The sequence below is a fragment of the Camellia sinensis genome, chromosome 14 (assembly GCF_055761805.1).
Source record: "Camellia sinensis isolate YWXY chromosome 14, ASM5576180v1, whole genome shotgun sequence".
NCBI classification, from domain to species: Eukaryota; Viridiplantae; Streptophyta; class Magnoliopsida; order Ericales; family Theaceae; genus Camellia; species Camellia sinensis.
In genome coordinates, this window is record NC_138974.1 from 33346013 (window position 1) to 33478533 (window position 132521).

General features: G+C 37.5%; 5 protein-coding genes and 1 long non-coding RNA gene across 8 annotated transcripts; 4 read left to right on the forward strand and 2 right to left on the reverse strand.

The window, feature by feature from the left end:
• Positions 1-23243: 23243 nt before the first annotated feature.
• Positions 23244-30906, reverse strand: LOC114317654 (Acyl-CoA N-acyltransferases (NAT) superfamily protein). The gene is made up of 6 exons (XM_028264422.2): positions 30709-30906; positions 30506-30596; positions 28370-28502; positions 26293-26362; positions 23720-23780; positions 23244-23629 (listed from the first exon to the last, which is right to left on the reverse strand). The coding sequence occupies exons 1-6, from the start codon at positions 30784-30786 to the stop codon at positions 23538-23540; spliced, it is 525 nt and encodes a 174-aa protein (XP_028120223.1). The 5' UTR covers positions 30787-30906; the 3' UTR covers positions 23244-23537.
• Positions 30907-31200: 294 nt separating this feature from the next.
• Positions 31201-35068, forward strand: LOC114317653 (splicing factor Prp18 family protein). The gene is made up of 2 exons (XM_028264421.2): positions 31201-32165; positions 34414-35068. The coding sequence occupies exons 1-2, from the start codon at positions 31317-31319 to the stop codon at positions 34834-34836; spliced, it is 1272 nt and encodes a 423-aa protein (XP_028120222.2). The 5' UTR covers positions 31201-31316; the 3' UTR covers positions 34837-35068.
• A 29464-nt stretch (positions 35069-64532) lies between these two features.
• Positions 64533-76751, forward strand: LOC114317652 (F-box protein SKIP17). 2 transcript variants are annotated; one of them, XM_028264419.2, is made up of 13 exons: positions 64533-65160; positions 65820-65995; positions 66779-66973; positions 67248-67358; positions 73111-73196; positions 73274-73395; positions 74563-74627; positions 74732-74804; positions 74868-74930; positions 75097-75161; positions 75246-75320; positions 75420-75682; positions 76352-76751. In XM_028264419.2, the coding sequence occupies exons 1-12, from the start codon at positions 64810-64812 to the stop codon at positions 75634-75636; spliced, it is 1599 nt and encodes a 532-aa protein (XP_028120220.2). In that variant the 5' UTR covers positions 64533-64809; the 3' UTR covers positions 75637-75682; positions 76352-76751. The 2 variants fall into 2 exon arrangements, 1 of the variants encoding a protein (XP_028120220.2); XR_003648700.2 differs by having other exon boundaries at positions 64534-65160; positions 75420-75686.
• Positions 76752-77056: 305 nt separating this feature from the next.
• On the forward strand, positions 77057-83357 carry WDR5B (Transducin/WD40 repeat-like superfamily protein). Of its 2 annotated transcripts, none has more exons than XM_028264415.2 (3): positions 77057-80249; positions 81036-81348; positions 82902-83357. In XM_028264415.2, exons 1-2 carry the CDS (start codon positions 79521-79523, stop codon positions 81324-81326), a joined length of 1020 nt encoding a protein of 339 aa, XP_028120216.2. In that variant the 5' UTR covers positions 77057-79520; the 3' UTR covers positions 81327-81348; positions 82902-83357. The 2 variants fall into 2 exon arrangements, with proteins under 2 accessions (XP_028120216.2, XP_028120217.2); XM_028264416.2 differs by having other exon boundaries at positions 78012-80249; positions 82899-83357.
• A 136-nt stretch (positions 83358-83493) lies between these two features.
• LOC114317650 (uncharacterized) lies at positions 83494-85460 on the reverse strand. Its single transcript, XM_082904221.1, has 3 exons — positions 85008-85460; positions 83991-84132; positions 83494-83751 (listed from the first exon to the last, which is right to left on the reverse strand). The coding sequence occupies exons 1-3, from the start codon at positions 85427-85429 to the stop codon at positions 83668-83670; spliced, it is 648 nt and encodes a 215-aa protein (XP_082760347.1). The 5' UTR covers positions 85430-85460; the 3' UTR covers positions 83494-83667.
• Positions 85461-87283: 1823 nt separating this feature from the next.
• On the forward strand, positions 87284-88228 carry LOC145806681 (uncharacterized). The gene is made up of 2 exons (XR_014350081.1): positions 87284-87622; positions 87869-88228. It is a non-coding gene; the product is annotated as an uncharacterized LOC145806681 (long non-coding RNA).
• Positions 88229-132521: the final 44293 nt, after the last annotated feature.

The following is a 132521-nucleotide window of genomic DNA, read 5'->3' on the forward strand; positions in this document are numbered from 1 at the left end:
TGAGTTGCACAGTTCGACTCCTCGACCATCATGCATCGATATGCGTGATTGGTGACACGAGGATCGAGGCATGCATATATTTGTGAAAATACATTGCCATGCCCTTTTCCTGCTCTCTGTTGCAGCAAATCAAGAATCAGTAGTCTTCCGGGACTTGGCGCGCTTTCCAAGAATAAATTACAAACAGAGGCTAATCGGGGCATCACCGTGGATTTCCGCGCGAGGCAGCCCAGACATGCATCATCCATCATTTGAAGAAGAGTCAAGGCAGTCCCTGGCTTGCATGCCAGTTTATTATTTTTCTTAGTTAATTTGTAAATTAATTAGGAATTTGTATATATTTGGACTGTATTATTTGGACTGTAATTATTTGGGACTGTATATTTATTCGGACCCTCTGCGCGAGGGCATAACTGTAATAAGTGTGCGTGTGTCTGTTGTATGTCTTCCAACCCCACATTTTTCTTCCCTTTTATTTACCTGCTTATGATGGTTAGATTAGGGCATGTTTAAATTAGCATACAGTATGACAGCATGTTTGCATCATTCATCTGTATTGCATGCACCAGGCTCGGCGCATCATACTAACTGCATTTGTATTTCAATTTCAAAGTTGAATACTTGTTAGTTGTTGCATTTCATATGCCATGTTTAGAATAGTCGAGCCTGCTATAGTTGCATTTTGCATGTGTTGCATTAGGCATTTCTGTATAATTAGGATCATGCATGGATTTCTAATTAGCTTTTGTTTTGGCTTGGAGTACTCGGTAAGTTTTATGCTTTAGCATCCTTGCATGCGTGTGAGTGACTGCCATGAATAGCATGCTTACCATGAGGCTATTTGCTTATGTGATATAACTGCCTGAATGCCTATGGGTGAAGGTTGGATTATTTGGATTGGAACAAATCATCAACTGTAAGTTTTAAGCCCACTAGATAGTGGCAAAACCATCTTTTCTTAAGCCCACCTGAGGGTGGCAAAATCTACATCTTTAAGCCTACTTGCGAGTAGCAAACCATCTTTCAAAAACAAACATGAAATGTTTTGTTCCAATTCAGGCGATCCAGTCTATACTTGTATGCCGTGCGCATCACATAGTAAATCTAGGCTAATAACCGGGATAAGAACACACAATGTTTTCAAAACTAGATATCATGGTTAGTAGAGGCCGATCTTTGATCGGACGAGCAAGGGTGCTCACGAAGTGACCTTCCCCAATCGTACCCAAGTTCCCGAGCCGAGGCAACTTTGGTGATGACGGACACGTGGCCTTAGGCAAACGAGTCAGGGTTTCCTAAATTTCCCCCAAAATAAAACATTTAGGTGGCGACTCTATATCTGGTAAAGCAGTCCATGTTTGGCACTTTTTTCAAAAATCAGTTTTCTCAAAACGATTTGCCGGATTTGGACTCTTTGGTTCAGATTAAAAACCGTGACAATTTTAGAGTCCGAGCTATAGTGACCCCAAATGAACAGAACGGGAGCTCAACCCTCCCGGGGCGTTCGGGGACGTCTACACCAACCAATTATCAGACGATTGTATTTTAGTTCTTTCAGCCTCAATGAAGAGGACTTTTACTGGTAGCTTGATTTAAGAGAATTAAACAAAATAACAATTAAATGAAGAACAACTGAAGTATTTCATTAAAATGAAAAACTTACAATGATCCAAATTTAGTCTCGTAGAGGTTTACAGCAACAATCTACTTGAAACTACTCCTATGAACGAAGTGCAGTGCAGGAATTTAAAGTACAGGAAATGTAAGACTGGAAATGTAAAACTGGAAAGGAAAATAAGTATAATAAGACTGGTTTTTTAGATCTGAGTCTGGGGGTTTTTCTGGGGCCTTCTCTGTTATTTATACTTCTCAAGGATGACCATCGAATTGCGTTTCCAACCGTCGAACCGCTCCTCCATGATCGCTGATCATGTTGCCTTGTAATTAGCCCACTATGCCATCACTTGCAGTTAGACTTCTCTCCTAAATTTGAATTTAAATGTGAGTAACCGTTGAAGCCACATCACCTTGCCTATCTTTGTTGATCCACTGCTACTCAGATATCGTAATAACCAATACTAACTGCCAGGTGTACGATCAGGATCGAAGACTTGACTAGCCTCCATATGTTACCCTTATTCTGCCACGCGTCGAATTGTAATTGAATTGTACAAAATATATAGCCAATATTACGCCCTTACTAATATACCCAATACTTGGTGATATTAGTGGATCAAGGTCTTTTTCCAACGTCTTAGAACGTGCATGGGTTTCGCATTCTCCCAGAAATGCAACTGTCATCCATCATCTGCATTAAACTCTCCTTCAATCTTTTGAACACCCTCACCACCTTAGTATTCGAACAGACTAATACATTTTTTATGGCCGAATTAATTTTCCCCTCCATTGATCGAGCACGCGAAGAGTCATATGATGATGTTGTTCTTTCTCGAAAGAACCTCCATGCATTAATTAGCCACCTTTACCCTCCTTTACCCACCTTTCTATATTCAGGTCATGGATGCCTTTGCAAATTATCAACCCTTGGACTTCGAACATATTGCCCTTAATCCTTCGATTCAGAAACTTACAAATATGGACATGGGAAGTTCTTCTTCTAACTCACCCTTGGACTACGAACAAACTGCTCTCAATCCTTTGATTCAGAAAGTTGCAAATATGGACATGGGAAGTTCTTCTTCACAACCCTCTACATGGGATAAGGCTACAACTTCTTCCTTTTCTGGGGCTTCTGACTGGACAAGCTGGTCAAAACCTGAGTCCTGTGATTTGAGGGAATGAATCAACCATCACTTTGTCGAGTTTACTGACCCTTTAGAGTTCCCTTCTTATACGCGAAGCTCGGTGGTCTATCCCTACGTGCCCATTGACCATCGACGCAGTTTGGAGGAGAATTTGCTTGTGGCATGGTATACATCCTCCATGCCTACAAAGATAGTGCACGCCGCCCGACGCCTAGAAGAGGTACAAGGGTACAATCCATCATTCTTACCCCAAAAGGCGAAGATTTGTTCTTCTGACTAGCTCGATTATATTAATGCCCTTGTTCTTTCTGCCCTTGCTCCATCTCCTGAAACAGAAGCATCCACACCTTCTCCTCCGCTAAATCCTTGCTGGACAGAGAGACCGAGTCTTGCCCTCTCCGCGGATAAGGTCTTTCCACCTTACAAGCCTCTACCTTCCCTTAATCTAGCTGAGCGGAAGCAGGCTCAACTTCTGCTCGCGGCTTTCTCTCACTTGCCCTTCAGTGTTCTTGAGGACGAAGTCCCTCTCAAGAACCTTCGATGGGCTTGTGATATTCTAACCCGGGGTCATGTCCTCAATCCCCTCGCCCAAGCAGAGCTTCACATGTTTTTGGACCAACTTCCATTACTTCTCCACTGGCATCAGACCTCTATGGCCACCACACAATCTCTAGACCAACTCTCGTCCCTTCGAGTTTATGCCCAGTACGAAGCAGAGAACTTCATTGAAGAATTCGATGATTTCAAGAATAAAGATTCTGTGTACTGGGATGACTTGGATATAGACGAATTGGAACAAGGATTGAGATAAACAGCATTCGAAATAAAGGCTGAAGAGCTCTTTTACGAAGTGAGAGCACATCAACTCATGCAACCAATGTTAGAAGAAATAGAGGATAGAATAAAGAAAGAACAGAAATTTATTGATCATAGTTGGACCAAATTTCATGATCTTGTTATTTATTCTATTCCTTACTTTTATTAACTTGAATTTGTACCCAAAGAGGGCCATTCAATGTAATTGCTTTTGCTTTAATACAACTAAGACTTTTCTCTTTATTTGGCATTGTTTGATCTTGTCTCCATTTGTCTTTAAAAGCAAATTCAGGGCTTCGAACTGAACAATCTTATCCTTTGAATCTGGACTCAATTGTTTAGAATAAAACACTAAAAACCAACATGAACTTTTCCAATTTACAGAATAATAGTTGACAATTTTTGCTGATTTTCATTTAGAATCAGTCCTTCGAATTCGACAGTCCTACCCCTTAAAGTTTATTTCGATCATAACCAATATATGGTCATGGTCAGTATGATCAATCAGTTTTAAATTAACCATTTTTCCCTAAAGTAACAGCCCATACTTAAAAATATGAAAGCTCCTTTTTAGGGCTGCACTATTTTAGTCTAGAAGGAGAATCTTTCTTAAATATATATAAACCAATTATTGGTTTTGATGTTTCGAATAGCAATTCTCATCCTTAAGGGATCTCAAGTCTTGCTTCGAAGGACATTACTTTCATTGAGAAACCTAAAACAGGTCTTTAATCCATTCGAAGTAAACGAATACTTGAACATTCTTACATCTATAAGTATGAAATGTACTTCGAAGTTGGCTTCTTAGTTTCGAAACCGTTTATTATTTGACTTTTGGCGCCAAAATCTGGTTTCGAAGCCAAATACTATACTTCGAAGTTGGCTTCAACATTTGGGATGTGTTTTTCCCTCCAAAAGTATCAATATTGAAGGAAGCTCTTCGTATTTGTACTTTTAGTACTTAACGAATTACGCGATATATCTTCCGGACACAAAGGTTTTTTAAAACCCTTTTTATTTCGTGCTCTGAAATCACTCGCTCGCTCAAAACACAAACCCTTTTCCTCTGTTAATCCCCTCTTCCTTGCTGCTTGCTACCAATGGACTCTTCTTTTTTGAAAGTGCTTGCTGGTGATCGTATAAGCCCAACCATGGCTTTGAAAAGATGTATTGATGAAAAGATCGCCAAGTTAACATCTGATGAGTCATGCGCCATAGACGGTCGCCTCTTCGTTCCTCGTCACAGCAACAAACAAGAATACGTCTTGGGTCCCATCTTTCGAGAGGCTCCTGCTCAACTTCCAGCTTTATACCCTACCATTTTCTTCTCTATGAAAGAGGGCTCGACTAGGGAAATTAGAGGGTGACCCGACCTCATCGCTGCTGGCTGACATTGAGAGCTGAATGGGAAGAATGGTATGACAAAGTTGTACCTGCACGAGAAGACGACCTGCAAGAGCTTTGTATTCTCGATGCCCTCCATCTTTCTAGGTTTATCATTCTTAAAGACCCTTTTTTGATTCCCGCTGCTCTTTGTTTTTGGAACATGGCTTTCAACTTTTTCCAATTTCGGTGTGGCATGATGGTTCCCACCGTTCTTGATATTTGCCATCTTTTAGGGCTTTCACCCCTTGGCTCTCCTTTCACTCCCTGCTATCCAGACCTTCCTGTTAAGTTCTCCCTTCCACCCTTAAACTCCTCTTATAATGATTTTGTAAAGGCCGGAAATAAAAGGGTAGGTCCCGTAAGAGATAGAGAACTTTTTTCCTTTATTTTGTACTGGTTGTACAAATTTCTCTTTTGTACATCATCTCAGAGGATTATACCTGTGTTCGCTCCACTTACGAAGGCACTTGTTTTGAAAAAACGCATAGCCCTGGCTCCTTATCTCTTAGGCCATGTTTATAGAGCCTGTTCCCAATTTTGTGAGAAATCTCTTGATATGAACCAAGGGGGTCCCCTTTGGGTGCTCCAACTCTAGCTCTTTGCTTACTTCACTGATTTGCATCCCAAATGATTAAAATTCCTTGTTTAGGACCCTAGCACTTATGGGGAAAAATACGCCGGAGCTGTTCTTTATCATGCTTCCTTTGGCTACTACTTCACATTTTTTCACCAACTTCCTATTTCTCTACCTGCTACCTTCTTTTGCCCATTTGACGCCAACAAAGGACCTGCTTGGCTACGAACATTCTTAGCTGATAAAGAGTGCTCTACCCCACCCCACAAAGGCATGTGGGCTTCTATTTTGCTGCCGAGGGAGCTGTTCATTGGCACTTTAAACCCTCGAGCTTATAAGTGTATAGCTGAGGTGTACTGTCCTTCTCAATTTGCCAAGCAATTTGGGTTAACTCAGGGGATTACCATTCCACTCTGCAGTCTCTCGAATGTTCATCTTACAGCCAGAGACCTGAGAATACCCAAATCAAAACTGGAAGAATCAACATTCAAACTGTTGAAAGAAATGAGCGAGTTCAAATTTGTCCCCTTCCTTCCTTCTGGCCTGGCTCTGAAAAGATTTCAAAACTGGTGGACAGCCAATATAGAAGTGCGCCTATTCGTACACCCTCATGACTTATTGATAGGGTTAGGAGTGCCTTCGAAGGCCAAATCAACAACAGTTGAGAACATCCCCTCTCTTTCCACAGCTGCCAAAACTGCTCCTATAGCCTTATCCTCTCCTGCTAGAGTTACCAGAGCTGTTTCAAAGAGGGGTAAGCATTTTCAGGTTTCCCCTTAGACTCTTTTGTTTGTTTCCTTTACATTCATATCTCTTGGTGCAGGGTCTCTACAAGAAGAATCTCTTAAGAGGGCTGAAATCCTAGCTACTCTCAAGGACAAACAAAAACAAAAAAAGAAAAGGAAGCTGATACTCACTCTTGAGGAATCCGAATCCCAGATTGATGAAGAAGAGATTGAGAAAGAACAGGAAGTGCCATTACAGAGGAGAAAGATGGAACAGATGACAGTCTCTCTTTCGATTGAAGATTCCACTCATGAGACAGCTGCCAGAGTAGTGGAAGATGAACTTACTTCTGAAGAATCTGAATCCCAAATTGGAGAGAAAGAAATTGAGAAGGAACAGGCAATACTAGTACAAAGAAAAAAGAGAAGGAAGATGACTGTCTCTCCTTCTGAGTTGGTCGAAGGCCCTATTCATGAAGTAGCTGCTAAGGCAGTAGAACAAGAGCATTCTAAGGCCATAATTGTCTTTAAGAGAGCTGAGAAGAGATGGCAGCAGCAATTCTTAAGAGATGAAGCAGCTGCTACTGATGCAATCCAAAGGAAAACTGCAAGAAGGCAACATATTGTTGAGCACTATTCCCTTCGAAGCTCTCCTATTGCTGCTATCACTTTTGAAACAAGTAATTTCTTTCATGCTTTTATTGTTTCTCCTTTATCAAATTTTTGGTATTGAAACTTGATATTACTTTACATCTCTTCTTTTGCAGCAACAACTACTGAGCCTATTCTTCCAATAAGGACTCCCTCAGTTTCAGTTGAAGTTGATCAGATGCAAAATGTGAGGACTATTCAGATAATACTCCCACTTCCTAGGCCTATATTCAATGTACCCTCTTTTAGGCCAAGCATTCCTGCATCTCTTTCCTTTGGATTATATCCGTATCTGCCTTACTTATCTTTGGATCTACCTCAATTCAGTTCTCTTTTGAGCCTTGCTCTTCCCCTTCCTCTTAAGGAAATTCCAACTGCTGCTCCATCTCTGATGGTAGCTGATTCCCCTACAGAGGGTGCTGGCAGCTCTCCAGCCCATGGTTTATTACCTTTACCTACTTCCAGCCCTTCTTCCCTTGACCTATTGGTGTCTAGGACCATAAAGACTGCTGAAGATGCTCCACTCATTTCTCATATCCCTATGCAGTCCTCTGTGCCTTCTACCACTGCTCTTTCTGCACCTCTCATGTCCACGGATGAGATAGATATCTTCGAAGCAAGACTAGACAGTCTCTTCGACATGCCCTCTACCTCTCCAATAGCTAATGATGAGGCTGAGCCATTAGTTCTGGCTGATTCCTTGTTAGAAATTCTTGAGAGCTCTTCTTCCTCCAGTAGTAAACCTTTTGCACCTCTGATGGACTTAGACAGCTGTCTAGAGTTATTGACATCTTTTTCAAGGATTCCTTTCGAGGCTTTACAAAGGCCTATAATAAGAAATGGCTTCCTTCAATGCTACAAAGTTGTTAAGCAATCCAGTATAACTGTCTCAAGTCATCTATCTCAGGTAGCAGCTACTATTGACTTTTACATCAATATTTGTCATGCTGCCAAGGCTGCAGAGGAGAAATTAGTGAAAGACCAGAGCTTTGTTTCCACAGTACATGCTGAAGTCTCCGGGCTAAAGGAACAACATTCCTCTGTCTCCCATTTTCAAACTCAACTACTGGAGAAGAAAGCTCAACTTAAGAAGGAGCTATCTGCAGTGAACCAGGCCTTAATCCGAACTGACACCAAACTGCAGATCACCAACCAAGGACTGGCTGACCGAAAGCAGGAAATGACCACAGCTATTCAGTTGTTTTCATCTTTTAATAATAGAACATCCATTGTAAAAGAACAACTGAGGCATTGTAATGATTTTTGGGCCAATTTATGGCATAATTTATTCAACTCTTTATGAAAGACAAATTCTTATTTATCATTTGAGTATTTTTGTGTTCTTGTACTTGGCATTTAGTTTACTCCTTGTGTTTCCCATATAGTTGGAAAATAAGGCTTCAAATACCTGCCATTAATCTTTTTGGGATGTACATATCCATTTAAATTTCTCAAATGGTATGCTCCAAAAGGAAGGATTCTATGGACTTAGTATGGTTCCTCCCAGTTAGGTGACCATTTACCAAACTTACGGCTTTTAATCCCTATTGGAAGTATGGTTTTCCACACCAAATCACCTTCATCAAAGCCAATGTGTTTGACTTTTTTATTATAGTTTTTGGTTGCTTCTTCTTTTGGAAAAGAATGTTATTTAATGCCAGAATTCTAGCTTCATCTATGCTTTCTAATTCCAAGCACATACTTTGATGGTATTGCTCAAGATTTAACTGGTCTTGGTATTTTACCCTCAAGGACTTAACATTAATTTCCACAGGTAACACTGCATCATGCCCATATACTAAGGCATAAGGAATGACTCCTGTGCTTGACCTTGGAGAAGTTCTATAAGCCCACAATACATCCAACAACAAGTTATGCCAATCCCTAAAAATGTCCTCCACAACTTTTTGTATTCCCTTTTTCAAGGACTTATTGGATGATTCAACTTGGCCATTGGCTTGTGAATAATAGGGGGTGGAATTAACAAGGTTAATTCCAAACTCTGCCATAAAAGACTTTACCATTTTCCCATCAAACACAATCCCATTATCAACAGTTATAGTCTGTGGGATACCAAATCGGTGGATTAAATCTTTAATGAATCTAATAATTTCAGTTTGGTCTACAACCTTGTATGGCTTAGCTTCGACCCATTTAGTGAAGTAATTAGTGGCCACTAAGATGAAACAATGATGCTTCGAAGAAGGTGGATGTATTTTCCCCATCATATCCATGGCCCATCCTCTAAATGGCCAAGGCTTTACTACTGCATGCAGGTCAGTTATGGGCACATGCCTGATTGTGCCATGCTTTTGACATGCCTGGCAACCCCTTGCATATTCTATGCAGTCTTTAAGGATAGTTGGCCAATAACAGGAAAGTCTTCAAAGTAACCATCTCATTTTCACACCAGGCTAGTGAGCACCACAGATACCTTCATGAACCTCAGTCATAGCTGTCAATGCTTCTTTTGGGCCTAAACATTCTAGTAATAAAACATCTCCCCCTCTTTTGTAGAGAGCATTACCGTATATAATGTATTGCATAGATTGCAATTTAATTTTTCTACTAGCCTTCGAAGATGGGCCAACCAAGTACTGCATTATTGGATGCCTCCAATCTTATTCTTGTAAGTCATTATGATTGACTTCCAGGACCACATTCCTTTTATTTAAAGGTGGTATTGATTTCTGCTATGTTGTTTGGCTTATGTCCCTTTGAGTATTATCTCTTCTCTTGAAATTCGAAGTTTTCTGAGCCACATCATTAGCTCTATTATTCAAGAATCTTGGGACATGAGTTACATTTGCTATTTGAAATTGAGAAAGCAGATGTAATGCAACAACATAGTATAACAACATACTTATACTTTGACATTTGAAAATCCCTTTTACTTGGTTAACCACCAATTGAGAATCTCCAAATATGTCAACTGCATGAACTTGTAGTCCAATAAGAATTTCCAATCCCACTATTAAGGCTTCGTATTCAGCTTGATTATTAGAACAAGTAATTTCATCCACTCTAAAACCATGTGTGGTTTGTATTCCTTGTAGTGACTTAATCACTATACCAATTCCAGTTAGGCCATTGGCTTTCAATCCATCGAACCATATTTGCCATGGCTCAACACTAGCCATACCAAGTTCCATTATCTCTTGGCTTTCTGTTTGAGATGGATAGTCTGCCAAAAAATTGGCTAAAACTTGTCCTTTTACTGCCTTTTGGGGAACATATTCTAAATGAAATTCTGATAAGGCTAATATCCATTTGCCAATTCTTCCCCTCAACATAGGTCTAGACAACATATACTTAACCAAATCTGTGGTTACAATTACCAAGACAGTTGTAGGCAAAAGATAGTATCTTAATTTCATTGCAGCAAAATACAATGCAAGGCATAACTTTTCTACAGCTGAGTATTTACATTCACAAGAATTTAAAAACCTACTAAGGTAATAAACAACTTGCTCCTTGCCTTCTTCATTGTCTTGGGCTAAAAAAGCTCCCAATGAATCGTCTGTTGTAGCTATGTACAACTTCAAGGGCTTATCACCCTTTGGTGGCATCAGCACTGGAGGGTTAGCCAAGTAGGCTTTGATTTCTTCGAAAGCAATTTGATGCTCTGATGTCCACACAAATTTCTCTTCATCTCTTAACCTTAACAAGGAAGAAAATACTTTAATTCTCCCTGCAGTGTTAGAAATGAATCTTCAAAGGAAATTAACCTGCCCAAGGAACTTTTGTAATTCCTTCTTACTTGATGGAGGTCTGGTTTCAATGATGGCTTTGGCTTTATTCTAGTCAATCTGTATTCCTTTCTTGTGTACTACATAGCCCAAGAAATTTCCAAATGATATGCCAAAAGCACACTTAAGAGGATTGAGTTTCAACTTGAACTTTCTCATTCTTTCAAAAGTTGCTTATAAGTGAAACATATGCTCCACCATGGATTGGGATTTAACTACAATATCATCAATATAACACTCTAAATACCCTCCAATGAGGTCGTGAAAGATAGTGTTCATAGCCCTCTGACATGTTGCCCCAGCATTCTTCAAACCAAATGGCATTTTAACCCATTCGAATGTGCCAATATTCCCAGGACATCTGTATGCTGTTTTGTGAATATCCTCCTCTGCAATGCAGATTTGGTTATAACCAGAGTGCCCATCCATCATTGATAAAATTTGATGCCCTGCTGAACTGTCTACCAACAAATCTACTATAGGCATAGGATACTCATCTTTTGGAGTTGCTAGATTTAAGTTTCTGAAATCAATACATACTCTCATTTTACCATTCTTCTTAACTACAGGCACAATATTAGATAGCCATTTAACATACCTGGCTGTCCTAATAAAGCCTGCATTAAGTAGTCTAAGAATTTCCTCCTTAACTTTTTGAATCACTTCTGGACTCATTCTTCTTGGTTTTTGCTTGTATGGCTTGCATTTAGGCTTCATAGGGAGCCTATGTTTCACTAATGACCTATACAATCCTGGTAGTTCATTATAAGACCATGCAAAACAATCTTTATATCTCTTCAGAATAGCCAACAACTAGTTCCTGTCAAGAGCATTCAACCAAGCACTTATATAAATGGGATGTTGTACAGAACTTTTCCCTAAATTTATTTCTTCCAAGGGGTCTTGTATCTGAGAACTTACTGAAGCTCCTTTTTTGATTCCTTCTGGCATCGAAGCAATCCCCTTGCTGTGTTCTGCTCCCAGGTTCTTTGATTCAACATCTTTACCCTCCTTCTCATAGACAAAGTCTGTCCACAAGGCTTCTTCTTTCTGTATCTCCTGGACTTTTGTTTCAATGTCCAATGCACAGTATTTATCAAGGGCCAAAACTTTGGCCTGTTGCTGCTCCTGCTTGCAGCCAATTATCATGGCCTCTTTCTCTTGCACTTTCTGGACTATTAATTTTACATCCAATATTGAGAACTTAATTAGAGCCAAAGACTTGGCTCCTTGTGCTTCACCTCTTTGCCTACAATCAGGCATCATTGTCATCTTTAACGACAACCTCTTCATCAGTACTCTCCTAGACTAAGTGCTTCAGGTGTGTCACTTCCTCATCAGCCGTCACTTCAGCTGAGCCATCAAGTTTCCTCAGTATACTGAGTGGTGTCACTCCCTCAATATACAACTTGGCCTCTGCAAAGTCTGCACAGGCTATGAAAGGTTGAGGATCTGCATCAATTTCCTCTGTCTCTCCATTGCCCAAGGCCATCATTATTTTCTAATGCAAAGAGAAAGGCACACATTTATTAGTGTGGATCCAATCTCTACCAAGTAAAGCATTGTACTTAGCATTACTGTCGATCACGAAAGAATGCCGTCATGCAGTCCCTGGTTCCCACACTCAGGTTGATGGGCATAATTCCCTGAGCCATCTGTCTGTCTCCAGCGAAACCAGCAATGGTTGTATTGGTTGGGATTAACCTGGGATTCCTTTTCCCTAGTTTCTTCAAAGAAGATTCCGGTAGTAAGTTCACCGCTGCCCATTATCCACCAAGACTCGGTTCAATTGTATCCCATCAAAAAAGGCCTTGATATACAAAGGCTTGACATGCTGTGTCATAGAATCCAAGGGATACTCAAAAGGATATGAGAGGTTAATGCTCACCTCTTCTTCACTCTTATATTCAGTTTCCATTGGGGTAGCTATGCACCATACTCACTTGTGAGTCTTCACTAGAGACTGGAATTGGGTCAATTTCTTGCCCATCTTGGTTCTCATCTCCAGCTTGGAATTCATGCGGTAGTATGTGTACCATATTCACTGACACTGAGCCAAATTGGATGGCTGGCTGTGTCTGTTTTTCTTTTTGGCCACCTTGTTCAGTTACTCCAGAAGCATCCTCCATGCTGCTTTCTGGCATTTCATCCTTCGAATGGTCTGTCACGACCGGCTTTTTAACCAGAAATGTTTGTTCAGCCATGAAAGCTTCGAACATTTCTTCCTCAACCATTTCTTTCTTTTGGCCTAAGCCAACTTCTTTCTCTGCCTCACTGTCACTCTCTATCAACACCTTCTCTAATCCTGCTAAACTGGACTTTTCTCTGGCTTTTAGTTCAGAGTGAACTTTGGCCAACTATTCTCTACTGCAACCCATTTTGCCTTGTAGAGTCGGTTTTGGAGTATGGTCTGACTTTGGATTCTTCCTTCCTTCTGTCTGCAACAATGAAGAACTCTCTCCACTCTCTTTCAGGTCTTGCTGTTACTGAGTGTACCTACGCTGAATTTTTCTCCTTTGTGATCTAGAAATTACAGGGACCATATCTGGTACCTTTGTTTTTGGGTGCTTAAGCAATACCCAATTGTTTGGAGCCACCAAAGGAGATTTGACCCTCCTACCTTGGTTTCCAACAACCTCTCTCTGAGTAGACACTTCACTAGGTTTGTTCTACATCACAAACCAGTCTGAAACTCCAGGTACCCACGAACCTACTGACCCAACTGTTTAACTGCTTCTTTCCTCCTTCGAAGCCATCTTCGAAGCTGGCTGCGAAGGCCACTGCTTAGTCCTGGCTTCATGTTTTTGGCCTAACTCAGGCCTTTGATGAAGGTAGCCATTTTCTATCCTGCGCGATACTGGTCTAGGGGGCCAATCTCTGGCTCTGATCCCACAAACTGAGCCCCTCTCTGACCTCCTTTTAGAATGACTGTTCTCCACTCTGTAATAGTTAGGTGGCCTGGACTCATATAAAGGCCTCTTGCCTTTAGAATGCATTCTATCAGCTGTTGGCTCAACCACCAACGGCTGCTGCCTAACACTAGTTGGGTATGGCCTTTTATTGTGAGTATTGGTTGGTTTAGGACGTCTCTGTACATCCCTGTAGCACTACTTCCCATCAATCGGGAGCCCTTTCAACCATTTGTAGCTCAGTCTGCACCTGGGACACATCCTTTGCATTACAGCTGCCTCTAAAGAATCGTCATCCAGTGCTTCTTCATTAGAATCTTCCTTCTGGTATGAGAAACCTTGTCCAATAGCTGGTAGATTTTCAGTGTCCTTCTTGATAGTTGTCTGGTTGGCAACATGCATCTACACATTGACTTCTCCGAATTCTTTCAAGGACAAGCTTCGAAAGTCTGGCATTATGACATTGGCTACCACCTCTCCAATTTCTGGAAATGGATTACTGTCGATCCCCATGACCTTTTCTGCTTTGGTTGGAAATTTCAAACTTCCTTTCCGAATTTATTCTTGGATCCTGTCTCAAAAAATAATACAATTTTTAGTTGAGTGAGACCAAGAATTATGCCACTTACAATATACTTTTCCTTTAAGTTCATCTAGAGATGGAATTTTAACTCCTTTTGGTAACTTAAGGAAGTTGGCCGCAAGCAAATGATCAAAAATATCATCTGCCTTAGTTAAATCGAAAGAGTATTTCCTGTGAAGGTCTTTCTTTTTAAACTGCTAGTCAATTGTTATATCCTTATGAATTAATGCTTCACAGATCACAGGTTCTTTCCCCACAATCTCTGCTGCATCAATCTCATAATTAGGATATCTATAATATGTCTTGTACGATGCATTATTTCGATCTTGTTCCTCCTCTAGAAATGCGTCATATCTAGACACCTTATAAGTGAGTTCCACTAAGTCCCTGAACTCAGTTGAGTCAAACTTCTTTCAAAGCCTAAACTCTAAGCCATTTTGAGCCAATCTCACGAATTCTGGCTCTGGCAGGATGACTCTACATTTATTTCGAGCCCTTTTAAATCTGGCAATAAACTGAGTAGCCTTCTCGTCAGGCCTTTGACTCAATCTTGCCAAGTCTGCCATGGAAACCTCTAGCTCCGATTAGAAGAATTGGGCATGAAATGCCTCTTCCATTTGTTGCCAAGTTTAGATAGAGCCAGGTGTAAGGTTAATATACCATACAAATGCTCCCCCAGTTAGGGAATTTGGGAATAACCTGAACTTCATATAGTCATTATTAGTAAATTCACCGCATTGAGCAGCAAACCTAACAACATGCTCCACTGTTGATTGGTTTCCATTCCCATAAAAAAAAAGGCAAAGTCTGGTATCTTGAAACCTCTTGGGTATTCATGTACCCTGTCAACCCATTCTGGGTATGGTTTCCTGTACACTGGAGTCTGGACCCCCCGAGCTATTGGTCCACACATCTCTCTAACAATGTCAGCAATTTGGTCCCTAGGGACCATATTTTGTGCCTGCTGAACCACTACTGGAGGGGCAAACACAGGATTTGGTGGACAAACTTGTACCTGTGGTCCTCTTGGCCCATAAAGTGGTATATTTGGGACTGGTTGTCCCTGTGGTGCAGGTTGTTGTTGGGGGTGTGGGTAACCCCTTTGAGCCTGTCCTGCGAAAGGACCTGCGAAAGGTGCTGGAACTGGTGTTGTGTCTCTTCCATTTGTAGGAAAACCTTTCAACCCCCCAGATATAAATTTGAATAAGGGATTAGTGAAACCCCTTGTGCCAGGTATGGCTTCGAACATAGGATTTGGAACCATTCTTATGTCATTTTCTTGTACTGGGCCAGATCTACAAATTGCATGGCTTCACTGTTAAGTACTGAAGCATTTTGACCTGCTATAGGCCTCGGAATAGGTTCGTACTAAGACTGAGGTGATGGTCTTTTATAGTTCTGATTACTAGTTTGACCATTAGAACGTCCATTAATTTGCATAGGCTATTTATCTCTAGCCAATCTTTGCTGAGGGACATTTGAAACTTCCTCCATGTGTCTTACGTTTGCTAGTTGGTGGTTATTCATTCGACCCAAAAATGATGTTGCCCACCTTTCCATTGTGTTCATTAATTGCTGTCTCATAGCATCTACTAGGCCATCCCATGGATTTATTGGCTAAGTAGATGGAACAGTGGATGGTTCAATTCCTTGGTCTCGTCCAATATTATGAACATGTGGTACTTGTTCTGAAGTGCTGGTCTGTTCGACCATAGGTTCTGATAAAATGAGAGTTTCCACAGGATGTGTTATCACATTATCCTCCGGATTAGGTATCTCTACCTCTCCTTCCACGCCTTCTTCCAAGCGTTCATTTTCTCCTTGTCTCCTACGTCTAGCCATTTCAATTAGTCCCACTGAGCGTCCCAAAAATATATGTTGGCTTTTTGGCTTTCGAAGGTTATTTTTGTAATTGCGAGCGTACCAGCAAGGATCAATCAATCCTTACAAAAAATTAATTGCTAACCAATTATCAGACGATTGTATTTTAATTCTTTCAGCCTCAATGAAGAGGACTTTTACTGGTGGCTTGATTTAGGAGAATTAAACAAAATAACAATTAAATGAAGAACAACTGAAGTATTTCATTAAAATGAAAAACTTACAATGATCCAAACTTAGCCTCGTAGAGGTTTACAGCAACAATCTACTTGAAACTACTCCTATGAACGAAGTGCAGTGCAGGAATTTAAAGTACAGGAAATGTAAGACTGGAAAGCAAAATAAGTATAATAAGACTGGTTTTTTTTATCTGAGTCTGGGGTTTTTTTTTTGGGCCTTCTCTGCTATTTATACTTCTCAAGGATGACCATCGAACTATATTTCCAACCGTCGAACTGCTCCTCCATGATCGCTAATCATGTTGCCTTGTAATTAGCCCACTATGCTATCACTTGCAGTTAGACTTCCCTCCTAAATTTGAATTTAAATGTGAGTAACCGTTGAAGCCACATCACCTTGCCTATCTTTGTTGATCCACTGCTACTCAGATCTCATAATAACCAATACTAACTGCCACGTATACAATCAGGATCGAAAACTTGACTAGCCTCCCTGTATTACCCTTATTTTGCCACGCGTCGAATTGTAATTGGCTTGTACAAAATATGTAGCCAACAAATCCATTAAGTCCTAAATAAAATTATTTGCTCATTCAAGTCATATTAATTTTTAATAGTCCAATTTATCTGTCTAAGACTTCCTCATAGCTGCCAAACATCATTACTGTCTTCATTCTCTCTCTCTTTACAGTTGCAATTTGAAGTTACGCAACTTCAAATGGGTAATAATTGAAAATTACAAATTTAAAAATGAACAACAAGAAAGAAGATAAAGATCTGAAAACCCATTATTTAACAATGAACTCAACGAGCATCGTTGAAAGAAATATGCTATCTGTATCATAGAATCAACGCAGAGACAGGGAAAAGCAAGTGTTGATCAAATGTTCTTATTATTACCAGATTGAAGTGTACAAGAAACATTTGACACCAGGACTATATATTAGCCATCAAGTGACCCAAAAGAAAACATGAGTGTTAAGCCAGACAATCACATTATTAAGCCAGAAACAAAAATTGTAGGATCATTAAAGTTCAAAAATTGAACCAAGAACAGGTCAAAGTACACAGATCACACCAGGGCTTCGAATCGAATCCCAAATTGCAACCTTCCAAGTAAAAAAGTTCACCGGATCTAAAATTGTAACCCTATGTACTCAACTATATTGTTCTTCTGAATTCTAATTTGAAATTGAGAAATTTCTCAAAATTGATAATTATAAATTTCTTAGTTTTGATAATATTCTTAGTTCATACTAGAAAAAATTTAGAAATTTCTTAGTTTTGATAATTATAAATTGAGAATATTCTCAGTTTTAAAATTAAGAACATTCTCAGTTTTGGGATTAAATGGCAAAACGTCTTTTTACCTAAAAATGGAACTTAATGGTTCCAAAACTTTTTGACAGGACCTAAGCTACCACCAAACATGTAGATAGGACTTTTTGGTAATTAATCCAAAAAGATATAACAATATCTAAATTTGAATTATGATTTAGTAATATAATTATCTATTTTTCTTGATATATATTTATGAAAATTTTAAATCACTTAGTAAGACAAATTAATTAATTTACTAAAATTATTGTTTTTTCAATTTATAAAATACCTTAAAAAAAACTATTGACTGAGTTATTTATTTAATTATTTTAGAAATAATAAGTATCCCTTAATTTATGGATTTTCAAATGGAAAGATAATAAAAATATTTCATAATCTCTCCATCCTAATCTCTCTTACTAATTTTCAAAAAAAAAATATTAAAATTTGTCTTCCTTCTCTCCTCCCTAAAAAATCAGATAATATTTTTCATGAAAATTGATGATATCTATTTATATCTTATATATTATATTATAACATAAAAATTAAAAAATAAAATAAAAACTAAAAATTAGATATACAAACAAATAAAATTAATAAATATGAGTTTTATTTATTCAGTTAAAATCTTTCTTTTGCATCTCAATATCTAATTTTAAATTTTAAATTTTTTTAAAGTTTATCTAAACAAATCTAATTTGAAAATATTTTCCACAATCATACTTTAAACCAATAAAACTCACATGTCTATCGCATATCTAACTCACATTATAACTTACCTAAATAATAATAATTAAAAACAAATAGAAATCACAGATAAATTAAATGAAAAACTTATAAACCCACAATTCCATCTTAAATAAATTGGAAAAAAAAATAGAAACCACACAAAAATTAAATAAGAATTTAGATATGAATCTAAAAAAAATATGACAATATCTAAATTTGAATTATAATTTAGTAATATAGTTATCTATTTTTCTGATTTATATCTATCAAAATTTTAAATCACTTAATGGGACAAATTAATCAATTTTCAAGTCTTATTTAAAGAATAATTTGATTAGTCATCCCAACTTCTAAACTTTACAAATACCGACAGAAGAGCTAACAAATTGGGTTAGGTAAGGTCTAAGTTGTTAGAGATAACATTTTCCCACTCCATAAATTTATTTGTTTTTTAATTTTATTTTTTTCCCTGTGTCATTCTATTTCTTTGCTATTGGTTTGGTTTTGGTTTCGGTTTTAGTAAGGTTTATATGTTTGTTTATAGATTTACATGATGGAGAAGAATTATTAGTAATAGAAATATCATATTAATTATTGTTAAATATTACTTCACTTCACATTTAACAATAAAATTGTATATTTGTCTTAATTATAACTTTTAAATTTGTATATTTTCATAACAAGAAGAGGTATGTCATAACTCATTTAATCAGGTTTAACTATTTTTTAATACAAATTATCAAAATTGAACTAAATAGATTTACAACAATGATTCGTCCCTCTGATTTTGGAGTTCTAATTGAGTATTAATGAGGTGAAAATTTAAAAAAAAAAAAAAAAAAAACTAAGGCCAAAACATCACATCAATTGGTGGAGCTCACCCCTAGAGCTTCTTTAGAGCTCATTATTTAGAGCTTCCAAATATTTTTCATACATTAATATATATATATATATATATATATATATATATATATATATATATTAATTTTTTTAAACTAATAATTTAAAAATTTATAAACATAAAAGTTAACTAATAAATTTTATGTATACCATAAGATAAAATATTAAACTATTTCAAGATAATTATAATGATTTTTTTTTTTAATTTATAAAGTCTCGTGCATGGCACGGATTACCACTTGTATTTCAAAAAAAAATGTAAATATACATATATTTCTGTGCAAATCACATTAAATTTAAATTTACATTATACATTTTATGATTTTGATATTTTTAAAATGATCTTTTCGAGAATATCACTTTTGTAAATATAGATATATTTTGGAACCTAGTTTATTTATATCATTTCAGTTATATATATATATATATATATATTATCAAGAAAGTGAAAATTTTATTAAAAATATGAAATTACAGGTATAGAAAGATATAATGTATCGAGAGACATTCACACAATATAAAATATCCCTACTACTACTACTTGCAAACATACAATCAACCTCTCAACCGCATGAATTTTTTTTTTTTTTTTTTTTAAAGAAAAACAAAACAAGATTTTCCTGGAAGTTAAGAAGCACTTAACGAAAGGGACTGGCTTTCCTCTAGTCTGTGATTGGATTGAAGGGTACTGTTGGGCTATGAGGGTCCATCATGGGTTTCGTTTTGATAATCTGAATTGTTTAATGTGTAAAACTCGTCGAGTACTATATGTTTGTAAAACATCACGTTGATCAGATATCGATAACTGCGTGATCAAATCAGTTTTGTATAATAAAAAAAAATAGACGGTGAAAAAATAAACTGTTGATAAAAATTTGATCCGATGAGATAGCTATCGATATCCGATTAACATAATTTTTTACAGACATATAGTACTCGATGAATTCTACACATTGAACTGTTTGAATTATAAAAATGGGATCCATAATAGACCTCCACAAATCTAACAATATCTTTTAATCTGATCACGGACTAAAAAAAGCCCAACCCAAAAACAAAAAGCTTGAATCCCTCGACCCAACACAACAGGCCTCTTGTCACTACAACTCAACTCTCAATGCACAGCTCAACTACTCCCAAGGATGTCTCCCACGCCTACCCCCTCCGCCGGCCGAAACAATCATTACCGAAAAATGAGAGAGAAAGAGAGATGTTGACCTCATGAGAAGTGTCTGCATGGGCATGGGCTTGGGCCATCGAATAATGAGGGAAGGAAAGGTGTTTTGAAATCTGGATTTGATAGCCCACTACGATTATTGCATTCCATTTTAATTAATTTAGACAACAAAATTTATTATATTTATATTAGTGTTTAAAAAATGATATAAAAAAATATTTATTTGTCATTGGTGAAAAGAACCACATTGGCATGTGATATTCTCTGACAAAGTTAAGAAAAGAGCTACAAAAATAATGAAAATGGTAGAGATGCTCGTAAACCATTTATAATTTAATTTACAATGACGTAATTTAATGAATGTTTGTTTTTGATTAGTTAAACTTTCAATGATATAAGACTTACTATTCTTATCACATTATTATTGTGAATGTATTTATGAGTGTAAGATATAAATCTCTTATATTGTTAAAAAAATAATAGTTATACGAGAAAATCGGAAAACATACAAAGGTAAAAAAATAATAAAAAATTTAAAAAAATAAATAAGAAAAGAGAAAAAGATAGGGAAGTAAGGGGTTGTTTGGAGTCTCTTAAATAAATGTACTTTTTATCTTTTTAGACTAAAAAATTGAGAAAAAAATATGAATGTTTGGGCTAACTTTTTAACTTTTTATGAAAAAATGTGTATTAAAAAATTGTATAAATTAGTATGTAGGAAAAAATTAAGATTAGAAATTGTGCAACCATAATTTTTGACTTTTGGTGAATAGTGATAACTTTTTAACTTTTTAATTTTTTATAAACTTGTCAAACTTGACCTAAGAATCAGAGTAGAAAAGCAAACGGATGGCATTGTTTTGGAAGGAAACCCATTTTAGTACAATGGCCATTTCCAATGTCGACCACTACTGCTTTCTCACTCTTCGATTCCCATGTTTTGTCTTTGTTTTGTCTTTTTGTTTTTGTTTTTGATTTTAATTTTGATTTTGAAAAATGTTTGGAAGGATGAATTGAACATCCTTAATTTATCTTGAATGACATAAAATAGATCATATGAAAAGGTGAATCCATCCTCCTCATCTCTTTTCTTTCTGTTTTTCATCTCATGAAGAAACAAAATGATGGTATTATATTAAGAAAGAAACAAAATGATGGTATTATATTAAGAAATGTAGCATAGTTATTTTGATTTTGTTTGGTTCATAATTTGTTGATGTGCTACTGCGGCGAACATGCATCTATCACTGGTCCCACCCTACCACGCCAATAATGCCATTCGAGCAGATAATCTCGAATGCTGCACTTCTGCTGCTTTGATTATTGTGTTATTCTTGTTTACACAAAAACCCAACACAAAAATGTTTATGAATTGTTAATATAAAAAAACAAAATTTGTTAAGATAATATTAGAAACTCAAAAATGCTATTAAAATTTTTATAAAATATTTTATATGGGTGTGAGACTCACATTATATGAGTCTTATGTGGATTTCATACCGATGTGAGGCATTTAGTAGAAATTTTAGTAAAACTTTTGAAATTTCTAACATTTTTGATTTGTTAATATAATGCACTTTTTTCTATAATAAAAAAAATATTCATCTATTTGTTTCTCATTTTGTATTAGTTTAGTTTATATGTTTATAGTCTTATTATTTATTAGGGTAATGTTAGAGATATCAAATTTTTTACTAAATAAATGACTAAATATTTCACATGAGTGTGAAGTCTACAAAAGTATAAATCCACATCCATATGAGATATTTAATTATTTATTTGATAGAAAATTTATAACATTTTCCTATTTATTATTTTGTTTTCCTCTCCACTTTAAAGTCCTACCCTTAGTGGCTAGCGTTGGGACCCGTTTGGCCTTTGAGATTTTGTCATGACTTTGTCAGAGTTGCAAGTATAAAATATATATATATATATATATATATTGATCCAGAAGGACTGATATCCAGGCCTCATTTTTAAAAATTATTAAAAAAAATTAAAAAGTCATCAATTCATATCATAAAGTTAAAAATTTTCTTTTCTCTCTACTTTTTACAGATTTTTTCGTAAAAAATTAAAAAATCATCCCAAACATACTAATTTTTTTTAACTCAAATTTTAGTCAAATAATTAAAAAATTATTAAATTAACCTAATCCCAAACGATGCCTCAATATTCATGCATCTTGAGGACTACACCATGTGAAAGTGAAAGAATGCCTATTTCTAATTCTCTCCGTCTGCTTGAGTTATTTTATTTTATTTTTTTTCCAGCTTTTGTTTTTCTTCCCTTATCTATTCTCTTTTATTCAGCTTTGTTTCACTCTACCCATACATATTACAATAAAAATGCGTTGTGTACACATGAGATAACCCTCCCCAAACCCCCTACGACATTTGTGTGGGCAAACTTGGTCTTATAATTGAATTAATAACACAACAAAATAAATAATTCAATTTTGGTTAAGAAAATTAAAATTAATATTAATATTCATGAGAACATAACATGCCCCGTAGGAGGGCCAATCGAATCCTAAGAAAAGGATGAAATACAAAATAAAAGATTAAAAACAAATTCGGATTAATTAGTTAAAACACAAAATTAACACACAAAAATTTCAGTCCCTCTTCATAATCTTAAAACAATCTAACCTTGGGATAGAGTACACAACTCAAAGGAATTAACAATCTTAAAACTAACCATTGTAAGAATGATGATCCCATTAAATCTGGTCTGCCCAAACATAGCCATAAGAGTGGCATGAGTCTTGTGCACTAAGGTAGTATGTGATTCACTGGAATTAAATAGGTCACAGTAATCATTCTATCAAAATGTTCATCTAATAATAGGAAACTAGCAACACCATACAACCTAGGAGCCAAAGATGCAACAACCTCAGTGAAAACACCAACTCTGTCCACATTAACAATTAGAAATGTTAACAAATAAAAGGCTAGATCAAGCAACATATGCCCATTCAACGTCTAGTGACAACCAAAACGTTCAAAAACAACATATTAACCCCCAAACTATTCGGTTGTGATGAACAACTAACATACACATTTCCATACCATTTTCCATACGTCAAAAACCTACAATCAGCTCATGATGCCTGACCTCTCATCTCTGAAAGCACCAAACACTCAATGGTTCCATCAAACTCTTTGGGCAAAAATGCTCAAAGACAACAGATTTAATCATACTCCAATTCATCTGGAGTGACAGGTCTTTTGAGGGGGATAACTGATTTCTTCTCAACATCGCGAGACAATGCTTTCCTCATATCTGAAATCAATTCAAATTGAAGGTGAGAGAGGCAGTGAAGGTTGTTACAAAGCGGACTAGAGAATTCTATGAATGCACACACGGACTCACCTAAACCGTCTTCCTCCCCAGAGTAATACCGCAGTACCCGTCTATAGATTATATAACCAAGCTGAAAAGTAGCAAGGTGAGCATGATCACAGTTAATAACAGTAACCATTATAGATATTTACCAAATGCCTCATTTAACAAAATATCCCTTGCATGAATTAGAACTATCAGCATCCACAAATTAGTGATACGTGTAAATTGAACAAGTTATTAGTTTCAAACAACAATTTGAGCAAACAATCAACTGTGAGCACTGTCCATCAGATGGTTATTGTCCAGCAACCACCTATCCCCCCAACCTAGTATTCTTTATATGTTTTTAACTAACCTAAAGATCATATGAGAATAAAAAATTCAGATATTTATTTTTAACTGTAGAATGTGGTTCCCCAGCCACCTATGCATGTAGGCCTCCCTCTTAGTGAATCGAAGAGTGGTTTAAGATCCAATGTCTTATTTTTATTTTTTATTTTTATTTATTTTTATGGTGTTTTAAGATCCAATGGTTGGTAGCTTAAAAAGTGATAGAAAACTCAAACAAAGTCCCGGCAGGTAAGGGACCACAAGGTTGAGTTTGGATCTATGTTACGTGGATCGTTCCGGTACGTGGAACGGGAACGGAAACGGGAACGTGGTACGCCCTGAGTTGCACGAAGCGGGAGCGGGAGTGAGGAAGCGTGAGCCGATAGAAGTTTCTTTGGTTGGGAGCGCCTCGAGGAGCGATAATATATATATATATATATATATATTTTTAATAGTTATTTTTAAAATATATTTATTATATAAAGGCGAGTTAAATCGTTATTTTTAAATATATTTATTATTTTTATCTTAGGTATTATTTTTATTGATAATATTTTTAATTTATTTATATAATTATTTTTATTTTTAATTGATATATATTATAAATAAAAAATATAACAAATAAGGAATAATAAAATATGTTAAAATAAATAAAAGATAAAAATTGGATGATTTGTTTTATAGATTTTATTTGATTTTTTTATTATTATATTCGATTTAATTAGATTTATTATTATATAACAAATTATATTATTTATTATATTTATTATATGTTAAAAACGGAAGGGGGAGACAGAACACATATCAACAAAAGAGAGAGAGAGAGAGAGAGAGAGAGAGAGAGAGAGGGGGAAGAAGAAGAAGAAAGTGAGCAAATCGAAGGCGATGACGAGAAGATCGAAGGCAATGACGAGAAGATCGAAGGGGAGAGCGAAGGTGAGCAGATCGCGAGACAAGAGCGGATCTAAGGCAAAGTCAACGTCGTATGTCGATGTCGCAGGTCCAGGTGATGTCGAAGGTCGACATCGATGTCGAAGGAGAAGGCGACAGAGAGACCAGGTTTTTCTCTCTCTCTCTCTCTCTCTCTCTCTCTCTCTCTTCCCTTTACGATCCCATCTTGGACTGAATCACGTTTCTCTCTCCACAGAAACAAGATTCTTACAAGTTTCTTTCTAGGAAACGCGGAATCACGATTCTTACTCAGAATCGCCACTTGGTTGCACGATTCCTGCAACTAAGGGTACGCCACATGCCCTAAAATGTAGTATAATACTGGTAGACTAGTATATATTACACTTAAAAATTTAAAGTACTTCTAGAGTAATTTTCTAATTATTAGGCATCCATTACGACAAAAAAAAATTTATGTTTTGTTTTGTCATGTCAAAACTTAACTCACCTTAAATTTTAGTTCTTTATATTTGATTTTTTTCCTCCTAAAAAAACATTTAAGGAAATATTTTGGAAAAAGCTTTTGAGATTGCTTCAAATCACTAAATTTACTGTTTTGAAATGGAAGTGTACCATGCTTTGGAACGTGCGTACCAATACGTAATTTACTAGGATATTAGTTTTTTATGGTAACACAGGTTTGGATATGTTGAAAGAGGAGAATGATTTAAAGACTCAACCCATAAACATCATAAATACAAACCCCTTTATGGGTGCTTCAAAGACTAAGAGAGAAATGCAACAGGTTGGGGGATAGGTGGTCGCAGAAAAAAATTATGTCAATTCAACTATCAACAAGGGATTGTAATGCAGAATTTTTGTGCTTCTTCTAATGGGTGATTGTTTTATTTTTACTAATTTATTTTTCTTTCAAGGCTTCCAGATGTCCTCGTCTCTATAGTCTATACATATTACGACAGACCTACTTATTAATTTTCAAAAGATATAACCAATCCAGCCTTGTAAAAGTTTGTGACAGGTAAAACATACACAAACTCAAACACAATCAAATGAAGTTACAAAATTTGGGGAATTATATTCCACATTATCTTATATTTTGATAAGGAGGCATAGTTTGTGACAGGTAAAACATACACAAACACAATCAAAAATTATATTCCTCATTATCTTATATTTCAATAAGGAGGCTTACATGCCAATGTTGGTACAACTACTGAAGTGAAAGAAGATCCACTTCAGAAGAAACAAAAATTGCTAGTTCTATAGCACATATTTAGCATGCTTCCCAAAATTCACAACTCAAGTTAAAATTGATATGAACAATAGAATCTGTCAAGAAGAAGTTGCGAGACCATTACCTTTTCATACATCTTTATGGCTGGAGTGTTTGATGCTCTCACAAAGAGGTCCACAAAGTAAGCCTTATCACTGCCAGAAGAAAGTTATGCTTATTTACCAAAGTCAAGAGAACATCTACATGAATTGTGAGATCCACCAATGTAAGACCATAACTCATAAAACCAATAATTGCAGCATAGTATGGTGAGTGACGAAAAATACACAGCGTAGATCACAAAAATATGGAAACATGAGATTATCTATTTATTCACATCCCAAATTTTTTTGTATAGTGAAACCAAAATCGCAAAACTACCACGTTAAGAAATATATATATATATATATATATATATATATATATATTTTCTGTGTCAAAACGAAGAGAAGTAACCATGATTCTCGGTGTCCACTTCCTATACATTTTTTTATCTAGAAAGTTAAGGGTTCAATCCTTGCCAAATGCAAATATTGATTACTTCTCCCCTATCATGACTCTTTGTTGTATTTTTATTTCTTCCCAATATGTTAAGATGGTTTGATCATGTACAATGAAGACCTATAGATGAAACGGTAAGGAAGAGCGATATGACCACCATAAATGGATAACATAGGGAGAGGAAAGACCTAAACTACAAAAGATGTGATAGTGAAAAAAGATATGAATTTATTTAATTTAACTAGACATATAGCACTTGATAGAGCATAATGGAGAAAAATGATTTATGTAGGTGACCCTACTTGATTAGGGCACAAAGCTTGATTTGGTTATGGGCACTTTCTAAAGTGGGATGGTTGTTGTTTGTTTCTTCCCATTATGGGGGTTGGTTGTTGGACTATTGTCCAGATCTTTCTCTTCGTATCATAAATAATCTCTTCCTAATTGACAAATATATATATATATGATGATGACGACGATGATAATGATCTTTCGTGAATGAGTACTAAAACATCAAAAGGGAATACAAACTATTGCATTATTGGACAAGAATGATAAGTATAGATATGATATGAACATGAAAGTGTCTTACGTTAAAGATGGTAAAATGTGAGGGGAAGATCAAAAATAAATGAGACAGAGGGAAAGGCATGTTACAATAAATTAAATATAAGTATGCTTAGATCAACTATTATACAAGATAGGATTCATGCAGCAGACCCAGCTAGTGGGACAAAGGGTTTTTTGAGTCAGGTTGGGTATTCATACCATCCCCAACCTTCACAATCAATTTAAGTCGCTAGTCATGACATAGGCTTATCAATGTGCACAGTGATTCTAGTGTACCCTTAAAAGATATAAAAATGAGGGAAGATTCAAAGAAATTCAGAAGGAGAATGAACTACAGCCATAACTATTGGCCATTTCAACAATGCTTCCAGCAAAAGTTAGTATACAGGGCCTGAAGAAGCCATAAGAGCTCAATCAATAGTCTTTGCATAACAAATTAAACACACCTAAAACTACCATAGTCTTCTCAAGAAATAGGCCAAATTAAACACACCTAAAACGAAGAGTTATAGCCTCATACCGCTCCAGCATCCTCTAATCAATGCTTAAAGCATATAGATATGCACAAAAATACACAAGATTCATATGGCTACATATATGGTATAATCTCAAAAGCATGTAGCGCTCATAACTTGATTTTAGAATCTGTGATCTCTTCATATTCCCAAGATTTTACAAGTTTGAGGACCCAAACATTTATTTAATCCGAAAGTATTGAGCACCATATATGCATATATTAACTAGTTATACTGTTAGTAAGAACAAAAGATACAACCAAAAGAAACATAATACAACATTGCTGAAGGGGCTGCTCAATAGATGTTGATTGCATCATGAAGAAGGACCCATTCCTTAGCTGCAGAAGCATAGGATGAATAGATCCAAGGGGAAAAAATTAACAAATCCAAAGCATATAATAAATTTAAATTCTTTAACTAGCAAGAGCAATACAAGACAACAAATTAAAATTTTCACTAAACTGAATAAAAAAATGTCTCCAAAAGCATTTGTATGATGTAAGTTTCAGTTTCAAAGTAAGAAGATGCAGCTACGTAAAAGAATTTATTTTATTTAATGCATTTCGCCCTTACATCTTGTCACTTATTTCTTCGAGCAGGTTCATCAGCTTCTTGGCCAATTGCTGCCTGCGATATTCAGGAGCAACAGTAACTGCAGTTACATGGCCATGCCAAGACTCACCTTGCCCTTCAACTTTTCCCATAACTGCAAATAAGTTAATGTTATAAGCAATAAAAAAAAAAGGGATCGATATTAGCAAAAGCACCAGCAAAAATGGTGGTAAGCTAGTGTTATCAATTCATTTTTTACACATTCCATCTATACGAATATACTAGTTAACAAAAATCAGGGAAACCTTTAACCTAGTAAAGAGATCAAAATGTATTATATTCCTAAGTAGTTAAAAACTAAGCAGCGCATTCTTATAATAGAGCATAAAAAATTCATTTTCAGAAGGGAAAAAAAAAAAAGTCTTAGCATTGAGCTTTATTCACAACGCAGGAGCATTGCTGGATAGCATGCTTTCCACAATAATCCAAGGTCACTAGAGGATGGAGAGGGTAACTTAGCATTGAGCTTTATTCACATGAAGTGCCAATCCAAGCCTTCATTTTTTCTGCTACATAGCCCAAATTTTTACTATTGCAGCACTGAGTGTGCCCTGTACACATGCTACACTGAAAAGACGAAAAATAAAAAAGAACATATGTTGGACCGGTGGAGTTAAAAACCAAGTACACTTTGCACATTATGGACAAAAACTTTGCCTGCGTTTGGTTGTGTTTTGTAAATGTGATTTGAGAGTATGAGTTTTATTTTGAGTTTGTGTGTTGTAGAATTATGATTTGAGTGTAGAAAATTTGTTTGGTAAAGAGTTTTGAAAATAGTTTTGGAAAAGAGGTTTGATTTGAGTGGGGAATTGTTGATGTGACATTTGAAATGTGATACAAAAATTTACAACTCATAACTAAACATACAACTCAAAATTATTTTAAAACACATAAAAAAAATTTAAAAATTTAGAAAATATTTTTCCCGGGTATGTAAATCAATTGCCAAAAAAAAAAAAAAAAAAAATCTAGAATTCAGAGGACATCCGGGTGGACATCCGGGTGGTCTTCCGGGTGGACTTCCTCAGGCAAAATTTTGACAAAAAACGCAGCCTGTGCATCAGAGTTCTCTGCAGAGAGTGTGGAAAATTGATTTCAAAACCATAACCAAACATCATACTCAAACACACGTGTAGAAAATTGATTACAAATCACAACCAAACAGAGCCTTTTTCTATCATTTCTGTCCCAAAAAAAATACTGAATTCGAAATATCAGTTCGGTTCCTAGTAGTGATAAAATAAAGACCAATAAAAGCATATATACTCCTTTCATTAATACATGAGGAAGCATAGCCTCTGCACCAACATTAACTTAGCAAATCACTATGAAGGCTTCATGGTTTTGTTTGTAATTTACCTGTATGCTTTTCAAGGTAAAATATTCCTTACACCAAGTGGAACAAGCAATATATAACTCTATGCAGAAGGAAAGAATTCTCATCTTCAAACAATTTGACCAAATATGTTCAGTGCTAATTCTAAGTCATTTTCAAATCCAATTTCTTTAACCATCACTCATTCGCGATTAGAAATAAGCTTTAGCACATGTTTCAAAGTTAAACGTTTACCGGACAAATTATGTAAACAATAAGTTCCAAGTAGAGTTAGATTGATTCTACTTTCCACACATGTTTTTACAATTTCTTCCCGTTGATGGTATAAGTTTGTGTGTTCCTTCAGAGTTTGTGCTTTAAGTAGTTGTACCTTCTACGCAAAAGGCCTCAGTTTACATTTATGTGGAACAAGGATCTGCTAGAGCGCAGGTGAGATTTGTGTTGTTGTGACGAATGCCAATCTTCACATCAGTGCGTCGGTTTAAATATATATATTATTTAAATTGAAATATGTTTTGAAATGGAAACATATAATATGGTGCATGTCTTGTAGTGTGGAATGGAATGAACTTTTTATTGGAAAATTACTTGAGTGATGGTATGTAAGTCTAGATGATTTTCTTAATTTTTATCAAAGATGCTAGCATGACATCTTAGCTAATAATTTTGAAAACTCAAAACAAAACAGACAAAATGGAACTACAAATATTTATATAAAAAAAATATATACAAAAGAATGGGAGAGAAAGCTGAAAGCTTACTGTATCCCATTATTCGATTTCCAGGAGCTTCAGCGACATGGAAATAGTCTGGCCATCTTGCGAGATAGGTCATGTAGAACGACATGTTGAACTGCAATCATCAAATCAAATCAAATCATAAAACTAACACATTCCAAATTCTAATGATCTCCATAACTCATAATAGATGAAACAAAAATATAAATAAAGCTTAAGGAAATTACAGTTTCAGTGAGATGATCAAGATTCACAGATGCGAATCGAAGAAGATCGTTGCAGCAAAATCTTCGAATCGTCGTCATCTCTCTTCTCTTTCTGTGTGCTATGGGCAAATTAAAACCCTAGGCAGTCTTTGAAGTGTACTCTCGACCGGCCGGTCTACTTGACCCATTGACTATTCAATATGTCGGTGTAGGAACATACTGGGTTCGTTTGGTTTGTATTTTTAAAAAAATTTTGGGAAATTTTTTTTACAAATAAGTTTTTAAAAGTAATCAAACCAAACAAATTTTCTCAAAAAAATTTCTTATAACTTGTAAACCAAACAAGTTTTCCAAACAAATCTCTCTCTCACACACATCAAATCAATCACTTGTTTCAAAACTCTCTCTCAAAATAATTTTCCAAACATCTTTTGAAAAAAACCAAACCAAACAACTTTTCGTACTTTTTATCTCTAAAACACATCTCTCAAACACAAACCAAACATACCCATTATTATATGGACCCGGTTTAAACCGGAAAGAAACAAAAGACGCATATCGTGGACTTGTTTGCGAAATACCCAATTGCTTCGGAGAAGAAGAAGATCGAGAGAGAAACCCTAAACACCATGGATATCCTGAAGCAAGAATTGATGAAGAAGCGGCAGAGCCTGTCGCAAGACGTCGGAGGCAGGAAATTCTTCAAACGATCTGAAATCGAACAGAAACGAATCCAAAGGCTCCGAGAGGAAGAAAAGCGCGAATCAGAAGCCAAAGCTCAAAAACAACAGCAACGGCAAGGTAATCAACAACACAACTCCTCTCTCAATTCCGCATCAAACCCTAATTCCAATTCCGAAACCTCCAAATCCAAGGCCGAGTCCGCCAATTCTTCATCTTCCAAAGCCCTAACCGACGAGCAGAAGATCGACGAACTCAATCTCCCCAAGCAAGAAGTTATTCGCCGCCTCCGATTGCTCAAACAGCCGGTCACGCTGTTTGGGGAAGACGATGAGGCGAGACTTGATCGGTTGAAGTACGTGTTGAAGGCTGGGATGTTTGAGGTTGATGATAGCGATATGACTGAAGGGCAAACGAACGATTTCTTGCGCGATATTGTAGAGTTGAAGAAGAGGCAGAAATCGGGGATTTTGAGCGATCGGAAGAGGAAGCCGATGGAAGATGGGGGGGAGGATAAGGAGGGAGGCGGCGGGGATGAGGATATGAGTGGGGATGGGAATTCGTCGGGTGGTGTGGATCATGATAAGGATTTGAAGCGGATGAAGTCGAATTTCGACGATTTGTGTGATGAAGATAAGATTCTTGTGTTCTTCAAGAGACTGTTGATTGAGTGGAAGCAGGAGCTTGATGAGATGGGTGAGGCGGAGAAGAGGACGGCTAAAGGGAAGTCCATTGTTGCGACGTTTAAGCAGTGTGCTAGGTACTTGAATCCATTGTTCAAGTTCTGCAGGAAGAAGGTAACTGATTAATTTAATTACATTCAATGCTTTAACACCGTCTTGTTTCACTGGTGTGTTTAGTTTGAGAAATACAGTTTACATGCGTGCTTCTAGTTGATATAGCAATATTACATGAAATAGAATAGTTTTATTGTGATTCAATTCTTTGGAGATACAATTTTTGAGTTTCATGAATCTGTTAGAAATTATTTTACCTATATTTTGAATAGTTTGTGAATATTATTTGTCCACATATGGGTGGTTAGGCAATTCCTTTACCTCATCAGTGAACTATGGATGATACAATCACACAATCAAACCACCAGAGGCGGATAAAGATAGTACCAAGGCAGCATTATAAGAGATAGAGAATGTGGCAGGGTTCTTGAGGTTGATTCAGTGATAACAAGTGGCCCGATCCCCTCGGTAAGACAATTGGGGATTTCACGCCCCAAGATCCTGTCTAGGTTCCCTTGTCGAGGATCTCCATTCCTGGGACCTCTTGACATGGGATCTCTATACCTTAGCCTTCTTTAGCCAACAGCCCATGGAGATTCCTTACCTTAGCATTTCAGGTATCTTCAAAGATATCAAAGTATCATGTCTTTGGTCGGTAAGCTTCTCTCTTTCTCTCTCTAAGATTGGTCAAGAGAATCGAGTACCCTTGACGCTCCATTGACTCTTACCTCCAAGCCACAATTCTTCAAAGATTCCATGCAGAGATCCTAGGTCCTGCTCCTAGCCTAGGTAGTTGTTCTAAGATTAAGTTGTGAGGGAAATAGCTGATTGTTAAGTGGGTTTGAGCTCACTTGTTGAGGCAAGGCAAGGCTATTCGGAGAGAGTGAGGGGACAATTCAGGGGGGCATTTTAAGAAAGGAGATTCAAAAAGGATGATCCAAAGGGAACAATCCAAAAAGAGAGATCTAGAGAGGGTTGCCACATAAGAAATCCATACACGTACCTACAAGGTCCAAATCTCAAACAAGAGGTTTCAAGAGAGATGCAAGCAGATAAAAGAGAATTGCAGAAAAAGAAAACAGAACTAGCTTATCGAACAAAGCACATCACAAGATCTCAATAACCCAAAACGAATATGTAGAAAGAGAATAAGGAGAACCATGGCCCAACAGGGTTAAGCTCAATCTAAAAAACTTGAAGTGAAACCTTAGTTCTCACAATGAAGCTCCTAGCAAAAATAGGAGAACACTAGCTCCACATCATCCACAAGATCTGTAAAAACTTCAGTGAGTAAAAGACCCATAGGTGAGAAGATAACCTCAGCATGGAACCAAGTAACTTCATCAAATTGGTTGTTGGATACAGAGTTGGAAATTTGTCAATTTCTGCTGATCAAACAAAATTTCTCTCCCACGTGGAAAATGTCTGAAAAAGGAAGCCTAATAAACTAGTAATTTGAGACTAAAATTGAACAATTTGGAAATCCATCAAGAGTTTAGAGAAAATTTTGCAATTTTGGAAACCAACTTGGAAACATGAGGTCGAAAGCAGGATTGGAAGTCAGTCCCTTGGACTGGCTGATACTTACTAATCCGAATCTTGTTTTAAATTTCATGGATTGAAACTAATATGTTCAGTGCCCAGTGGGCCTGGGGATCTATTCTTGATATTTTATTGATTACATAGTGCTGTTAGAATTCTTTTGAACAGAGCGGAAAGTGTCCCAGTCCTTTTGAAGATGTTTACTGGATATGAACCTGTGTGGGGTATCCTTTTGGTAAGTGTTAGCATGTAAGTTGGTAGTATTGTGATTGCACCGTGCTGCTTTAAACTTGAGAGAGCCCATTTCATACCCTACTTGTTAGCACCAATTAATTGAATTGTTTTAGACTTGAGTTGACCCTTTTTCATCTTGTTCTAACTTTCAATATTCCCATTAGCATCTTCTCATCTCCTGTTTGTAGACAAATACTGAATAGTTTTTTCTGTAGTTGGGAATCAGTGGTTGTTAATCCTTCACTCAATCAATTTTTGGTTGGGTTTTGTTTAGTGTTTTAGTACATGTAGAGGTATATAGGGTGCTTTTCTTTTCCTTTCTTTTTCGTATACAGATAGCATTCCTTAATACCTCTTCCTAATTAATTTACTTTCAAACAAATATTTTTTAATTAATCCGACTTGACTTATCAACAAAAATGTTTCCATTAGATTCATATTATTTGCCAGTACCCTGATTCATGTGTTTAGAACATTGCAATGGTACGAAAAGGAATTGTATCACCAAACTCATGATGCATGCCATTTGTAGGTTCTTCCGGACGATATTCGGCAGGCATTGATGTTGATGGTCGAGTGCTGCATGAGGCGAGACTACTTGGCTGCAATGGATCATTACATCAGGATGGCTATTGGAAATGCACCTTGGCCTATTGGAGTTACTATGGTTGGTATCCACGAACGTTCAGCGCGTGAGAAAATCTACACCAATAGTGTTGCCCACATTATGAATGATGAGACGACTCGCAAGTACCTGCAATCGGTCAAGAGATTGATGACATTTTGCCAGCGGCGGTATCCAACAATGCCATCCAAGGCAGTCGAGTTCAACAGCTTGGCAAATGGTAGCGACTTACATTCGTTGTTAGCAGAAGAGAGGTCTTCTTCTTCTGGAGCATCTAATCAAGCCTCGGATGAAATACTTCGGCTAATGTCGGCCCCAAAGGATAGCTAGTTATAATGTGATGGTCTCTGATGGAGTCAATTTGAACTGGGTGTTGTGCTTAATGCACTTTTATGTGTGCTATGTATATTATGGTCAAGTTCTGTGTTCCAAGCTTGGTTGCTTAAACCTTGTTTGCATGGCAACTAGGGAAAGGAATGTTTGGATGGCACAAGTAATATGTGATATTGACTGTTAACACTTATTTTTCTTTTTCTTTTAATCATGAGCTTTGATTAGTTAAGTTTGTTTGGGCTTTTATCCTTGTGCATTTATTTGTTTATGAAACAGAGTTTTCACAAGCAACATTTTTTTAAGGAAATGATAAGTTGGTTGAATTGCTGTCTAAAAGACCATGTGAAAAAAAGAAAAAAGGTTGGCCCTTTTTTATTTTGGGCTTTTGCACCTCCATCTGTTGCTAGCAGAAAATTTGTCAATTGCATCCTAACTTTAATAATACGGTAAATTACATCCATCTTCTTGATATTTAAAAAATATATATAAATTCTATAATTTTAATATAATTATATTAAATTTTTTAAAATTTAATTCACGTAACATTTTTTTTTTTTTTAATTCAGAATTCTTTAATTATTGATGAAAAAATGATGTAATATTTACCTTTGTTTCTTCACATCTATATAGTTTTGGTTTTTGTACTATACTCAAAAGAATATAGTTTTGGTTTTTGTACTCTACTCAAAAGAATATCAGTGTAATTATCTAAAAATATATTTTAAAAAAAAATTATATTTAATTTATCTTTAATAATAATATCACATCAACAATAACACGCAATAAAGTTTGAGGAAAAATTATTAGTTAGTTCAGGGACATTACGTAATTATACTCTTGACTAATTACAAACTCTCTTATTTCTTTATTTTTTTTAAACATTAATATAAAATTATAAGTCATACATTCTCTATCAATTAGAATGCGCGTATTTTGAGGCCCTTTTGAGGAGTAGATTATAATTCACTTTTCAAATTATAACCCACTTCCTCTTTTATAAAAAAATAATTTATAAATAATTTTTAATCAAAAAAATTAATTATAACTATCTACCCTAGATAGTCATGGATCAACCACTAACTTCTCAAAGTTGAGATCGAAGTACAATGGAGAATGGAATTAATTAGGTAAGGTGTTCAGTCTATATGATTTGATTTAAGTACACCAGGGTTCAAGTACAACATGAGTTTGGTGAAGTGCTTAATGTATGAGTTGACTTAAATGGGTTTTTGAGTTATTAAGGCATTTCTCATGCTATTTGCCATAATATTATTATTATTGTTATAATTTGATAATAAATAGTAATAATTTGTCAAATTATAGTAATATTACTCTAATGATACACATGTTATTTTAGTAAATTTTAACCAAGTTTTCCTCAAAATTTGTAAGTGTTGTTTGGATATATATTTTTTATTAATTTTTTTATTATTTTTTGTCTTTTTTTTAGTATTTTTTTATTATTTTTTGTCTTTTGTAACATTTTTTTAACCGTTTATAATATATATATATATATATATATATATATATAATTCACCCTCACCGTTGGATCTTTATATAATCCAACGACTTAGATCAACTTCTAGAATCATCTTCCCCTCTCTTCCCAAGTCCCTCTCTCCCTCTTTTTCACTCTTACCTCTTCGTTTCTCTTTCTCTTTAACTTTCTCTCACTCTTTCTCTCACTCATCATCTACCACCGATCACCTCATCACCGATCCTCATCACTGATTACCGATCACCGACTCTCACCTCTCTGTTTCTCTTTCTCTTCAGCTTTCTCTCACTCCTTCTCTCACTCATCACCGATCACTGATCCTCATCACCTCTCTAATGATGAACCTCTCCTTCTCTCTCGCCCTTCAAATCTTAAATTGCTCAAGAAACCTGAAACCCATGAAATCGAAGATAAAGACAAAGATAATAAGGCACAAATAAACCGTAAATCATCAATGCCCCTCTATCCCTTTATAGGATCTATCATTCTGACGAAGATCAGTCCAACGAAGATAAAGATCAGTCCGATAAAGCCCTCTATTGATCAGTCCATCTCTCTGTCACAATCTGGGCATCTCTCACTTCTTGGTGTTCGACGATCCCTCCAAGTTTATCTTTCTTTATTTATTCTTAATATTTTTTTTTCTACAGCCATTTGGTATTGATGAAATTTGTTGAAATTTGTGAGATTTGTTGAAATTTGTTTCAAAGCTCTAAATTGATGACTTTTAAATTTTTTTTTAGACACACCTTGAAGTAACAAATTGGTGAATTCTATTTTTTTTACCAAAATGGTGAATTTCATTTTTGATAGGTCATTTCACACACCAAAAATAAATATTTAATTATACCAAATTCCTTTAAAAAATGATAAGTCCAGGTATCGATCCACAGGGACAATAGCGAAATTAAACTAATTTAAATGCTAAATCCCTAAATTAATTTTGATAAAACGATTGAGGGATTCATAAACTAATACTAATTAAATTAAATAAAGCGAATAAACTAGCAATTATAAAAGATGAATTTACTGATTTTGGAAAATTCCTAGGGCATTGAGTTCCCCACTAGTTACATAAATAAGGTTTCAATTTGAAATCAATTATGCTACGGTTCGAATGGAATAATACTTTGCAACTACAAGTTCGAAGCATTTATCAAGAAAATCATTACGTTCAATATACGGGAACGAATCATCTCAAGTAGTACGAATCGTTCACTCTAAACTAGGGTAGCGACATGACTCGTCCCTCGTAGTATGGTTTGTCTCATACCTTGAATATGAAATAATAGAAAACTATTGTATGAAAAACATTCAACAATCACAGAAAACCAATACTTGAAGAAATAGTGAAAAAAATATATATGAAACTTCTAAAACACCATACAATTGTTCAAACCTTTACATAATCAAAAATCAAAAGAGAAAACCTAATTACATAGCTAAGGTTTTATCAAAACCCTAGAAAATAAGAGCTTAGCCACTCATGGAGGAGTGGGGAGAGATGGAAGAGATGGAACCCTCTATGGGAATTTGCTTTGAAGATTGAGAATCACCTGCCTCCTCTTTCTCCTTCAAAATTTCAAAACCCTAATTGTAGACACCTCATTTTTGACCGCCCTTAAGACTTGGGCGTCACTAATTGCTTACTTGGTGGTGAAAATTGTGCAGTGCAAAGGTTCGATTCCTTCGGCAAGAGGAGAGTCAAATCCCAATCTTACACCTCATTTTGGACCAAAGCTATTTTGAATGATTTTTAGACCTTAAAACCCTCTATTTCAAAATATTTTTGAAATAAAGTTCCTACGATGTTTCGATGCTCGCATTTCGTTAAATGTTGCGTTTTTCGGTAAACCGAGCAAGGACAAAGTAGAAATGAATGAAAGAGAGATGAAATCTTTGAAAAATCTTTCAAAACACCTTGTTTAGAGGTTTGGAGTTGAAGAAAAGAGGAAAGGAGAGAAGAAAGCTAGTTCGGGAGAAGTTCGGCATAAATCCGGGTAGGATCGAAACTGAGCGGCTTCACCAAAACAGGCATAACTTTTTGCACAGTTGAAATTTTGATACAAGTCAACCACCATTGGAAAGCTTACTTCCGGGGATTCAATTTGGACACAAGAATAACCTGAAAAGGAGTCCAGATGAGGGCAATATATGCTTATTTGAAGTTGGACCTGGAAAGCATAATTTTTCCTGTCGACCAGAAAAGTGATCAGTCGACTCAAAAAGGTGATTGGTTGACCAAAAAAAGTGGCTGACCAACCACTAAGGTCCCAAACTCAGATATTTTGAAGATATTTTTCCTTCAACTGTCTTCAACAACCTCCAGCTGTCCTATAATCAGATATTTCAACCAAGCTCTTGCTTTTTGCTATATATGAAGCCAAATCTCATATATTCAAAAGGGTTAGAACATTTTGAAGGGTTAGAAAATTTGGGAGCTTCTCACTCTAGAATCCTCTCTCTCTAGAAGATTTGTGAGCAAATTCTTCCCTTTCTCTAGCATTCTCTCTTTCTCCTCTTGTTTTAGGCTTAGAAGTGAGAAATCCTTACATATTTGCATACACTTTCTTCATCAAAGTTGCATATCATTGGACTGAGGTCCCTTAGAACTTATTTTTGGGCTATTGAAGGGTCATTTGAGCCAAGAAAGTAGCTGTTTTGCTGTTGTGCATCAAGAGGTATATCTCTCTCCTTTTAAGCTTGTTTTGCACACTTGTTTCACCATCCTTTTTCCATTATTTTGGAATTTTTTTGGGGCTGGTTTTCAACTACAAAAAATTCTGATTTTCAGTCCTAAAAATGGTAGTTTAAGCCCCTTTGGTGTTAGGGGGTTGTCTCTCCCTTTGCTCTTTGGCTTGCAAAGCCTTTTGAGCCACCTTTCAAAGCTTTTGAAACCATCTTGTTTTGGCCCTTTAACCACTGAATTCCAGAGGAATTTCAGTGGTGGAAAGGTGGTTTTGAGGTCCCAAAAAGGGAGGGGTGGTCCCCTCTCCTCTTGTCTTGCTTGCTAGTGTTGTTGGCCTATCAAATGAGCATGTGTTTCTACTTCTTTGTGGCTTTGTTCAAGCACTTTTTTGTGACTTTTTGGACCTGCCATAACTCTATTTTGGGCTGGTTTGGTCACCTCTTGCATGTTTCATGTACTTGTAGTGCAATCTTGCCCATTAGCCTAGTGTACTTAGTGTTTTGGCCCTTCATGCTAGTTTGTCTTGGCTATACTCCATACATGTTTTAGCATTATTTAGACATGCTCTAGGACTTTTTTGGGTGTTCTTGGCCTTTTGGGGCTTGCTTTGTATAGCTATAGTGTAAATGGCTTCACTAGTCTTAAGTTTTGAGGCCACTACCATGCTATACTTGTGATGTTTGCATGCCTTGGCATCATTTGGCATGGTATTTTAGAGCTTATATCTTTGCCATACTCTCATGTTTATCACTCTTTAATTGTGTTTAAGAGTTGTGCCATTATGTCTTGTTTGTGAGCTAATACATAAGCATATCTTTCTTGCCATCTATGCTACGATTCTAGCATGTTTTTGCTCCTATTTTGACTTGCCTTAGGTCTGTTTTGAATGGTTGAGGCCATTTGAGCATTACTTAGTATGGTTGTACTATAAAGCCCTTGACTAACTTTGTGTTTCAAGCCTCTTGACATGCTTTCTTTGAGCTATTTGCATGATATAGCATCATTTAGCATGTAATTTCAGAGCATATACATGTGTCATATTCTCACTTCTTTGACTTTTTAAGTGCTTTTAAGAGTTAAGCCTTATGCCTCGTTTATGGGTCAATGCATGAGCATGCATTTTCTTACTTTTCATGCTATCATTTCAACTCATTTTTGCCACTATTTTGGCATGCATGAGGTATGTTTAGGGCTGGTTTAGTCCATTGAGCATTGTATTGCATGGTTGTAGTGTTGTGTCCTTCACTTGTTTTAATGCTCTTGGCCCCTTGACATGTCTTTCATGCATTGAGCTTACATGATAGAGTCTTGTAACATGCCAAGATTAGCATGTTGTTTGTTTAGGTTGTGTTTTGTAACGTTTACGTTTTCAGTTTATATTTACAAAAATTTTATAAACTGGTTTTTGTTTATTTTTTGTTTATTTTTAGAAAAACATAAACGACAAACGCGTTTGGTAATTGACAAAATGTTTAAAAAAATTTAAAAATATAAAAAAGAGTGAGAAATGACAAGTGGTGGTAAGTGGCGGCAGAAGAGGTGGTGGAAAGTGGTGACGGTGGGTGGTGTGTAGCTGGTGGTGGCGGGTGGGTGGGTGACGGTAGTGGGTGGTGTATGGTAGCGAGTGGATAGCGAGTGGGTGGTGATGGCGGCGAGTGGGTGGTGGTGGCTGGTAGGTGGCGGGTGGTGGTGGTGGTGGGTGGGTGGTTGGGTGGATGATGGTGGCTGGTGATGGGTGGTAGCGAGTGGATGGTGGTGGCAGGTGGGTGGCGGATGGCGGGTGGTAGTGGGTGACGGTGGCAGGTAGTGGGTGGCAGCGAGTGGGTGATAGTGGCAGGTGGGTGGCGGATGACGGGTGGTGGTGGGTGGTGGCGGGTGGGTGGTGATGGTAGGTGCGTGGGTGACGGTGGCAGGTGGGTGGCGGATGGCGGGTGGTGGGGGGTGGTGGTGGTAGGTGGGTGGGTGACGGTGGCGGGTGGTAGGTGGTAGCGAGTAAGTGGTGGTGGTGGTGGTGGCGGTGGGTGCTGGGTGGTGGTGGGTGCTGGGTGGTGGTGGTAGGTGGGTAGCAGATGGGTGGCGGGTGATGGTGGTGGTGGTGGGTGGGTAGGTGACGGTGACGGGTGGTAGGTGGTAGCGAGTGGGTAGTGGTGGTGGTGGGTGGGTGGGTGGATGACGGTGGCGGGTGGTAAGTGGTAGCAAGTGAGTGGTGGTGGTGGTGGTGGGCGGTGGTAGCAGGTGGGTAGCGAGTGGATGGTGGGTGATAGTGGTGGTGGTGGTGGCGGGTGGGTGGCAGGTGGCTAGTGGTGACGGGTGGTGGATGGTGGTGGCAGGTGGGTGGTGAGTGGTGGTGGCAAGTAGGTGGCGGGTGGTGGTGGTGGGCGATGGATTGTAGTGACGGGTGGTGGGTGGTGGCGGGTGGATGACAGGTAGGTGGTGGGTGGTGGTGGCAAGTGGATGGCAGGTGGGTGGTAGGTGGGTGGTGGTGGCGGGTGGTGGGTGGTGGTGGCAGGTGGGTGGTGAGTGGTGGTGGCAGGTAGTGGTGGGTGGTGGGTGGTGGTGGCAGAAGACGGTGGTGGAAAATGGTGGTGGGTGGTGGCTAGTGTTGGGTGGTAAAAAAAAAAAACTGAAAACTCAAAATGAAAACACATTTTTTGTGTTTTCATTTTTTGGCCAAATTTATAAACTGAGACCACTTATTTATAAATCAAAAATTTTACCAAATAAGTTTTTATTTGAGTTTTTTAAATTTTAGTAAATATAAACAGAAAACTGAAAACGTAAGTGTTACCAAACGGCACCTTAGCATGTTGTTTTGCATAGCATGTTGTTTGTATTGCATTGTATTCAACCGGACGTTATGTTGAACACAAGGTGGATTGGTCTACTTCATACTCAAAGTAATGAAAGTGAACCAATCCCCTTGGTCTCCATTGCCTTTGATCATCCATGATGAGGTAATGGATTTTAGAGTCTTGTTTGCATTACATTTATTGAATGTGTACAAGATTGGACCTTTGGCCATCATGCATTGTATGCTTGATTGATGGTCTTGGATCCAATGGTGCCCCTCCCTTGATGTTTTGAGGTGATAAGGAGTGGTACGGTACGTACATACCCTTGGGAGACCCTCCATTTTCTCTATCCTGTGCTTTGTTGCAGTTTGGTGTCACAGCACACCAGTGGCCAGCAGGGCCACATTGGTGGCCGACACCCTCCCATTTATGGCTGGCAATGCCTACTCTTGGTCGGCAAGTGGCCGGCAGGCCACTGGTGCATTCCTTAGCCTTGATTTGGTAAGTTTCAGTAGCAAGTTCTTGAGGACACCTTACAAACAGAGCCTCTGAAAGAGCAAATCGGAAGGTGTTTCGAGGCGCAAAACCGAGTGCGAGCATGCATCCTTTTCTTCTTCAAACAGAGCTGGAGCAGCTTAGTTTAAATGTTTACTTGTTAGTTAGCATTTGTTTTTTGTAACTTAATTAATTTGTTAATTAGTTAAAGTGATGTAATAATTAGTTGTAGCTAATTATTCAATTTGGTTGTGTAATAATTAGTCTAATTAGCTTAATTTGATTAATTGTTTAGCTTAGCTTAGATTAGCTTAGCTTGTATTCGGACCCTCCGTCGAGAGGGCACAATGTTGTAATAGGTGTGCGTGAGTGTGTGAATGTCTTCCAACCCCACGTCTTTCTCCCTTTTATTTACCAGCTTTTGATGGTTAGTTTTAGGGCATGTTTCAATTAGCATACTTATGCTTTGCATGTGTGCATCATTCATTCGTATTGCATGCACCGTGCTCGGCGCATCATTTAAACTGCATTGTATTTCAATTCCTATTTGAATACATGTATCAAGTGTAGCATTCATATGCCATCTTAGATAGCCGAGCCTATTTTAGTTGCATTTTTGCATACGTTGCATTAGGCATCTTGTATAGTTAGGATCATGCATGATTTGAGATGATCTAAATAAGTATATTTTTTGATATTTTACGAAAAAATGTGCAGAAAAATTAAAATGTGATATAACCCAAATAAGTGCATTTATATCCATCATGCTAAACAACCTAGGATTTCATAATATTGGACAAAGTAAATGTAGATCAAAAGTCAAAATTGAGTTAGATGGCTTTATAAATTCATTTTGCTTTAAAAGAATCCAAAGTGATTTGTCATATCTATTTATCATTAAAAAAAAAAATAGTCAAATTAAATCACTTACAAAATTTATTAAAAATGTAAAATATATATCAAATAAATTATTTTTTTGTAAGTATTATAAAGCTTATTTTAAACCAATAAATTACCTATAAGTTTAGAGTTGGTTTGGATATTGGCTATTTTAGTAAATTTTCTAATTTTTTGATTAAAATATGAGGTGTGATGATACTAAGTGCTCCAGATGGAACGGGTCAGATAGATCTACGTTTCCCAAACCATTGCCCGAGTGTCGAGCCTGCAGAGAGACCTGCACAAGAGTTCAACGGGGAACGGGAAGTCCCCCAACAAACCCTCCGACGATTAAGTTAGAGAAGAGAGAGGGTGACGGAATGTAGAGATAAGATAGTGATAGAGAACTTAACCTTTTCTTTGTCTTAGAAGCCTGGTTATATCCTTTGCTCATATTTCCTTGTCCACTCCGAGCTGTCACGTTGGCCGAAAGTCTATGTTCTAACTTGCCTTGTTCGTGGTGAGGCTGTTCTGTTCCAACGTGAAGGGTTATCGTAATAAATGCTGCAGGAAACTTATTAATGACTGATGTGTGGTGCAATAACTCTGCAGGATCTTTGTCTGCTGATGTGGCTGGTCTTTTGCTTGCCAAGTGTTTAGATGTTATTGGTGCTTGGTGTAACGTTGGGTTCCAAGAATGTTGAGCTTTAGTATTTGAGTCATAAATTGGGCCTTAAGTGGTGGGTCATATCTTTAATAGGCTTACCCATGTCAATAGTCCCCCATTCTCAAGTGCAACTTCAGCCCAACGAAGGAAATAAAGAAGAAAACGAGGGTTATGAGAGGTCAACCGCGAAGGGTGGCCGAGTGGGGGGGACCGACCGTGAGCAGGGCCGACCGCGAAGGGTGGCTGAGTAGAGGGACCGATCATGAGGAGGGACCGACCATGAGGAGGGCCAACTGCGAAGGGTGGCCGAGTGACGGGATCGACTAGGAGGAGGGTCGACTACGAAGGGTGGCCGAGCGGAGGGACCGATCACGAGGAGGGCCGACCACAAGGAGGGCCGACCGCAAAGGGTGACCGAGCGGAGGGACCGACCACGAGGAGAGCCGACTGCGAAGGGTGGTTGAGTGGAGGGACCGACCAGAAAGAGGGCCGACCGCGAAGGGTGGCCGAGTAGAGGGACCGACCACGAGAAAGTGTCACGACCCAAACCCGCCCCTGTAGGTTTAGCATTGTAACCGGCCAGTAATCATTGGATTACCAAAGGCCTCTTGACAATTAGCATATAATAAGGGGCTACGGAAACAAATATACAAAATATAAATGGTCCAATGAGCTGTGAATGACATACATGTGACAGAAAGATTTAAAACTTGTATGAACATAAGAGTGACGACCAAAAGATGCAGTATATTTACATATTCCCCCCATAATGGTAATATAGGAAAACCAACCCAACTTAACAAAACAAATAGAGTTTATGATGATTACAAAAATAGCCACAAACAAAACTTCGACTGGAACCACCTCGGGAGGCGCAAAGGTTGGCTGACAAAAACCGAAACGAAGGCTGTCAACTTTGGCCCTGATCACGTGCCGACTCACCTACATACATAATATAAACAGTGAGTGGAAGCCCAGTGAATAATAACAGAGTAAAGGGGTTTTAATGAATGAGTCCATCCAAATTCAGAAATCATAATTCGTTTTCATAACAATTCATATCCATATTCTTGTCCAGATCATATACAGAAGTCATAAATCTTACTTAAGCATACGTGGTACATCCATTAGCGCTAACAGAGTAGATACAAAGCAGATGCAAACACATGGTGGTTATAAATAACCAGTTTCATAAAGAAACCTTCGGATCCAGGTAACAGAGAATAAACATGCTGAGCCCCATGATGGAGCCTCCGGTACGGGTAATAGAGTGCAGACATATTAAGTTCCATGATGGAACCTTCGATACTGGGTAACAGCTAACAGATATCACATGATGCTAAGGATGCCACGAATACATTATTAGAAATTGGACAATCATTCATTGTACAGAACATATCATTTCAGAAAACAGATCTTAATTCACCATACAGAAAATAAATAAAGTTGAACATAGCTTTACTAAGTTATTACCCACAGTTGGCTTCGAGACAGACAGACGGAACAGACTAGTCAAACGGTATACGGCACGTGACCTACATAACACATAATCGATACACACCTGAAACACACGTTCGAATTGTACATAACTTATTTCATTTGTTCTTAGTGCGCTTCTAGCCTTTAATCCTCATTATAGAGTCTTAAACATGGCCTATGAATGCCTAGGATAGAATGAGGATGCAAAAATGTGTTGGAAAACATTTTTCAAAACTTGCTGAAAATAAGGTCCACACTCGAGCGTGGCTTTCCTCGCTCGAGTGGACATGCAGATAACAAAGCTCCGCTCGAGTGTGACTTTCCTCGCTCGAGCGGACTGCAAACTTTGAAAAAGTACTGGTTGCATGTTTTTCACACTCGACGGACGCTTGATCCCTGCTCGAGCGTGAGACTCAGACCCTCTCTCGAGCGCGGATTCCCTCGCTCGAGCGGACTGCAAAACACAAGAACTTCTGGGTATGTGCATTTCACGTTCGAGCATGACTCTCGACGCTCGAGCGTAACTACATGTACTTAGAATGCACGCTCGAGCGTGAAGTTCCCCGCTCGAGCGTGGATCGAATTTCTCGAATTTCCAGACTTGATCACCAAGCTCAAATTCAACCTCAAATGCATCAAACTCAATTTTTTTGGCCCAAAACTTTGGAACACACTAGAAACTCATAAAACAACATGTTTAAAGCATTATTTCAAGAAATCGTGGCCCAAAAGGATACCAATCGTGCAAAAATTCAACTTGAAACTCAAGATTAATTCATGAACATAACATGAATGCACATCATTGAACTAAGGCTCTCCAAAACATGATCAAATGCTACTAAATAATATGAGACTCATTGTTTTCCCAAAATTAAAGTGAACTTAACACATGCATGAGGGAATTTTGAAAATCAATCTTCAAAATGCTATGAAACATACATGCATACATGGAATGACTAACAATTGCTTAGTTCTAACCCAATTCTTGCATGAGTTCAACATTCCACTTGAATCTTAGAAGAATCAAATTCAATTATACAACTAAAAGCTTGATCCCTTACCTAGAGTCCACAATTCCATTAATTTTAGCCAAATCCAACAATCAACCACCAAAACCTTCCAACTATTGATCCTTCCTAGCAATTCTCTTCTATCCCCTTAGAATTGAACCCAAGTTTCTCTCTCTCCCTCTCTCTCTCGTTTGGGGCTTAATGGTGAGGAGAAGTGGAGTGTCAAATAGAATTAGTGGGGTCAAAATGGCCTTATAGGTAGTAATTAATCAAAACTAATCAAATGGCATTATTTTAATCTAATTTAATTGTTCCGAATTGAATTTTAATTAACCCTACCATAAAATTTTATAAATCCTAATTAGCACATAAATCAAGTCAATTTCTGATTCGGACGCCGATAAGGCCTCCAATTCGCAAACCGAAGTTCAAGCAAGAACAGATCTTTCTACACTTAACAGATAGAGACACAAAAATAATGCAATGCGCATGTAGTTTAACTCATGATTTCTTCTTAATTACTTATTTGGCCTACTTAAACATGAATTAGCATTAATCTTAGGTCGGGGTTGTTACAGTATCAGGTGGAGCATTAATCTTTGGCCAGGCTTGACTCGTTGGGCAATGATGACGTGGTGGAATTGGCGGAACAGTATCGGGTGAAGCGAAGGGAGGGAGGTCAAGCGGTGCGGGCTTGCCTGATGACGATGATTGCGGCTGCGAAGCCGATTAGCCAAGTGGAACCGGACCACTGGCACACCAAGCCAAACAAATCCATGTTTACAGCGGAGGAGTTGGAGGGGGTACAGAGGAAGTACTAGATTCCCGCATAAATAAGGTTGAGGTTGCCTATGTCCAAGGAGAGGGCGTCGGATGTACGATCGGATGAGTTCAGCCTATACGAGGAGGCGCTGCAGGGGGGTCTGAGGCTACCCCTCTCCCAAATTGTGGTGGACGTACTCAACAGGTTAGAAGTGGCACTCGGGCAGCTGATACCGAATGCTTGGAAGATAGTGATGGCCTGTGCGAGCGCCTAGGCGCAGGCGACCGGAGGGGCAGCCATGACGGTGGAGGAATTCTTCTCGTGTTACAAGGCCTCTAGTCAACATGAGACGTGGGTGACCTTGTAGGCTGTGGCAGGCCGGGGTCTAGTGGCGGGCTTGCCGTCTTCAGTGAAGGGGTGGAGATCGAGATGGTTCTTCGTGTCGGCGAATGGTGGAAGGAGAGTTTGCACAACATGGAAGGTCCCCACAAAATCAGTTGAGCCGAAGTTGGATGTGGCGGCTAAAGACCAGGTAAAGAAGGTGAAAGAGTGGAAGGAAGAGAAGAGGGTAAGATGGGACGAGTTGGTCCTTCCCTCAACATTGTTTGCCCTGAACTTGGGACCGCAGTTATCGGAGGGGGATCCGCCAAGGGAGGAACTGGAGGTACGTAGGAAGGCGGAGAAGGAGAGAAGGTTGTTCGCCAAAGCGGGCAAATACAATGAGGCACAATTAGGGCTGGCCCCAAAGCTGGTGATAAGGGAGCAGGTCCGACCGCGTCGCAAGCCGTTGGGCGACAAAGACTTAGCTGGCTTTGCCCCACTACTGCCCCTAGTAGACCCGTTGAAGGAGAGGGGTAAGCAGGAGGTGTAGGCGGTTGTGAAGAAGCCAAGGAAGAAGATGGGGGGTGTAGAAGGAGGGAAAGAGGCCCCTGCCTTGAAAAAGATGAAGGTTAGGGGTGAGGGTGCCTTTTCGATGAAAGAGATGTAGGAGGGAAGGGTAGAGGCGGTGCTGGAGGAGGCGAAAGAGACCGCCTAGGTGGCGAAGGAAGATGAGGGTACGACGAGTGCCTAAGTACCAAAAGAACACTTGGGCCCAACTACCCCTATGGTGACGACGATGGTATCTGCGCCAGAAGAAATCCCCAATCTCAATGAAAGGAAGGCTGGGATCGGCAAGCAAAAGATGAGTGTCGTGCTGGTGACCGCGTCGTACCACGAGCATGCACTGGTAGGTCGCTCAGCAGAAGGAGGGGAAGCTAGGGTCACAGCCGATCGCCTAGTTGGAGTTGTGGAAGATGCGGCTGTACAGTCACTGGCGCAATTGACAGAGGTCGACCTCCTGATGGAGTTCTGTTCAGCCCAAATGAAGGCAGTAACCCTGGCAACTGCCGTGATGAACAAAGCAGCACTCTCGAAGATGGAGATAGAGTCGCTGAGGGCCCAGCTAGAAGAGGCAAAGGTACAGCTGCATAAGCTGAGGGTGGAGACGACAGGGTGGATGAAGGCCGCTCAGAGTGCGTGTGCCAAGGGGCTAGAATATATGCAAAGAGCGAAGAGCATGGAGGTGTTGGCGCTGGTGCGAAGCTACTCGGCGGACCGAGCTAGTGCCAGGCTCCTCGCAACTAAGTCAAAGCTGGAGGCGGAGCGCCGCAAGGCGATATCGCTAGAGTTCGAGTTGGCGGGCAAGAAGAGAAAACTAGAGGAGGTCCAGAGAGCCTGCACCACTGCTAATGAAAGATGAGAGGAGGCCATGTCTAGCAACGAAGACCTGGTTAAGGACAAGGAAGAGGCCGATAGTCGGATTGCAGCATTGGAGAAGGAACTGGCGAAGGAAAGGGTGAAGTTGGTGTCTGAGAGGGCGGCGTACCCCGACCTGTGTATGGCGACGGTGGAGCAATTCAAGGGGTCCGTCAACTTCCAGATGGCCATAGATGCCGCGATCGCGAGTAGCCTGGCTAAGGAGGGTAGCGGGGGGGGCTGGGCCGTCGGGAGCGGCCGCTAGAAGTAGAAGCGAAGAGGAAGTTATCCAGAGCTTCCAGCGGTCTGACTTCTACAAGCATGAAATGAGCGAGTTCTGGGACAGCAGCTGGATGACCTTCAAACATAAGGCGCAAGAGCTGTTCCCAAACGTGGATTTCAGCTTGGTGAAGGTGGGTGAAGATGACGTCGCCCAGACCCCCCTGGACGAAGGTATTGAAGAGGAGGACCTTGCCTCCAGTGAAGAGGAGTGAACTATGTAACTGAGTGTAAAAATTTGACTTATGTTTATTTTGTTTTGTGTTTGTTGTGTTTGTTTTTTTTTTTTTTTGTAATTTCTGCAACAAATTGTATGTAACTGTAAGTTTGTAAATAAAATAACGAGTTTTCCTTTGTATTATTGTTGTCCTTATTTCTTGTGAGTTGTAAATTTAGAAATAATGAAAAATGGCAAAGCAGAATTCAATGAAAAATGGGTATGAAATTAAGACTTGTGCGTAGATTGTGATGTAGAAAGTTTAAAAATGGGCAGCCAGCCTAACTTGTGAGAAAACCATGATGCAAAAATCGTTAAAAATGGGCATACATGAAAATGTTAAAGAATGAAAAATGAATGACTAGCTTGGACGACTATGGACCTGAATTTTAACTACATTGAAAGTGCAAAATTAAAAATGTAAAAAAAGTTAAAAGATGTTGTAGTATGGGCCTGGATTTTGACTAAGTATGGCCACCACGCTGTAACATTAAATTATGAAAATAAACTGGCCGAATTCTTCATTTGAGTTCTAACTAAGGCTGGGAAGGCCCTTCATCTAGTTGAACTCTTTATGCTCAGCTCGGTCGACCACCACTCAGTCTGGCTGAGCTCTTCGTGCTCAGTCTGGCTGAGGCTTTAATTAACTCAGTCTGGCTAAGCTCTTCGTGCTCAGTTTGGCTAAGGCTTTAATTAACTCAGTTTGGCCGAGCTCTTCATGCTCAGTCTGGCTAAGGCTTTACTTAACTCAGTCTGGCTGAGCTCTTCGTGCTCAGTCGGGCTGAGGCTTTAGTTAACTCAGTCTGGCTGAGCTCTTCGTGCTCAGTCTGGTTGAGGCTTTACTTAACTCAATCTGGCTGAGTTCTTCGTGCTCAGTCTGGCTGAGGCTTTACTTAACTCAGTCTGGCTGAGCTCTTCGTGCATTAACAAGTCGTTATTGAAGTACTGTGCAGGTAATGGAGATATAAAGTCATTTGCATTTAAGGCATGACCTATTGATTACAAGTTCACACCACGTATAGAAAGAACGAAACGAACGAGCATGTAGATCGTCAAAAGAACATACAACAATAGACCAATACAAAAGTATGAGACGCTATTTTACTGGAAATAACGTTTCAAGTGCTCGGCGTTCCATGGATGGGGGAGGCCTTTACCTTCCATGTCTTGGAGTCGGTAGGTGCCTAGGCAAGGTCTGGTTTTAATGATGTAAAGCCCTTCCCATTTGGCGGCTAGCTTGCCCTCGACAGGATTTTTGCTGGCGAGAGTTGCCTCGCGCAAGACTAGGTCCCCAACTGTGAACTCCCTCAGTCGAACTTTGCGGATGTAGTGTGTTCTCATTTTTTGTTGATATGAGGCCCGTCTGATAGCAGTTGTCTCTCGGAGCTCTTCGATTAAGTCTAAGTCGGCCCGACGTAAGCCGTCTGTTAGTTCAGGATCTGGGTGTAGAACCCTCAGGGTTGGCAGGCCGATTTCCACTAGGATGACTGCCTCAGCGCCGTATGTTAAGCGAAAATGGATCTCCTCAGTAGGGGTTTGGGCAGTAGTGCGATAGGCCCAGAGTACGTTTGGCAGTTCCTCAGCCCAGAGTCCCTTGGCGGCTTCCAACTTAGTTTTGATGATCTTCAAGAGAGAGCAGTTGGTGACCTCGACTTGCCCGTTAGCTTGGGGATGGCCTGGGGAAGAGAAGCACGGTTGAATATGGAGCTCTGCACAAAATTTTCTGAACTTGGCATTGTCGAATTGCTTGTCGTTGTCTGAGACGATGGCTTGAGGGATTCCAAATCGCATACAATCAACTGCCAAATAAATCTGGTTATGTTCCGTTCGATGATTGTGGCGAGGGGTTCCGCTTCCACCCATTTTGTGAAGTAATCAATGGCGACCACAGAGAACTTGGTTTGGCCCCTACTAGTAGGCAGTGGACCAACTAAGTCAATGCCCTACTTGGCGAACAAGTACGGACTACTGAGTGTAATCAGTTCTGTCGGCAGAGCATGGGGGATATTGGTAAAACGCTGGCATTTATCGCACTTAAGCACGAACTCAGTGGCATCTTGGTTGAGAGTAGGCCAGAAGTAGGCGGTGCAAAGTATTTTATGAGCCAGCGACCTGGCACCCGAATGATTACCACATGCACCCTCGTGGACTTCCCTCATCACATAGGTCGCTTGGGAAGGACTAAGACACCTGAGGTATCGTCGTGAAAATTTGCGTTTGTACAGGAGGCCGCTGATGAGGATGTAATTGGACAACCGGGCTCTGACTTTAGCGGTCTGCTGTTTGTTACCGGGTAACTCTCCACTTGTCAAAAATAGAAAGATGTCCGCCGTCCATGGGATAGGTTCATTTTGGAGGAAGTGCACCTCCTACTAGGTTGGCGAAGTAGCCGGGTGGGTCAGGTATTCAAGGCGAACTCCATGGCTGAGGTCCAACTGGTCAGCCGAGGCTAATTGAGCCATTTCATTTGCCTTGGAGTTTTCTGACCGATGGATGTGTTTGATATGGAAAGTGTTGAAAAGTCGAACAATGGGGAGTGCTGTCACGACCCAAACCTGCCCTTAAGGGTTTAGCATCGTAACCGGCCAGTAATCCATGATTACCAAAGGCTTACTTGACAGTAATAACAATAGTACAGAGTAAGGGGCTAGCGGAAGCCAAACAGCAAATATAAGATGTTCAATGAGCTGTGAAAAACTGAGTGAAAAAAGACTTTTATAGACTAGTCCACATCATAACCATAAACATATATATACATATAAAATATACATAACATACAGGTTAGGGATCCAATCCCTTCACCATAACTGTACAGTCAAAGGTCTGAAACATTCATTACAAAACAGAGACAAAAATGGTGAATCTGAAACACCCCAAAACAGCCTTGGCTTGAACGGACTCGGAAGGCACAATGGTTGGCTTGACAAAACAAGAGCTTAACTTGACGCTCCTAGCTTCGGTCTGGTGCTTGGCCACCTACATACATATATAAACAATGAGCTAAAGCCCAATGAATAACAACTGTGTAAAGGGGTTAGAATGAATGTCCTTTCATTAATTAAAACAGTCATTTGCATCAGTAAATCAGTTATTCAATCAGTGGCTCATATTTCATGTCATATTAGTCATATAGAAATCATAACAGTCATATGTGGTACGTCCAATAGCAAAACAGTACAGTAGGTCTTAATAGACCGAACAGTCAGTTGATGGCCATCAAAATAGTAAACAGTAATAGTTCCAAACATTGGAACTGACAGAGATCTCTGTAACAGTAGCAGTAACAGTAACAGTAAGTTGCTATGGATACCACGAGTACAGTTTACAAATAGGATAAACATTCATTCAGTAAACATTGTCATTTCAGAAAGTAGTACAGTCAATTGTTCAGAAATAATTACAATTGAACGTATCTTTACAACATTGTTACTCACAGATTACTGGGCTATAGACAGGCTAGTCAGCGTCCTCGAGTGCCGACCCCACAAAGTTGCAGAATAAACACACACAGAGTTACACACTTGGGATTAATAACTTAGCCCCTATATGGCTTGGTGTGGTTCTATAACATTATCCTCAATAAGATGCCTTAAACATAGCCTAGGAATACCTAGGATGGAATGAGGATGCAAAAATGTACTTTAAAACACTTTTCAAAATTTACTGAAAACAGGGGTCTCGCTTGAGTGTGGCTTTCTCCGCTCAAGCGAGCTTACCAAAACAGAGGGGTCGCTCGAGCGTAGACTCCCTCGCTCGAGCGGTCTGTAAAAACATGCAAAAGTACTGGTTGCTGAAATTCTCTGCTCGATGCTTACTCGAGCATGGGACACAATTCCTCACTCGAGCGTGGGTCTCGTCGCTCGAGCGTGTGTTTGCACACGCAAAAACCTGAGAGCTTGCAATCTACGCTCGAGCCAGTAATTCGTTGCTCAAGCGGAGCTCTGAACACAAAGTTGGTCGCTTGAGCATGGAATCCTTCGTTCGAGCGTGGAAGCCAAAATCTGGGTTTTCCAGATTTGCTTCCAAAGCTCAAACCAAGAATCAAACATACCAAAACTCATCCTTTTGGGTCAATTTTTTGGAAAACACTTAAAAACCCATAATACAACATGTTTTGAAGATCATTTTATAAAATCAAAGCCCAAAGGTATGCCAATTGAACACAATTTTTGATGAAACTTGAAGAACAATGCAAGAACATAACATGCAAGAGTTCTCATGAACTCTAATGCTCCCAAAACATGATCAAATGCAAGATTGAACTCTAAAACATGGTGAATTCTTGGACTACAACTAAGATATGAACATGCATGTAAGGAGTTCATGAAAAATAACGTCAAACTCTATGATATGGACATGCATGCAAGAATTCACTCCCAAATCAACACATTAAGCTAATTCTTGACTCTAATCACCAATTTTCCATGAACCAAGCATGTAACAACTTAAATTCATATTTAAAAGAATGAATTTTCTACCTTAAGTCTTGAATTCCAAGTGAAGAAGCCTAATTTTGCAGGTTTTCTTCAATTCCTCTAATTTTCCAAGCCAATCTTTAGATGAACTCAATTTTTCTCCTAATCTCCCTCTTTCTCACGGTTTGGTCTTGAGGATGGAGAAGATGATAGCGCCAAACATGAAATCAAACTAATGGCCTAGAAAATGCCCACTAATGGCAAAAGTGCAAATAACTCTAGCTAAAGTAATTTAACATTAATCATTCTAATTTAATTATTCCAAATTAAATTTTAATTAAACCTATCATAAAATCCCATAAATCCTAATTAGCATATAACACTAATCAATTTCTGAATCGGTCGCCGATAAGGCTTTCAATTCGCAGTTCGAAATCAAAACATGAATAGATCATTCAATGACAAACAGATAGAAATGCAATTAAAGCAACACACTCATGCAATCAATTCAGGATTTCATCTTAATCAATTACTTATCATGCTTAATCACAATTTAACGCTAATCAGAGGTGAGGGTTGTCACAAGTGCAATATCCCTATAGGCTCGCATGGTGTCGTCATTGGCGTCGAATTCCCCCGTGATTTGTCCGACGATCAATTGGGAATCACTGAACACTCGGATGTGGCTTACACCAATGTCTCTTGCTAGGTGAAGACCTGCTATCAGGGCCTCATACTCGGCCTCATTATTGCTTGCGTCAAAGAGGAAGCGGGGAGCACACTTGAAATAACCACCTTCAGAAGCGGTGAGGATGAGACCAGCTCCACAACCTTCTTTGCGGGATGACCCATTAACATTGAGGGTCCAAGAGTGGGAGTCTTCTGCCTCAGTGTTGAATTGCCTGGGTGGGGGGGCCTTGGTGGGAGTGGGATTAGTGAATTCCAAGATAAAATCGGCGACAACCTGGCCTTTGATCGCTGTTTGAGGTTGGTAGGAGATTTCAAATTGGCTGAGCTCAACTGACCATTGCATAAGTCTGTCGGACAACTCTGGTTGTTGCATTATCTTCTTCAAAAGTTGGTCAATGAGGACCACTATAGAGTGAGTTTGGAAGTACGGTCAGAGTCGTCTTGAGCCTATGACCAAGGCCAAGGCCATTTTTTCCAGCAATGGGTAGTTCTGTTCTGCTCTCCTAAGAGCCCGGCTAATGTAATAAACCAAACGCTGTACTGAGCTGCCCTCCCTGATGAGGGTCGTATTGATTGCGATGCTTGGCACGGCTAAGTAGAGAAAAAAGGGCTCAACCGTGAGCGCCTGAGAGAGTATGGGGGTTGTCCATGCACTGTTTTAATTGTTAGAAGGCCTCTTCGGATTCGGTCGTCCACTCAAAAGCCTGCCAAAGGACTATAAAAAAGGGAAGGCACTTGTCCGTCGCACGGGAAATAAAACGGTTGAGGGTGGCGACCCTGCCAGTAAGCCTTTGAACTTCTTTAACCGTTCTGGGTGACTGCATTTCTATCAGGGCCTTGATCTTTTCGGGGTTGGTCTCGACACCCCGCTGACTGACCATGAACCCCATGAACTTCCCAGACCCAACGCCGATGGTGGATTTCTCCGGATTGAGCTTCATTTGATATTTACGTAAGGTTTCGAAAGTCTCTTGCAGGTCTGCCAAATGATCAGAGGAGAGTTTGCTCTTGACAAGAATGTCATCGACGTAGACTTCCATGTTCTGACCTATCTGATGGTGAAAAACGGCATTAACCAACCGTTGGTAAGTGGCTCCGGCGTTTTTCAATCCGAAGGGCATAACATAATAGTGGTAAGTTCCTATGTTCGTAATGAAGGAGATGGGTTCCTGGTCTGCCGGGTGCATCAGAATTTGATTATAGCTAATGAAGGCGTCCATGAAACTGAACATCTGGTGTCCGGCCGTGGCGTCACCAAGCAGATCTATGAAGGGAAGGGATAACTGTCCTTGGGGCAAGCCTGATTGAGGTCAGAGTAATCAACGCAGAGTCGCCATTTATCGTTGTTTTTTCAGACCAGGACCACGTTTGACAGCCATCTGGGGTAGTCTACGTTCTGGACGAACCGTGGTTCTAGTAGTTTATCTACCTCGGAAGCAATAAGAGTATTGTGCTCTAGATGAAAGATACGCTACTTCTGGCAGAAGAGTCGGAAGTGGGGCTCGATGTTGAGACAATGAGTGATGAAGAAGGAATTGATACCTGGCATTTCAGAATGGGTCCAGGCAAACACATCATTGTGCTCGGTTAGGAGGGTTGTAAGGTCGGCCTTGGCCTGGGGGGATAGCTGGCTACCGATCTTGGTTGTTTTTGTTAGGTTAGTGGGGTCGATGGGGACTTCAACAAGTTCTTCCACTAGTTCCCCTCTAACTAACTCATCTTCGTCTCTGACGTCGAGTCCTTTGATGATCATAGTCTCCTTCAGCTTGACCTCTTGAATGAAGCGACGTAGCATTCTCTGGCCACAGTCTGCTCCCCCCTCATGGTGCCGACTCCGAGGTCGATGGGGAATTTCATGGCCAGATGGTACGTAGAAATGACAGCTTGAAAACCGTTAAGGGCGGTGCGGCCGAGGATGATGTTATAAGCAGAGGGACAGTCGACGACAAGGAAGGCGAGCAACTTAGTGGTCTATTGTGGGTATTCTCCAATGGTGATGGGAAGATCGATAGAGCCTATAGAGGTCACCCGATCTCCAATGAAGCCGACCAGTGGGGTTTGGAGAGGGGACAAACTTTCTTCTCCAACTTTGAGCTGGCGATAGGCGTTTAGAAAAATGATGTCTAAAGAGCTACCATTGTCAACAAGTACTCGTCTGACTTTGTAATTGGACAGGAGAGTTGAGATGACGAAGGGGTCGTCATGGGGATAGCGGATGCCTGTGCAATCGGTCTCTGTAAAGGTGATGGGCTCCATCCACTGCTTCGGGTGTTTGAAGGGGCGATCCAATGTCGCGACCTCCTTATCAATGCCTTGCCGAATTTTCTGAGTTCTGTTCGTTGGGCCGAACGGGATGGTTCACCACATGCCAGCCTGCCGATAATAACTCTGATCTCTCCAACCGGGAGGGCAGGGTTGCCTTGTGCTCGGGGTTGCTGTGGGGGTCGATCATTTCCTTGGTTAGGTTGGGCGGGTAGTCGATGAGGGGTGTGTTGGTGGTTGTTTCTGGTAGGTTTGGTCCTTGGCCGTTGGTGAGAGCGGGCAGCCGTGAACCGACTGAGACGCCCCTGGCGTATCAAGCTCTCAACCTGGTCTTTAAGGTTAGCACACTCCTCGGTATTGTGGCCGTGGTTCTGATGGAAACGGCAGTACTTGGACTGGTCTCGCCGGTTGGAAGGAGACCGCGATGGTTGTGGTCATTTCAGGGGATAATCTCGTTGGATCTGGTTCAAGACTTGTTCCATGGGGAAATTAAGAGGAGTGTACCGTTCGAACCGGCCGGCCGGTCAGGCAGGTGCCGACTGGTTGGCTCGGGAGGGTCGGTCAGTATACTGAGGCATTTGCTATGCGTACTAGGTGGTTCTGGTTTTAGAGTCCTTTCTCTTCTCTCTGAAGGTAGGGTTTTTGGTTGTGGGGTCTTGTCGGGCAGCTAGGGAATCTTCGGCGTTCATATATTTTTGGGCTTTGGAGAGAAGGGTCACCATGGAGATAGGAGGATTTTTAGAGAGGGAGAAAATAAAATCGGATGATCGTAGACCGGCCATGAAAGCCGTCGTTTTCTGCCACTTGCAAGGCTTTGGTGTTGAAGCGAGTGACAAAGCTGTGCAGCGACTCTCCCTCCGTCTGACGGATGTTGAGAAGTTGAGTTGCCGGACGCCGTTGGTGTTGGGCACCAATGAAGTGGTTGAGAAAAGAGTCATTTAGGTGCTGAAAAGTAGAGACAGTGTTCGTCGGAAGCTGACTAAACCACAGTCGGGCCGACCCCTTAAGTGTTACGGGGAAAGCCCAACACATGATCTCATCAGGGAATGCATGAAGAATCATGATGGTCCTGTAGGTCTCCGAGTGATCGACTGGGTCCGTTGTACCATCGAAAGAGTCGATTGAGCGCATTTTGAACTTAGGAGGTAGGGGTTTGTCTTTGATAGAGGCAGCAAATGGTAAGTTGGCTGTGGTAGAGGGTTTAAAGTCTATGTTCTAGCTTGCCTTGTTCGTGGTGAGGCTGTTCTGTTCCGACATGAAGGGTTATCGTAATAAATGCTGTAGGGAAACTCTTTAATGACTGATGTGTGATGCAATAACTCTGCAAGATCTTTGTCTGCTGATATGGTTGGTCCTTAGCTTGCCAAGAATTTAGATGTTATTGGTGCTTGGTGTAACGTTGGGTTTCAAGAATGTTGAGCTTTAGTATTTGAGTCATGGATTGGGCCTTAAGTGGTGGGCCATATCCTTAATGGGCTTACCCATAAACTCACGTGACTGGCTTCTCGCGCCCCGGCAAGATATTGTCTGCTTTGGCGAGGTGGGGAAGAAAACCCCCATCGGCCTCACGGCTTTAAAACGCGTCTTACAAGGTGGAAGGGGCCAGTACGCATATAAGTTGGTTGCAAGTGTCCCTCCCAGGCGATGTAGGATTGCCCCAACATAACCCCCTAGCGGACTGGGCCGTGAACAGTGGGGAAGTTTGCCGAACGACCTGCATGGGCCACCAAACTCACGTGACTGGCTTCTCGTGCCCCGGCAAGATATTGTCAGCTTTGGCGAGGTAGGGAAGAAAACCCCCGTCGGCCTCACGGCTTTAAAACACGTCTTACAAGGTGGAGGGGGTCAGTACGCTTATAAGTTGGTTACAAGTGTCCCTCATAGGCGATGTGGGATTGCCTCAACATAAGTTTTGCATCCCAAAGAGGAGCGTTGTCACCACCGGAATGCAATGGAGGCTTGACACTACTGGCCTCTCTCTCGGGGGCAAGTGCTTGGACCGATGGAAGAGGGGCCCAAGGTGGCGGGTTCATATCTGGGGGAGGAGGTCGCAAGCCCTCCAAGTTGGATGGATGAGATTGTTGGACGGGATGGCTTGGGGCTCGTTCTCGGTTGGGTGGGATATCTTGAGGTGGTAGAAGAGGAATGGGAAGGTCTCTTTGAAGCAAAGCATTAATCAGGGCTTAGTTTTGTTCGGCTAAGCGGTTCATGCTGTTGGTAAGTTCTGTGAAATACTGCGGTGGGTTGTTTGGGTTAGGAGGGTCAGCTTGGGGGTCGGTAACATTGTGTTGAGAAACCATAGATCTATTTGTGACCATCCACCTTGGTAGGTGACAGGTAGGGATTATCGGGAATGAGTCTCTGGCGACAATGAGCACAATTGCCACACGGAGCGAAAAAGTTTCCCACAGACGGCGTCAACTGATGATACCGAGTACTCCAGATGGAACGGGTCAGATAGATCCACGCTTCCCAAACCGTTGCCCGAGTGTCGAGCCCGCAGAGAGATCTGCACAAGAGTTCAACGGGGAACGGGGAGTCCCCCAGCGAACCCTCCGACAATTAAGTTGAGAAGAGAAAGGGTGACGGAATGTAGAGATAAGATGGTGATAGAGAACTTAACCTTTTCTTTGTCTTAGAAACCTGGTTATATCCTTTGCTCATCATTTCCTTGTCCACTCCGAGCTGTCACGTTGGCCGAAAGTCTATGTTCTAGCTTGCCTTGTTCGTGGTGAGACTGTTCTGTTCCGACGTGAAGGGTTATCGTAATAAATGCTGCAGGGAAACTCATTAATGGCTGATGTGTGGTGCAATAACTCTGTAGGATCTTTGTCTGCTGATGTGGCTGATCCTTTGCTTGCCAAATGTTTAGATGTTATTGGTACTTGGTGTAACGTTGAGTTCCAAGAATGTTGAGCTTTAGTATTTGAGTAATGGATTGGGACTTAAGTGGTATGCCATATCCTTAATGAGCTTACCCATGTCAAGATGAATAAAAATCAATATGTTTAAAACAATTTTTAAATTATTTACAAAAGAAATATATAAAAATATATAAGAAATAAATTCGTAATTTTATTATATAATTATTTAACATTTTAATTATTTTAATAACTTTTTCACTATTAAACAGTGGGTTTACCAAACTTAGGCCTTGTTTGTCATCCATTAAAAAAGTCAAAAAGTCACTATCCTATTTAAATCACATCATCTTATTTAAGTCATATCACCTCTCTACCACATCACTTCAAATTCAACCCATACCCAACTCATGTTTCATAAAAAATTAAAAAATACACTTATTTAGAACATTCTAAACAACCTTTTAATAAAAAGACCTTAATACTGAAACATTTTTTTTATGGAAAAATATTGAAAACTTTCCTTCTAGAAAACATAGTAATAACAGGTTGCATAAAATTCCATGTACCTGAGTCACGGTATAACAAATGTACAATTAAACATAATAATAACAGGTTGCATAAAATTCCATGTAGCTGAGTCACGTTACAACAAATATACAATCAAAGGCGCTGTTTCGAAAGATGAATTTTTGATTTTTTTTTTTTTCCACTAAAAGGCAAATTGTTATAAAACTAAAAAAAATAAATCCAAATAAAATATCACATCAAATCTTATAATTATTTCATTTTTTTTCTCATAAACATCATATCCAACCACAAAAAAAAAACCTAACTATCTTTCTAAACATAAAAAAAAATTTCTCTAATAATATCTTACAACTAAAAAAATCTGTAAAAAAAACTCACTTCCCAAACACTCACAATAACAGGTTGCAAAAAATTTGTATCTGAGTCACATTATAACAAATATACAATTAGTGATATAAAAAATGATTGAAAACTCTAATAAAGAAATTTTAATGAGCTTTAATAGAGGTGAATTTCACTATGATGTGATATTTTGATCTTAATTTTTTTTTATATAATTTTTTTATTACTTACTGCAATATTAAAACTTAATTAAAATTTTAAAATGAGAGAGATCAATCATTACTCTATTGATATTCCCATTGAAAATATCATAAGTCACCCATCCTTGCGAATCTTCGTGGATGGAAAAAGGAATATTAGAACCACCGAAAGGAAGGAAGGCTTATTTGGACCCTTATGTTTCGTTTGGAAGATGTTATTTTAGTTTTATTTTTTATAAAAGATATAAAAAAAAATAGAGAAAGTGATGTGATAATTGATAATAATTTTTTTACTAAAATAAAAGGTTGCCAAACGAGATATTAGAAATAAAAGGGTCAATTTATTAATTTATTACTTTATTTAAGTTATATTATTTTTTTATTTTTCTACTTTCTAAAACAATTCTAAGGCTTTGTTTGGGGAGAGAATTTGACTAATTTGGCACACAAAAATATTAAAAAATAAAAATAAGATAAAATATCACATTTAAATTATAATCATTTTATTCTTTCTCTATCCATCATCACATACAAACTAAAAAAAAGTTAAAAATTTATTTTAAATGAAACAATTTTAGTCATGTTAAATTAGTCAAAAGATCAAAAAGTCAAGTTAAATTAAGGTCTTGTTTGGCAAAAGTTTTTTTTTACTTTTTGGGCTAAAATTTACAAAAATATAAAATAGGTTAAAATGATGGAAAATTTGACTATAAACCCTCCTTATCTTCCTTTCATTGTTAAAAGGACTAAGAAAAAAATTACACTTTCTAAACCCCCTTATAATTATAAAGTCTTGCATAAATGACAAAATTTATTATTTAAATATTTATCAGACTATTATACCCTCAACTAAATCCCTTTACTCTCTCCCCACATTCTTCGTCTCTCTCCTCTCCCTTTAAATACAGTTTTTCTTCATAACCATGTCAGAGGTCACCTAAGCCGCCGGAGCACCTTTTGCCAATGTATTCCGACCACCAACCGCCATGATTCTTGGCGCCACCCCTCATTCGCATCCAATGTTAGTCAAGCCTTCCATTTCTTTTCTAAAAACCCTAGAATTGAAGAAACCAGAGGCTTGATGCACCTCTACCATACTTCATTCACTTGTTTACTGGACTGAAATTTTAATAACGGTTCTCCCTCTTCCTTCAGTCCTCAGTTCAATTTGTGATATGAAAGGAGCCCTAATTTGAGTTTGCGATCTATGCTTAAGAGGCTTGGATAAGGTTGATTAAACTTATAACATCTCAGATCTAGATTCGGCTAATAACATCTTAGATCTGGTTTGTGGCATTTCGAATTTGGTGTGATTTCACCATTACAAACTCGATTTTGAGTTTTGATTTGGAGTCAACCTTGTAGCTCAAAATTTTGCCTAAGATCTGGATTGATGACTTGACTCTCACCTTTGGTTCGATTCGCTATTTAATCTTCGATATAGGTTGATTAGTTTTTTTTTGTTTTTGTTTTTAATTTATTTTTGTTGATTTGCCAAGTTCAATCAGATGTGTGCTCTAGTTTTTGTTTGACAGAATGAGAATAAAATTTTACTCTGGTTTGTGCTCTGTTTTTGTTTGACAGAATGAGAGTAAAATTTTACTCTGATATGTGCTTTATTTTTGTTTGATAAAATGAGAGTAAACTTTTACTTTAGTGTTATTTGTTCTATTTTTTATTATTTTTTTATACAATGATAGTAAACTTTTACTTTGTTATTGTGTACTTCTGTTATTTGTTTTTGGATTCCTAGTGACAGTAAAATTTTACTATCAATTCATTGCAGATTTGAATTATACAATGATAGTAAAATTGTACTTTCAGAATAAAATTTTACTTTGAATCAAAGTAAATCAAAGTAAAGTTTACTATGATTCAAAGTAAAATTTTACTCTGATAAAAAACATGTTGATTTGCTTTACGATATAAAATTTTACTCTGAAATTTTACTCTGGTTAAAAACATGTTAATTTGCTTAAAAATATAAAATTTTACTTTGAATCATATAAACTTTACTCTGATTCAGACTCTGAATCAGAGTAAAGTTTATATGATTCAGGCACCGTTTGGGAAGAGTTAAAATTGGTTTTTTTTGGCTATTTTAGCCACAAAAGATAAAATAGGCTATGTTAGCCATAAAAAATAAAATATCATATCCAACCCATAATCATTACACTCTTCTCTCACAAAAAAATCAAAAAAGTCAAAAAGTCAAAAAGTTCTTTCCAAACCAAGCTTTTTATCCCAGACAAAAATAGTCAAAAAAGTTAAAAAGCCAACCTACTTCCCAAACCAACTCTCAAAATAAAATTTTATTCTGAAATACACTGTAAATATGCCTTAATAGGAGAGCTGATAGATATGAAGGTAATATAATAAAAGAAACAAATTTTAAAATACTAGGAGGTTTTGAAAATACTTATATAATTCTTATCATTTTGAAAGATAAATTAGACAGTGAGGGGTGTATTACCAAATCCCCCTAAAATAATCAATAAGATAAAATGTCACATCAAATTCATAATCATTTTATTTTTTCTTTCACAAATATCACATCAAATTAAAAAAATTCAACCATATTTTCAAACACAAATATTTTAACTTACTAAAATAGCAAAAAACTAAAATAAGATAAAATATCACATTAATAAGATAAAATGTCATATTAAATTTATAATTATTTTATTTTTTCTTTCATAAATATCATATTAAATTACAAAAAAATCTAATAATATTTTCAAATATAAATATTTTAACTTATTAAAGCTCCGTTTAGAAAGAGAGGTTTGAAGCTTTTTTTTGGTTAAAATAGTCACAAAAAAAAGAAGGTTTTTTAGCCCAATAAGACAAAACATCACATCTAACACATAATCATTACATTCATTCTCTCTCAAAAAAGTCAAAAAAACCAAGAGTCCTTCCCAAATCAGGTTTTAAAGCCGTAGGCTAAATAATTAAAAAAGTAAAAAAACTAAAAAATCAACTCACTTTTTAAACGAAGCCTAAAATATTACAGTGTATTTGGATTAAGTTTTTTGAAAACTTAGTTTTTTTTAGTTTTCGTATTTTTTTGTTTTTAGTGAATATTTTTAAAATTTTAAACATTTTTTTACCTTTTTAGATGCACTTTATTTAGAGGTATCTAAAAAGTAAAAAATTTATGAAAAAATATTTTAAAAATTTAATAAATACATAAAAATACAAAAAATGTACTGAATTCTCGTATTTTTTTTATATTTTTGGTATTTAGTGAATTTTTAAAAGATTTTTTTCACAAAATTTTTACTCTTTAGGTATATTTATGTTAGGTATGTCTAAAAAGTAAAAAATTACTTAAAATATTAAAAAAATTAATAAAAAAAAATACAAAAAAATAAGAAAATAAAATTTTTTGAAAAATATTTTAAAAAAAACACAACCAACCAGGCTGATTAATTTTCCAAACGTAACCTATCATGAAGGCTAAATGCTGTCAAACGATGCCGTGCCTCTTAAGACCACGCTGTTTACTGTCCCTTTCACCATTCTTTTGTTACGATTTTTAATTTTAGAATTTAAAACTTAACTGATGTTTTAAGAGAAAAAAAATGAATAGATAAAAATATAAGAGATAGATCCACGCCTTATTAATCACTAAAACTCTACTTTGTTTATAGTTCTAAAATTAATGATGTGATAAGAAAAATATAAATAAATAAAAATAAATAAAACACGATAGGAATCCACTCCTTGTTAATCACTAAAACTCTATACTCATTATAGTTCCAAAATTAATGATACGAGAAGAGAAAAAAATAAATAAATAAATAAAAACATAGGCAGATGGTATAAATCCACTCCTTATTAATCACTAAAACTCAAGTCCTTTATAGTTCCAAAATTAGTTCAATCATTATTCTTTGGTTATTGTCCCTGACAGCTGGCTTCGTCAGTTTCATACTTAAACGGGTGACGCAATCACTTCCCTCTCTCCTTTTTCACAAACCAGCCGGCGGCTACATCTACACTCTCCACGTACTCGCACTACGCAAAATCAGCTCACCACGTGGCAGTCGATGCCTTTTGTCCGTACTCTCACCCCTCTCTGGACTGGACTCTCTTTCTACTAGTAAACAAAACATCACTCTCTCTTCTCCATCTCTCTCTCCTCCACCCGATATCGATATGGATACCCTTCTCCTTCACTGCCCATCCATGGCCAAGCGTCCCTGTTGCTCCTCGTCCCCAGCTGAAACTCTCATCATCAACTCCAACCCTAGGGTTTCGAAGCTCGACCCCATGGACCGCCTCTTGGAATCGTTTCTAGGTCTCTCCGATTCGTCTACTATCTCTCTCGACCTCTCCTTCGATCGTCTTCTCGATTCTAGGGCTTGCGATTCGGACCAGAACGATATGATCGAGCGTGCCATGAGGCTTGGCTCTGTGCTTCTCGAAGCCGGTAAACGATCTGCCAGAAAGCGCGCCACAATGCACAACGCTGTTACTTGGGCCCTACCTCCTGATCTCACTATCAAAGTACGTTCTGTTCCTCAGATTTTACTGTTGATGTATGAATTTTTCTTTGGCAAGTTTGTTGTATTTGTTGTTTTGTGTTAAGTGTCAATTGGAAAGATTTGCATGTTGATTGTGTTGTTGATTTAGGGAAATTTCAATCTTTATGTGTGTGTTCTGCCGAATTCGGTATATTTTATTGTTTCATTAACTGTAGCGTGATTTATAAGATTTGCTTGCTTCATTCCATCTAGTTTAATTGTTCATTGTTTATTTGTAAATGCATTATTCCGAGTAATCATACACTCTCGGAACTTAATGTTTTTTGAAAGGCCTTTGGGGAGTAGTGAAGTGAGAATGTCTTTCATACCGCAAATTCTTCATTATTGTTGATGCCTAAATTTGACTACAATTTTATTCTACACTCAAACGATTAGCATGCTACATTGCATTTGGGAATAGGCCTTCAAATTTACTGATCTGATATTGCTGTTTGGATTTACCGGTAACAAAAATGATTATTGTTATTAGAGCATAAGTAATAATTTTATCTGAAAAATGTGTTGTAGTTTAAATGCATTGGATTGATGTATACAATTATGGGTTTGATAAGATGCCGATTAGAATGAATATATGCAACTTTGATGTGCTTTAACCATTCTTGGTCATATGCTGGCTTGTAGGTCTTTTCAATGCTTGATACACAAAGCGTATGCTATGCTGCAGCTACGTGTTCTTTCTTCCATAAGTGTGCTATGGATCCTTTGTGCTATGCCAATATTGACTTGACATCAGTAGTCCCAAAGGTCAATAATGTGGTTGTGTCTACAATGATTCAACGAGCTGGGAAAGTTCTTCGGTAAGGATTCTTTCATTTAAGTATTCAGTTGTTTTTGTGTTATTATATTGGAGTGAAAGTTTATGAGACAAAATGGTATGATTTGAATATTTGCAGCATTGTTGCTGCAAGGCTAAGGTTTGGTAGGACCTTTAACTGTAAAGGCATTGACCTAATAATCCATCTTGGTCTGAATACACACATAAAAGACATACATATGTAAATCAATACACAGACGTATGCACAATTGAGCATGTCATTAAGGTAAGCAGTAAGCTGCTTTGACTGCTGAACCTTTAGCTGGAAGACATGTTACATAGGTGTGGCAACTGGCCTTGATCTAAGTACTGTACTAGTAACCTTGATATGGTCCAGCTTGGGCCTGAGAGCATCAACTATGTCATGCTTGATCCAGTGATAAACTTACCAAGGGTAGCACTGGAAATGCAACTCACTAACTCAATTAAATTGGGTATTGTTAATTAATGTTTGCTAAGCGTGAATAATGACACTTATGATTGATATGCTTCTATAGGTTGTCTGATACCTAGAAAGAAGGATGGCATGACATCTAAAAACCCTCATGTTTGAAGAGAATATTAAACCTGTTAATATTTTAAAGTCAGACTTCAAATTGGCTTTGCAAGTATTGTATTATTATTTTGTGAGCCATTTGCTGGTTTTCCTTCTTATGATTGTTATGTTCATAACGTTTTGTTTTATATTTATCCTCAGTTCATAGCTTACTATCTATTTCTCTAACAAACAGTTACTTATAATAAAAAAAAAAAATTCTAAATTCAGGTCTCTTAAGCTTGGTATAGTGCCCGGCCCAATTGCATCCCCTGGATCCTCTCAACCACTAGTCTATACTATCAGGAACTCTGTGGATGCATCTGGCTTTTCATGGAATGATAAGAGATCTAGACAAGGAAAGGAGTCATCTATTCTCACTAGGTCCTGTTTGAGCTCTTTGAGTGGGGACATTGATACTCCTGGGTATGGTTCTAAGGAAATTTTCTTATATATTACTATTAGTATATTTTTGGTGGGTCAATACAAGGGGTTGGATGATTCCTTGGTGAAGGTCCTGAGTTTCCAACCTAACCCACTCTGGGCTGCCGCATGGCATGGCATGGCACCTAAGCACGATGGGGCTTTTTTGGGTTTATCTAAAATTCCTTATTGGTGCATGTGCCCATGTCCAAGGAAATTCTCACCATATATATATATATATTATATTGACTTTGTTTCTTTGTCTTGGAATTTGAAGGGTTCTTTTGAGGAGGTTGCACCTTTACAATATTGAAAGAATGGATAACGCAGCACTTTGTGCAGCTTTGTCAGCCTGCCCATCTCTCCTTGATCTAGAGATTGTTGGCCTGTAAGTTTTATTTAGTTGGTTTCGAATTCTGTTACATTAATTATTCGATTGATCATGCTCTTAGTACATGACACTAAACTTGGCATTATGTGGCTGCTGAACAGTCTTGTATTTATGTTATTGAGCTGTTCCCACCACGTGCATATTTTGTTTACATTGTCACATGCCTGAGAAGAATTGGCCATAGTGGAGTATTGCTGGAGTTGTCGCAAAGGAGATTGCTGAATGGGGAATATCACAAAAGAGATTCTTGTTTAGCTTTAAAATTGTTGGTTGCGATGGCAAGTTGTCAACGTTACTTTCTTCTTTTAGGGTGATTAACACAGGACAGAATCAAAAGTTTGGGGAACTTGATTTTAGGGTGTTGGGAAAGGAAGAAAATTAACGAGGATGGAGTGTGCTTTAGGTAGGGAACAAGAATTTCTTGCTTTTATGGAACTTAAGTGAAATTATGTAACAATAGGATGGAACAGTGACATTTTTGCAGCTGATCAGATAAAGAATGTTAGATATTTTATAATTTTATACCAAAATGTATCATATTAATAGGCAATGAGCGTGGAACTTTAAATTAATAAGCCATGTGAATGGAAGTTTAGATTTTTTTTTTTTCTTTATTACGGGACTCGGCATCAACATGTGTTTGACACACCATGTGGTGTGTACGTTTTAATGTTTTAAAATATCTTCCACCCCTCCTTTATTTTAGTTTTTTGATACGTAAATCACAGGATTAGGGCAAGGCATTTTTCGTTCTTGATTTCGTAAGCAATCTTCCACTTATCAAACTAATGAATGCAGAACAGTCTGTCCTTAATATGGTTACTGTTTAAGATGATAAAGAATGCACTAAAATGGGGACTCCTGATTAAATGTCAACATTTAGTGACAGTTCTGATTTCGATCATTTTTCTACTCCCCGTTGCCTGGTGGATGGGATGGGGAACTTGGTTTTGATCAGAGAGAGGGGCTTCTCTGCCGCCAGCCACATGAGAGTGTGTCACGTTATTGAAGTCTTGAATTGGCAAAACTATCCCTAACAAGAACTGGTCAAAAAACATAAGAGGGTATCATTTTTTTATTTTATTTTTTTTAAATTACATTATTTTTCCAACTAGAAAGGTGGAGGAAGTTGCCAACTTTAGGTTGGTGGAGGTTGGATTACTGTTTTGTATTTATGTTTGTGTGTATGTATCTGTATATATATTGTTAGAATTTACCATAAACCTACCACCACTACCACCTCACCTACTCCACTAAACCTAACCCACTACACCACTACCACCTCCACTTCACCTACTCTCCACCTACTCCCAAACACACTCCTATATAATAGGAATCCTTGATATTGTTATCTAAAGAGAATTGTATTATTGATTGATATTGATATTGTTATCTATTACAATTACAAGGATTCCTATTATATAGGAGTGTGTTTGGGAGTAGGTGGAGAGTAGGTGAAGTGGAGGTGGTAGTGGTGTAGTGGGTTAGGTTTAGTAGAGTAGGTGAGGTGGTAGTGGTGGTAGGTTTATGGTAAATTCTAACAGCCCCCCGCAAACTCAAGGAGGATAGAAACTAACCAACTTGAGTTTGAAGAGAGGAACAAAACAAGAAAATACATAAAAATAAAAAAGGATAGGAGACACTGTATGGTCGTGTCAGACCGTTGGTGAAGACACTGTATGGGGGTGTCATAACGTTGTAGAGGACACTGTATGGTGGTGTCATAACGGTGTAGAGGACACTGGATGGCGGTGTCAGACCGATGTAGAAGACAGTTTATGGGGTCATGTCGGACCGTTGTAAAAGACAGTTTACGGGGTCATGTCGGACCGTTATAGCAGACAATGTTGTGACAGTTTATGGAGTCTTGCTGGACCCTTGTAGGAACTAACCGGAATCAATGTCGGGACAGTTTACAGAGTCTTGTCGGACCCTTGTAGAAACTAACCGGAATCTATGTCGGGACAGGTTATAGAGTCTTGTCGGACCCATAAAGGAGCTAACCGGAATCAATGTCGGGACAGTTTACAGAGTCTTGTCGGACCCTTAAAAAGTCGCACCCTCAAAAGGTGTGCCCAATTCATAAAAAGGCGTGCCATCAAAAGGCGTGCCATCAAAAGACGTGTCATCAAAAAGCGCGCCCAAGTTGTCGGCGAGCACCGAGAGGCGCATGATGCGCGTGTCTGCCTCTTCGTCAGGGTCTTTATAAACTGAGGCTGAGGCTTGGAAGCAGAGACAAAAAACCTGCTAGAAAAACTCTGAAAAACTCTTCGTTTTCTGAGAGAGATTTCTGAGAGAGATACTCTGTAATACTCTGTTTTCTGAGAGAGATTCCTGAGAGAGACACTCTGTTGTCCAGAAAATGGCTTCATCTTCCCGTGGTCTGCTCACTCTCTTTCCAGACCTTAACGAGTCCACAAGAGAAATAACTGGTGCGGTGGCCAGTGAACCTCAACCAAACACCTCTGTGTTTACTCCGTTGAACTTTCCGATGCGGTCGGTGGAGCAAAAAATGGCGGTGCAAACTGATATTGAGGCCAATCAGTATACTCTGAAGTCATGTGTGGAAACCATGACGGCGGTCACAAACTTGTCGCACCGGCTGCAGAGCAGGACAAATGAGGTGCAACAGTTAAACTCCCAGCTGGCTCTGCTCCAACGCATGTATAAGGATGCGCGAGCAGAGATAAGTGTGCTAAAGGCAGAAAACAAGGAGCTGAAGCGGAAGGCCACCGTGATGTTCCGATTTGGAGGTCCGCCATATGCTGCAGTGGAGGAGTATGGAGGAGTGAACGTGCCCAGTGTAGTGGGAAACACGGAGGCAACACCGGCAAGGACCGCCCAGGACGGAGGCAAGAAGAAGAGACCGGCGGCAGAATAGAGAAGAAAAATCTTGCCTGTGGATGTGGTTGTTGTGTGTGGGTTGTTATTATGTTTTTTTTTTTTTTTTTTTTTTTTTTTTGTGTGGTGTAAAATGGTGACCGGGGTGAGCCCTGACATGAATAAAACGAGGTGTGTTTTTTTTTTTCTTTTTTTTTTTTTTTGTTTTGGTTTTGGTTTTGGTTTTTATTTTTTTTTCTTTTTTTTTATTTTTTTTACGGAGCAGAAATAAGAATGAAAAAAAAAATAAAATAAAAATTAAAAATAAAGTGAAAGTAAAAATAAAAACAAAAGAAATAATAATAATATGTTTGAAGTCATAATAATAATAATAATAATAATAATAAGAATAATAATAATAATATGTTTAAAAAGTGGGCGGTGGAAAGAAAAAAATATATATATATATATATGTTAGAATTTACCATAAACCTACCACCACTACCACCTCACCTACTCCACTAAACCTAACCCACTACACCACTACCACCTCCACTTCACCTACTCTCCACCTACTCCCAAACACACTCCTATATAATAGGAATCCTTGTAATTGTAATAGATAACAATATCAATATCAATCAATAATACAATTCTCTTTATACATTGAATTTTAACATGGTATCAGAGCTATAGGTTAGCTCTTGGTGATCTTCACCTTCCGGCGGGCGGCAACCTTGCCAATTGAAACCTCCAACACATACCTCCTCTCCTTTCACCTTGGTCTCTGCAACCTCACTTTGTAAAATCATCATCTCCCTTCTCTCTTATCAGATAAAGATTGTTTGCTTTACATAAAAAAAAAAAAAAAAAAAAAAAAAAAAAAAAAAAAAAAATTCGAACCAATTTCCGACTATGGAGCCGCCGGAAAACACCGCCGGCGCAATCGAATCAGCCGAGAAAATCATCCTCCGGTGGGACTCCACGGCGTCGGAGGAAGCCAGAGAGCGTATGATCTTCGATTCCGATCGTCAAGAGATCGATCGATACTTGCAAGCCGTTGATGAGATTCAACGATCGATGGAATCGGTGACCGTGACCGATGATCAGAACAAGGTCAATGGTGCGATGCAGATCGCCATGGCTAGGCTCGAGGACGAGTTTCGTAATATCCTGATTTCACATACTGGACCTGTTGAAGCCGAATCGTTAGTCGAATCGGTTCGATCTACTCCGAAAGCTGATAGCACTGGAGTTGATTTTCCAGAAGAAGATTACTCGTTTGAAGATTCGGTGGTGAGCAAGGAAGTTGAAGTGGAGTTTCATGTTGGAGAAAGTAGTAGTAGTTCCAAGTATCAGTCTACTACTAGTATTCGCGAGATCGATTTGATTCCATCGGAAGCCACCATCGGAGACTGCTGCTGTTACCGGTGGTGTTGTTCCGATGGAAATTTGAGGAAGAAGCCAAGGCTTCCCTTGTTTACAGTTACAAGAACAGTATCAATGGATTCGCTGCTGTCCTCACCCCTGATGAAGCCTCAAAACTATCTGGTAATCAATTACATCTTGTAAGAAATAAAAAAAAAAAAAAAAAAAAAAAAAAATTCTCTCCCAATTATAATTTTTTTAAAACCACGAGGCGACAGCTATAAAGTGAGGTCTACAGAGGGCAAGTCACATTCCTCTATCTCATTGTTTTTCTTTTTGTTTAATCTATCAACTTCCAACCATTGATCTTTCATCATTGTTTGCCCACCCACCGACCATCTCTTATATATATTGTTAAAATTCAATGTATAAAGAGAATTGTATTATTGATTGATATTGATATTGTTATCTATTACAATTACAAGGATTCCTATTATATAGGAGTGTGTTTGGGAGTAGGTGGAGAGTAGGTGAAGTGGAGGTGGTAGTGGTGTAGTGGGTTAGGTTTAGTGGAGTAGGTGAGGTGGTAGTGGTGGTAGGTTTATGGTAAATTCTAACATATATACTAGAATGTCAATGCACACATGATGCACATGATTACATCATAGGGAGCATTGAAGTTGTTAATGTTAGTGGAGCATGTGTTGTAGGATATATTGATCGTTGGATTGGTAGTTGAGAGTGAAAAAATGCAGAGAGTTGATGGGTGGTTATGTAACTGGATCTATGAAATTACATATTAATCGTTAAGCAGTTTGTGGGGAAAAAAAATAGAAAACTCATCTGGCAAATGAATTAAGTAATTCTTTTTCATTTTTTTAGGAAAATAAATATGTGACACGGTTTCACAAAAAGGCTCACCAAACTGGGGTTCTTTATTATAATACCATAGATATTTACTCTGTATGACACACGTAATGATAATACTGTGCTTTTTTGTTGAACTCACTGAGGCAACTAGAACTTAATTGCATAGGATTCGTATGGCCAGGCTCTGTCCAATTGGTGCTGATCATTACTTGTTACATCTTCAAAGATGCGTAATCAGCTTTCGTTTTTGAAGGGTGTCATTTGTTAATTAGGGGTGAGGGAGGGTGTGGAATTTAATGTTGTCATTTGCTAATTATCTTGGTGCCGCTCTGAGAACAAGCACATGTGCCTGGAAAGGGAAGGGAGCAGAAAAAGAGAAAAAATGCACAAAAAAAATCCTCTTTTGTTGCTTAACAATGTTTCTGAATGGGAGGGTGGGTGCCTAGGAGATGTGACTCAGGAGGAACCTAAGGGTAGATCATTTATCTTGGGTGCCTCTTAGGTGAACAAGCATGTAACTGAAGGGGGCAGTAAGAAAATCACTACAAAATTTGTCATAGGCGAACACTGGTGTTTTTCTACTTCTTTTTGTTTGTGATCTGGCCCTTTTAATGACAACTTTTCCTGTGCTTTGTCATTTTTATCTGCAATGGCAAATTTTTTTTGAAAGGAACAATTTTTCTTGCAACAGTCATGTTGAATTGAGGCAGACACTTGAGTCAGTGAGCAAACATTGTCACTTGATAGAGCGGTTGTATTTTGAATCTTCAAAAACAGGTCTGTTCCTTTTCTGCGTATGGTTTCTGCATACTCAAGCTTGAAAAACCAGTTGCTTATCTGTGTGTTATTTCCAGGTAGAGATGACAGTTTGAAATTGCCAACATGTTGTGATCTTGTGAACAATTGTCCTCATCTGACTTCCTTATCACTTAGAGGTTTTAAGCTGCATGACCACAAAGTTCGCATACTTGTCAAGGTTTGTTTCTGGAGATTTGAATATCAGTAATTGTTTCTAATCCATCATTGCAGAATGAATATTGTTATCTTTGTGAGATTTATTGTTATAGGGATTATGTCATGCTGAACAGAAATCAGTAAATGCTCTAGTTTGTTGAGAGTGGTTTGATGTCAATCAAAAACCCACTGGACCTACGGACAGTTTTTATTTTCTAATTCTGGACCTAACTCATTGAGAGGTGGAACTAGAACAACCAGCTGCTATAAATTTTCTGGGTGATTTAGTTTGCTCTTAGTTGGGAAACATACAAGAGGGGTAGATGGTAATCTGATTACAACAGTTTGACTTCCTGAGAAAGCATGCATGAACCAAAGATTTATTGAGAGCACCCTCATTGTTTTATCCTGTGTACTTCATTGAACAGTGATTCTGATGGTATAATGCATGAGTTTCATTAATTGACGAGGAAGGAAATAAGTGGCTATGGTAGGCAAGTCAGTAAAAGCCTCAAGTTCAAGCTTAGAGGGTGTATGTATAGTATATGTATATTGCAAGCGAGGAGGGAAGTGTATTGGACAAGCTATAGCTCTTGGAGAATTTTTTCTAACCCTAAACCATGAGGGGGGGCCTTGTATTTATAGAAAAACAACATCTAACCCTAAACCATGAGGGGGGGCCTTGTATTTATAGAAAAACAACATCTCACGTCGGAAATATCAGCAAAGAGACAGCTGGTGCAAGGCATGCACATGGGGACAGCTGGTTGTTGTAAAATATCTACCTGCGCTAAACATGGCTGACCGGCCATGAAAGCGTACGGCTGGCCCAATGAAAATAGCCTGCCGGCCATTTGTTGGCCAGCAGTTCTTTGAGGGGTTAGGCTAGAAGAAATAAGGTTTTGGTTCAAAGTGGGTAACTTTGTATTAATGTGAAAATTTCCTATTTGAATAATTTAAGATTTACCAAGTACATACAACACAATAAGATCTCTCTATGTTGGTGTGTGTGAAGAGCATGTATGTATGTCTGCAAGAATGAGATGGGGGGAGGTTATTTGTATATGTTCTTAATTTTGTATATTTATGTAGCAAGGTCAATTGACTAATATGGAATCCTAGAAAGTGGTTTCGAAATTTTTATACAGAATCATTCTAATGTAAAGAAATTATATCAATCTCTATGCAGGGTTTTCGGAAACTGAAATATGTTGACTTCTCAACATCCTACTCAATCACTGGTACCTTTCTAAGGTAGGTGTATCTCCTATGAAGATGACTTTTCTAGAATTTTGTCCTGTCCTTGCTGAAAATTTTCCTAAGTTCTTTCTTGAAATACGCCACCTTCTGTCTTTCAGAAACCTTGGAGCCAGTGCTGGTGGGAATCTACTGGAGGTTTTAATTTTACGTGATTGTATGCATCTCAAAGAAGTGAGTTACAACCTCTCTCTCTCTCCCCCCAAAAAAAATGTCTCTAAATTGTGTCGTGTGCAGGTGGAAGTTGCACGGTTTTCGACAGCAATTCTTGCAGGAGATTTTAAGCTCCTTAGACATCTTGTGAGTGGAAACAAATTTTAGTTGTCATTCATTTTAGTTTGTGTTTCTTTTGCTTAAACTTGGTATGATCCCTGGGCTTTATGCTTTCCTGTTTTGTGTTTTTATGTTTTTTCATAAAAAGAATTTTTGAGCTTTCCCTTCTGAAATTCAATGTAACCTCCTACAGGACATATCTAACAGGGAAGGTCTGGCATCTGAAGGTGACTGGTATCATAGATGTTACACCACAAGGTAGTGTAGCGGTTATCTTATTTTGGACTGTTCCTTCAAATGTATTATGTTTTGTTGACATTTGGATTGGTGCATACTGTGCAGTGTCATCCCTGTAAAGCAACTATTGGAAGAAAGGCCTGGCTTCTGCCTGCTGGCTGAGTTCCCTCCCGAAGGAAGGTCGGTTCAAATTTTACATTTATCAAAAATTTATGTCAAAGGAACTTGGAACTATATCTATAATCTTTTCTTTGTGGGATTTCTGTGCATGCTTTACAGTTTTGTTGAGATTGAACAAATGATTGGGAGTGACACATATAGTGATTTCAGCTCACCTTCACAGCCAAGCAGTCATACATTAGACGGGATGTTGTTCATGAGTTCATCAGAAAGTAGCTATAATAGTGATCCGGGTAGCGGCTATGAGGATGGTCAAGATTCCAGTTATGTAATTTATGAGGAAAGTTCAGATGAAGTGGACTTTCTGGTTGTCTGACAGAACCACCTAGTAAGGCAAGAACTGGAGTTTGTGTCACTGAAATGTTGGTACTCCTCTCTCTCTCTCTCTGTGGGAAATGTGAGAGTCACGGTGATTTGTGTTGTATTCATAAAATCTGCGGGTTTCAGTTGTACAAGCCAAATAGTCTCTTTAGATTTAGAATTAACTGCATGGTGTCTGATGCATAATTCAAAGGGTTGAGAATTCAGTTCAATAGTGATAAGCCACTGTCTTTATTTTCTGTTATGTCAATATTTTTGCCCAATTTGTTTATGCAAGTTAACTATGAATGAAATTTAGGGTGTGATCTTTCCGAACCAAAGTTTTCAGTTTTGATATTAAATGGAGACAGACAGTCTCGAATTGTGTTTTCCTTCCCCGCAAACTTCTCAATCCCCAAGTATAGATCCATTTGGTGCAACTTTTATAAGTTGAAACTTGATAATTAGAAAATCGAAACTAAAAGTACTCGTTCTCCTGCTTTTTTTAGTTTATTTAAGTTATTTCTGCCTTATAATTTGTAAGAAGCTGGACCAAACACTCTTAACAACAATGATTTCCCAACAACCACCACCCAAAAAAAAAAAACGACTATAAGCAGTCCCTTAAGACGCATCAAACAAGATCTATATGTGGACCACCGGATTGTCACATTTCGTAATTTTTTTTCACCGACAAAATTGTGTCATTTAATGGTTGTGGTTCTTGACAGATACTAAAGGAGATGCTTTTATGGAAGCTTAGGCTGAAATACGGTGTGGTGAGGCAACAAATACCCTCTCAAGCAGTCCTGGTCCTGCCTACCGTTACATCAGTAGGTGCTTGCAAAATCTCATATGTGGGGTGATATATTAGTGTTTTTTTAATTTTCTGTTTGTTTTTCCTGAATCAAGCCTTTGGTTTCACTATTTACCTAGAGAGAATGGAGGAGTACCAATGGGAGGGATTCTTTTTATTTTACCCTCTCAACCAGTGACTCAAAGTTTATTTCTGTTTGTACTTAAATGTTGTGCTGATATCCTCTACTCTAATATGTGTAGATGTACCTATTCTTGTCAAAAACATGGATAATATTTCTAAGTTAAATTGAAGAATAACCATTGTTAAGCTGAGCTGCAGTATTTTATTCACTGTTTGAAGAATTTACTTGCACAAAAGATTGAGAATTCATTCCCCCAAACAAGAAAATAATTTAGTTTCTGTTCACTTCATTGTTTTCTCTCCATAATTTTACTTCTATTTTCTTCTCCCTTTACAAATTCAAAAATAAAAATTTTGAAATTCATATGTTATATCTAGGTACTTGTGAACTCTAATGCTGTGTTTGGTTAGAGGATTTGGGAAGAGGTTTGAAAAGAGAAATGAAAAAGGTGTGAAACTATATGAGATATATGTATATTTTATTCACATTTTACATTTTTTTTTTTTTTTTACCTTTTTAAATCTTTTCTCAAATTCCTCAACTAAACACAGTGTAATAGAAGTGTAGACTCTTAAATTACTTTCCAACGCTTCATTACTTCTTGTGATAGAGTTGGATCAACATCACCTCTGCGCATCCTTGCGTTCATTTAATTCTTGGTCTGCCTTTGCCACTCTGCTTCGCTTGGGATGATTCTGCGAGTCTTTTGTTTCTTCCAGTAGCTGCTGCTTTAGGGGAGGAACCATGAATAGTTTTTCACCCATGGATTTTGGAGAGAGAGAGAGAGAGAGAGAGATGGAATTTGAAACCCAGATTGGATTTGGTTTTGGTTTTGGTTTTGCTATAGCCAAAGGTGCTCTCCTTTTCAGTTTTAAATACTAGTAGTAAATTGATTGAAATTATGAGACGGGGAGTTTCTTTTGTTTGACTACTTGTTTTGTAAGCAAGACTACAGTGGACAGGATATGCATTACGGCAAGCCGTACCTACGGAGATAGAAAGAGTTGGACGGAACCAAATATGCTGGCTGCTAAATCATTGGCAGCTTTTCTAGAATTTCAAGTCTCCATATTGATTTTTTTATTACTATTATTTTTATATTGTGATTTCATTTGATTTAAACAAGGATTTGAACAACTATTAGTTGGCTCTAATCCGATACTCCTACTTTCTTAAATTGATTTGAGTTAATTGGTAGGAATAGAAAGAAAACCTCCATAATTGGAACCCAAGCATTGGTGAGTGAAGACTTATCCACCAATCCAACCGTTGCTCTTCGTATATCCTAGAAGTGACATATTTATTTCCTTTCACACCCTCTAAAAGAAAAACTAAAATTAAAAGGTTGGAATTTCTTTATGGGTTTGGCGGGGGGGTACTTTTGAGTCCGTGAGGGTTCATTATGGATCCCGTTTTAATAATCTGAACCGTAAATATGTAGAACTCGTCGAGTACTATATATTTATAAAAAAATCACGTTATTAGATATCGATAGTTAGGTGATCAAATCAATTTTGTATAAAAAAAAATAGACGGTGCAAAAATAAACAATTGACAAAAATCTAATCCAATGAAATAATTATCGATATCAGATCAACATGATTTTTCACAAGCGTATAGTACTCGACGAATTTTACATATTGAATGGTTCGAATTATTGAAACGGGACCTCCTTGCCAATCCTTTTTTTTTATATCTCTTAGTTTTTTTCAATTTGCTATTATTTTAACCTTTTTTTTTTACTAAAAGTTGAAAATCAACAATAATGCTGATTAAAAAGTTATAAATAGAAGAAGAGAAAAATTACACACAAAAAAAAAAAAAAAAAAAACTTCAAAGTTTAATCTTTATAATAAAATAAATTTAATTTTTTTTATTTTATCAATTTAATAAATTCTAAATTTTTTAATTTGTTTTCAATTTAAGTTATTTGTTTATTTTCATGAATTAAAATTAATTGAAAATGAATATTTTAGTTACTACACTTAAAGAAAAATAATATATTATATATTTTATTTATATCTACATTGAATTTAAGATAAATTACAAATACACCCCAGAGATTTGATTAAAATATGAATAACCCTCTGTGGTTTTAGAAATTACATTCCAACCCTTGAGGTTTTTAATTTCGTAACAGATTGTCCATTTTATTAATAAATCATAAAGTCAATTAAAAGTTTTTAATAATATTAGAAATATGTTTCAATTAATAATTTAGGTAATTTTATTATTGTATTAAAGAGCAATTATAAATTTTATTTTTTTAGTTAATTCTGTTAAATAAAAAATTCTGACAATGAGATATTTGTAATTTTTAAAACTACATGAGACAATTTATATTTTAAATAAATCTCAAAAAATATATTTATAATTTACTTTTGAATTTAACAACTAAAATATTTTTTTTATCAATTTTACTTAACGAAAATAATCAAACAATTGAAATAAAAAAATAAATTAATATATTAAAATTTAAATTAAAAATTCAGTATTTATTTTGTTACAAAGGCGCTGTTTGGGAAGCTGGAAATGAGGCTATTATAGCCTCATTTGAGAAAAAAAGCCCAAAAGCAACACTGTTCATAGGTTTTCAAAAAAAAGAAAAAAAAAAAAGGGCTGCAGCCCGGACAGTGTAAGCTCACAGCCTCACATGTCATCATCAACGTCTAAATTACCATTTTACCCCTTCACATCATTTTAAAAAATTATAATTCAGGGATAAATTTGTCATTTTAAATTTAAATATCATTTCAACACACTTTTCAATACAATAACTCAATTAAAAATTCATCTCATCTTCCTAAACACAAAAACTAAAATAACCTATTAAAATAATCAAAAAATTAATTAGTCACTTTCCAAACGAGGCCAAAACTTTAAACTCACTTTCTTCTGCTCTGTGGTTTTTTTATTTTTCGTAATTATCCCATAAAAGAATAACCGGACCCAAACCGACATGGGCCGATCCGTTTCGCGTGACGGGATCCAATTCCTACAAATAGTCGGTCCATCGGAGATACGAAGTTGGACAGCAATGGCGAGCAACAACCAAGCACAGTCGAACCACCGACCTTACAGACATCTGAAAACCCTAACCGGCCACCAGCGAGCCGTCTCGTGCGTGAAGTTCTCAAACGACGGCACACTCCTCGCCTCCGCATCCCTCGACAAAAAACTAATCGTCTGGTCCTCCCAAACCCTAACCCTAATCTCCCGCCTCGATGGCCACTCCGACGGCGTCTCCGACCTCGCCTGGTCCTCGGACTCCCACTACATCTGCTCCGCCTCCGACGACCGCACTCTCCGCATCTGGGACTCACGCGCCGCCGAGTGCGTCAAGACGCTTCGCGGCCACACCGACTTCGTCTTCTGCGTCAATTTCAATCCTCAGTCCAACCTCATCGTCTCTGGATCTTTCGATGAGACTGTTAGGGTTTGGGATGTGAAGACTGGGAGGTCTGTTCATGTTATACGAGCGCATTCTATGCCTGTGACTTCGGTGCATTTTAATCGCGATGGTTCGTTGATTGTCTCGGGGAGTCACGACGGGTCTTGTAAGATCTGGGACGCTGCTAATGGTTCTTGCTTGAAGACGTTGATTGATGATAAGGTTCCGGCTGTTTCTTTCGCCAAATTCTCGCCCAATGGGAAGTTCATTCTCGTTGCGACTCTCGATGACACTCTAGTAAGTTTTAATTTTGTTGATTGTTAACTATTCTATTTGATCAAGATTCTAACCTTTAGCTTCTTAATTTCTTTGAAATTTAGTGTACATTGATTGATATTCAACTATTCAATCTAGTTGGCTTTGGAAACTCTGGACATAATTAAATTTTGGAAGCATCTCCAATCCCTAAAATTTTCGCTAAATGCTTGATAATCCTAAAAACCAACTCCAATCCTTTCTCTTCTTAAAATTCATCAAATTTGAGTTAAAAATGACTGTTGGGAATTTGGTGGTGTTTTTGGTTCATCCTTGATTTGGTGGGAAACTATTGCCTCTTTGTTGATTTGATACAGATTTGATGAAATGGTTGGAGCATACTTTTAGCTAGTTTCTCATCAAATTTCAATTTGATGAAAAAATTGATGAAGGATTGGGGATGCTCTTTACAATCTTGTTTTTAGCATTCGTTTTTATTTTTCTTTTCGGGTTTTGGTTGGAAAGAATAATACTTGAAATGTAGTTATATCGTTAGCATTTAACGTTTTCTGTTACTGAATTGTGTAAATGCTCTCTGTTGGTTGCTGAGAATTTTGAGGAAAATGAAGATAATAAAATTTGTTGTTGTGTCCAAGAACTGGATTGTTCAATTCAAACTGGTCAAGTAGTTTTGTTTCATTCGGCCAATCTTTTCAAATAATGAATTTATTTTCTTCAAAAGATCTTAAAGAAAGTGTTTGAAGATTGCTCATGTCATATAAGATGAGTTAACCTTCCTTTTTCTTTCATTATTGTTTCTGGATGCAGAAGCTTTGGAACTACTCAACTGGGAAGTTCTTGAAAATGTATACAGGTCATGCCAATCGGGCATATTGTGTAACATCCACATTTTCAGTGACAAATGGGAAATACATCGTCAGCGGATCAGAGGATAAGTCTGTTTACTTGTGGGATCTACAAGGGAAGAATATGGTTCAGAAACTTGACGGACACTCTGATACTGTTATCTCTGTAACATGCCACCCTACTGAGAACAAAATTGCCTCTGCTGGCCTTGATGGCGATAAAACAATAAGGATTTGGGTTCAAGATACTTGAATTTTGAAGCAATAATACACATGTAAGTTTCTCCTAACTGGAATTAGTTTTCAAATCCATGTTTGTTGCCCCCCTATTGGATTTTTCAATTTCAATTATGGTGAGTGAATGCCAAAGTCTTGATGCTGTTTATTCCCATTGTTTTTCAGTTTTGGTTCTATAAGATGTACAATTGACCCTGTAATGATTAATAAGTTTAGGAGAACAAAAATTATGAACTAGTTAAACTATTACTACATATTCTTCTATGGTGTTCAATCACAAAAAGTTGCTCATCATTATCCAATCATTAGTACAAAAATAGGATTTGCATTCCTATTTGTTAAGTCAGTGATCAATACTTGCAAGAAATATGTATTGTATCAAATCTTTCCTGTAGAAAAGCTTATAATCCCCGTATATATAAAATAAAATAAAAACAAGGTTAGGCCTATTTTGAGAAGATGGTTATAATCAGTTTTTTGGTTAAAAATTGATTATACCAAATGACCCCGTTGTACCCAATGCTGAAGGCTATGCTCTATGAAGCACGGGTACGAGTACTGGTACCCGTACGATATGGGTACGTAAAATTCAAAAAAAAAAATAGGGTACGGGTACGGTACGAATACGGCTTGATACGCTTGTAAAAAAATATTTATTTTTAATTTAGAGAAATGCAAAAATTAATTAAATGGTTTAATTTGTTAAGATTAACCTATATTTAACATTTAATGCCAAAAGTAAAAGTATAAATCAAAATTAAATGTCAATATATTAAATAACTTACAAACTATAGTTTAATTTTAAAATCATGCTAAGCATAGAACAAAAAATAAAAAAGAAGTCTAGTGAAATGAGTTTTATCTCTGTTGTAAAAGGAAAATATTGTTTCAACTGAGGTACGGTACGGCTTAAATATATACTGGGTACGTCAAAAATTAAGAAGAAAAAACTTGGGTACGTGTTTCGTGTACTCGGTACGTACGCAGAAGTACCATACGAGGCACGGTATGCCGGTAAGTACCCGGTACGGGTACAGTAAGTTCTCCAAAGTACCCATGCTTCATAGGCTATTCTTATAAAGTGTATAATCAAATTTAACTGTATTTAGTACTGCAATGTTTTTAGAAATGGAATATCATCAAGAGTAGATTGCTTTATGTTAATCTACATGAGTTCACAAGGGCCACCATGCTCAAGCTTCATAGAAAAACCCAAATTTCAGGTAGTACTTGCTACCTTGGACCTACAATACTTCAAAAGTTTCCTTTTACATTCATTCATTTAGGGGACTATGACTTTGCTCCAGCCCCTCCCAATAAGAATTTCTGGATCCACTACTGCAAGTGCTTCACTTTCCATGATTTGTGAGGTTGTTAATACTTTCAACAGAAATGGCAGTTAAAAAATCCTACATAATGCGCTGATGTTCTGTTCTCTTAATGCTTTATATAAAATGGCAGTTAAAAAATCCTATACTAAGAAGTTAGTTATTTTCTACACTATTTGATATTCTGTTCTCTTAATGCTTTTTGTACAATGAGTGATCCTTGTTTTTTTTTTATATTCCAACAACACCTGGGGTGTTAGCAGTGGGAACATTGCATTAGGAAGAGATGCAGAACAGTGACCATTTAGAAAGGTCCTCAATAAGAGTGAACAAGTCACGGAGAAAACCATCGACCTCCGTTTGCTCAATCCTTTGAAGCTACAAACACCAAAGAAGCTAGTGTAAAAAACCGTGGACCTGGAGCTAAAAGTGCATAGTTGTCAGTCTCAACATGAAATGGAGCATGAGTGACAATGAGGAGTCAGCTTCAAGAAGACCAAACAGCAGGACTTTCTACAGATGATTATATTACTTGAAGTTAAATTAGGTGGCATGTGTTCAAAATTAGGTAGCACTTTTGGTTTTTTTTTTTTTATACCACTTTTAGGATAGTCTTTATGTTCAATGTTGAATGTAGTAACGGCACAATAACATTTGCCCCAAGTTTTGGGTTAAGCTGTAAAAATTTTAATCTTCAAATATGTGAATGTTTCTTCAAATTTCTTTTTGCAAATGAGCATAACCATCAAAACCCGTCTTTGCAATGGGAATTTACATTCACAATTGTTTCTCATCACACAGGTATGAATATTCTATTCCTCTTTCAAATTTTTAGTTATGATTTGTCATGAATCATTTTTCACATCACAAATTCTCTTCGTTGCTAATCATCAATCAGTTAACACAATATCCGGACCTATACACTTTCATAGGTTGGTGTAATTCCCGTGCTTGCATAAACATTTGCAAAATTTCTTTTTACCCAACCCAACCCAACCCCACCCCACGCCTCCCCTCCCCTCTTAAAAATCATTGGCTCTTTCTCAAACCAAATGTGTCTTCAACACCGTCTGTCACTTTCTTTCTCCGCTCAGCAATCATCTCTGAATATGCCTGAGAAAAAGAGGAAAATTCAAGGTGAGCATTTTTGCTTATCTTGACTGAATGCAAAGGATGTTAGCATTGAAAACTAATTATATATTAGCATCTTCATAATCAAAATTGACGATAATCCACATTAGAGCTGGAATTTAGTTTCCCTTCAAATGTCTCTGTAAGTTCCGAAAATGAACAAAATAATAACAGCAGCATAACAATGAATAGCCAAAGAACAAGAAGGAAAATGACCATACCTTTGGGTAAGTATACAAAAAGATGTACCACCATGCACAAATCAGAGAGAGAACTACTGCAGTGACGACTACTGAGTGTAAAATTAACCAGCTACAGGTAATCACTATCAGTCCTGTCAGTGTTATTGTCCATGGTTGACACCTAACAAAGAAATCGAGTTAAAACTATATATAACGCATGCACATTGTAAATAAGTAAAATGAACAGAAAATAAAACGAACCAACAAACAAAGGTCTTTGATTTGGTATAGCAGAACAAATTCCAAAACTAGCTTACAGACCTCACTTGTTTGATAAATATTGGCTGCTTATATCTATTTTAAATGATAATGTCACAGAATATACTTCAACCTGCCTCTACAGTTACCCAAATCTGCAACTCATGACTAATGCATCAATGGCCTACAATGAGAAATATGCTTTGAAATCTTGAACCTTAGTATTCCAACAATTATGAATGTGCAATGCACTGATACTCTCTAATCTTAAAACAAACCAGCCATCCCCAAATCCTTGCAAGGTTATAAACCTTCATCTCTGTTCGTTTTTTCCCAGTAACTGATGAACCAAGATAAAAGTGGCAAGTTCTCAAAAGTCCAGTCATATGATTGCAGTGGCCAGAACAAACTCTTACCTAAGAACAGTATCCAGAATTCCAGATTTAGCTACAGAAACCAATCCACTGATTTTAATACTTGGATTAGTCATGTTATACTTGATTCTTTCACAAAATCACTCTACTGAGAAAAAACTATCTATAAACACAGCTCAAAAAACCTTCGCTTTTCTGATTCAATTAATTGTACAGTATGCAATCCATTTCTCACATAAAAATAAATAAATAAAGCCCAAATTAAAATTCGACCCCTCATGTCTGCATTGACCAATCAAATCTCAATTCGAAGATGTAGTTTATATTTTTTTTTCTTTCCAGCAAGGGAGCTCAAAGGAAGACCTTTTCCAAAAACAGGGTAGATGTTTTAAAATTGAGAATAGCCATGAAAGGGAAAGCTAACCAGGAAGGCTTGGTGTCCCAAACGGAGTCGTACTCGAGGGAGAGATAGTTCATATACCCATCCATATCATCGATGACTCCATTTTCGTCCAGGAACGCGGACTCTTTCGGGTCATTCGAATTGCTTCCGAGAACTGAGGTTCTGCTGCGAAGAAGGGTCGGTCTCAGAGGGATTGAAGAGAGATTTGGGCAGGAAATGGGAATGGAGAGGTGGGTTTTTTGGGGATGAAAAAGTTGGGGTCGCAGTAAAGGACACGAGAGAGAAGGAAGGAGGAGGAGAGACGACGATGATACAGCTATCATTTTGGGGTGTGTGTGAATGTGTGAGTGAATTTGATGAGAGTCGATCCTGTGGTTCTCAAGATTGTTCCTTCGTCCAGACTCCACGGGTATATGGTCCGTTTTGCCATTTGCAGAGGTCATCTTGGTCCATGGGTTTTTTTGTGAATTACTTGGGTTGGGCCTAAAGGCCTCTCTCTGGCTCGCATAAGAAGACGAGTTTTCAGTTTGATCGGTGTGCTCCTTACATAATTTCTCAGGTTCGATTTTTGGGGTTAGACTGTGAGAAAGTAATTTTTGGTGAATTTCGTAATTCTGACATGGATGACTTACCTTTGACCGGACTGGAGAGGGGATTAGTTGACGACATATGCATAAGTTAGCTCGGACACCTTGACCGCTGAACCAAACAAAAAATAAAATAAAATACTAACCGGAACAAGGTCTCAAAAAATAGTGAACCAACAAAAAAATACGAGATCTCATGGAAAAAGTTGGGAATGTATGTTTACAATTTGAATGTGTGATGTAAAAATTAAATTTGATAGAGTGTGGATCACATCTAGAATGAATTTGATTGACACGTTTTAAATATTATTTTCCAGCGTTTGTATAGCATTAGTGTATTAAACTCATATAGAAACAGGACATGTCAATCAAATTGCATATTTTCTTCCTTTTGGCAATCAAAATCAGCATATGTTCTTTATTTTTCTGGACTGAGATTAAGCCATTGCTTAAATATATGTAGGTTGCTGTGTTTGGATAGTGAAAATAAAAAATCTCCACGTTGTTAGATGGGGGAGATTTGTATGGTTGTGGAACCACTATACGTTCAGATATTTTGGATAGTTTTGTCTCTGTAATTTTTATATTCAGACATGTTGACAGTTATTTATATGTCTGGAGGCTTCAACAGGAAGCATATGTGAGGAGAAATTCTTTCATGGGTTTAGCATACCACATCAACAGTGTGTCCAATCAATGGGAACAATCCATGTAGACGTTTTATGAACTTTGCTAATATGTCATTAATTCAAAAAAATAACTACCATTTTTTTAAAAAAGAAAATTGTCAATTTGGCACACTACATCAAAGTGATGACCCGATGTACTAGTATTGCTGAATAATTTCTCATAGTTTGAGGTGTGAACTCCTTCAACTTAGAGGGCATTTGTGTAATGCTAATTCCTAGTTTTCTTGCAGTGCAGGTGAATTCTGCACCAACTGTCTACAAACTATAGGTAAAATTTTGAAAACGCAAATAGTAAAATGATGACAACAAAAATCTTGTAGGTGAAGATAACTTGAGGCTTTGTGCATACAAAAAGGGAGACCAAAGAGTAATGAAGAAACTTCATTAATGGTAATACATAATTTGACATAGAAAATAAGACTCTTTGTAATTTGTATCTTTGGTGTCAATTTGGTTATTGTAGTTTCAATTGTATCAATTTTGATTTTTAATTTTTCATATTAGGTCAATTTAATTGTAAAATACGTTAAGTAATTGAACAGAGATGTAGAAGAAAATGAACCAAAAAATAAGAATATATTATTTTAAATATATCAATCCCTCAATCACTTTGAGCGAAATGAATGGATTAGTTTGTGTAAAAATGTGTTATCAATTAGACTAAATTGATATAATGTGAAAAATTCGCGGATAAAATCAAGAGGACCACTATATATGACCACTTTTTTTTTTTTTTTCTTTTTTTAAATTTTTTTTATGGCACTGGATACATGGCAATGTATTATTGGTCTTCATTATTTTTTGAATGATTGTTTCCTAAATTGATACAAGAGATCAAATACATATATTACTGGTCTAATTTTTTCTTAAAATATATTGATGGATATGATTTTTTAGAAGTGAGTTTCACCAATAAAACTTGTAAATTTTTGTTTGTCTATATATTTTCTATATCAATTCTATATTTCTAGTCTTATTGAAAAGTGGGGTACAAGTTGTGGCTTGAGAAACAAGTGTCGTTAGTGAGGAAGGAAGTTTTGAAATGTGAAATTGAAACTAGGGGGTTTTGATTTGGCTCCTTATTTTACAAGGAGAAAAAAAGGGGTATGAATGTGACGTGACACCAAGAGAAAATATATATTTTCTTGTGTGATTGCCCTACAAAAAAATATAGAGAAGAGAACCTAAGCAAACATACAGAGTCTCTACTCACTCACTCAACTCTCTTATTTCCTTCCAACCTTTCACCTACCTTGAGAACCAAAGCACCACTTCCTTCCTATAATGGGATGGCTTCTTCATTCCCTCCTCTCCCCATTGAAGAAGCTCTGGAATCGCATACGCTCAACTGGGAGAAACCGTAGCTTCCCTTCCCATGCTCTTGTGAAAATTCTTAGCTTTGCATTATTTTCATCAGTTTCTCCCGAGCATTCTTAGTATTCATTAGACCAACTTTTATTCTCTGGCATTATTATTCTAAATCTGTTTTTCATTGCAATTTTGAATCAACCCCAAATTTCTTTTTCAATCTTTCTGATATCATTACTTTTAATAGCCTATTATTTTGCTTTTAATTTTTTTGTTTCTATTATTGTTTAATCTCCAGGTAGAGGAATATACATACTGTATGAAGATGTGAAGTCATGTCAATGTGAAGATGTGCATGTACTGTGGTCAATGCTAGTGGAGTCAGCTGACTCTACTTTGTTATCAAGCCAATGAAAGTCTTTTTCCATTCCCCCACAAAAAAGGCTTGAGAGAGGAAGAGAATGAACAAGTTTGCATTATGTAAATACTAAATATGTATAGCACTCATGGAGAAGCCAGCTGATCTTAGTTACATGGGGTTCTCATATGAACCTTTGCTGCTTGTAGTTTTACTCTATTTGACATGGTTGTAAATTGCAATGAAGAACATGGTCCTCAATGCTAGTAAAAATATACAGACATATTTCAATTAGTCAAATTTCAAAACTCTCTTCCTCGACTCAATTTTGTATTCGAGTTTAGATTATTTGATTGGAAAATGTGGACTCGTTTCTATGTATTATCTAACAATGCCTTTGTGAGATAAAGCTACTGTGTGAGTTTCATTATTATTTTTGACCAACTAAAAGAATAATTCAATCAACTTTCTCTAATGGGTTAATTTCACACCTTGAATTTGTACTACTAGTAATTTTCATTAGCATTCTATCACTACAAGAAATCAGCTTTTTAGGAACAAATTTATTTTGTCCCTAAAAATGTAACATTTCTTGGAAAAAACTTTAGCCAACTAATTTTGTTTGTCGCGAATTTTGTCCCAAATGGTCTGTCTAGAAAAGTCCAAAATTGACTTTTAGAGACAAAATTTTGCATTTGTCACTATAAATAGATTTTTAGAGACAAAAATATATAGTTGCAAAAAGTTTTGATTTTGAGACAATCAAAATTTGTCTTTAAAAGCCTATTACAACCTACAACGGTCACGATGTTTATGGAGACAAAAAATTTAGTTTTTCAGACAGCCTAAATTGGTCTCTAAAAGTTTTAGCTTTTTGTGTCTAAAAGTTTTAGTTTTCAAGACAACTAAAACTGGTCTACAAAAGTTATAATTTTTTTCAAACAACTAAAACTGGTCTCTAAAAGTTTGATAATATATTGTCTTTTTTCTTTTTGATTTTGTAACAATTACTCTAAAAATATTAGTTTGAACAGAAACTCATATTCCTTACTTGATTTCTCAACAACCAAACATAAAATATCAAACATATCACCAGACTATCCGTTCAACTCCAAATTAAAATTCAACAACACCAAAAAAAAAAAAAAACAAGCACCATGCTCGTTGCATTCAAAAAGGCTTAATCAAAAGATATTTCAATGACAAACAAATATCATGCTCTGATTCATTAATATGTAATATTTGATTGTATATCATAAATTGATAGAGACTTCAAAAGTATCATTTCCAATTTATAAGGCTAGTGCCATAAGCATTGTTTATAGCATTTAACTATTCAATGAATAGATTGTAAATTATAATTATATATACCTACAAAACAAAACAACTCATCCATCACATCTTCTTCTCAAGGGCATGATTGAAATGCCATTCAAAATCTCGCAAAGAGCTCCCAAGCCTTCAAAGTGCACATTTAAAATCTCGCAAAGTGAATCGCATAGTGGTGCTAGGAGCTTGAAAGATGTAAACTGTTGAAAAAGAATGGTTTTTTGGTAACTTTAATGCAATATTAAAGTGGGTGCCAATCTCAATTGAGATGGAGTAAAGTGGGTTTAGATTCTTTGTAATGAAATCTTTACACCACAAAAAGAATGACCAAAAACCATTAATATTTAAATGAGAAATTGACTCATTAAATTGGCCTCATGGAAGAGGTGTTAGAAAAGGTGGCTGCAGAATTATACACATTACACATGTGTATAAAATGGGTGTAACTCCTTTATAATAATGATGGATTGAATTGCCATCAATTGGGAGTTTTGTAAAATTAAATTTCTTGCATTTGTTGCAAGAGCCTTTTCCTCTCTCCCTCCATGTGTATAAAAAGAGATCATCTCCTTCATTCTTCAACACCAAAAAATTTTGTTGCTCTTCCTGTCAAAAGCTTCCTTTAGTTTATATTATATTCTTCCTGAGAGAGAGTGCTGCAAAGTTCTGTTCGCCGAAACTATTCAGTCGGTGCATTGCATAGCTGGTCCAATCGTCATATCTTGGGAGACAGACGTCGAAAAACCTCTAGCACCTAACCGGTGAGGTGGCGAATCTGTTTTAAAGACACTGTCTAGTACAGGTTTCAGTTTACTATCTTCTGCAATTTTATTTTATGCATTTCTGTTCTTCTACTTATAATTTCTAGCATGAGGTTGTAGTCTATAATTGCAAATATGAAATATGGATTTATTTGTTTTATGTGATCCCACAATTTGTACAACATAAACATGAAAGAAGGAAGTCTGAGATGGATCCAATCCAGTGTTTCCAGGAGGAACAACAACATCAATTGGAGCAATACGGCCAACACGAATATGAAATATGGGTTGTAGTCCATGCTCAGAAGATACTAAAATCAGTAACCAGAATTGAATTGTATAAAAGAAAATCAATGTGATGATCTTACTTGTCAAGAACCAAATCACAATTACATGGTCAATATCCACTGTATACAATACTTCATAGTTCATACTCAAAGCCAATCAAATTACGTCGAGAGATAAATCAATTCATCCCAATATCGCCTAATACCACCAGGCATGCAGTAACATTGAATGTACCACCCAACTCAATGAATTTCTCAATACCATAAAAGACAATCAATGAGTAGCATGGTTTAACATCATATAGATATTCTTATATGCAAATGTTTATTATAAAAAAAATTTATAACACAGCCAACATGATTGTTGTAAATATGTAAATTGGGCATTCAGCATCCATGGAACAACAATTTTTTTTTTTTTTTTTTTTTTTTGAGAAATCTCTCACATAGATTCCTAGATTTTTTTAAAAAAAAAATTTAAATAAGAGTCTAGATTTATAGTGGAGAAAAAGACAACTTAAAACAATAATCCTTTAAAACATCAGTTTATCTTCTCATATTCTGAACTATATATAAATAATATAATACTGAGCAACAACTTGAATTCTTTAAACACATAATCGTACATATTCTAACATACATACTTGCCACCATCCATCAAATAAAAAATAGAAAGGAAAGAAAAAAGAAACATGTTTCCATACAAGGAAAAAGCTAAATTAAAATACCTAAGGAATTCCACCATAATAACCAACATAAAGCATGTTGGAAGATAGTTTTCTTTTCTTTTCTTTTCTTTCTTTCTTTTTTTCTCTATTGAGTGATGATATAGAGACATGAATTCTGTACATAATCTCCTTACTGGATGAAGTAGTCTTCTTGCAGTTCTTCTTTTTTCATTTAGGGGAAGTTATGTGTTGTGTCTGAGTGAAAGCCTTATTGACTCTTTGGACTACAATTATTGATGCTAAGCTATGAATTTATGCTTAACAAAATGAATAAAACAATATTAAGTACATACTCATGAAAATAGTATGGAAACCCACAAAGGAAACAAATATAGATATGACTTACTAAGAAGAAGAATCAATAGAGGGTCCTCTTCAACTGATCTGCTGTATCAAGAAGTCGACTTTGGCATTGTATTCTGTGTGATCGGACTCTAAGATTTGAATTCTTTCGACTAGCTCCTCATTGATTCTTCGTTGCTCTTCAGCCTCCCTTGTAGCAGCCTCATTATCCCTTTCAAGTTGGGCATGGGTAAGTTTTCTAGATAATGTTGTACTTGGTTTTCGACCACGCTCTAATCCTCATATGTAGCCAACTTTTTGTCCAAATACCTCAATAAAAAGTTGCTCATCAGTTATCGGGCAAGATCCACCTTCAATAGCTTTCTCTTGTCGCTTTTCAAGCTTGTACTACAATATTCATCAGTTGAGATAAAACTAAGTATCCATCCATATTTTATTAAGGATATAAGAAATGAAAGTACATAAAGATTGTGACACCCTGAACGTTTAATTAAATATCACATAAATATTTATAGTTATATATAATTGTCGGTGTATGTGATAATATATTATTAAATAAATAATAATAAATATAGAATCTGATTTGGCATTGGGTTATTAAATATGAGATTAATTAGGGATTATTATTTAGGGCCAAATTAACAAAAATATAGAATTATAATACTAGTTAGGCTAAATTAAAGTTAAAGATAGTAAATAAATAAATAAAAAAGTAAAAGTAAATAAATAATAATAATAATAAAAATAGCTAAGCTATACGTGCTATGTAAATTAATTTACTATTGTGATTATCAAATATGTGATGAAGAGAATTATTTGGAGGCTAAATTAATCACTAATTAGTGTATGAAGTTTGGAAGGTATAGAATTAATTTGACAAATCAAGTAAAAATCTATTTCAAGATTTGTTGTTAAATGAAAGGATTTGCAAATATTATTGAGGTAGTGAGGTGGAGCCATCTGTGCATCTAGGGGTAGTGGGTCATCGCATAGGGTCATTAAGTAATTGGTGAGTCATCACCCAACTTAGTATATAAATAGGAGGGGGTTGTAGTGTTGGTACTAGTAGAAGGAAAAAAAAAAAAAAAAAAAAACAAGAGAACAGGGCTTTGGCAGAAAAGTGAGTAAGGGAAAGACCGAAAAATCAAAGGAGATAGTAAGGGTCAATATTAAGATGAGTTATATTATATCTTGAATCACCATAATATATTTTACGTATATTTTGACTTACCATAATATATTTTATACAAGTTATGTTTTATAAATTATACTAATATTTCAATTACGTGAATTATTTTCTGAGCTCTATTTGTTTAAAATGAAACTCATGGATATGTTTGTTTAAGTTTTAGTATATATTTGACTATGACCTTATCAACTATTATGTTTCGTAAGTAGCACCACGGGAGTCCCATGCCTTGGGGGACTTAAATAACCATTGGCCTCTGTTTGGCTACTTTGTGGCCCTCTGTTTGTCATGGATCCATTGACCTCTGTTCTGACTGTCACTTCTGTGACCTCTATTCTATTCTGTACCGTGGTTATGGTTATTTGTTTATATAATTTCTGTATTTCAGTTTCTGCCACTTAAATGATTTATTCACCAAATTAAGTTATGTAAATGTTTTGGCCTAACTAACCATCCATGGTTATTTTGTATTCCCTATACTCTTGGCATAATATTTCTCACTCTGCTGTGTGCTTATAGCTGTTACCCTTTCAGGTAACGAGATGTAAGGAAAACCCATAACCTCACGAAATGGAACCTGCCCGTGGATTGATGTTGAACCACTATTTTGTCTTTCTTTTCTTTTCTTTTCTTTTTTATATATTTTTGCTCCCTTTTGTTTCTACTCGGGGCTGGTCACTAAATAATAAAAGCCCTACATATGTATTTTCTCTTATTAAAATAGTAAAATAGAGTAATTTCCTATTTAATTATTTTTATTTCTGCTTGCACAGTTTAATTTGCTACGAATAGAATAAGTTAGTAGGTTATGATTCCAACCCTAAGCCCCTGAGGTTGGGTCGTGACAAAGATTGATGTCTTACATGTCTAATCTCAGTATCAGCATGCACCCATGCCCCTTTTTTCTCACTAAAATGCGTCTTTTTGTATAACTCAACAAGTCCAAGTTCCTCTCCAGTGGCACGGTCTCGTTGTGCCATTTATAGCATACATTAAACCTCAATATAGATTACGTTGTTCAATTACAATTGCAAAACATAAATTATAGATTCTATAATTAATACCTCATTATATTGCACTTTTTTGAAGGCCTTCGAGCCAGCAGTGTGGAGGACTCTCAACTTCTCTTGATTCAACTTATTCTTGCCATATCTTACCTATTATTAAATGCATAAGAGCATCTCTAACGATTCAGTAAAATTTTCACCAAATCTGAGTAAAAAAAGGGGTAATTTTCTCAATTTGAAACGAGCAGCTCCAACCGTTCCACTGTAGCGTGCATTAAAACAAAGGGGACGTCTGGTGAGTGACCGGCCGCTCAATTGGGCTAGCCAACTCAAAAAAAAAAAAAAAAAATTCCCTCCCTTTCTGTTCCCAATTCGTTTCTTATTTCTTTTTCCCTTCATTACATATTTTCCATTTTTGGTTGCCTCCAATAATGATTTCCTTCCAAAACCTGATATAAACACATTATCCATGTACTATATACCAGACATTTCAGTACATTATATTTGAAAGGCACCATAACTGAAAGTAAAGCATAATGAGTATCTTAAATTCCATGATGTTCACTTCATTTTCATCATTTTCTTCTTCTTTATCCTCTAATGATGAGTCTGGTGATGAAAAAATAGTCACACTTTTGGGGGCTTATGAAATGAATAATGCTAGTATGATTCAGATTCTGCAATCACCTGAGGATCGAAGAAAAGAGGCGGTTCTGTTATAGGCCATAAGTATATACGTCGCGATAGAATGAAGGGTCATGAGCGATTGTTTGCGGATTATTTTGCAGCAAATCCAGTTTATTCATCTGCAATATTTCAGAGACGTTTTCGAATGCGTCGTCCTTTGTATCTGCGAATTTTGAATCCATCGAAGCACGCGATCCATATTTTGTTCAAAAACAAGATACAGCTCATATTCTTGGATTGTCTCCCATATAAAAGATGATTTCAGCAATGAGAATATTGTCATATGGAGTGGCAGCAGACACAGTTGATGATTATATACATATTGGGGAAAGCATTGCAATTTAAAGTTTGCAACACTTTTGTAATTCAGTAATTGAAATCTTCGGACCGAAATATCTGAGATCTCCAACATCAACTAATATTGCTAGATTACTTGCTACTGGGAAGGTTTGGGGGTTTCCGAGTATGTTGGGAAGTTTAGATTGCATGCATTGGGAGTGAAAAAATTGTCCAAAGGCATGGCAAGGTCAATACGTAGGCCATCAAAAAAAGCCAACTATTATTTTTGAAGCAGTAGCTTCTTATGACTTATGGATTTGGCATGTATTTTTTGGAATGCCTAGATCACACGATGACTTGAACGTGCTAGATCGATCACCCTTGTTTTCTGATCTTGCTTAAGGTAAAGCTCCCCTGTCTATAATGAACACAATTATAATATGGGTTATTCATTGCTGATGGTATATACTTTCAATGGGCAACACTGGTTCAAACAATCTCTTCTCCCCAAGGAGTAAAGAAGCAACATTTTGCAATAGGGGCATTCGAAGTGCTCCAATCTCAATTTGCAATTTTAAGTGGTGCCGTACGTTTTTGGGATCCGAAAATGCTTGGGAACATAATGAAGAGTTGCGTTATATTACATAATATGATTGTCGAAGATGAGAGAGAGGAGTACCTTGATTTCGATTATGAACTTTCATCAACCAACGCACCAGTACAACTTTCCTGTACTACTAACAATGACTTCTAATCATTTATGTCTCCTCATTTAGGTATTAGAGATAAAAATGCATATTATGCCCTCCGTAATGATTTAATATAACATATGTGACATCTTCACAGTGAAAACTAAATTCACCACGTCGACGCGAACATGTAATTTTGCTTATTTTTTGGAATAGGAGGTTATCAACTACTGTTTGTTGTTAGTGCTCTTCAAAATTTTGTCAATAGTATCCAAGTACTTGACAGGTTCTGTTCTGATAATCCAATCTATAAATTTGATAATTGATAAATGTTCTCTGCTGATTATCCAAGATTATCCAATTTATAATTTATTGATGTTGTCTTCTTATATATATATCCACATATATTAAATTACCAAAGAATTACAGTTTTTAATAACCATGTCTTAATCAGTTACAAAATAATTACCAAAGGCTTACTGATGTTGGAAGTCTTATATTTAAAAATTCATTCATAAATTTGAAAATTCATTTATTTAGTACATCATGAATATTCAATACCTCATTAATTTGACAAATCAATGAGGCTGTACAATACAAATTTAACAACTCAATTTGTTTTCAGATGTGGCATACGAGCCTCATTTGATGAGTCAATACCTCATGACACACACCACCATCCAACTAATTCATTAAACAAATTTACCAACCACATCAATTCTCTCCACCACCTACCTCATTTATTGACCCTCTACATACACTCAACATTGGATAGAAATGGCTATACAAAATCTGCTCTACAAACCCTAAGCTAAAGCAGCAACCAAGATCAGTAATCTGTTCCCAAAACACTATATATTCGCTTTATACAAACTCAGCATTTGAAGTGTGCATCGACAGAATCAGCAAGCCAAAACAACTGAAACAACAAGCTGAACAGTAGCAGAAACTAAATTTCATGAGTGTACAACACCGGTTAACCGGCCTTGCTTAATTATTTTTTTTCTTTTCAGTGTGCATTTCCTTATCTGTTGCACTTCTGCACACCACACTTCACACCATTTGAGCTCCTCACACTAAATGTCAGCTCTAATTCACCATTGATATTTAACACATTTCCATTAAAATTGAACAGATATTCACATCATGCCTAGAACAAAACGAGCCAGACCAGAACATGGTGAAAGCTCCAACCCTCCACCACGCTAACAACAACAGCCTGAAAATGAGGCTTACCCTACTTTTGATTTTCTTAGTGAAAGTTATGAACAAGCCTTTGAAAGCTTCTCCAGGGGACCTATTGTAACCGGGATGTCACGACCCAACCTCAGGGGCTTAGGATTGGAATCGCAACTTACTAACTTATTCTATTCGTAGCAATTTAAACTGCGCAAGAGGAAATAAAAATAATTAAACATAAAATTTTCTTCATTTTACTATTTAAGAAAAAGAAAATATATTTATAGGGCTTTAATTATTTTATTATTCAGTGACCGGCCCCGAGTAGCACAAAAAATGAGCAAAAAAAATAAAAATAAAAGAAAGGAAGATAAAAAAAAGGTGGTTCAACAGCAATCCATGTGCGGGTTCCATTTTGTGAGGTTATGAGTTTCCCCTATATCTCGTCACCTAAAAGGGTAACAACTATAAGCACACAGCAGAGTGAGAAATATTATGCCAAGAGTACAGGGAATATATGACGCCCCGAATCTACACTATTGGTTGCAGTCAAGGGAGAGTCACAAATGAGTCCTATGGTCAATAACCAAGTAAGATCCCAGTTCACCGAAAGAGTCAAATTAGCTTCCCTTCTAAGTCCGGCTTTCTTAGGCAGTGCACTACCCTTTTGACAGATCTTAAAAGGCATTGACACAAGGTCTCATAAGCAACGATAAGGATCATACATATATGTAGAATATAAATACATAACAACCACGAACATCCTTAATTCAAAAACTTGTTCCGTTACTTTACATTCCAAGAAAATTTAAATCTTCACATGAGTCTTACAAAACAACAAAAAAAAATTTCTAACTTTACTAAGATAGCCAAAAGTCTTCGAAGGTTTCAAGCTCTTCGTCTCCAGCTATAAGTTCCTCTTCGTCACCTGGCATGATACGCCGTGAGCTTTGAATGCCCAGTAAACACACACACACCCCGTCTTTTTTTCCAGTCCAATACACAATCTCAAATATAACAACAAGTAGTAAAGCATGATACTCAAAATAGATAAACAAAGGGTTACAAATTAGATGTTAGTAAACTAGAAATCCCCCAAAGAGATTTCGTCCTCCCAACCACAAGAATCGGACGCGAATTATTCGGTATGCCCCCTCTTTTGCTGCTTTGTTGCAGAACTAACCTCAGATGCCTACCAACGGTTATATACCGCGTAGCACCAACCGTAGGGCCTTAAAAGAGACGGTAATAATGGGCCTTGCCCAAATCCCTCCTCACACCAAACCACCTAGGGTCCAAATACAACCGCTCCGTTCAAGGGTTCCGAAAACCACTTGCGCAAGACTTTAACTTCCAAGTAGGGAACTCATCCCAACAATCCACACATCACACATTATCATCATTACTCACGTGATCGAAAACCCAATATCATCCCAATTAAGTTTCCCGTTAAGTTAAATGTTTTAAAACAAGGTTAGACCAACTTAACAAGATAATAATATCCACTAAAGCATGCATCATTGAGATGAAGAAGATAAAGAACATAACCATAACACATATAATATCATTCCAAGATATGATCATAAGCTAATAAGCATCATCATGAATACTAGAGCATAAAACATCCATGCACAACAGAATTTCCAGATTCAATATCACATAAGGATTAGAATGAAAAGGGCTATTCTAGAATTTTTACCGGACTCGGCCTCCCTATGGTTTGTGGAGAATTTAATCTAGTTTCTAGAACATATTTCGAAAATGGAATAGCTTTTCTAGATTTTAAGTTATTTAGAAAACACTCCAGCGCTGTCCAGATTCGTCGACCGTTACGAAAATTTGATTTTCTTGCAAACCGCTCACTGTTTTTCAATTAAAACAAATTTAGTTGAAAGCTAACTCCTTAAGGAAGATTTTGACATAAAATAGAGATCCAGAATAATTTTCTACATTTTTCTAGAAATTTTGAAAGCTGGCTGTGAAAATAGATTTTAAGGCACAATACCCAAAACAAGAAGATTTGTGAGAAAAGGAATCCACTAAGGAAAATTTTCGTCTCTTTTATGATGAAAACATGCTAACTAGCATATATCAATGACACATCTGAAAACAATATTTAGAACCCTTAAGAACATGTATTTGAAAAATGAAAATGAAAGAGAAGGTTGTGTTGTGGCTTACTTGCTAAGCTTTGAACAAAATGGCTCTCTTCTCCTTTCCTCGTCTTCTCAAGACTTCTCTCTTGTTCTCCTTCCCCTCCTCTAGCCGAACGTGTGTGTGTGGGTATGATGCTTGTGTTTGCCAAGCTAGGGAGTGGTGATATTTATAGGCAAATTTGGTGTAAAATGACATAGAAGCCCACTAGTTGGAATTGAATGGACAAGCTAGGATTTACTTGGAGTTCAATGAATTAGGAGTGGTTAGGGAGCTTAACCTTGGGAAGTTCAATGAATTAGGAGTGCTTAGGGAGCTTAACCTTGGGAAGTTCAATAAATATATTTATATAGATCTCAATTAATTGATGGTACTTATAGTATAAGGTACATGTACTAATTTTGAGGAAATTTTGAATTTAAATAAAGAAGTGAGGGCTTGAAGTTAAATTCATGTATTGGAACCTTACTTATGTAAATTAGGCTAAGGAACCTAATCCAGCTAGGATATTCTGGTTTTGATAAAAAAAAATGCTAACCGACAAGATTCGAAATAATTCAAGTAACTAAGGGCTTTAAGAAAATAATTTAAACACTAGGGTTTTTAAAGAGAAAATATTTTTCAGGAGCTTCACAGAATACAAAATAACCATGGATAGTTAGTTAAGCCAAAACATTTACATAACTCAATTTGGTAAATAAATCATTTAAGTGGCAAAAACTGAAATGCAGAAATTATGTACATAAATGACCATAACCATGGTACAAAACAAAACATAACAGGGGTCATAGAAGTGACAATCAGAACAGATGTCAATGGATCCATGACAAACAGAGGACCACAAAGTGGCCAAACAGAGGCCAATGGTTATTTAAGTGCCCCAAGGCGTGGGACTCCCATGGTGGTACTTACAAAACATAACTGTTTATAAGGTTATAGTCAAATATTTTTTAAAAATTAAACAAATATATCCATGAGTTTTATTTTTAACAAATAGAGTTCAGAAAATAATCCACGTAACTGCAATATTAATATAGTTTATAATAATTTATAAAACATAACTTGTGTAAAATAAACTATGGTAAGTTAAAACATATGTAAAATACATTATGGTGACTCAAGTTATAATATAACTCACCTTAATATTGACCCTTAGCCTTTCCCCTACTAATACGACCTTCCTATATACGTTCCTCTCCCTTTCTCTTTTCTTTTCTTTCCGTTTACTCACTTACTATTTCACAGCCTCCCCCCCCCCCTCACTTCCTTATATACACGTTACATGGTGTTGACTCATCCCGTTATGATGACCCCATATAGATGACTCAGCTCTCTTATTTGTTTAGGTGGCATAGGTGTCTCTATTCTATTTCTTCAAGGCAATTGCCAAATCTCCTCTAAATAAATGGTTTGATTTGCTAATCTTCAAAAATGTCCTGCATTAAACATTAGATAAAGGCAAGTTGATTCTCTTTTTTTTTTTTTAAACTTACCATAGTTTATTTTATACAAGTTATGTTTTATAAATTATTATAAACTATATTAATATTGCAGTAACGTGGATTATTTTCTGAACTCTATTTGTTAAAAATAAAACCCATAGATATGGCTATTTAAATTTAAAAGAATATTTGACTATAACCTTATAAACAATTATGTTTTGTAAGTACCACCACGGGAGTCTTACGCCTTGGGGGACTTAAATAACCATTGGCCTCTGTTTGGCCACTTTATGGTCCTCTGTTTGTCATGGATCCATTGATCTCTGTTCTGATTGTCACTTCTGTGACCTTTGTTCTGTTTTGTTCTGTATCGTGGTTCTGGTTATTTATGTATATAATTTCTGTATTTTAGTTTCTGCCACTTAAATGATTTATTTACCAAATTGAGTTATGTAAATGTTTTGGCTTAACTAACTATCCATGGTTATTTTGTATTCTCTGTACTCTTGGCATAATATTTCTCACTCTGCTGTGTGCTTATAGCCTCACAAAATGGAACCCGCACATGGATTGCTGTTGAACCACTTTTTTTTTTTTTATCTTCCTTTCTTTTTTTTTTTTTGCTCCTTTTTGTGCTACTCGAGGCCGGTCACTGAATAATAAAATAATTAAAGCCCTATAAATGTTTTTTTTCTTAATTAGTAAAATGAAGAAAATTTTCTGTTTAATTATTTTTATTTCCGCTTGCGCAATCTAATTTGCTATGAATAGAATAAGCTAGTAAGTTGCGATTCCAACTCTAAGCTCCTGAGGTTGGATCGTGACAAAGGCAAGTTGATTCTCTCTCTTCTTTTTTTATTTTTTTATTTTTTTTCATATATGTATATTATTATTATTTTACCTAAATTTTACATTGACTCTAATAAATAAATAAAATTATATTATATAGCATATCATCGTAATATTAATTATTTTGTTTTACTATGACCCATTATTATTATTCTCATCTTATATATTTATTTTATTATTATTGTCAAAATAATATATTACCACATACAACCATAATTATATATAACTATAAGTATTTACGTGATATTTAAATAAACGTTCAGGGTGTCACACGGGAGAATGATTAATTTGCTACCTCAATATGATCCACTGTTAGTTAGCAAACTTGAGGCAATGGAGTGGGTGAATTTAATTAATTTACCACAAAAGGTATATCCACAGCTAGTGTCTTTATTTTATGTTCACCTAAGAGGTACTAACGAAAAAGATGAAAATTTTACTCTTCTGTCTTATGTGAAAGGAAAGGGTATTCAATTTGATATCCCTATTTTAGCAGGAATTATTAGAGGTGAGGAAGGGGATATGCATATCCATTTTCAGAGTGAGGCTGACCTAGTTGATATTGTTGGTAATAATAGTGACGTATATACTACTATTTGTGAGAACAGATTTTCCGAAAGTAATCTACAAGTAAAACATTTGAAACCCCATCTTCGGATTCTCTACCGGTGGATTGTAGAAAATGCCACTCCGAAAAGAAGACATTTTGATGTTGTCTCATATTTTAATGTTTATTTGTTATACTGTTTTGAAGTTGGCCATAAATTAGATTTGTGCTACATAATAATGAAAGAAATGATATATGCAAATCTTGGTCAATTCATGGAGCGGTCATTACTTTTTGGGGCACTGCTGACTAAAATTTTCAAACATTTTAGGGTTCACCTTGTAGGTGATACAGAGACCAAAATCTCTTTAGCCATTTCGAAGTGTACACTAACACATGCTGGTGGAGCCGATAATTTAATGGGAAGTCTTAATGCATATGTCCCACGATGCTCCAGAAGATCTTCATGCCAATGCGATGCCATCAACTGAACAACCTCAATATTGGACTGAGTTTTTGGCCATGGAAGAAGAATAACATAATCAACGCGTTCAATGGGAACAACAAATAGCTAATTAGGTCAGTTTATTGGGTACTCAGTTCAATGCATTTGCCACTACGCAGAACTCATTAATTCAACAATTTAGTGAGTTCTATTTGGACATTGAAAGACATAATAAAGTGGCAAGCAATCGCATGGATCAGATTGAGCATCGCGTAAATGACATCTACCATCACTACTTCCCTTCACCACCACCGGACAATGATTGTTGATGAGTTTTGATGACAGCTTGGATGACAAGAACAAATTATGTAATTTTTGTTTGTTTTTAGAATGTTCTTTTACATTATGTATTTTCATTGTTTTGTATTTTGTTAACAACCTTTTGTTATTTTGTTCGGTCATTTTGTTTTATAAATGTAGTGGTTCTGTCTTTTATAATATAATAGCTTTCTTTATTTGCTGGTGGTAATTTAAACATTAGTAATGTATGGACTTTTTTACTAAACACAGAACAATTGGGAAATAAATATGTGAATGATACATTTTTTACCAACCACATGTATATAAGCATGTTAAAATCAAATCAATACAATATATGTTATCAAAAAAAAAAAATAATGAATACAAATAATTCCAATACAATCAATACAACCCACTGTTAATGTTTTTAAATAATAAAACCAATACTACCCACCAATACAAAAACAGTCAAGGAAATCTATTTGTTGTTCAAAATAAGATTTGTTGTTGAAGCTCTTCGTAGTACGCCCTTTGTATAGGATTTAAATTTGTCATCTTGTCACGACTCGTTCCCCGTACCCAAGTGTTAAGTATCGTGATGGCCAGTAACTAAAGTTACTTTCGGCCAATTCTTGAACAAATTAATAAATGCAAGCGAAAGTAATATTCAAGTGCGGGTACCAAAATAATCATTGGAGCTTCTATTTTTATTACAAAATTTATTGACAAAAAATGCCGATATTTACATATAAACATATCATAAAAAAATACTCTGTGTGTTTATTCCGCAGCCCCGCATCTAAGACTTCCCAAAAGCAATTTCTGAATTGCATTGTTTCCTAAAAATTGGTAAACAACTATAAGCATATGGCAGAGTGAGAAATGTTATGTCAAGAGTATAAGAGACACAAAATAACCATGGATAGTTATGTAACTAAAATATTTGAGATAACTTAGTCTGAACAAATAATCATTTAAGTAGCAAAACTGAGATTATGTAAATAAATAACCATAACCACGGTACCGAACAGAACAGAACAGAACAGAGGTCATAGGAGTGACAGTCAGAATAGAGATCCGAATTCAAGAGGTGGCTCGTACGAACTCTAGAGGTGGCTCCTACAACAGTGTAGCACTTAGCTTCGTACAACACTTAGCTCTGCACAGAACAGAGGTCAATAGATCCATGACAACAGAGGGTCACAAAGTGGTCAAACAGAGGCTAATGGTTATTTAAGTCCCCGGGACTGCCGTGATGGTACTTACAAAACATAATTGTATATAAGGTCATAGTCAAATATTCTTTAAAATATAAACAAACATATCCATGGGTTTCATTTTGACAAATAGGGTTCAAAAATTAAACCACGTAATTGAAATATTAATATAATTAATAATGATTTATAAAACATAACTTGTATAAAATAAATTATAGTAAGTCAAAACATACGTAAAATATATTATGGTAACTCAATGTATAATATAACTCACCTTAACTTTAATACCCCACTCTTTCTTTCCACTATCAAAAACCCTCTCGACTTCTCTCTTTTTTTCCCTTCCTTTCACTCTTTCTTTCCCTCCCTTTCTCATTTCCTTCATCTTTTCCTTTCTTTACCCAGCTAAATCACCTCTCTATTTATAAGGAAGTGGGAGCATTGGTTGGCCAACACGTGGCCAACGCATATCTTTCCCCAAGATTTGATTCATAATTATATAGATTTATACTTATCTTATATAAATATTTAAGATAATTATATTTTGGCCCAGTTTTCTAGTATAATTATATACATAAATTAATTTCTAATTAAATTACACTCTATCATATACCAACAGAAAATTAATTATTTATTTTACTACCACACCCATTATTATTATTATTATTTATTTACTCTTACTTTTATATTTATTTATTTACTCTCTTTAACTTTAATTTAGCCCAACTAGTATTATAATTCCATATTTCTATTAATTTGGCCCCAACTAATAATCCTAATTAATCTCATATTTGATAATCCAATACCAAATTAGATTCCGTATTTATTATTATTTATTTAATAATATATCATCACATACAACCATAATACTAGTATAAAATTTAAGGGACACTTAAATTTTCGGGTTGTTACACATGTCCATTGACATTATTTTATGATCTTCATTTCATTGTTCTCTTTCATTCATCATAGATAGGAGTTTTAGTTGTTCCTCCCTATCCTCAGCCTTTCTTCGACGCTCTGCAGCCTTCTGTTCACGGTCTATTGTCTTTTGTTCATCTCGCTCAACAGTTCTAACGGAGATAGTTGATAATACTTCAACAATTTTGGATTGGTTGGCAGCCATTTCATCAAATCTACCATCGTGAGTTGTTTGATTCTTCAACTTCTCTTTCACCGCCTTAGTAACAATTGGTCGTGTTGATGTATTTGTCAGTTGTTGGTCCACCACAATATTCTTGTTGGGTTGAAAAGCCTCATCTTCAGTTTGTAGATTCGAACATGGATAAGCATGTTGCGTGGTTTTTTTGGGTTGTGTTCTAAATTTATCCTACTTATAACTTCGGCGCAAAATATCCCAACATGTATCAAATGTGAAGTGTTTTTTCTGTATTGCATGATACATCCGCTTCGCTTTAGTAACCTACAAAAAAAAATTACAAAAATTTCGATAACAAGTATACATTACAAAAGAAAATTGATATTTAATAACAGAAATAAATTTTACCATGTCTGTCTCAGTTGTTCCACTTTGTTGCCTTAATTGAATTTACTCAAGAAAATCACAGAATTTATTAATTGCCTTTTACATGATAGACCAACGGTGAGACAAAGAAATACGGTTTCGATTTGATTTACCGTTCAATTGTGAATTAAAATAAACGAACTATTACCAGTAATGGGATCTTGAGAAACTGTCAACCAAGATCTACATAAAGTTTCATCTTCTATAATTGTGAACGCTTTACCATGAGAAACACGAGAAGTTTCTGAAATAAAATTAATATCAGTATTGTGCTCTCATGAAGTTTTAGAAATAAAATTAATATCAGTGTTGTGCTCTGAAGTTTGTGATTTCTCAAACATTTCAAAATCTTCCATAGTTTGAGGCAAATTCAATAGGATACAATATCTAACTCAAACAGTGAAATATATTGTAGTGATATACACTGAACCTCAAAATCAGATAATATACACTGAAGCTCACAAAGAAAATAGAAATTATATTGATATTATCAAGTTGAAACTCACAAAGAAATTGAACTTGAGAAACAAATAATATTCACTCTATAAAAATTGTAATGCTATTATCAAACTGCAACTCACAAAGAAATTGAACATGACAAACAGATAATATACATTGAAACTCACAAACAAAATAGAAATTGTAATGACATTATCAAATTGAAGCTCACAAAGAAAATAGAAATTATAATGATATAGTGAAATTAAATGATTGGTATATTTTATAGAGCACAACAACAATGTTAAGTTTTTAAAATACTCTGTCACACCAACGGTAAGTTATTGGAATTGCTGGTGCAGAACAGCTACTTCTCAATTCAAAATTTATATGTACATAAGATGTAACTTTTCCATGTTGCATTTTAATAGAAATTTAAATTTATATCAATCTTTAATTTATTCGTAGTGCCACAAAAGGAACTTACTTATTTGAAGCAGTTTACAAGCCAACCAAAAATTGAAGCAGCTATGTATATGCCGGTCGACCGGTAGGTCAACCGGCCGGTGGGACCCCGTTCCAACGTAAACACACAATGAAATGGTGAAATCTCACGCAGGTCCTCAGTTTGGTGAAACTTTTGCTCCATTCTCAATTTGATATCAGTTTGGTGAAACCATTGGAGAGAGAAAAAGTGGTTTTTTTCATCAAATTTAAATCTGATGTTCAATCTAATGCAACGTTAGAGATGGTCTAAGTCAGAGTACAAAGTAAGAGGAATTTCCAAGCCTATTCAGATTATCACAAGGTAAAAAAAATTCTGATACATTTATTAAAATTTCATGGAAGCAATTCGATTTAAAAAACAAATTTACTAATTCAGGGTCCAATGAACTACCACATAAGCATGCATGAAACATTTATTGTTTCTTGCATTCTCATTATTCAAGATGCATCAACTCAGACATCCACTTCGATGGATGCACCATAACTTAGTTTTATAATGTGCGTACGTGTATATATGTGGATGTTACTATTCACATCCATCTTCAACTATTTTCTGCATGGATATATATATATATATATATATATATATATATATATATATATATATATATATATATATTCTACTTGCATGATACAAATTTTCTCTCTATGCATTGCAAAGCAAACCTAGAAAGGCAAGCTGATAGCAGCCCAAGTACAATAGATAGTTTTAGTTTGAGAACTTCAATATTTTAACTGTTACACCCTATGGTCTTTTCATTGTCATTAGCAGGTGATCTTTTTAAATACTCTAGCATGAAATTATCCCCCCATTTGGCAAGTTCAATTACTAGCATATTCTTCTCAAAGAATACTCTAGTGACCATTGCCACCAATAATCGCTACGATAGGAAATTCACAGACAAAGAAGACCATTTGGTCCTACATTGCAAGATTATAACATGGAGGAAGCACCTGTTCTGAAGGATGCAACCCCGGAATCAAACTAGAACCCTTCTACCACAACAATAACTAATAGGAAAGAAACTAAACAAAACTATTTCAAGCAGGTTTATGGAGGCTAAGAACAGGGGAAATTTTCTTTGATATTATTTTCTTAATAAGAAAATCCCCCTTTCATTAATAAAACCTTGATTAATCTTGTAAGTATCAAACAGTCACGCCTATAGGCCTTTGTAATGTTAGTTAAAAGATCATGACCAAGATTATTGTTCAAATGTTGAGACCTGTGACTAAGTTACCTTATAGTCATTGTCTGACCACTTTTCGCACAAAAACCTCCACACCTCTTTTTCCATATTTCAGGTGGATCCGCAAGGGCAGATTCCATTGTAGGGAAACTTCTAAAACGTTGTCGTAGGTCATGGCGATAGCTCTTATACCGATCGTGCATCAAATTGAGGATAGATTCGGTAGCATAGGGTTCATTAGTAAACTTAAAACCTTCCTATCATACCAAACAAGAAAAAATTAAAGCATATTAAAAAAGAGTTCTTTTTCTTATCAAGCAGAAGTTGAAAGAGTGCTGAAAACCAATGTAGAAACCCCATTTAGCATAATTATCAAATCAATAACAAAATCATCATATAAAGAGATGCATGTTAGAGTTTGTTGTTGAAGGAGTGTTGAATAAAGGTATCCTCAGAACAATAGACAAGTCACATAAGCAAGCAAGAAATTAAAGTAATTTCGTAATTGAAAATGAAGCTTCATTTGATTTCCACAGAACAAACTCAGCCAATCTAAATCTCAACAGTTGTACCACTTACCTGAAGGTATGCAATTAATGTTTCTTTATCCTCTTCGCTAATATCAGTCCACGATGGCACATTTTGTGGGGCAAATTGCCTAGTGACAATCCCTAATTCACTGATAAATTTTTTAGATGCTTCACCATATGGTCGTCCACTAACCTTACAAATCTGAATAGGCAGTCGTACCCCTTGATTTTTTAGCTTGGCCAATTTGAGGCTTCATGACTTCCCACGTCCTCTCTTACCCTTGAATGTACCTACTAAAAATAATGAAAAAGTATCATGTTGATATATAGATTGAAAAGAAGAGACCACTTAGCAAAACAAAACATAAACTTAAAATATTTACAAACCATCAGTGCTGCAATGTATGCTAGAAGTATCCGAGTGTGAAACTTGTGACGTAACGTCATGTACCGATTCTAATGTAAATGGGTGCAACGTAGATGATCGAACTGATTTAGCGAAGGCATGGGCTGTAGGAGCATGGTGTATAGGCGCATGGGGTCTAGGTACATACCCTGCTCGTCCTCTGCCTCTTGTGGACATACTTGTTTAGAAACTAAAGGTATATATATATAATATATTTATGCACTGCATATATACTTGTGCATATATATTAATAGACAGTATATACTTTCACATTACTTTAACACCCTTGTGTTGAAAATTTGTTAATAGTTATCACATAAGAAATACATCTTTTATATCTTTAGTATGATTTCCTTGGAGACAAATTTACATCTGCTATATAATCAGTCAATCACACACTGCACTAAATGAAGTCAAAGCCTTAAGCACAAAAGATTAGAATCAAATCCAAGTGAAGAGAACAAGAACATTTAAAAGATTCATCAGTGGGTGTAGACACCCCATTTTTGACCGACCTAAAGACTCAGATGTCATCGTTTGTGCACGCGATGATTGCGCATGTTTGTGCTTGTTTCGAGCGCTCGAAGGTCTCGGCTTAGCGCCTTGTCTTTGAGCCTCTAAACCCTCTGTGTTTTGGCCTTGTTTTTAGGCCAAACCTTGGTGCCTCTTGGCTGAAGGAGAGTGGGGCCTTGCCGGCCACTTTTGGCAGTTGCCAACCACTTTTTCTCCTTGCCAGCTAGTTGGAGTGGTCGGCCAGCTAGTTGAAGTGGCCGGCCGACCACTTAACTGGCTGGCAGCCAATTTTTCTCCTTTTTAGATATTTTCAGATTTTTTGAGCCAGCTGTTGCTCACTTTGAGCAAGCCTTTTGGCTTGCATTGCCTATATAAGGGGAGCTTCCTCCCCCTATTGGAGGGTTCAGAAAATTTAGAGTCAAACTTTCCTTCTCTATCTAGAATTCTCTGTCTCTCTCGCTATATTGTGCTATATTGTGCCTTAAAGTGTGTTTTCTTCACATATTTGCACTATAACACCTAGTCAAACACCACTACCTTTGGAGCTGAGGTTCTTGAAGGTTTGTTTGGAGCTCAAAAAGTTGGTTTTGGCTCAGTGGAAGGCCTGTCTTGCTGCTATTCTTCAAGGGTGAGCTTCTTCCCTTTTTAAGCTTATTTTTGTATACCATATAAGCCACCTTTGCATGTTGTTTTGGGCTTGGTTGTCAACTACAAAAAGCTTTATTTTTAAGTGTTAAAAATGTTGGTTTGAGTCCTTGTTGGGTTTAGGGGTGGTCTACTCTCTTTGGTTGTTTATTTGCTAAGCTTTTGTACTACCTTTTAAGGCTATTCAAACTATCTCTTTTTTGACTTTTAACCACTGAATTCCAAAGGAATTTTAGTGGTGGAAAGGTAGTTTTGAGGTCCCAAATAGGAGGGGGTGGTCCCCTCTCCTCTTGTCTTGCTTGCATGTGTTGATAGCCCACCAAATGAGCATGTGTTTCTACTTCTTTGTGGCTTTGTTCAAGGATGTCTTTGTGACTTTTTAGACCTGCCATAACTCTATTTTAGGTTGGTTTTGTCATTGGTTGCTTGCTCTTTACACTTGTAGTGTAATCTTGCTCACTAGCCTTGCATGCCTAATGAGTTAGCTTGCTATTCTAGCATGTGTTGGCTTAATCTCAGCCTATTTTTGGTCTTATTTCAGCATGTTGTAACTCTATTTTGGTCTGGTTGAGTCACCTCTTGCATGCTTCTTACACTTGTAGTGTAACCTTGCTCACTAGCTTTGCATGCTTGCTACTTTAGCCCATTATTCTAGCTTATTTTGGCTACACTCCAGCATGTTTTTGCTCATATTTTAGCATGCTTGAACTCTGTTTTGAGTGGTTTAGGTCATATGAGGCTTGCTTTGTATGGCTATAGCATGATAGGCTTTGATAGCCTTGTGTTTTGAGTCCTTTAGGATGCTTTGCTCGGGTCGTTTGCATGATTAGGCATCATTTAATATGTGATTTCAGAGCATATATCACTGTCATATTCTCATATGTATCACTCTTTCAATGCTTTTGAGAAGTTAAGCCTCATGCCTTGTTTGTGAGCCAATACATGAGCATATCTTTCTTGCCATCTATACTGCAAGTCTAGCATGTTTTTGCTACTATTTTGACCTACCTTAGGTCTATTTTGCATGGTCAAGGTCATTTGAGCATTGCTTAGCATAGTTGTAGTGTAAAAGGCCTTGACTAGCTTTGAGTTTTGAGGCCTTTAACATGTGGTGTATGTGATGTTTGCATGGTATAGCACCATTTGGCATGTAATTTTAGTGCATATAGTGTAGTCACACTCTCATATACTTCACTTCTTCATAGCTTTCGAGGGTTATGTATTATGCCTTACTTATAGGCCAACATGTGTACATGTTCTTCTAGCATTTTGAGCTCTCATTTCAGCATGTTTAGACCATTATTTTGGCATGATTGAGCTCTGTCCAGAGTTGGTTTGGTCATTTGTGCTATGTATTGCATGCCTCATATGTAATGCTCTTCACTAGCTTTAATGCTCTTGGCCCCTTAACATGTCTCGCATGCATTGCGTACATGATAGAGTCGTGTGCATGCCACTTTAGCATTAAAAGATAAGTATATATGTGTTACATTGCATTGGTTTGGATCGGACATTAATCCAAACACAAGAAATATGGGACGTTTCATACATGAAGTGATGAAACGTGTCATGTTTTTTGGTCGCCAACACCCTTGACCATGCATAATGGGGTGGAAACTCTTTGTGTATTGTTTGTGCATTCATCAACATTGTGCAAGCTTGGTCCTCGGCCACCATGCATTGAGGTGCTTGGTTTGTGGCTTGAGAGCCGAGTGCCACGCTCCTTTGAGCTTGAGACATGATAAGGAGTGTGGTAGCACTTACATTGTCATGCAAATGCATTGTTGTGCCTCTATTGTTCTCTGTTGCAGCAAAACCAGCAGCCTGCAGAAAAAACTAACTGACCAGCCAGTTTAACTAGTCAACCGGCCAGTTTTAGTGGCTGGCAGCTCACCAGCAGATCCCTGTGTTGAAGTAAGGGCAGTCTGGAGGTTGGCACAATTTTCAGAGACCAAGGCAAGTGCAAACAGAGGCAATTGACAGCATGGTTATGGATTTTTGAGCGAGCACTAACCGAGCATGCATCTTCAACCTCTTGGAACTGAGCTGAGACAGTTTGATTTGTAGTTAGCTTTACTTGTTAGTTAGCTTAAATTTATAATTTAATTAATTAGTTTGTTAATTAATTAAGTGTTGCAATAATTAGTAAGTAGTTTAGTAGTTATTCATTTTGTTGTGTAATAATTAATCTAATTAGCTTAATTAGATTGGTTAGTTAGCTTAGCTTAGATTAGCTTAGCTAATTCATTCGAACCTCCGTCGAGAGGGCAAATGTTGTAATAAGTGTGCACGTGTGTGTGCATGTCTTCTAACCCCCCTACTTCTTTCTCTCTTTTACTTATCTGCTTACGATGGTTAGTTTTGGGCATATTTTGATTAGCATACCTTATGCTTGCATGCATGCATCATTCATTTGTTTTGCATGCACCAGGCTCAGCGCATCATTCAAACTGCATTGTATTTCAATACCTATTTGAATACATGTATCAAATGTCGCATTCATATGTCATGATTAGGTAACCGAACCTACTTAGTTGCATTTTTGCATGTGTTGCATTAGTTATCTTAACATAGCTAGGATCATGCATCGATTTCTAACTAGTTTTTTTGTTTTGGTTCGGAGTACACTGTAAGTGTTTTTGTAGCGACCCTAATTTTCTTTTGTCATTGTTTATTATTATTATGGTTATTATTATCTTATTTTATTTTTGACTTTATTAATTTTGTGGTCACATGAGAGTTAATGTGATATTTAATGGATTTAATGTTGTAATTATTAATTGGGTGATTACATGAGATTTAATGTGATATCTAATGGATTTAATGATGTAATTATTAATTGGGTGGTTACATAAGGTTTAATGTGATATCTAAGACATTTAATGTTGTAATTAATAAATTTTACTGCATATTATAGTTTATTAAGCTATTATATATTGAGATTTAGGTTTATAGTATAATATTATTAGGTTATACTAGCTCTTGGGTTATATATATATAATAACATAGAAGTATTCAACTAGGTTTAGGAGATCAAAAGGAAAAGAGAGAGACCAAGTTGTGAGAGAGAGAGAGAGAGAGAGAGAAATCAAAGAAGACAAAGAAAGGGGCGGCAGCAAGGAAAAAAGAGGAGAGGGAAGAAAAGGAAAGATTAGGGTTTTGTTTTGGTGACTCTAATAGTTTTCTAAACATTCTTTGATCTTCAATAAAGCATTGTGAGTACAAAACCCACTTCCCTTGATTTATGTTTAATTCTTGTTTTTATCTATTTGTTTGATATTAGTTTGATTTTGTATTTACATAAAGATGGTAGATTAATTTTAATTATTTTGACTAGTAGTGTATGTAAAGTTTAGGGTTCTTAGATAATTGACTGATTTTAATTATTTTGTTTAGTTGTGTATGTAAGGTTTAGGGTTTTTATTGATTGAATTTAATTATGTTGATTAGTTGGCTATGCAAATTTAGGATTTTTATATGGATTTATTTTATTGTTGTAATCACACTCATGGTTATATGAAATTTAAAATTAATTAGGAATCCATAGATAAATTCCTCATACTCCACTATGACTCCGTGGATTGTTGTTATATTTGAGTGATGGTGAGAAAGAGTGTATAAAAAAAGTGAGGATTATGAGATTTATTTGAATGCCTTAGGCTCGGCATTGTTATGTTTATTCTCATGTGTGAGATGTTGTGTATATATTTATTGTTGCCTCGTTCTCATGAGTAGACGAGTGCTTTGATTTGCGCGCGTACGTATATGCTAACCATCCGGGGAGTGTGAGTCAAACTCGGGACGATATCCTCGTGCAAGTTTGGCTTCGGAGCGGTGTTAGGTATATGGGAGGCACATGGGATATATGTGTAGGCCGGAAGGGGAGAGCCGAAGTGGTGGAGTTAAGGAACAAAGAATTTAATTATGAATTTATTAGTATGGTGTGAATGGTACTGATATGTACATGATAAAAAAAATAGTAAACGATCTTGATAAATTATAAAATTTGAGGAGAGGCATGTCTACGTGATTTTGGACAACTTTTGTGTTTTAGCTCTTTATTAAAAAGATTGATTAGAACTTATAACTGGATGACCTTGGTTATTGTCGGTTTGATTCATTTTGGTAATATAGATTTTATAGGCTGTTTTAACCTACGAAACGAGCTCATTTTTATTGGTTTCGCGTAAACTAAAGTAAAACATTATTCTGCACACTTTTCATGTTTTGAACTTTTTCAAAAAAAAATCATCTTAGGGCAGTTTTTGTTCGTTTTCAGCTTTAGACTTTTTTATTGAATTCCGTCTAGATTTTTAGATCAAGTTTTTCTCGTAACCTGTTCTGTTTCTGTTAAATTCGTTCGCAAAGTCTTTTAGGAAATTTGATTCTGCACAACTTTATTTCTTTGAGTTTTGGTCAATTCAAATTATTTACACAAGAAACGGTGTATTTTTATACTTATTCAGCAAGTTACTTATGATTAAATTATACTAACTTTATTTTTTTTTGCAGGATAGTAGGTCTTACTAACTTTTTTATGCAGGGCTGACCCACCATATTTTTATTACTATTTTGTCTATTTTATGATCAATTTATATTTCGTTGTGTACGGACAAGAAACTAAATGCCACCGTATCTAGAGAAACTACCCATTCGTCTCGGTGCGGTTGGAACTACTTGTCTTGTCTCGTAATAAGAATTTAATGTATTTTTGTTTGTGTCTGGTGGACACGTGGGTGTTAAATCTTATACTCATACCAGTATACCTGTATACTGACCCGTTTTGTTTCTTGGCAACTCGGGTGCGTTCTGTTTGAGCGCAGCTGAGCTTCCTTTGCAGGATTAGTGGGGCTACGGTGGTGACGTGGATTTACGATAGTGTTGGACCTATCATTTGAACTTCTTTTGTTTTCTTGAGCTTAGGATTGATATTAGACTATGTATTTATTATTCTCTTTATGACTTAGTATTGGAATAATTTGGCATGGTTTGTAACCGTACTTTATTTAAGTTGTGTTGACTAGTTATTGTTACCTTGATATTGAGGTATTGGTTAGTTATGAATTTATGGTGGATGGTTTGGTTTGCGTTTAGTTTTTTTGTTTCACCCTTAAGATTTGGATGATGGAATATTGATTAGGGTTAGTTTTAATATAATATTTAATTGTCCGAATTTTGGGGCGTGACAGTTTTCGCTTTAGCATCCTTGCATGTGTGTAAGTGACTGCCATGATAGCATGCTTGCTATGAGGCTATTTGCTTAATTGCTATAACTGCATGAATGCCTGTGGATGAAGGCTTCATTACTTGAATTGGAATAATTCATCAAAATGTGAGTTTTAAGCCCACTTGGAGTGGCAAATCATCATGTTTTAAGCCCACCTTGTTTGGTGGCAAATCCGCATTTCTAAGCCCACTTGAGGGTGGCAAATTCAAACCATTTTCGAAAACAAACATTGAATTGTTTTGTTCTAATTTAGGCAATGTAGTCTATACTTGTATGATGTGCGCATCACGAAGTAAGTTAGCTAAATAATTGGAATAAGAACACATGTGTTTTCAAAACAACATATCATACTTAGTAGGGGCCGATCCTTTGATCAGGTGAGCGAGGGTGCTCATTTCAGGACCTTCCTCTCTCGTACCCAAGTTCCTGAGCTGAGGCAACTTTGGTGATGACGGACATGTGGCCTTACGCACGAGTTAGGGTTTCCTAAATTTCTCAAAAAATAAAGTATTTAGGTGGCGACTCTGTAATCTGGCAAAGCAGTCCATGTTTGGCGCTTTTTGATTAAAACCAGTTTTCCAAAACGATTTATCGGATTTGGACTCTTTGGTGATTTATCAGTATTACATTACACTTTGTGAGATTAGATTCAGAATCGTGACAAGAGTCCGAACTGTAGTAGCTAGAACCCAATCTGCGCCCTCTCTGAAAGGAGGGTACGCAGAGAAAGTTCGGGCGGTCTACCGTTTCTGGCGACTCTGCTGGGGATTTAGAGAACTTGACTCGAACATCATGATATGTTGTTTTATCTACACTTATGTGTTTCTTTGCATTGCATTTGCATTGGTGCCCTTAAGTCACAGTGTTTGCCGTCTGCTATTCCTAAACGGTTTACCGGAGGCTTGTTTGGAAAAGCATACCATAAGGCTGACCAGTTACGGGCTCTGCCACGATGAAAACACAAACCTCAGTTCTTATTGAGGCATCCTTTTCGACCATTCGACCTAGTCACATATCGAAAGCCATAGAGACCATTCCAAACTAGGACAGGTCGCTTACCCGAACGTAGGTTGTTTGAAGCCGCTGCGTGTGTAGTGAAACCCTAGCTCCTGACAAAATAGGACAGGGAAACCCTACTCCACCATAAGGGTGTTTTGGCTCTTTCTTGCTTAATATGTGCTGTCAGAGTGCGTCTCTACAGGTTATATGTATTAGTTGCAAGCCTGAGTATCAGCTTGAGGATATCAGTTTTGAGGCAGATTTTTTGGGGCAGAATTCAGTAAAAAGTACAGTCATTCAGTTATGCTCATATCTATTCTAGCGAAACCAGGCTGAGGTGCTGTATGTTTTCTCTTTTGCTAGGTAGTCCTGGAACTATAGCTTCAGAAGGCTCTAATATCCCCCGAGTACATTGGGCTTATGTTGATAGACTTTATCAGGTCAGAGATTCAGTGCAACAGAGCAACCAGTGTTTCCTTCGCCAGTAGTAAGGCAAAGAAAGGTCAGTCAGGGCTCACCAGTTCAACTGATCCGATAGTCACCAGTCGCATCACCTTTATTCAAACTCAGCAGACCGTGATGGCACAGAGTCAAGAAGAAGTTGCTGCCGTAACAGCGGCATTAAACCAGGGACTCGCCATGCAGGATGAGACTAATGCCGAAGTGCAACGCCCATTTGGGGCACCTACCACACATCCAGTCTCGGGACCCCAGCCGAACTTTGATCCACTTTCACCAACTGAAGATTTGCATGGTCCGGATCCCCGAGAAGGGTTGGCTCAAACCCGAGTTTTCAGACTCCTGATGCAGCCTAATGAGGGGCTTTATCCCTTTGATACTAATGATCTTGAACTGAGCTCGGTGAAAATTGCTAAACTTGAAAAGCAAGTCGACATTGAGGATGGGTAGACTGAAGCTGCTGTACAACTCCCAGACAAATTCAAAATGCCATATATTGACTGTTTCGACGGGTCTAGGGACCCTATGGTACATGTCTGGCTTTTCGTGGATGTCTTGAAACCGACAGGTCTGACTAAGCTGCAGAAACTCTCTCTATATAAAAGAACCCTATCGGGTGCAGCAGCCACTTGGTACACCGAGTTGGAGGATACAGTGAAGCAAAACTGGAAAAAGTTGGCTGAGGCCTTTGTCGATCAGTATTCTTGCAATACCCAACTTGAAATGACCATGCAAGAGCTTAAAGCAGCACACCAGAACCCAACGGAGCCTTTTGTGGAATTTATTGCAAGGTGGAGAGCAAAGGCAGCACAGATGACAGATTGCCCTTCTGAGAGGGACCAAGTGCGGATAGTGGTACAGAACCTTGAGCCTGATATGTTGCAAAAGTTCATAGTCGCTCCACTATTCACTTTCTAAAGTTTGCATGAACTGAGGTTCAGATTGAGAATGCGTTCAACAAAGGGATTATTCCCAGAACAAGTGAATCGATAAGGAGGGTGTTTTCCGGGAGTACCCATGCCAGTAGCACTGTTCCCAAACCCACTAAAATCAATACAGTCGCCATAGCCGACCATTTTGCCAAGACCAGCCTACAAACAGCCAACCCAGCTCGAGCTCAGGGCAGAACTTTCACCCCCCTCTATATGAGCCTAACCAACGCACTAAAAGTCCTGATGGAGAGAAGGTATCTCAAACCCTTTGATCCTCAACTTTTGCCTAACCCACTCCCTACGGGGCATAACTCCACGAAATACTACATGTATCATCAGCAGCACGGCCATGGCACCGATGGTTGCTACCGCCTTCGTCATGAGATCCAAGATCTCATCGACAACCGGACAATAGCTCCACCTCAAAACCCCAAGGACCAAGTACCTCATCCACATCTCAACCTCGGCCATACATTGCCACCCACCTGCAATCCTAGTATATACACCCCGACCCACCTACCCAAGCCTGAGGTGTTTATCCCAGAAAGCATGGGCTTAAGCATGATGGATGCACTTGAACCCCATCATTTCAAACCCGTGAACCCACTACTTCTGAGCTAGGGAGCATGATTGAAGAATTGCAAAGAACTGTGGCAGACTTCGCCTTTGGAATTTTGGCTCCATCATCGACCACATCACAGGCTAGAAGTTTCAATCCAAAAGGCTCCTCAATCTTGGGGCAAGCTGCAACTGAAAATGGCCAACCTAAAGCTGTCTCAGGTCTGGGCAATGACATATCGACAACAACTGGGCTCCGCTCTGATATAGCGACCCGATTCTTTGACAAAGTGGAGGCAAGTGGTAAGAACAAGGTAGGGGCAAGCATTGGCCCCATGAACATCTTCAGTGGGCTGTTGAGGCTTTGAAGGCCGAAGGGCTGAACAAACAGCAAGTGCTCGCAGTTGTTGAAAAAACTATGGATGACACTTTTGCTACTCGGGATGAGAGCATTCTGAATCAAGGAGAAAGCCGGAAAAAGGGATGTCGTGTCAGAAACACCCCTTTTCAGCTTTAATCCTACACTCAGAAAAGATCATCAAACCCAGTCAACACCTGGCACCCCCTTTATTGGTCCATCCATAACTCCACAAACCTCGAGTCATTAACCTCAGGGCCAGAGGGTCTTCGCTCTGCTTTACATGACCTTATCCAAGGCTCTTCAAATCCTTATAGGGCAAGGCCATCTCAAACCCCTTGAGCCTTGGCCTCTCCCGAAATCCCTTCCGGCTACGCATGATGCTGCCAAGTATTGTGCCTTCCATCAACAAGCTGGCCATGACACTAACATTTGTTTTCGTCTTCGCTGCGAAATACAAGATCTGATTGATAAAGAGGTCATCATCGCGCCAGGTCCTGCAAATTCTATCGACACTGGATCGATGAATGTGGGGGATAATGTGATGTGATCGGGGGATGAACCACTTACAGATGGCACTCAGTTTACTCCAAATGTGATGGATGGCATGCACTGTTTTGAGCAATGCACAAATGCTGTTAATTTACTTTTTGACTTGGGTATTGGGTCAGTTTTGTTGTATTGTATCGAGTCTGTCTTGTTGTATCGAGTCAGTCCTGTTGTGTTAGAGTCGGGTGATTTCGGGGGTGTTACCTCGGACATCACTATCTTGTTTTGTATTTTTCTTTTACACTTTTTCTTTTGAGTCTGTTCCTGCCATAAAGCCAGTTATGCTAGAAGTTTTGAATGAAATGGCAGAGCTTTTCACCTACTCTTCTGTACCTTCAAATCATTGCATTAACCTAAGTTTTTCAAAAACTTTTCTAACACTGTGATAAAAACAAAGAGGGAGGAATTCCTCGGGATTTGTAAAAATTTGATCAACTGAGAGAAAGAGAGGCATGCTAAGCCCTTAATTAATGAAATCATGTTTGTTAATGTGAGTACTGAGAAGGATCCTGGCTTGATCTAGATTGGTTCTACACTGTCTTCACAAGTAACTGGTCATTTTCTTAAAATATTTCAAAAAATATTTTGCGTGGTCCTGTGAAGACATGCGTGGGATTGATCTTGAGATTGTGTAGCATAGGATCGCTCTCAGCCTCAAGATTAAATCCCTTTTGCTTTCAAACCTTGAACTTGGATTCAGAATGTTCAATGGTTAACCACAAAGGAGGCCCGCCAGGCCAGATTTGAAGCAGCCCATGAACTATGAGCAATAAGGTCGTATGACATCAAAGGATGCATGCCAGGCCAGATTTGAAGCATCTCTTGAACTAGGGGCAAAAATGTCAGATGTGCTCAAACATTCAAAAGATGGATCATTTGGCAAACCAATGAAGACTAGAAAGAAAGCCAAATTCCAGTAGCTGGAAGAAGAAAGTATTGCTGAAGGACAATCGAGTTCCTATCCACAACATTAGGGGCAAATTCAACCCCCATTGGATGGACTTCTACATCATCAGCGAACAGCAACCATTCTCTTGGATTCAGATGGCTTCGAGAGCTCAAAACCATTCAACATGGACAAGTTAAACTTTTACCCTTGAGAGGCTCGCTGGGCCGAAAACCTGGAAGGGCGACCCAGGCAAAAGTTAGAGCAGAGAAAAAAAAAGAAAAGAAATGAAAAGAAGAAAAGAAAAAAAAAAAAAAGTGAAGAAATGAAAAGAAAAGAAAAACAGAGCTTGCAAGGTTGAAAACCCAGAAATGTGGCATTGGCAAAAGTTAGAGCGCAAAAAGAGAGCATCAATACTCAAGTGCACCTTAACCTCGAACTATGTAAGTCTTGATTCCCATCTTTGGGATACGTAGGCAACTTCATTCTGAAGTCCAGTCATAAACACTTCCAAATCGACTGTGTCCATGTATGATCGTTTTTGTCTTCTCTATATCTGAGAGTTCGGTGGTGATCGTCACTTGGAGGACTGATTACAGTGCGCTATGGTGCCATTCAAACAAGGGGCAACTTTCCGTTGCCGCGCGGTGCCATTTAGACAATGGACAATTTTCCTTTGTTTTGGATCTGAGGTTATGCATCTCAAGAGTAAATTCTATGTTGGTCGAACAGTGGCCATTTGTAAAAATAGTTTTGAGAATTTTTAATGAGGTTGACTAATTTTCTCAAAAATTATTCCATTTTTTTTTCAAAACTGGACCATTTCTTGGACCCAAAAAATGAAAATTTTCAGTGCTCACAACCTGACTTGCATGATTTCAATTTAGAAAGTCGAACAGGCATGTTAATCTAACTCTCATATTGGTCAAAATTGCTTTAGTAGAAAGCCAAAACAAAAAATGGTCAAAATGATGAACTAGGGGCACAATTGAGTCAGGTTTTCTATCTTTTTCCCGTTGTCAGCATACTTGCCAGAAAGGGCACCATATTTTCCAGAAAGGGCACCATATTCGCCAGAAAGGGCACAACTGAAGTGAACAACAGAGGGCTGAAAGTTCTCTCATCCTCCAAGCAGCGAGGTATCAAGCTAAGTGCAAAGCACAAGCATGAACTGGAGTGAGATGTTTGGTTCTTTTATCCGGACGATCACATCCAAATTGGCTTTTGAGCCAGAATGGAGACGTAAAAAATGCAATGTGTGAGGCCAGTCAATTGTATACCTGGCCGGTGGGACGATCAAACTGACCGAAGGCATCGTCCACCAATGTCAGTTACAGATCTGCTGCACATCCAGTCGCATCACAACCCCTCTGTGGGAGAGTTCACTAGTTGTAAGCGAAAGAATGAGAATCTAGTAGAATGCTAGGGGCAGGAACCTGCAACTTCTTGTTTATCCATCAAACACCCAAGGGAGGGATAAAAAAGAAAAGAGATTAAAGAATAGCGAGATGTGCGTTGAGAGAAAAAGTGAGAAAATGGCTTTTTCAGAAAACTAGAGATTGAGTACCAGAGTGATGTGAGAATCACAAATGAGAAAGGGTGAGAAACAATACCCGAAGAAACTGGCTCTTCGTGAACCGAGAGGTCTCTCACCATTGCAACACGTTTGAGTCTTGTGTTTTGTTGTTTTTGTTTGTCTCGATTCTTGTTTTGAGTCGTTTCGAATGTTAATAGATGTGTTTAGGTTGTTTTACCTTTGTTTTTCCTTTGTTAAGTCATTTTGGCTGTGGTCAGTCGTAGGCTCAATGCCCAGTCAAGAACTCATCTCTCAATTTTAAATATGAATCGTTTTGTGCTCAGAGTGTTGTATCATTCCCCACATATGTGCAAAACAGGACTTGTTCTTTCGTAAAACTGCAGGGTTCAAACCAAGTCATGTGATAACAGTAAAACAAGGACCTATCTGAAGCTATATAGGTTCCGGACTGCAAAACAAAAGAAAAGATAGAAAATTGGAGCATCTGAGTTTGTTTTAACTTTAGAAAGTTCCGAGATTGCATTCTGAATGTGCTTCTTCAGGCCTTGTCAATGCTCCAAATTATGAGTGTGCCTCTACCTCAACCTCAAGCTTGCTTCAAGCCAGAATGGGGATCAGAAGTGCTCTCCCTGAGTACTATTCCGTGCCAGGGGCATCTTGGCTGTGTCTCCAATGAGTTCCTAGGAGACCAACTGCGACGGTGGAAACTAGAGTTCGAATGACAATGCCTAGAACGCAAAGGTTCGGGATTTCTGAGACTAAAGTCTGTTTAAATACCCAGGGGTGTATCCTTGGCTTAAAATCTGTATGGAAGCCCCAAAGGTTGAGGTAGTGGGTATGCGCCTCAATTCTAGATACTGAACCAACCTAGTCTGTCACCCCATTGGAGAATCGGGAAAGTTGTGAATATGATCGGGGAGAAAAGCGGCATCCGTGGCTTCTACATGCTGAGGTTACTCCTTGTCAGTATTTCAAAACCTCTGTGCTATGAGTTGAAGGTAAGTGTTCGAATAACACAAGGGGAGATCCCCGTCAGAGTAGAGCGGTCCATCACTACTCACCCCATGAGGTACTTTCTAAAAGCCGCTTTGTCTATTTACTGTAATCACATCACCTTTGTGCATCTATCGCACTCATTTATTTTGTGCATCTATCGCACTTGCATCTATTGCACTCATTCACTTTATGTATCTAGCGCACAATTTTATTATAATTGTGTATTTGTGGTATAGTCTCGTACCTTTTTCTTGTATCTCAGGACGCGTGAAGCACGGCCCTGGGCGGGTTGTATCTCAAGACGTGTGGAACATGAGCCCAAGCGGTTTTTCTTGTATTTCAGGACGCGTGAAGCGTGCCCTGGGCGGGTTGTATCTCGGGACGTGTGGAAAACGAGCCCAAGCGGTTTTTCTTGTATCTCAGGACGCGTGAAGCACGGCCCCGGGTGGGTTGTATCTCGAGACGTGTGGAATACGGGCCCGAGCGATTTTTCTTGTATCTCAGAACGCATGAAGCGCGACCCTGGACGAGTTGTATCTCGGGACGTGTAGAACAGGAGCCCGAGCGATTTCTCTTGTATCTCAGGACGCGTGAAGCGTGGCCCTGGGCGTGTTTTATCTCGAGACACATGAAGCGCCAACCCAAGCGATTTTCACCCATTCTCACGATTTTAGCGTGGTTAGTGTGTTCCTTTCCTTACACGATTTCAGCGTGTTTGGAATTTATCTCAGGTTGTGTCGAGTGCGCCCCTGATTGTTGTTTTCGGACCTCTTTTCACAAGTTCAGCATGGTTAGAGTGTTCCTTTCCTCACACGATTTCAGCGTGTTCGGAATTTATCTCAGGTTGCGTGGAACGCGCTCCTGATTGTTGTTTTTGGACCTCTTCTCACGAGTTCAGCGTGGTTAGAGTGTTCTTTTCCTCACACGATTTCAGCGTGTTTGGAATTTATCTCAGGTTGTGTGGAACGCGCTCCTAATTGTATGTTTTTGAACCTCTTCTCACGAGTTTAGCGTGGTTAGAGTGTTCATTTCCTCACACGATTTCAGCGTGTTTAGAATTTATCTCAGGTTGCGTCGAGTGCGCCCCTGATTGTTGTTTTCGGACATCTTCTCACGAGTTTAGCCTGGTTAGAGTGTTCCTTTCCTCACACGATTTTGGCGTGTTTGGAATTTGTTTGTTCTCCTTACGATTTCAGCGTGGTTGGAGTATGTCACCCTATTCATTTACTACATCATCTAGTACGTCTACTGCATTGTATATAGAATATATTGCGTGCATGTATTGCATTGTCCATTTATCGCTTGCATCCTTTCCATGTTAAGCTTAGTTTGGCATGTGCCTATACTCTTAGCGTTAAAGCATGGTTCTGTGATAATGTGTACGCACCTATTCCACTAAGAGAATTGTGGTCTGAGAGTGTCAGCACCTTTTCTGTGTTAGACGTGGTCTAGTTTTGTGTTCATACCTTTTCTAGGTAGAAATATGGTTTGGCCGCGCGCCTTATTCACTGCATCCATTGCATCTATTGTATTGTACTTTGTTTTGTTGTATTCAGCATGTAGGATCATGATCTTTCCTCAGCAGATCATTCCACACTTATATCATGCCACCCAATTACTTGTATTCTTGCTGCGAAACACACAGTTCTGCCTGTGCACACACCTACTCCACTAAGAGAATTGTGGTTTGAGGATTCCGACATTTTTTCTATGTTAAACGTAGTTTGATTTTACATCTCTATCCATTTATGATATTTGTGTGGTTTTGTACTGCTTGTGGTTTGATGATTCAATTACATTGCATATCATTTGTATTGTTTCATTACATTGTATATCATTTACACTGTTTTTTTATATTGTGCATGTCATTTGCATTTTGCCCCTATCTGAGGGCACATTTTTTTTTGGTTTTGTTATCCTGCTTGTTTGTCTAAGTCTTTGGCCATGTCAAAAATGGGTCGTCTCTAGGCTTTGACATTCACTCCCGTCATTTCATGACTTCTGAGTTCTGTCAAAGAGGGGCAACTGTAGACACCCCATTTTTGACTGACCTTAAGACTCAGACATCATCATTTGTGCACGCGATAATTGTGAATGTTTGTGCTTTTTTCGAGCGCCCGAAGGTCTCGGCTAAGCGCCTTGTCTTTGAGTCTCTAAACCCTTTGTGTTTTGGCCTCGTTTTTAGGCCAAACCTTGGTGCCTCTTGGCTGAAGGAGAGTGGGGCCTTGCCAGTCACTTTTGGCAGTTGCCAGCCACTTTTTCTCCTTGCCAGCTAGTTGGAGTGGTCAGCCAGCTAGTTGAAGTGGCCGGCCGGCCACTTAACTGGCTGGCAGCCAATTTTTCTCCTTTTTAGATATTTTCAAATCTTTTGAGCCAACTGTGGCTCACTGAACTCATCCTCCATGCACGTGTATGGAGAGATTGGGCAAACCTTTTGGCTTGCATTGCCTATATAAGGGGAGCTTCCTCCCCTAATTGGAGGGTTCAGAAAATTTATAGTTAAAATTTCCCTCTCTCTAGAATTCTCTGTCTCTCTCTCTATGTTATGCTATATTATGCCTTAAAGTGTGTTTTCTTCACATATTTGCACTATAACACCTAGTCAAACACCATTACCTTTGGAGTTGAGGTTCTTGAAGGTTTGTTTGGAGCTCAAAAAGCTAGTTTTGGCTTAGAGGAAGGCCTGTCTTGCTACTGTTCTTCAAGGGTGAGCTTCTTCCCTTTTTAAGCTTATTTTTGTATACCATATAAGCAACCTTTGCATGCTGTTTTGGGCTTGGTTGTCAACTACAAAAAGCTTTATTTTTAAGTGTTAAAAATGTTGGTTTGAGTCCTTGTTGGGGTTAGGGGTGGTCTACTCTCTTTGGTTGCTTATTTGCTAAGCTTTTGTACCACATTTTAAGGCTATTCAAACTATCTCTTTTTGGCCTTTTAACCACTAAATTCCAGTGGAATTTCAATTGTGGAAAGGTGGTTTTGAGGTTCCAAATAGGAGGGGATGGTCTCCTCTCCTCTTGTCTTGCTTGCATGTGTTGATGGCCCACCAAATGAGCATGTGTTTCTACTTCTTTGTGGCTTTGTTCAAGGATGTCTTTGTGACTTTTTAGACCTGCCATAACTCTATTTTAGGCTGGTTTTGTCATTGGTTGCTTGCTCTTTACACTTGTAGTGTAATCTTGTTCACTAGCCTTGCATGCCTAATGAGTTAGCTTGCTATTCTAGCATGTGTTGGCTTAATCTCAGCCTATTTTTGGTCTTATTTCAGCATGTTGTAACTCTGTTTTGGTCTAGTTGAGTCACCTCTTGCATGCTTCTTACATTTGTAGTGTAACCTTGCTCACTAGCTTTGCATGCTTGCTACTTTAGCCCATTATTCTAGCTTATTTTGGCTACACTCCAGCATGTTTTTGCTCATATTTTAGCATGCTTGAACTCTGTTTTGAGTGGTTTAGGTCATATGAGGCTTGCTTTGTATGGCTATAGCATGATAAGCTTTGATAGCCTTGTGTTTTGAGTCCTCTAGGATGCTTTTCTCGGGTCGTTTGCATGATTAGGCATCATTTAATATGTGATTTCAAAGCATATATCACTGTCATATTCTCATATGTATCACTCTTTCAATGCTTTTGAGAAGTTAAGCCTCGTGCCTTGTTTGTGAGCCAATACATGAGCATATCTTTCTTGCCATCTATACTGCAAGTCTAGCATGTTTTTGCTACTATTTTGACCTGTCTTAGGTCTGTTTTGCATGGTCAAGGTCATTTGAGCATTGCTTAGCATGGTTGTAGTGTAAAAGGCCTTGACTAGCTTTGAGTTTTGAGGCCTTTAACATGTGGTGTATGTGATGTTTGCATGGTATGGCACCATTTGGCATGTAATTTTAGTGCATATAGTGTAGTCACACTCTCATATACTTCACTTCTTCATAGCTTTCGAGGGTTGTGTATTATGCCTTGCTTATAGGCTAACATGTGTGTATGTTCTTCTAGCATTTTGAGCTCTCATTTCAGCATTTTAGACCATTATTTTGGCATGATTGAGCTCTGTCCAGAGTTGGTTTGGTCATTTGTGTTATGTATTGCATGCCTCATGTGTAATGCTCTTCACTAGCTTTAATGCTCTTGGCCCTTTAACATGTCTCGCATGCATTGCTTACATGATAGAGTCGTGTGCATGCCGCTTTAGCATTGAAAGATAAGTATATGTGTGTTGCATTGCATTGGTTTGGATTGGACATTAATCCAAACACAAGAAATATGGGACGTTTCATACTTGAAGTGATGAAACGTGTCATGTTTCTTGGTCGCCAACACCCTTGACCATGCATGATGGGGTGGAGGCTCTTTGTGTATTGTTTGTGCATTCATCAACATTGTGCAAGCTTGGTTCTCGGCCACCATGCATTGAGGTGCTTGGTTGGTGGCTTGAGAGCCGAGTGCCACATTCCTTTGAGCTTGAGACATGATAAGGAGTATGGTAGCACCTACATTGTCTTACAAATACATTGTTGTGTCTCTATTGTTCTCTATTGCAGCAAAACCAGCAGCCTGCAGAAAAAACTAACCGACCTGCTAGTTTAACTAGTCGGCCAGCCAGTTTTAGTGGCTGGCATCCACTTTTTCTGGCTGGCAGCTCACCAACAGATCCCTGTGTTGAAGTAAGGGTAGTCTGGAGGTTAGCACAATTTTCAGAGACGAAGGCAAGTGCAAATAGAGGCAATTGTCAGCATGGTTATGGATTTCCGAGCGAGCGCCAACCGAGCATGCATCTTCAACCTCTTGGAACTGAGCCGAGGCAGTTTGATTTGTAGTTAGCTTTACTTGTTAGTTAGCTTAAATTTATAATTTAATTTATTAGTTTGTTAATTAATTAAGTGTTGCAATAATTAGTAAGTAGTTTAGTAATTATTCATTTTATTGTGTAATAATTAATCTAATTAGCTTAATTAGATTGGTTAGTTAGCTTAGCTTAGATTAGCTTAGCTAATTTATTCGAACCCTCTGTCGAGAGGGCAAATGTTGTAATAAGTGTGCATGTGTGTGTGCATGTCTTCTAACCCTCCCACTTCTTTCTCTCTTTTACTTATCCGCTTATGATGGTTAGTTTAGGACATATTTTGATTAGCATACCTTATGCTTGCATGCATGCATCATTCATTTGTCTTGCATGCACCAGGCTCGGCGCATCATTCAAACTGCATTGTATTTCAATACCTATTTGAATACATGTATGAAATGTCGCATTCATATGTCATGATTAGGTAACCGAGCCTACTTAGTTGCATTTTGCATGTGTTACATTAGGCATCTTAACATAGCTAGGATCATGCATTAATTTCTAACTAGTTTTCTGTTTTGGCTCAGAGTACACAGTAAGTGTTTTCGTTTTAGCATCCTTGCATGTGTGTAAGTGACTGCCATGATAGCATGCTTGCCATGAGGCTATTTGCTTAATTGTTATAATTGCATGAATGCTTGTGGATGAAGGCTTCATTACTTGAATTAGAGCAATTCATCAAAATGTGAGTTTTAAGCCCACTTGGAGTGGCAAATCATCATGTTTTAAGCCCACCTTGTTTGGTGGCAAATCCGCATTTCGAAGCCCACTTGAGGGTGGCAAATTCAAACCATTTTCGAAAACAAACATTGAATTGTTTTGTTCCAATTTAGGCGATCTACTCTATACTTGTATGCTGTGCGCATCACGAAGTAAGTTAGCTAAATAATCGGAATAAGAACACATGTGTTTTCAACGCAACATATCATGCTTAGTAGGGGCCGATCCTTTGATCGGGCGAGCGGGGGTGCTCATTTCAGGACCTTCCTCTCTCGTACCCAAGTTCCCGAGCCGAGGCAACTTTGGTGATGACAGACACGTGGCCTTAGGCACGAGTCAGGGTTTCCTAAATTTCTCAAAAAATAAAATATTTAAATGACGACTCTATAATCTAGCAAAGAAGTCCATGTTTAGTGCTTTTTGATTAAAATCAGTTTTCCAAAATGATTTGCTGGATTTGGACTCTTTGGTGATTTATCAATCTTACATTGCACTTTGTGAGATTAGATTTAGAACCATGACAAGAGTCCAAACTGTAGTAGCTAGAACCCAATCCGTGCCCTCTCTGAAAGGGGGGCGCGCAGAGGAAGTTTGGGCAGTCTACAGTGGGATATAATTATTGATAATCAATGTAGAAATACGCAATTAGGTTATGTGGTTTTTATATTGTATGCAGTCAAAACTGTGATGAAAAAGCAAGAGCTGTAATTTCAAAACCCCATCACAGTGGCTGAAGGGCATCTTGGCTTGAAAGAAAATAGGACTCAGAGCTGCAACAGTAGTGTGGTAGGTTGTAAATCGAGTCAGGAACCAACTTTGAGAAGATTCCACATGGCGATCATAAAGGAGAACTAATGAGAGTTTTGAGGTTTCAGTTTCACATCTCACTAATGTTAATATGATCACAGGATCTACTTTCATTCCTTTGATTCAAAAAAAGAGGCCGAAATTTTTAAGTGGCTATGCAAACAAGAGGCAAGATGTAACCCTAGTGCAAATTAGTGCTTCCAAACTAAACCACAAACTAAACGTGATACTGCAAGAAACCAATCTTCTTAATAAAAGCCTATTTTTCAAAAAATTTGCTTAAATTGGAGGAGACTTTCACAACTTATTTTTCAAACTAAGCGTAAACATAGTTGACAAACACTTTTTTTTTTATTTTATAAATGTGCTTAACAACCATGCTTTTCTCTAGACTTGTACTACCAAACTTCCACTTCTACATTGCTCAATTATCATAATTTGAAATCAAATCACAAAATAGGAATTGTTAAGTGATGATTACAATTCATTCACATGAATTCATAAAGAATTGAATTGAAGGTTCACCTAATTCCAGATCCAGTAGCGAAGATCAAAACAATTGAAAATTCCTCAGGTGGCAAGATTTGACAGAGTGTACAAATAGCACCAATCTAACTATCAAAGAAAATGAAAAAATCACCAGACAATATATACAGAGCGATATTATGTAAACAAGAAAGGCACCTCACAATAATGACAACGATGCCCACACTTAAATAACTAGAATTCTTGATACCAAACATATTAAAAACCAGAAACCTACAATTCAATTCTTTTAATCTGGAATAATACCTGAGATAGAGTTGAATGCTAACAAGTCAGTCTGAAACAACACTAACCTGCAACCACAATATACTTTTAATCAAATAGAGTCAACCTACTTTAAAAAGTTACACAGAGAGAAAGTGAAATGGTTTTCTTTCTCAAAATTCAAACTTTGCCTCATCATTTACCAATACCACTTCGAGGGAATATCAACCAATAAGGTTAAAATTTTATAGCTCTTACGTATTTTAGAAACCATGTGTGGAACTCTGATTCTAGCCTCTCTTGCACATTCCTCAAACCTTGTCTCTCAAGTTCATCCATGTATTGCCTATAAATTATTACATAACATTATTTGACACATATAGTTTTGAAAATAGTAGAATTCAAAAAGAAAATTATTCTAGTGAATATATTCATATGGTGGTTTACTTACCTCACATACGGTTGAACTTCATCACAATTATTTAACACATACCATCGAGCTTTCTTCAAATCTTTTAAATTCAACACATCATTAACTGCAGCTCCCATTCCACGTACTTTTTGCTTAAATACAAAAATATTTTCATCTTGTGTAGCTTTAATAGGCCCATCATAATTCCGCTTTGGTCTATTAACTTTTGTCTCACCTTCGTTGAAATACATAGAGCAAAAGTAAGAGCCTCATTATCAATGTAGCCTTCAACAATAAAGCCTTCTAGACGGGCTTTGTTACGTACATAAGAATATGCACGTACCTCTCAAATGCATACATCCACTGGTATTGCACCGGTCCTGCAAGGATTGTTTCACGTGATAAGTGTACGCATAAATGGATCATAATATCGAAAAAGATGATGGAAATATTTTCTCAAGCATGCACAAAATTAAAATAATATCTTTCTCAAGTTGTTCTAAGACATCAACTCTCAATGTTTTTGCTGATAACTCCTTAAAGAACAAGCAGAGCTCAATTAAAGCCTTGCTCACATCCTTTTTCAAACATCCACGTAGGACAACAAGAAGCAATCTTTGCAAGATAACAAGGCAATCATGGCTTTTCAACCCTGTAATTTGACAATCACTAGTGCTCACATAATGTGATATGTTTGATGCATAGCCATCCGGCAACATAACGGTACTCAAGAATTCACAAAAACTCATTTTTTCAGTTAGAGAGAGCATGAGTGAAGGAGAGGGTAGGAAAGTTTTTCCATCTACTTGCCTTGGGTGTAATTCAGGCCTTATACCCATAGTCACTAGATCAAGATGAGCCTTGTATGAGTCCTTGGTTTTTCCATCAACGTTCATCAATGTTCCCATCACACTATCGCATACATTCTTTTCAATGTGCATAACATCGAGGTTGTGGCGAATTTTGAGGGTTTTCCAATAAGGTAACTCAAAGAAGATGCTTCTCCTTATCCAATTTAAATATTGAGGAGAACGTTTTCTCTTCTTCCCACGTTCACCTATCTTCCCAAATACTGTCGACTCAAGATGCTCCAATTGTCCCAAACCTCCTCCTCAGACAACAACTTGGGTTCCGATCTAGGCTCTAGCTCACCATTGAATGCCTTGCTTTTTTCGTAAAACATGATTATGCGGCAAAAAATGACGATGTCCCATGTAACAAGTTTTCTTCCAATGATGCAAGTATTTGTGAGATGCATCCTCATTACATGAAGGACAAGCCAATTTCCCTTTGGTGCTTTAATCGGATAGGTTACCATATACAAGGAAATCGTTAATGGTCCATAACAATGCGGCACGTAATTGAAAATTCTGGCCATTTGCTGCATCATATGTCTCTACCCTTACCTCCCATAAATCCTTTAACTCATTTTTCAATGGCCGTAAAAACATATCAATGTCAAACCCGGGAGCCCTATGCCCAAGAATAAGCAAAGACATCATAAAAAATGGATCCTTCATACATTTCTATGGTGGTAGATTGTATGGGACAAGAAAAACCAGCCATATGCTATATGAGTTACCCATGTTTCCAAACGGGTTAAAATTGTCGCTAGCTAGTCCGAGCCTAACGTTACGAGGATCTTTGGCGAATGACTCATGCTTTTTGTCAAAGTCTTTCCACACTTCAGAGTCAGTTGGATGACGCAATACATTTTCCTTCTCTACATGTTTATCCTTGTGCCACTTCATACCAGTAGCCGTCTTCCTTGATATGAATAGCCTTTGTAGCCTTGGTTTTAAAAGAAAGTATCGCAGAATCTTGTGAGGGATCTTTTTACCTTTACCTTTACCTTTACGAACTTTGTATCTTGGCGCTTTGCAAGTAGGACACTCATCTTTATTTTCATACTCCTTACAAAAAAGTACGCAATAGTTCTTGTATACATGTATTTTTTGATAGTCGATGCCCAAATCTCAAACTATTTGTTTAGCCTCATTGTAAGAGCATGGAAGCGTTTCACCAATGGGAAGTGCCTCTTTCAACAATTTCAGCAACATCGTGAGTGATTTGTTGCTTTATCTATTAAACATCTTTTGATGTTGCAACCTAACCATAAATGATAGTTTGGAGAATCGTTGGTAATCCCGACACAAATCTTGCTCCACATCCCTCATTAATCTTGCAAATTTATTTGTTTCTCCACCATAACTACTAGGTAAGTCAGGATTATGACTACTAGATGCTTCTCCCACATAACCAAATGTGGTTGTTCCATTTCGTATGTCATGAATTACTTCTTGCACCTCAGTATTGGGGTTATTTGACTTCTCAGTCACATTGTCAAGATATTTGTCATTTTCCTTTTGTGAGTCATCATTGTCATTCAACTCAAAACCTTCCTCATGATACACCCACCTAGTGTAACTCGTGGCCACCTGTAATAACCCCGACTTCTGATTAATGTTAATTTGCACTTAATTATGCCTAACAGTAGATTAGGGGGAATTTGGAATTAATTTGCATGTGTGTTGTTTGATTTTTGTGTTCCATCTGTTCGGTGTAGAACGATTTGTTCATGTTTTGACTTTGAACTGCGAATTGAAAGCCTTATTGGCGCCCGATTCCGAAATTGATTAGTGTTATGTGTTAATTAGAATTTATGTAATTTTATGGTAGATTTAATTTAAATTTGGTTTGGTATGATTAAATAAAGTTAAATTATATCAACTTGAATTAATTGCATCTTTGCCACTAGTGGGAACTTTAGGCCATTAACAGATTTTATTTCTTTTTGCATCATTTCTTCATTCTTTCTTAGACCAATTCGAGAGAGAGAGAGAGGGAGAGTAGGAGAATTTGAGTTCAACAAGAGATTTAGCTTGAAGACTTAGAAGAAATTAAAGAAGAATTTCATATTTGAGCTCCTACACCTAGAATTCAAGACCTAAGGTAGAAATTTCATCCCCTTAAACTTGAATTTGAATTGTTTCTTTCAGAGTTCATGGTTAATTAGTATCTAAAGCTAGGAATTGGGTTAAAATGTTGAATTGAGGATTAATTCATGCATGCATACATGTTTCATAGCATTTTGAAGGATGAGTTTCAAGAATTTCCTCATGCATGTGTTGATTTCATTCTAATTTTGGAAACACAATGAGTTTCATGTTGTTTGTTAGCATTTGATCATGTTTTGGAGAGCCTTAGCTCAAAAATGCACATGCATGTCATGTTTTGGATCATCTATAAAGTTTAAGTTGAGTTTGTACATAATTGGTTTGCTCTTGGGCCATGATTTCTTGAAATGATGCTTTTAACATGTTGTTTTATGGGTTACCAAGTGTTTTCCAAAGTTTTGGCCCAGAAAATGAGTTTTGGATGGTTGAATGTTGAATTTCATGTTTGGAGGTCAATTTGGATT

Bases quoted from the DNA above. Each gene is read 5' to 3' on its own strand.
- LOC114317654 (XM_028264422.2), bottom strand. From the start codon at position 30,786: ATGACGACGATTCGAAGATTTTGCTGCAACGATCTTCTTCGATTCGCA. The intron at 30,597-30,708 runs GTAATTTCCTTA...TGATGATTGCAG, and splicing joins TTGATCATCTCACTGAAACT to TTCAACATGTCGTTCTACAT. The intron at 28,503-30,505 runs GTAAGCTTTCAG...ACTTATTTGCAG, and splicing joins AAATCGAATAATGGGATACA to TTATGGGAAAAGTTGAAGGG.
- LOC114317653 (XM_028264421.2), top strand. From the start codon at position 31,317: ATGGATATCCTGAAGCAAGAATTGATGAAGAAGCGGCAGAGCCTGTCG. The intron at 32,166-34,413 runs GTAACTGATTAA...TGCCATTTGTAG, and splicing joins TCAAGTTCTGCAGGAAGAAG to GTTCTTCCGGACGATATTCG.
- LOC114317652 (XM_028264419.2), top strand. From the start codon at position 64,810: ATGGATACCCTTCTCCTTCACTGCCCATCCATGGCCAAGCGTCCCTGT. The intron at 66,974-67,247 runs GTATGGTTCTAA...TGGAATTTGAAG, and splicing joins GGGGACATTGATACTCCTGG to GGTTCTTTTGAGGAGGTTGC. The intron at 75,162-75,245 runs GTAGTGTAGCGG...CATACTGTGCAG, and splicing joins CATAGATGTTACACCACAAG to TGTCATCCCTGTAAAGCAAC.
- WDR5B (XM_028264415.2), top strand. From the start codon at position 79,521: ATGGGCCGATCCGTTTCGCGTGACGGGATCCAATTCCTACAAATAGTC. The intron at 80,250-81,035 runs GTAAGTTTTAAT...TTCTGGATGCAG, and splicing joins CGACTCTCGATGACACTCTA to AAGCTTTGGAACTACTCAAC.
- LOC114317650 (XM_082904221.1), bottom strand. From the start codon at position 85,429: ATGACCTCTGCAAATGGCAAAACGGACCATATACCCGTGGAGTCTGGA. The intron at 84,133-85,007 runs GTTAGCTTTCCC...TTTCTTTGTTAG, and splicing joins TGGGACACCAAGCCTTCCTG to GTGTCAACCATGGACAATAA. The intron at 83,752-83,990 runs GTATGGTCATTT...TCTTTTTCTCAG, and splicing joins TTTTGTATACTTACCCAAAG to GCATATTCAGAGATGATTGC.